The sequence below is a fragment of the Haemaphysalis longicornis genome, unplaced genomic scaffold, assembly GCF_048455015.1.
Source record: "Haemaphysalis longicornis isolate Haplotype H1 unplaced genomic scaffold, Haemaphysalis longicornis Haplotype H1 scaffold_3, whole genome shotgun sequence".
Classification (NCBI taxonomy): Eukaryota; Metazoa; Arthropoda; class Arachnida; order Ixodida; family Ixodidae; genus Haemaphysalis; species Haemaphysalis longicornis.
This window is the reverse complement of record NW_027526335.1, coordinates 185,289,516-185,433,694: the sequence shown is the minus strand read 5'-3', so window position 1 is coordinate 185,433,694 and position 144,179 is coordinate 185,289,516.

Sequence of the window (144,179 nt, the reverse complement as noted above, 5' to 3'; positions counted from 1 at the left end):
TAGGCCAAAGTGCGACAACTATGGCGCCACCGAAACCGTCGAGCATGTCCTGCTAGAGTGCTCCGTCTGCACTGACGCAAGCAGCCGATTACAGCAAAGGATGACATGTCTTCACCCTGGACCAAATACGCTGAGCCTGCTACTTGGACCATAGCATTCTCCGTCATCTCAGCGGAAAGCCCTGGATGCGTCATTTGACTACCGTGAAGATATTGGCGTCGCCGAGACTTTATAGCCCCCTTAAGCGGACCGTCTATGGTACGCCACATGTCCCTCTACATGACCCTATCTTTGTTTCCCTCTTTCACATACTACCCGTCTTTTTTCTACTCATCTCTCTTTTCAACATTCCCCTTCATGCAGAGTAACATGTTGACGTACGCATGCTGGCAAACCTCTCTGCATTTGCTTGTTAAAGAGTTTGCCCCCCTCTCTCTCTCAGTAAGATACTCCCATCCACAATAATGAAAATTAAGAAAATCATCAAATGTCTGGAAGAGAACATTGGGCCTAACAAGCGGCGCACGAAATCATACGCCCTGCTCCTTCTCCCCGGGACTACCGGGAAGTGACCCTCAAAAACGTTGATACGGCCCCTCATCCTGCTAATATGAACAAGAATTGGTAACTCTGCGTAGGATAAGCGAACACAAGTATCTACAAATTTACGTGAGTAAAGATGTTCTGCGAGGACATCGGACGTCAATTTAAAATGACTAAATTCCGGCAAACAACCAATCCACTCTCTTCCCCGCAACCTAGCCTTGCCCAGATGAATGCTGATGGGAAAAAACGTATGCATTACACGTGCCACTTGCATCGGGGCAAGAGAGGCAGCTTTGGCCAACTTGATTTAATTGAGTAGTTATAAGGTTGAACGTGCCGAATTTTTCACAGGCAATAAGTCCCGCCGTAGTGGAGGTATCAGGAGTAAATTTGGCTACCCGGGGATCTCAACCGGGCACCAAAATCACTAACACGCTGGCATTTTCGCTTTTCGCTTCCATACGAAAAGGGGGCGCCGCGGCCGAAAATTTCATCCCCGTCCTTGGGCTCAGCAGAACGCTCTAGCAACTGAGCCACCGCGGCGGGTAGATTTGACCAATTTGTTGCCACAAGGCCAGCATATGGTGATTAAGAAGGCAAGGGAAGACGCTGCTGAACCTGAGGCACTGGAATTAAGTTTTCACACTTAAGTATCGTACCATTAGTGAAGATTTCCGCTAAAATCGACGCTAGCGGAGAGTTGATCATTTGATGAAAGCTGTTGAAGACGGGTTGATGATCAGAGACACATAGCCGACGATGGACTACCACACGACTATTTACAGTTTATTTAAAGTTGCAGTTTACAAGGCATGACAAGTTAGCTAGTGGACTCCACGTTGTCCGTTCAGCCGCCTCAAACAACACCCAACACCTCGATATTGTTGAGAAAACCCGCCCACAAAAAGGGCGGAACTTAACAAAGAACGGAGGTCATATAATTGACAGTTCTGGCCGTTTACAGGCCGCACAGCCACCCTCAGTCGGAGCTCAAAATTAAGCGATTGGCCCACCTCTTGTACCAAACTCCTTTCCCATTACCACGCAAACTATACTCGATACACATAAAGCATTCGCACCGGAAGCCGTGACTCTAAAAACAAACAAACACTCCAAGTCTGACGGTTGTTTCACTGATTTAGGAGTAGCTTCACAGGTCCCGAAAGCAATAAATGCCGAACCGCCGTTCCAATGCGCATCTGTGTCATGCTGGCACAGTTTGTTTACAGGGGATCACCACCACCGCTTCATGCCCGCTTCCCAGAGGCCACCTGCAGATGCTTGCGGTCATTCCCAGAATTCCCCATTTCAAAACAGACCGGCACCATGTCGTAATTTGTTTAAAGAGAGTGGGCGCCACCACTTTGACATTTCGCGTCTTTGCGTGGAGTCTGCCCAGTGATTTACTACCGCCCGTTTCTGGTCCGCACCGGTGCCTGACACCTGACGCGCCCAGTGCGAGAAATGCACCGCATAGTCCGGCCCTATCGTGCTTCCGAGAATTAGCGGAAAACGGTTCCTTTCCGCTGCCGAAGCGTTGAGCGGGCCCGCGGCCCCCGACCACAAGAGAAGAGCAAAAAAGAAAAGGGCACTCGAAAGGAATCGCCAACCACCGGCACTTATAGTCAAAACCAACAAACAAAAAGAAACCTCGCCGGCATGCCTTCGCCACCGACAAGCCTTCGATGCAACCACTCGATGTTAACACCTCCCCACTAAGAATATTGTAAGTACACTAGTTGTACATAAAACACAAATAGCCACCTATGTTATACTAAGCATTGCCCACTCAGATTACGACAGAATTCAACACAAAGCACAAATCACACCACCGAGTACACGCGCTGCTCATTTCACTTCAACACACACCACAGCAACACACACAACGAACAGGAATTAAAAGTCCAAACCGTGTTGTGTCCTTGGAACCACGTCCACAGTGTGGGCCCAGTTTGTGCATTGTATGCTGCATGATAGCAACCAACATCTTCACGTACTGCCGACATGTATTGTCGGTCCCAGGATACCGTTTGAGATTCCCGCCTTTCAGTGGACAGAAATAAACAGGCCTTACCTTCTAGCGGCAGTTATTTGCAGCATTCCAACTATGACAGGGCATCAGCACATTTATTTAATGCACCGTTGATGAGTGAGAACTGTAAGTCCTATTTCTGCAGGGCCAGCGAGCAGCAGAATCGACTGGGCTACGAGAGGCCCGCAGTGGGTCTTCGAGTATCGAGATCCATGGCCTGGGCAACGACAACAGGTGTTGACCGAGAGCCAGCAGCAGAATCGCGGCGCTACGAGAAGCCACGTCGACGACGCCTCAACAACCGGACCCGGAGCGAACAGAGGTGGGCCCTGATTTGTTTCCTCCATTTCTATGATGGCACCCACGACACGATCGCAACACCAACAGCGAGAAGTGGTAGAGGGAAATGGGTCGAATTCATCCAACCAGACAGAGGCGAGCGATCCGCCAGTGGTGACAGGGCAACAGATAGTAGCGAGGGAAATCCATACGGACGCGCTTCAGCTTCAGCTCTAAGCTCTGAAAGTCCAGTTGGAGATTAAGAAGCTGGAATTTGAAGAACTGAAGCTGCATAGTTCGCCGAGCAGGGGCAGGGCGAGTGCAAATGAGTCGAAATTTAAAATGTACGCGGATACATTGCAGACTGTCCTTGCCCAGATGCCGGAATCGGAGAAGATGGCGCCTGCATGGTTCGCTAGTGCCGAAAACATGATCAAGACGTGCGAGATTCCTGACGAGGCAGCCGGATCCATCATCCTTTCGTTTCTAAACGAAAAGAGCCGCATGCTCAATGCGAACGAGTCGGTTGGTCGACAGCTTTTGTATGCAGAGGTCAGGGACGCCATATTAGAAGAGCTAAAGTTGACGCCAGAAGAGTAGAGACAGAGATTCTACGGGTGCAAAAAAGGGAATGGGCCATCGGGCCAATTTGTCACTAAAATTGAGGTGTTTCTGGACTACTATCTCCGAAGCCGCAACGTCTGGTCCCTAGATGAATTGAGATCACTGCTATTGCGGACGGTGTCAAGCAACTCGTGGATGATGACTTGCGCGCGTTATGTCCTTCAGCATGACACGAAGGGCTGGTTAAAGCGAAAGGAAGCCACGTCGCTTGCGCAGAAGTTCGAAGATAGCAGGCCCAGCCATCGCGCCGCTAACCAGCCGAACAGCGAAGTGAATGGGGCAACGCGCGCAGACAGGAATCGCGAGCCCGCGGACAAGAATACATAGGGCTAGCACAGGCCCCCGCAGAAAGGCTACAGCTGTTGCCCCATCGGTAACCTACAGTATAACTGTCCGCAGGGTAAGAATGGGCCGCCGGCTGCTAAGGGGCAAAATAAATCTGCCTTCGGTGTTAACTGCGAGAGCACTCTGCGAGGCGAGCGAGGTACCGGGGTACTGTGATAAGGGGACGCCGGTGTTCAAGGTGACGTGGATCTACCTCAGCTCGGGGTAGACCCCGATGAGAGCTCTATTATGTTCAGGAACAGAGATATCGGTGATAAGAAAGGAGCTAGTGCCAGATGCCCCAAACGAAAGGGTTCAAGCAAGCTCAGGATGCCCGGTGGGTTTGGGCACATTATCGACGCAGACCTCATGTAAGTTCCATTGAGCGTGGCTGCGGGAACGGTAGCGTGAGCCCGAATTTCCAGGCACTCTGTTCAGTAACTGATGAGTTGGCTCACGCCGTGGATACCTTGCTTACATCAGATCTGTACAATGAGCTGAAGTGGGCCCAAAACGAAGTCGATGACCCCGCCAGTAGGATTGTACAGACAGAAAAAGACATTGCACGACAAGAAGGCGTAGAGCACGTAGAATTTGAAGTAGAGTCAGAGGAGTGGTGAGATAACCTGGAAAGTGAAGAAATCGCGCAGGCGGCGGCAGTCGATGCGCGGCCACGGGAGAGCAATACCATGGGTAAGACGATGTTTGCAGCAGAGCAAAGCGATGATGTGTCGCTCGAAGGTGCGTGGGAGCAGGCGCGAGCGGGCTGACATGGAATGGTGATAGAGGATAGCCTTCTCTTTCACGCGGAAGTGATAACTGATAGACCGTGTAATCACGCAGAAAGAAGGTACTTGTGCTTGCATATGACAGACCCTTTGGCAGTCATTTCTATCAAAAGGGGAAGAACCAGCGCTTCCGGAGTGCGTTTTTCTCGCTGAACCTAGCGAGTGACGTTAAAAAGCATTGCCATTCTCGTCATTGGTGCCAAGCAATGCTAACCAGACTAACGGGCCTTGTCCCAGTAACCCCCTTGACGAGGCCGCAAGAACCGTTCGAGGTTGTGAATTTGGACTGTATTGGCCGAATAGAACTGGCGTCGGCACGCGGTCACAGGTATGTTCTTTGCCGCATACACCTGTGTACGAGGTGGCCCGAGGTAGTTCCGCTCAGCTCTTTGACGGCTCAAGCAACGTGCCAGGCTAGCTAGCCGAGCGTCTGCGAATCCAAATGGGGTTTTTGAATGCCTAAACATCCACAGAGTAACGGCATAGTGGAGAGGTGGAATGGAACTGTAGAAGTGCAGCTTGCATGGCCAGTTGGTATCTATCGGAACGGAAACCAGCTGGTTTCCGTTCCGTCGATATGTACCAACTGCCCAGCAAGCTAAACTGGTACACTACACCAGCGTTGTGCATACCCAGCTTTCTTGCTCAAAATTCCAACCCCTCAGAAACCTAGCAAAACCACTTTAGGAAAATGATATTTGGCATAAAGCCAGACGTCAACGTGAAGATGAAAACACTAAAAGAACTTTCCAGGTTTCTGAATATTTTTTGTTTAATTCGCTGTCAAATCTTACTCTCCATGCATTTCTATGGGATAGTTTCCATGGCTCAGGAACCTAGTCACAGCAACGTGCGCGACTTGAAACTATGCACAAAGCAAGCATTTACCCCAAATATTAGCTGTGCAAAAGAACTTTTCATTTCACTAAAAAATTGCAGACTAGTCACTGTTGAAAGGACTGCCATGAGCGGGAAAGCTGTACATGGGTGTCTCGTTTCTCCTCGTGTTTTGCGTCCTTTTTTCGCTGGTTTCCGTTCCGTGGAATGGCACATTTAGAGCAATGCAGAGGCATATAATAATCGACAGGGGTCGCGAAAGGGACCGTGTGGTTCCTTGCCTGCTACCTCATGAGATCACTCATGAGTACCTCATGAGATCACTGTTGCCTCGCGGTTTGAGATCATGTATGGCCGCGTTCCACAAGGCCCCCTGATGATACTAAGAAAAACGTGGTCTGGGGAATGGTCGCCCCTCACCAGGCTCAATAAAGCAGCTGCGGAATATCTAGTGAGACCCCGTCAGCAGATGTCGGAGGCAGCGCGTGCTGTGTACGAGCGAATGGATCGCACCCAACTAGCGTATGCTGAGAGGTACAACATGAGAGCACAGTCGAAGGAGTTTAGCGAAGAGGAAGAGGTGTTGGTATTGGAGAGAACCAGCAAAAACAAATGCACCTCAAATGAGTCGACCGGGCAGATGTAAGGAGCGAAAGTGCCCTGACAGTTATGTCGTACAGTTTGAGGATGGGACGGAGCACTGGGTGCACGGAAATCGCCTAAGAAAGTACTGCACGCTCGTGAACAACGTAGGCGTGATATGTGAACAGGACTTGGAGTTTAAAGACGTGGAAAGTACCCCGTGCATACAGAAAAATTGCGGTAGTATGGTCGACGTGTTGAGATTGAGCACTTGATGCCAGAACAAGTCGAGGAGCTTTGGAGAGTAATCGTGCGTTACGAGCAGACTTTCTCGGAAAAGCCGGGTATGCGGAAGCTTGGCGAACACAATATCAGGGTTGCAAGTTTCGGTTGCAAGAACACAAGGTTCGGCAGGGAGTTCCGTATAGAGTTCCGGTTGCACTTCAGCCAGAGATCGCGAGACAGATCGATGAGCTCTGTAAATGGGACCCGACCCACTGAATACAAAATGTGTTAGAGATGTATACAATGGTGTTGCAAGGTATTAGACATCTTGCCCCATAAAAGTTACCTATAAAGCATCTATTTTGGAATCTCTAAAAGATGTCTTATGAGAGATAGCTACAGGACACCTGTGCAAGATCTGCGACGTCTTGAGCTCCGTGAGATGTTGATACGTCATCTGTGCTAAGATGGCTAGAAAACATAGGAAGCTCAACGTGTGCAAGATGTTTGTCCTCTCTTGCGAATGTTGTAAGCTTCTTAAGACACCTAAAAAGCGTCTATCATGAGATGTCTGCAGTACGTTTTGTGTAGACAGCTGAAACATATCACTAATAGATGTGTCAGATGTTCAGCTATTGAACACGTCTACATGAGGTTGATTGCAAGACACGAAGAAATGGCGTTTTAAAATGTATTGAAGACGTTATCAATAACGCGATATGGTCTATCTGTACTGAAATCATTGTCGTGCATACGTCTTTTCTAGCTTAGAATCGAAGACACCTAATTTTAATGTTTTCTGGCTATCTACGAGAGACGTACTATAGTCACCTCGTGATATACGTTTTGTAGGTGTCGTAAGAAGCTTGCAAAGCTTTCATCAAGGAAAAAACCTCTTGTTTGCGTTTAGCACGTCGTTGAGCTGCGGTCGTTCAGCTATGGTTGTAAGCGGGATTTTTTTTCGTAAGGGGGAAAACCTGTTGCGTTGCCAGGGGAGGGCATAGAACGGATGAAAGTAGGCAACTCTTCTTGTGGGGCATTTGGGGGGGAATTGCCCCTTTTCCATCCCCACCCCCTGTTTATGCACATAAATACGTGTAGACGACGTTGGCAACAATAGAGCTAGAAGGCTCTGCTTACAGAACATGGTCGCCTACATTGAGTTTGGAATGATATAGTGCAAACTATTGGGAGAACTATTTCTTACGGTGTCTACTTTACAAGTCGCATGGAAGTTGTGGGAACATGATTAAATCCAAAGACCTAGCAATAGGGCTTTCTTCGCAGGCCCGAATAATATTTCCGAATTCATTCCAATCAACCTAGGGAAGTGGATTCGTCGTGGATTTGCTGACAGTTGGGAGGCGAGGTGACAGGAGGTGACAGGCGAGGTGACAGATGGCTAAGTAGACCTTTTTCATACAGTAAACGCGTTTTTTGTTTGTGGCAAAGAGCTTGTCAGTTGTGTGATTGAATGGAACAGTGTTCTTTCCTCTGGATACACAGGGTTTGATACATCCTCCCAAAAGAAAACCCGGACAGATTTCACCACCCCCTAGAAAGCGAAATTCTGTATGAGCCCCTGTGGCTACTTCTCACTGACTGACACACACACGTTGTAGTATATGTGGATAAATGAATAAACGCTCGTGTGTATGAGATTTCGGCACAGGTTATGGATCCCCAGGCGGGCCAAATTAATCCGGAGCCCTCCAGTATGGCACGCCTCATCGCCTGCGTTGAGTCTGCGCGTTGAACCCTACAATCAATCAATCAATGAATAAATAATTGAGAACTAGGCTACCGCACGAAAATGCAAGCCCGAAAAAAATTTCAAATTTGTTGAAACGTTTCTTGCTATGCAAAAATCGTATCCGTACGGCCTTTTTAAACCTGATTGTCTCTTATTCGCATTTAGGCTGTGCGCGTGCACGCTTCACTATGTATTTAGAGCTCCGGCTGAAAAATAATCAGAATGGCGTGTCTTGATCCCATATTGTAACGATACTTATTAGCAATGGGAATTGATGTGCGAGCTACAGTGCAATTTCAATAGTTAAACAAAATCAATTTGGACGTGAAGCCAGTCTACATTTCTATAGAAATTTCTTGGAGCACAAGGGTGACAAGACACAAGCACAGCACTCATTCAAGACGTGCTTGTAAAGGACTGGTTTTAGTTTCTTCGTTTTTCTAAATGCATATAATATTGAATTGAACTTTACTCGCAAGCACATTCTTTAGAGTTGAAGCGGTATTTTGTACCGTTCACTGGATTGACGCCATTTCCAGCTAACCCCGATTCATAATTACTTGGTGGTGCAGTATATGATGGTACCGGCGTTTTCCTTTACCAATTGCCGTAAAATATTTATGAAAATTTGAACGCGCTTTTTCTAAATTATGACACGAGAAATGAGCTTGCGGATAAATGCTTTTGAACGTGGAATAATGTTATGACTGCACCAAAAAATTGACAAAGCTTGCACTAAGTCGCGCAAGGTTTCAACTATAACGAAGCTGGAGGATTTCTTTCTATGAACACTCTGAAGCACACACCACCATGCATTGTATTAGGTTTAAGCTAGTTTATTTAAATGTTCACATTGGTTGTTGAGGTCATCGTCATATCCATCTATATCGTACCCCGTCTTCCTCATGCACGACTGGCGGGCCCGGATCGCAGGCTTTCACATTTCTCCTAAAGTGGAACACGTCAACAAGTGCTAGAACCGCCGTCGCGAACTGGACGTCTGTAGCGCGAGCTGTTTTGTGCTCCCCCTTGAGGCGCGAACGCACGCGAACTGTTTTCTTGGTATTTTTTGCGAGCCTCACGTGCCAGCCTGGGCATCGGAGGCTCCTCGTAAGGCGCGGGCTCACGCGCGCGGTGAACGGCGGCAGTAACTATGACCCAGTTTTCTGATGACGCCGCACACCGCACACGTTACTGCCAGCTTGGATGTTACAATGTCTTGGCCTAAAGTGACCATATTTATCGGGCCCTGTATCGTACTTGGCTGTCGCGGCGCGCAAGCCGATAACGAGCCCCACTGTCACACCCTCTCCCTTCTCTGGCTGCGCATGCGGCTTTATAAGCAAGCCCAATAAAGCTGCGGGCGGTCTGCTTTGGCTGAGTACCCACGTGCGAGTACCACCCACACCACCCACACATGATACAGACCCCAAAGCGGGACGGGGGCGGTGAAGGGGGCGGAAGGAAGAATGTGGCACATAGCTTGAAGGGACATTAAAGCTGAATGCTATTTTGTTTTACCCGAAAGATCATTCGTTTCACAGTTCTCTCCGCGTTTGTTGGACGAGGAACACTGCCTTATTTGCTGAATAAATAAATAAGTACTGAAGCACGTCCACCTGCCGTTCTTCAAACGTAAAAGGGGGTACTGAACGGTTTGTTGGTACACTAACTTCAAGAAAGCCGCTCAGACATCGGGACCAAGCCACAAGCACACAACAGTTTAGTCCCGTCGTGTGCGCAATTTGCTTGATGTTCCTCAAACGGTTTCTTTTGGCTCTTTCATTGATCCAGCTTTTCATTATTGATAGTGGGCTTGATAACCTTTTTTCATATCTTCGGCCGAAAGCGGGACAAAACGCCGTCCCACAAGGAGGCCGCGGGACAGCAGGACCACAGCCGCAAAACCGGGACCTGTCGCGCCTAAATCGGGACGTCTGGTCACTTTATTTTAGCCAAGCACAATTTTCCCTCCAACGGACGTGCACAGAATTGCAGCGTGGATTTTGTCGTGTCGTATTATGTATTCAGCCCCAGTGCTAAATGATACGAATATAGGTATTGATTTCCCCCTAGGGTACATCAGAACCACCGCACTCGAAGAAAAAATAACATCACGGTTTCTCAACCGAAGCTAATTGCCCACAGGTTAAGCGCTAAGCGCGGTAGATGTGGGTTGACCCGCGATCAACTACATCGCGAGGTGAGCTTACAGGAACAATATTCTCTTGCCCCACGACGGTCCTACACATTCTGATAAGCCACCATAGAGGAAACTTCTTACTTTCACAAGCTAGAGACCACTGACCACACGCCCGGGAAGTGGGTACTCGCACGATGGTGCTAGCGACCTGACCGCACACCAGCATAAATCTTTCGTCGAATGCCCGCGTCACGCTTACAGAGATGCTTATCAAGCAGGGAGCAATCCCGTCCCAACACTGTTCCCTCGTTAGAAGCGCTATCAAGCATTGCAGCTCGTTACTCTACATTCAAACAACCGCGCCGAAAAGGGCTAAGATACTGGCCCAACAGGTGGCTGCTTTGCACAATAAAACAAGTGCAAAGCTGCGGAAGATTTGCGAAGCTTACGCGCGGGAAGAAAATATCGTGAAGACGGTACTTTATAGGACCGCACACAAAAAGGAGAGTAGCTTTTGCTTATAAAGGCACAGAAAATTATCATAAATTCTGCAATTAGTTTGCAGATTTTTAGAATTTTAATGTATGAGCATTTGAGATGCACCTCACTGATTATGTTTCTCAAATTTTTAAATCTGGGTGGCAGTGAACTCCGTTAAGGCGTGTTGCCTCCCTCCCGCCATTTTGAAGAAAATTTTCGTGAGTGCGCGCCGTGTTAAAAAAGTTTCCTTTTTGTGGTGTTACGTTTAGCTGAAACCGTCCTTCCGTGTCGGCGTCTTAGCTGTTCCAGAGACTAGACTAGGTTTTCTGTCAGCAGCGATAACGTTGGCAGTGCGTGTGAAAGAAAACTGAAACGTTCGTTGCGCTCACAGTGGTGGCTTCTCGTTCACTGTAGCACTTTTAGTTTTGAATAGTGTATTGGTGAAGTGACGCTTTCAGAAGTTCGTCGAGGCGGCAGAAGTAGTGTCGTCTCAAGGAAGAGAAGTGCAACTTGGCTGTCAGCTCGGACTCACGCGGCTTCAAGAAAATGGTTCCTTTGAATTCTTCTGGGACACACTTCAGGTGAGTGTACGCGTAAAATACTTTCCCTGCCCGACCATGAACTTCCCGTTAGGTTTGCCGCAGAAGTGGTTTTTTGTGACGCATTACTTAAGTAGGATTCAGTTACGTGCACCCGAAGAGCAAGGGGGAGGAATAAATGTTTATTCCACGAGCGCTGGTGCTGCTGTTAGGGCACCTGCCCGGTGGGGGGGCGTCCATAGTCCGGGATGCCCTGGCCTTGGCTGGCAGTCCAGGCCCTCTTCACCAGTATACGCTGGGTCCCAGGGTCTGGACTTTTCAGGCAGGCCACCCACTGCTCGTAAAAGGGGGAAGGGTTGGGGGGGTAGGCCTGGGGTTTGTCCGCACTCCCATACTTGGTGGTATAGGGTGCTGGGCAAGGGGCAGAAATTGCAGCTGGCCGGGTATATAGTGGGGTAGATCGCGTGAAGAGTGCGATGGGGATAGGAGTTTGCTTGTATCCTTCTCAGGCTTGTGGCTTCTTGTCTAGTTAACTGGGGATGTGGAGCCGGGAATAAATAAGATTAATCAGCATTGTGCCGTGTTCGCATTTCTTGGTTGGTGGCGATTTAACTGCCTACTTTCCACTAGTATTCTGATGTGTGGGCCTTTTGGGTAAATATTATTATAATAACACCGTTAGGCGGGCTAGTTGGTACTCAGAATTCATGCTGACTTTTTGCGCAGCGTAAGTCAAGGACAGATACAACAAGGGACACGAAGACCAGCGCACACTAACAACTGAAATTTATTTCTTAAACAACACATATATATACACTATCTAACAACCCTTGATCACCGCGCATGAGCAGGTCAGTACACTCTCCATCAAAATGCAAAGCATGATAACTGTACAATCAAACTGATTTGATAAGGCGAACTGCCGCATCGCAACAATATTATACTATCTTGTATTGGTCAGCAACTGTATTTCTTTTTCTGACAAAGCGACTGATGGGTGGCTCACGCATGCTCCCTTGATCGCAGCCATGTGCCACGCTTCTACAATTATTAGGGTGACAGAACACAATAGTAGTTTGGTTCAACAAAGGTTCGCACTTGTCTACAGTACATTGCTCACCGTGCTTTGCCAAATGCACGGTGAATCACAAACCCAGGTTTTTAGAATGCAAAAAGAACGTAGTTTACACGATTCCTTTCACTTGCGCGCAGCATGATGTCGGTCAGCCAGGCAGATGTGTAAATATTAGGCTTAGGGAACATTTGTCTAGCTTGAAAGGAAGGCCATATACGCATTTGGCAAAGCACGGTGAGCAATGTACTGTAGACAAGTGCGAACCTTTGTTGAACCAAACTACTATTGTGTTCTGTCACCCTAATCAGACTACCAGGGAAATTGTAGAAGCGTGGCACATGGCTGCGATCAAGGGAGCATGCGTGAGCCACCCATCAGTCGCTTTGTCAGAAAAAGAAATACAGTTGCTGACCAATACAAGATAGTATAATATTGTTGCGAGGCGGCAGTTCGCCTAATCAAATCAGTTTGATTGTACAGTTAACATGCTTTGCATTTTGATGGAGAGTGTACTAACCTGCTCATGCGCGGTGATCAAGGGTTGTTAAATAGTGTATATATATGTGTTGTTTAAGAAATAAATTTCAGTTGTTATAGTCTGCGCTGGTCTTCGTGTCCCTTGTTGTATCTGTCCTTGTCTTACGCTGCGCAAAAATTCAGCATGAAATATTATTAGTAAGTGAAACGGAAATGAGTACATCGGCGCTTTTACACGTCGGCTTCCCCCTCACCTTACACAAGGGTACAGTGGTCGCAACAGTCAATACTTGTTGAGAGGACCAGAAAAATCGAACCAGTGTTCGGTGTCCACTGTTGAAGTTTCATCATTCGGGGCTTCAGCTGTCTGTGGGCATTGTGTGGGCATTGTGGGCTCCCAAATAAGCCCATATGCGCTTACAAATAGAATTGCCGGCTTACCTGGAGGCCCAAGAATCATCATTTTTAATGCCCCCACCAAAAAAACGTGTTAAAATGTCTCATGTTTGTTTGTCGGCAGTGCTTTATAGTAGTCCTGGCCGTTAAATATTCCTGCATACAGTAATAGGGGGAGGAGGGTGTAGTACATAGTTGCTTATTCCAATTCAGTGCACTCACGTATAAATGCATGGGTTGAGGGTGAACTGCGCGAACCTGCACCTGCCGCAGAAAGGTGCAGAACTTGGTTTGATGGAAAAGATTGTTTTGATGGCCTCTACCTAAATGCCCTAGTTTTTGTTCAGTTTATGTATCGAGAGAAGGATTGAGTGAACAGATCAATTTATTCATGTTGTCCACGTTAGGTTCATGTATGCGGTGCTTTAGTTGAGTGCAGGGTGTTGATATTGCTGTGGTTACATCAACTTCTCTGTTTTGAGAAATGAAGTGACAATGCAACACATGTAGTGCACTCTTGTTTACAGAGATACTTTCTGTACAGAGTCATGGCTTGTTTTTGCATACATGATGCTTAGGAGGCAATATTTCTCTGCATACGTATTCTTTTTATTTTTTTACAGGAAAATGCTCGTGCCCACTTCACTGGAGCTTATTATTTGTACGGCAGGCGGTGCTGTAGCGTGTATAGCAAGAGAACCTGGCATGCATTCAAGGCTGGCTGAGGAATTGCCCCATGAGGCTTTGGAATGGCACCAAAAGGTTCAGTAATCTTGTATTTTTCCGGCCCGCTCTGCATGCCTCCTTAAAATGCACTTCCTAAATTAATATAAGCTGTATGAATGTTAAGCCAAAAGGGAATAACCTATATAAAAAGTACACATTGCACGAATAAATGATACCCGAACAGGAGGACAACAGGATGAGCATAAAACTTGTTCTTTGAAGAAGCAACAACCTTGTGTTCATCCAGTCATTACTTTCAACTGCCAGAAAACTCTGTCTTTGAGTACTCCTCCTCATGTAATCACGGAGCAAGTGTATTTTTCAAATTATCAAGAATCAGCTAGCCAGCACCGTGTGCAACCTAAAGGGGTCCTGAAAAAGCTTCCGCCGATGTGTGGATGTACCTGTAACCACATAAAGCAATATATTAGCAATATCCTCCCGCAAGAATTTTGTTAAAGCGATGAGTATTAGCTGAGAAATCGTAAATCAAAAACCGCGCATTATCGCCGCGCCGCGTTTCCTCCTCCTTTCAACTTACTCTCCGCTGTTGACGGCGAGCGAGCTTTCCCTCCCATGATGCTGCGCTCGTCGGCGGTGACGTACTTCCGCTATTGCGCTGCTCACACGGCCGTCTGCTACGGGCAAGCTTTGTTGACACCATGAATCCCGCACTACGCTCAACACTGGAAAAGTGAACGAAAAATCTGGCCGCATGTGTGGGGCGGCCTGGCCTTGCCCTTTCGCGGTGTACGTTGCTGCAGAACTTTGCTTTCGGCGGCACGTGACTTTTTATCAGCGGCGAACTCGCAGCCGCACGGGGAGGATTGTGCGCTCGGTTCCTTGGATGCACAGCGCACGGTTTATCCAAAAAGCGCCGTATCAGATGTGGCCCCGCTGGTGCCGGGTCTTATTTTGTGGCGGTTGTAATTCCTGCCGGCGGCATGTGAAAAAGACATTTTAAAGCAATACGGAACCCGTGCACAAAACGCCAGTTCAGCTTGGGGAGACGCGTGGTGGAGAGCGGCAACGTTGGCAAAACATGCTCCGCCGCGGCTCTGAGCTTTCTAGCGCTGGAGCGAGCACCATTTCTTTGACAATATCAAACATCGGTTGCCCTGGCAACGAGGCACAAACCGCTCTAGAAGTCAGTTACGGTTGCGTGATCCAGGTTCAGCTTGGGGCCCCACCTCGTGGCATATGGGCACTGCAGGCATACTACTCATTCCCATTTAGAAGTGCGAGATGCGTTTGGCATTATAGGAGGCGATGGTGTGTGTGTTGTGGACGCCTTTGTTTCGCGATGAAATGCGACGTTGTGCTTCTGTGGGTGGGTGATGCTCCCCATGGTCTGGATTACCTTTCTCGAGCGGCGTACGACTCAACCTCGCATGAGGTATGTGCAGTGTGCGTGGCTAAAAGCCATCTCAGCTTGTGGGCCAGAATTAAGGGACTTGCTGTTCGTCCCCGCAAACCGCGCGCGAGGTGACTGCCGAATTTACGAGGTGCAGGAGGAGGCAACCCATCATCTGTGAATCGCGGTTTGGACTTGCAACGCATGTTGTTACGTTGTGTTCGTTCGAAACGCATCTATGGATTGTTTGGAAGTTGAATAAACTGTATGCGTCAAACCCGGGCATTCGGCTCAGCGTTCTCTGCGATTGCACGAAAGAAGTTCCACGGGGCTTGAACGCTGTCTTCATGGAACGTACTCAGGTAAGAGAATATCCATGTCGTGTTATGGCCGTGTTGCATTCAATACAAACGGTTAAGAGTTTGTTTACACTTGTTTCGTTTGTCGTAAAATGTCCAAGCACTCCGCCACTCCGCTGGCAGATCAGCCGGCGAGCCGACGCTGAGCAGACGACTCATCTCTTTGCCGGAAGTGCGTGAAAAAGCCGCCCAATAGCAGGATGTCTAGATCATGACGAACATCTGGGAATCGATGACGTAGACATGTGAAGATGGCGGCGTCCAAAAACACGAAGGGGAGGGTGAGAAAAAAGCGACAAACTTTGCAACAAAAGTGTGAGCTCTCCGCTGCGCGTAGAAAAGTAATATTTGGCACGGATGATGTTGACGACACAATCTAACAATTGCGCTAGTCAATTTAGTGTGCTCAAAATGCCTTTCAGGGCCCCTTTAACGTTGTGAGATCTGCAGTGTGCAGTGTGCCCCTGCAGTGTGCCTTTGTACGCTGTACGTCTTTAACGTTGGAGTTGTGTCTAGCAGTGCTTAATTTTCACGAACTTTTTGCTAGTAAATACACTTAAAACTTCTTTGAATAAAGCTTATGCTTGGGAGAGTCGGTGTTCCATAATTTTGAATTCAAAGCGCAAACAAAAAACGAGAAAGCGCCCGTGTGTCGTGCCCTCCCTTTCGTCCTCGTTTCTTGTTTGCGCTGTGAATTCAAGATTCTTTGATTAGCAATATAAAATTATGTCCCAACTTTCATGATTTAAGTGCATCTTAAAAATCCCAAACTAGTTTAAATTATTTAGCAGCTTTCCACTACGGCATGCTTAAAAGCCGAGATATTTTACAGTGTAGAGCCATTAGCAGGATGTGATGCAATTTGTTTCACACTTCTTTCTTTTTCTTATAGTGCCAATAACAGCACGTATGCCCCGTTTTATTTGTGTCTTGTGCAGAAATAAGTGGAAATATAGATTTTAATTCAACAGTTACTACAGAGTAAAATGGAGTACGTTTCTTGAATCTTTTGGTTGTTGAGATGAACGATTCCCACAATAAATTGAACAAAGCTTCATTAGAACATCTCAGATATAAGAAAATGCAGCCAAAATATTTATATATTTGTCGGAGCCGAAATCGTCCAGCTTCTTGCTCCTTCTCATAGGGTTACTCTGCACTGGTATCTCGACTGCTTGCCAGCACGAGAGCAGCAGCGCCGACTACATTTGCGTGGTTTGACAGGCGCGCCGATAGCGGTGTGGATATTGCGGTTCGTTTTGTTCTAGCACAGCCGTCCCTTTTGCCGGATTTTATTGTTTTTTGTGTTGCTTCAAACGACCATGGCTGGAGTTACAAAAATTTTGGCACTCAAGCCTGCGGTGACATTTTAGGTGATAATGGTGTGTGAGATGAGGTACTGGTGTTACCATGCCATTATTGCCTTCTGCACGCTTGTGGAGTGTGAGGCAAGTTGAGGTGCTTGATTGACACTCGTAATGACTTGAATACATCATCATTCTCAGTCTGAGCTAGTGAAGCTGAGGGATTGGGCGAAATCAAACCTTCTGATGGAAATCATCGCAAGGTATGCATGTTCTGAATATTAGGTGCTGCGGTGACGATCCACTCATTTGGGCAGACGAACAGAAAATTGTGAACAAAAACTGTGGTGAGGTACCCGGTCGATTGCTTTGGAAAAGCCTAGAAATATTGAGTCTATTTGAAGCTCAGCGTCAACGGATGAGTGAATGGCGTCAAAGAAACCAGCGAGCTGAGTGTCACACGAGTACCCTTTCCTAAACCCGTGTTTGTATTTAAAGATGATAGTATGTTCTTCTAAGAAGCTAATCACCTGTGAGTGAATGATGTGTTCGAGAAGTTTACAAAAATAGTGCTTGTATTGATATTGGTCTGTAGTTGAGTTGTGATAAGGAATCGCCGGATTTAAAAATGGGTGTTACTTTTTCTATTCTCCAATCTTCATTAATTGCACCAGATGAAATAGACTATGAAAAAAGAGCAGACAAGATGAGATAGATACGTTCCTGTTGCGACTGCACCCCGCCATCTCATGCCGCATCCCTCGCCTCCATCCCCTCCTGAGACCTCTGGCTGTCTCTCCCGCCCACAGTAAACATCTAGGCTACCCAGGAAGCTCGTTACAAACACGTGCACCGCATCGACACAAACATCCTGCAGTTCTACGTGGATCCGGTGAATTGAACTTTCAAATTAGGACCTGGACTTAGGTCCTGCGGAAAATAAATGTTTGTTCTCTCTCTCTCTCTCCACACCCGCTGCACATGGGTCTTGGCGATCCAGTGAGCATGTGCGAGTTTGTTGCGTGGGTGTGGCCTATCAGTAACCTTGCTAAAGTCACTTCGACATGTCTGTTGTGTGAGTCAGTTGTGTATCGTCCAAAGGGCGGCTTTATTACATTTAGTTTGTTTGTCTTTCTCTACCTTCCAGTGTGTTTGCCACGTTTTGCGCAGGTGTTGTCTGATGAGTGGCGTGAGGTCCGTGTAGGGTACTGTTGCTATGTCTAGAGTGTTTCTGAGTGCAGCAGCACCGGACCTTTCATCAGCCAACTCCTTACCATCGATCCCAGCATGGCCTGGAACCCACAAGACGGTCACATTCAAGTTTGAGGCGTATGCTGACATCAAAGATTTAAAAACGACATTGGCAACATAATTTTGGCAAGAGCTTTGGGATGATAATATGCGCACGACGCTAAGGAAGTCTGTGGAAATGGTGGTCTTAGCAATATTACGTTCCAAAATGTGATTTAAGACAAGAAATGTACCATACGCTTCCTCCTAAAAATGCTGGTATTCACATTCATGGTTTTGGAAGCATTGAAGCTGGGTTCGTGTGCAGCACAACACACCGCAGTGGATGTTTTTGATGCATCACTAAAAAATTCTGCCGCCCCATATTTCGCCTGGAGATACATCAAATGCTGCAAAATTGCCGTTGTGGGGACCGTGTTTTTCTTAAATTGCGTAAACGACAAATCACAAATACAGCCCGAAGATGCCTTGGGGCGACAGAATCAATTAGAGATGTTTTCAATGTGTCTAAGAACGAGACACAAAGTTACGAAGCCTCCTCCCTCTCCCTGAGCGAGAAAGGCGGAGCAATAGATAGACAATTTAAAACGGTTTGGATGTCGATTTTTTGTTCATTATACATTTAATGGAATGGTGAGGTATTGATGAAACTTTAAAAGGACATAGTAAATCGACATACTCGCGCTGGTACCCTAAGCACCATTTGTCACACTCGACGTACATACTTCGCACAGGGCGCTAGTCCGGAAAGCACCAGATGAAAGTCGAAGGACCAAGTGCTGCACTTGGTCGAGCATTTTTAAAGCAGTTTTCCTTCCTGAATCATACACAACACTCCCATAGTTCAACCCCGAGCCTACCAGGGTGGTAAACACTCGCAGCAGTTGTTTATCAGCACCATACGAGTGATGCGACAGGAGCTAGAGAGTATTCATTATTATAAGACATTTTAGTTTTAGTTGTTTGATATGAGGGATAAAGTAGTTTTTCATCAAGGACTATACCTAGGAACTTGTGTTCATTTTTGACCGGAATCAAGACACCATTCAGTTTGATGTCTATATCTGGCCTGATCCCACTCGTGTTGGAGAACACAACACAAGTGCTCTTAACTGGGTTCAGCTTAAAACTGTCCTGTCGAGCCCAGCCAGCTAATTTACTGACGCCAAGCTAGACCTGACGTTCGCAAATTGAGAAATTGCAGAATTTAAAAGATATTTGGAAATCATCTACATACATTGTACAGGAAATGGTTTGTGGTAATGCCATTCTAAGCGAGTTCATCTTGACTATGAACAATGTGCAGCTCAAAACACCACCTTCAGGCACACCATTTTCCTGCACAAAAGCATTTGAAAGGGGAGTGCCAACTCTTACACGAAAGTTTCACTACGCCAGGTAGCTATAAAGAGTGTAAAACACATTGCCCGAAACACCGAATGATTTTAGGTCACGTAGTATCCCGTATCGCGAAGCGGCGTCATAGGCTTTGTCAAGATCAAAAAAGACCGTAGCACAAAACTGTTTGCGAACCAATGCATCCTTGATATACGACTCAAGGGTAATGAGTTGGTGGTTTGTGGATCGCCCCACCCTGAAGCCGGCCTGTCAGCTCTCGAGAAGACATTGTTTTTAAGTACACAAGTCTCCTCTTAATCATCTTCTCGAGAAGCCTGCACTTGTAGCTTGTGACGGCGATGGGTCGATAAGTGGCGCGAGAAGAAGGGTCCTTCCCCTCCTTCAGAAACGCCACTACAATAGCCTCCCTCCCTAGATTTTTGAATGTACTCCGAAAGCCATATGTTGTTGTATATGTGTAGGACTGTTTCAAGAGTATCTGGGTGTAGGTGTTGTATCATGGTGTATGTAATGTTATCTGCACCTGGAGCTGAAGGTTTACATGTGCTCAAGGCAGCCCTCAACCCATAGAGTGTAAATTGAGAATGATAACCAGATTTTGACCTGTTATTGTAATGTAGGGACATCTTTACACAAACATTTTTTTATGTTTCAGGAAAGTGTTTGTGTAGTGTGCAGAGCTAGAAACATGTTCGTAGTGTTGTGCAAGAGTGTTAGCCGGCTCTTCGAGAATGTCCCCTCTTGTACTGACCAGGGGAAGGCTATGTGTATGTTGTCCTTTAAGTTTATATATTCTTGCCATACCTTGTGAGTGTATGAGTTGATGGAAGTGAGGAAAGCGCGCTAACTTTCCCTTATCGCCTCACGACGCACACGCTTTCCGAAAGCCTTTGCCCGTTTAAAAGAAGGGAGATTATCCGACGTGGGGTACCGGCGAAGGACACCCCACGCCTTGTTCTAGGCCTCTCGCGCCCGCCTGCAGTTCTCGTTCCACCATGGCCTCCTTGGGTTGCAGGACGCACTGCAGGCCAGGGGAATGGACTTTTGGCAAGCGTCTAGGATGTGCGCCGTGATGAGTTGGGTGGCTTCCTCCACATGTAGGTGTTTTATGGATGTGTAGTTTAGATGCTTCTATGAATGCGCTCCAGTTTGCCTTAGATTCATTAAACTTCTTATGGGGAAGATGGACTGCTTGGTCCTCTACCTATATACGTTAATGAAGTGGGGAAATCGTCACTACCATACGGGTCCGTGCCCACACCCCACTCAAGACATGGAAAGAGAACTGCGGAGCCAATAGCGAAGTCAAGATGCGAGTATGTATTGTGTCCCAAGTTATGGTATGTAGGCTGTTTTTTGTTAAAAAGGCATGCTCCAGAGGATGTTAGAAACTTCTCTATCAGGCGACCTCAGGAACCTGTTCGGGGGGAGCCCCAAAGAGAGTTGTACGCATTAAGGTCGCCTGTGAGGATATATGGCTCGGGAAGCTAGTCAACTAGTCCCTCGAAATCGGAGCTCAGAAGTGCAAAATCAGAAGATATGTAAATGGAACATACTGTAATCAACCAATTAAATATTATCGTGCGAATTGCTACAGCGACAAGTCCAGTGTTGAAGGTGACATGGTGGCATGCTAACGATTTTCCCGCGGCAATGGCCACACCGCCCGAAGGGTGGGTGCAGCCAACCCTGTCATTTCTGAATACCATATACCTATTTAAGAAATTTATCTGCTTGGAATTAAACTGTGTTTCTTGGGCACACATGACGCTTGGCTGATTGGCATGCAGCATCTCATACATATCAAGATTTTTAAGGAGGCCTCTGCAGTTTCCTTGGATGATGTTTTCTGTTCCTATCATTTACATTTAGGAATGACTGGAGTGTATGTGTGTTCATGTGTCGTCTTTCGGGGCTGTTACTCTGGGATTGGGCTTTTTGGGCTTCTCTGTAAGCATGGACGTCGGAGGCCGCTCCTTGCGCTGCGTTGCAGGGAGGAATAGTTCGACATCCTTGTCCTCGACAGATATCAGAAGGTTGCCCGACGGGCAGGGCCCCCTGGGCTAGGACCCCCTTCGGGGACCCTTCGTTTGGGCCGCCACCGCCGAGGGCGTGGGGGCACCAGGGGTGGCACGGGTGGTGCAGTGGACGTGGGAGCCGATGCGGGTCCCGTGGTGTAGATTCCCTCGGCACCCTCCAATCTACTAGAGGGTAGGGAGGGAGCGGTGGGAGTAGCATCGGTCCCAACAGAGACTGTTGGCACCACAAACGCTGCTGCCTTAGCAAGCGGCGTGTTGACGGGTTGGGTTGCCTGAAGCAACCCAGCGGGGGGCGCGTTCACCAGACACCGGACAAGCCCGGGCCTTCAGGTGCTCCGCCCCTAAAACACCTGCATCACACCTATCCGGTATCATGAGTTGGGGTGTCATGTCATGTGGGGTGTCATGTGGGGTGTCATGGTTGGTATGTTACACAGATGGTAAGCTGCGTACAACGCGATAGTGAAAGAGACAGCTCCATCTGTGTCCTAAAGTATAAAGGTCCGGTGCGTCGAAGTATCATTCATCTAATTTGCAAGGAAGCGTGCTCAATTACTTTTTCGAAACAAACATGCTTTATTTCATGCTCTCCATGGACGGCGTCTAGCTTGGTAGGTCATCCTTTAAATGGATTCGAAAGGCACTGATTTTTTGTTTGGGCTATCGTTTTATTTTAGCCTCGGGTCGAAGCGCACTTCGATCGATGAGGGGGCATTGCTGTAAACCATGCATTGAGTTCGTTGACTCATGCGTTTTGGTTATACCGCCCGACCATGCCTGGCTTTGCAATATGTGCGCCAAGCAAAGCGGCAGTTCCATTCTTATAACGCATGGGCATTCTTAGTATACTGGGCGAGTGTTTGGCACTGACGCCAGCACAGATTAAATATTCTTCCCTGATCTGCAGTGTTCGCGATGTGATTCTACGGTTCCAGAAACAATTACGACGGAACAAATTCTCGCAGCGCAGACGCCGGGGAATTCCATTACCGACACCCCTCGGCGCTCGTCACTTTGTTGACTGCTGCTTCGCCGCCTGTGTAATTTTTGAGTTGTTACGGGAGCACAAATTCGCTCCATGAAACTTGTTTTTCCTTGAAGACTGTCAGCTATGTTTGGCTACGTGAAAATATGATAGTTCAAATAAAGTCTAAAAATGGACTTGGTCTGGCCATGCAGTGGGATGAACCTACAACCGGTGGAAAGTTGGGGTGGCAGAGTGGATAACAAGGCATGGGTTTAGAAGACAGCCAAGACCATTACCCTATGGCGGAATTATATAACGAAATTTGGGAATGATTTGTGGACTCGAGGAGTGCAGGATGGGAGTTGTTGAAGGTCAATGGGCGAGCCGTTCATCCAGCAGTGCACCTGAGTAGGCTGCTGCTGATGATGATGATGGCCCCGGTCTGCCTTTCGTCGTTCTTCAGCTACATCGGGATGAGCGCCGGTGTTAACAATTGAATACCATTCCTTGTGTGCGTTTGCAACTTATGACTTCGCATTGCACTTTCACTAGTATGCTTGGCTGATGAGGAATAAATTTTGTCTAAAAAACAATATACGGGCGGTAAGACGTTCAACACACAAGACAAGCTTTATCGTCGGAAGCGTTATGATTATACCCGTGTTCTGTAAAAAGTTTATAATTTGGTAGACTACAGCTTAGAAGCCGAAAAAGACGTGTGCTTATTTATTGCAGTTTGCGAGCCCAAATAGCTCACTCGAAATTTTGTCACTTCTGTACCGCTTTAGTGCGACTGTGAAACAGTGAATATTTTTCAAAATGAAAGAGTGAACGGGATAAAATTTTCAGCTCTCCCTCTTAGGCATGGCTTGAGAAAAACAAAAAAAGACATTCAAAATACTGTGTCGCATGTAGAACACAGAGGCCACAAGTGAAACGTTAAGACACTGTAGAATTCACCACGATTTGGTAACGTGATAGGTACCACGAAGATAACCATGTTTTTTCAACCCTTTAATCACAGCTGCTGGCTAGTGAAAACAAAGATCTTTTATCTGTGGATGATTCAGGATGACCTGGAGCTTGTCGGTACTGCAAGTATATAGCCAAGAAATAATAAACGAAGCAGTTAGATGTTTGGGTCTCTGGTACCCCTATGCTGTAATAGAAAAGGTAACAAAAGAAAGTGTAAGTGCTTAGCAGAGACAGGTACATATATATATATATACTATATATATTTTCTATTATTATATATTATAATATATTATATTATATATATTTGCTATTTTCTACGTCTTTCTCGTTTGTCTCTGTCTCTACTAACATTATTTTTTTCGCGCTCTGTGTGAGTTTTTATCGTTTAAGACTATATATATATATATATATATATAAAACGAATGAGAACGCGAAATGAGGCGCTCGTTGAAAATAACACAGAAATAGGAGTTGACAGTCAAGAAACCCACGGAAAGCAAAGGGGAGGATGTGGTAGGTCATTGAAACAGACAAAGAATTTGGAAAGAAAGAAAGAGGTGAAAAAATGCCCGCAAGGTGGCATCCGAACCCACGACCTCCAGAATACCGGTCTGGTGCGATAACCACTACGCTACTGGCGGGGCGATTTTCCCTTCAACTTTGTAGGGCATTTATGTTAAGGTATTTTTATTTCCTGTGCTTGGGGGTGGTAGCCAGCGCCACTCGGACTACTCGGGGTGAAGGGGACCTTCTTTTTAACTCCCGGGCCGTGACTCGAGTGTATACGACATGTCAAGAGTGGTCGACCAGCGTTGAACCTTCTTAAGCTTCCTAAGGCCCCAAGACGGCCAGAACAGAGGCCCTCACTATGAATGTAACGAATCATAATAGGAAATGAGGGGCTCGTTGAAAATAACACAGAAAGAAGAGTTGGCAGTCAAGAAAATCTCGGAAAGCAAACGGGAGGGTGTGGTAGGTCATTGAAATATCAAAAGAATTCGGAAAGAAAGAAAGAAAGTGGAGGAAAAATGCCCACCAGGTGGGATGCGAACACACGACCTCCAGTATACTGGTCTGGTGTGACGCTCCTACGCTACCAGCGGTGCAATTTTTCCCCCCACCTCCTGGAGTATTTATGTTAAGGTATATTTTTTGCGGTGATTGGGGGTGGTTGCCTGCACCACTCGGACTACACGAGGTAAAGGGGGCCTTCTTTTTAACCCCCTGGCCGTTACTCGAGTGCCTACGATCTGTCGAGAATGGTCGACCAGAGGTTAACCCTCTTAAGCTATTCATGGCACCAAGACTGCCAGAACAGAGGCCATGGCTATGCATGTAGCAAATCAGAAGAGGAAATGAGAGGCTTCTTGAAATAAGACAGGAATAAGGGTTGGCAGTCAAGAAGACCTCGAAAAGTAAAGGGGAGGATGTGCTAGGTCATTGAAACAGATAAATAACTTGGAAAGAAACAATGAAAGGGAAAAAAATGCCGGCCGGGTGGAATCCCAACCCACGACCTCCAAAATACCTTTCTGGTGTGATGACCGCTACCGCTACCGGCGGGGCTATTTTCCCCTCCACCTTCTGGGGTATTTATGTTAAGGTATTTTTCTTTAATCCACTGGGGGTGGTAGCCTGCGCCACTCTTACTACTGGGGGTGAAGGGGACCTTCTTTTTAACCCCCAGGCCGTGACTCGAGTGACTACAACCTGTCGACAATGCTCGACCAGGGTTTAACCTTATTAAGCTATCTATTGCACCAAGACTTCGAGAACAGAGGCCCTCGCTATATATATAGCGAACCAGAATGGGAAATGAGGAGTTCGTTGAATTAATACAGAAATAAGGGTTGGCAGTCAAGATAACTTTGGAAAGGAAAGGGGAGGATGTTGTAGGTAATCGAAACAGATAAGGAATGGGCGGTAGCTTTAGCCAGATTGTTACCTCACGATCAGCGTGAGGTGAGTGAGAGAGTAGAGGAAGGAGATGCTGCATCTGGTGCCACGGAATCAGGTTATAACTTTGAGCTCTCTGGCATCTCTTTGCCCTCTACCGCCCTCCACACGCATACTCACAGGTTTTTGTGAGGCCCTCACTGCTTTGCGATTGTATTATTCTACCCACCCATGAAATTCTGTATCTAATTAAACTCCTTCACCGAAAAAATTCCAGCATCCGCCTCGAACGGGTACCTGGCCACAACTCATTTTCTTCAGGCAACCAGGCGGCCCATGTGGGTGCTCAGAAAATTTCCCCCTCCCAACCACCCCTGGTAGCTGGGGTAAGGCCGTCGCGGTACCCTTCGTCCTCCCGAGCAATGCACATCCACCAGCGCAAGAAGGACCAACGCGCCCGTATAAAAGCACAAGCTCTAGCTGGATACCTCAGCCGCCTATCTCGTCTTCCCCGCTCACGCGAAATCTTTTTAACAAACATATTGCAAATTCAGCCTACACACCCGAAACACTTCGAAAGTGCTACACCGCCCACTTGCGCCCTCGTTACTGCCATACCAGCCATCCATAAGTTTGGTGGAGCCCAGCATCCGGCAGCCACCGTACATTGAAACCACTCCAACCAAATCCCGATCCACAACAAACGGACGCCCAAACATTATCTGAAATGGCCATTTTTATTCAATAAAAAGCGGTGTAGCGCAGGTTGTTTGAGTGGGTCCTCCCCCGAACGACCTGCAAACCTGTGCGACCTACTGACTCTATTATGATCACCACGAACTGGCCCATTAACTGCAGATTCCAGACTGACCCAGTTGTTAACTCTACTCAGAACAAGCAGCATTTCTTTATTTTCTCTTACCCTGCATCCCCATTCCTTTCATCAATTTTGAATAGTGGTATCCTTTTCTAATGAAGATTCTCTCTCGCTATCTCTCTCTCTCTCTTTACCCGAGTTTCTTTCTACATCTTTTTCTTCCTGAACAAAGATCTCACTCTTTCTCTCTATCTCTTTCTCTTTACCCAAGTTTTCTTCTACAACTATCTCCTCCTGAACAAAGACCTTCTCTCTCTTTCTCTCTCTCTCTTTACCCAAGTTTCCTTCTACAACTATTTCTTTCTAAACAAAGATCTTCAGACTATTTCTCTCTCTCTCTTAACCGAAGTTTACTCCTACAACTATGTCTTCCTGAACAAAGATCTTCCCTCTCTTTTACTATATCTCTCTTTTCCGAAGTTTACTTCTGCAACTATTTCTTCCTGAACAAAGATCTTCCCTATCTATCTCTCTCTCTCTCTATCTCTCTCTCTCTCTCTCTCTCTCTCTACCCCAGTTTACTTCTAAAACTTTTTTTTCCTGAACAAAGAGCTTCCCTATCTCTCTCTTTACCCAGGTTTCGTTCTACAACTATTTCTTCCTGAACAAAGATCTCCCCTCTCTTTCTCTCTCTCTCTCTCTCTATCTCTTTACCCAAGTTTCCTTCTACAACTATTTCTTCCTGAACAAAGATCTTCCTTCTCTCTCTCTCTCTTAACCCAAGTTTCCTTCTTCAACTATTTCTTCCTGAACAAAGATCTTCCCTCTCTCTTTCTCTCTCTCTCTCTTTCTCTCTCTTAACCCAAGTTTCCTTCTACAACGCTTTCTTCCTAAACAAAGATCTTCCCTCTCTCTCTCTCTCTCTTTCTCTCTCTTCACCCAAGTTTACTTCTACAACTATTTCTTCCAGAACAAAGATCTTTCTCTCGCTCTCTCTTTACCCAAGTTTCCTTTTACAGCTATTTCTTCCTGAACAAATATCATCTCTCTCTTTTTCTCTCTCTCCATCTCTTTACCCAAGTTTCCTTCTGCAACAATTTCTTCCTGAACAAAGATCTTCTCTCTCTTTCTCTCTCTCTCTCTTCGAAAAAATTTCCCCGCATTTCCCCGAGGGGAAGAATGTGAAAGTGCGAATGCAGGAGTTGAATTTGCGCGGTTCGGTAATGTTCGCAAAAGAGAGATCACACACACACACACAACTACAAAGAAAGAAAGATGCATTTACTCACAGACACCTATTTGTGTTGTCGTTGTACTTGATTGCTAGAGCGGATCTCAGATTTGAAATTTCGTGTCAGTACTCCTTTAAGCGGGTGCATTAGCCCTTCTCACGCCCGATTCCTGGCCAATCCCCCACGCGGGTATGTGCCATGCACAGGCACCTATTTGTGTTGTCGTTGTTCTTGATTGCTAGAGCGGATCTCAGCTTTGAAATTTCGTGTCAGTACTCCTTTAAGCGGGTGCATTAGCCCTTCTCACGCCCGATTCTTGGCCAATTGCCCTAAGTGGGTATGTGCTAAAGAAATTAGGAACTCTTCTTGGCCAATCGCCCTAAGTGGGTATGTGGTGCGGATGGACGGACGGCGGTGGACGCGTGATTCAGATTACTTGGCCAATCGCCCTAAGTGGGTATGTGCTAAAGAAATTAGGAACTCTTCTTGGCCAATCGCCCTAAGTGGGTATGTGGTGCGGACGGACGGACGGTGGTGGACGCGTGATTCAGGGTCGCTTAAGAAGTGCATTCGCACTTAAAAAGCAAAATTACTCATCCCGGCGTAGACATCACAGAATAAACGTTTTGATACACTTGCACTGACGACTCCTAACTCAGCCTTACCAACACTTCGCATCCACAATATTTCACGCTCCAATTTTGAGCCACAGAAGCGCAGAGAGCCTTTCGCCCTCTTGGGCCACGACGAGTCTTTATCTTTTCGATAACCTTTAGTGTTGGTGAAGCATAGATCGAAAACACAGCAACTGCGTACGAAAACGCTCCATAGGAGTCGTGTCGCTATCGCGCCTTACATCTTGGGATTCAAATGTAGAAGTCTCTGCAAATTTTTATTTGTTTGTTTGTTTACCTATTTAGTTTTTTAGTTAATATTATTACATATTATTATTTGTTTTATAAATATCTCATACTGCCGCCCAATGGGCTATCACTGGATTGGGTATCTACATAAATCGCAGTAACGCATTGCTGCACAGCTCAATTCACACATAATTCTGAACTCATTAAAACTAGCTTATGTTTCGACAAAGTTACGACAGCAGGTAACAATAAATATAAAAAGACTGAATGAAACTATACTAAAATGTGCGCAGCAGAATCATTTTGTTTCCGCAAAACTTTTTCATCAGGCAGTAACCTTAATTCACATTGAAGTAAATTCCATTTCAAATTCTTAGGGGGAAGAAAGTGCACCTAATTAGATTAGTATGGGATTAAAAGCGCAAGATTACGTTTCTGGCTATTTTAAGTCCATTTCAGTGGACCAGGAGACAAATAGTTTCTTAATAAATAGCGTGGAGTATTCCTCAGAGAATGCAAAAGTTTAAGGCATTCCCGATAACGGCGTTCGCACAGGCGTTCTATTTCAAGAGTAGAAAAGTGTGATGACGGTGAAAAGCTCGAAACGAAACGGCGGCAAATAAAACGTATGGATTTTACGTTGGTATTTCTATTCAGACGCCCGCTGTAAAGAACAGTCTTTGAACAAACAATTAAACAAAGTAACGCAACTGCACGTACTGAACGATAAAGTTACGGCTTTTATAAAATTTATACTCATTTGTCATTGGTCTTCCCACCTGCAAATTGTGTAAAAGAAGGGACGTATGGTCATCATTGTTGTTTATTAATTTGTATACAACACAGTCGTCAGCGTGGATCTGGTATTTTAGGATACAAAATTTGGCTGATTATTTTTGCACAAAAAGAACAGAAGTGACCCCAGGACCGAACCCTGAGAAAAACCAGATAATATATTTACTACAGACAAATTAAAGAAATAAATGAAACATGCTGAAAGCGGTGAAGTGAAAAGCCAGCAATGCTATCAATTAAGGCAGAGTTATTAAGTATAACGCGAAGTTTCTGAAGCCCTTTTGGTTTTGTGACGGTGTTAACGCCTTGAATAAGTCTATGAAAATTGCATCTATTTGGCGGCTCTTGTAAAGAGCGTGGTCAATGCCATGAGAAAATTCGACAAGTGGAGTGATTGTGAGAAATCCGCGTTGGAAAACATGCTGGACATACCACAAAATCTTACTTTCAGAAACCCTATAATGTGGAAAAAGGCTTAATGTTCAAGAACTTTGCATTATTGAGACTTTAAGGGAATCAGACGATAGATCAAAGGTGACTGCATGTTGCCGGATTAAAGCAGAGGAATTTTTTTGGCCCATTTCCATATTAAAGGAACTTGCAACGTAAAAATTTTTCAGAAACTGTGGTCGAGAACTGGCCGGTCCCCACACAATATCACACCTGAAGACCATTGTAATTCCATCAAGACCACATACTTTTTATTGTCCAATTGCAAAATCAGATTCAGTGCCCTCTCATGAGATACGATAATGTCACAAATTGAGCAATGCCGCTCGTGTGGGAAATCAGGTATGTGTTAGTTTGCCGTTATAAATACTGACTGAAAGTAATCATTGAAGGCAGTGGCGGTAGCTAATTAGTCGCTTAAAGATACATTGATTATTGTAACAGTATTAGTAAATGCCAAAAATGGCAAGCTTATACTCGGAAGTTTGCTAGAGTTACATTTCAGTAAACCTTGAAAAGTAAACGTAAACTAGAAGGGTTTAAGCGAGTTCATGTTTAAGCGGAGATCTTCCTTGGCATTTTTACATTAAGATTAGTTGTTTCAATGGATCACCGTTTATTTATGCACGTCCTAAAGCAGCCATGAATACAAAATTCAAGTTTGTGTTATTCGAAAGATTTCGTATTATATAGTGCCAAGAGCGTTTGTCCGAATGCACACGATGCTCTATTCGCTTAGAATTAATTATATTAAAGGCCATAAAGAAAAATTACAAGTTTGTGTTATTTGAACGATTTTTTGTTTTATATTGCCCCCAGCGCTTGTCCGAATGCAACGATGCTTTATTCACGGCGGAATTATTCAATTTAAGTTAAAATTTTTATTTTCCCGCTAAATTGCGTGTTTTGTGGTCGGCAATGACATCACAGGAACCGACCGCTCTCTGCAGCCTAGGCTCCCTTGATTCGCGCGTCCGTCGTACAGGGTGGAGACACGTATACGCTGGCACCGCATGTTGGGTCACTCGCTCGCCGCCGAAGCAAGTCATTCTATAAAACCCGCAAAACATTATCGCCGCAACGCGGTTAACTGGCAAAGTTTGAATAATCTTATCTGTTCCTCATTGCTGGGTCTTGTGGGAAACGAAAATTCGGCCGCTGCAATTTGTTCAACGTGCTCAACGACGTTGACCGAATTGCAGCGGCACGGGCCCGTTCAGAGGGTGCCTCCACCCTGTATGGTGGCGCTGGCATCGAGGTACTCGCGCGTTTGTTTACGTTACTGAACCTAGATGGCGCTATCATACCGTGGCAAGCCGTTTTCTGCCTGCGGTTTGTTTTTGACCGTGTTTAAACTTGGCTTGTTTTTGTTATGGGAGAAAATCATTTCGTGGAACATAGTGCTCTCTCGACAAATATGGTCCCGTAAGACAAATTTGCGTCAATCAATCGGCCAGTGTAGTCCGAGACAACCCCAAAGCCCCGCAGTTCTGTGCAGCTAAACCAAGCATAGTGCGCGCAGTACCAACAGCAGTGCGCATCAATACTTCAGTGTTTACGTGTGCTTTCGTAACTTCCACAGTTTGTCCCACCATTCTTAGGGCTTTAAAAACAATGTGCCCTAAATTGAAACGCAAATAGCTCAAATTTGCAAAATTGCAAAACTCAAATTTGCGTTTGCTTTTGCCGCACTCCGCCACTCGCAAACCTGGCTGGTATGGCATCATAGGTTCGGTTGCGGGAAATGAGCTAGTGTGGTCACATGGCGATTCCCTTTTTTCCTAATTATAGAGCAATGTGAGCAACGTTTACGTTAAAAGTGGTGTTAGCATGATTCTAACAGGGCCAATTTTTGAATGCACCAAACTTGTGTTTTCTCTTCATGGCTTCTTTAAGTTAAAATGTTGATTTTCCCGCTAAATCGTGCGTTTTTGTGGTGTGCAATTTATCACACGAACCGACCACTCTGCAGCTGATTGGGAAGCCTTGTTTCCTGTTAGTGAACATAGATGGGGCCACCATACCGGGGCAAGTTGTTTTGAGCCTTTGGTTTCATTTGACCGTATTTAAATCTGGCTTGTTTTTGTTCAGGGAGAAAATAATCGTTTAGTGAAACATCGTGCTCGCTCGAGAAATATGGTCATGTAAGACACCGCTGCTTGCGTCAAACGGCCAGTGTCGTGTGACACAACCCAAAAGCCCCGCAGTGCTGTGAAGCTAAATAAAGCACAGCGCGCGCAGTAATAACAGCAGTACGTATCAATACTTCTGTGTTCACTTGTGCTTTCGTAACTTCCACTTTTTGTACTACCATTCTTACGGCTTCAAAAAGAATGTGCCCTAAATTTGAGCGCAAAGAGCTCGTTCGGCAAGCTTATAAGCTCTGTCTGACTTGCGTTTGCTTTTTCCGCCCTCTGCCAATCGCAGAGCTGTCTGGTATGATATCATAGCTCCTGTGGCGGGAAATGAGCTAGTGGGTCGCATGGCCATTCTCTTTTTTCCTAATTATAGAGCTTGTTTGAGCGAAGTTTACGTTAAAAGTGGTGTCAGCATTATTCTAACGCGGCAATCTTTTGAATGAACCAAACTTGTGTTTTATCTTCATGGCTTCTTTACCTGGCAGCATGGCGCTACTGGGCACGCCAGATCCAAGGAAGGCGAAGGCTTTTCTTTTTTGTTTTCATCGTGATGAAGCCCTGGAGACACCTTGCAACAATATTTCCAAAACAAGCCACTGAATATTTCACGTCAATAGATACACTGAGCTGTTCGGCATCGTCCCCAGCATAGCTTAAATAATCGATACTGGAAGAGCCGTCGGCGCGTAAAAACAAAATCTGGAAACGTAGAGTAAATCAAAACGATGGTTGCGAACCAGAACAGGCACGGAAACGAGAACGGCCCTGCAATCTGAACTACCATAAATAACCTCGGATTCATAGCCATTTTCTAATAAATGGGGACTACCAAATCCTAAATTCAAAACTGCAGCACCTCTTGTGTTTGCTTCGACGATTTGTTTTGAAACACCAATAATAAATATCTAGAAGTACTTTGCTTGCGTCCACATTATAACCGGTAAGGGATAAAGAAGGCCACATGATACCGGGAGCGTCGAAATCGCCGAGGAAGATAAAATTTTAAGAAAGCAAGATATGCTCGGGTAGGAATGTTGTTAGAGCTATTACCTGTAATACTTTTGACGACGGGGCACGATAGATGACGCCATTAATAATAAAAAGGCTTCCTGAAAAGACTTCGCACCGAACAGATTCGGTATCAGATGGGCCAGGGAGAACTAAAATTTGCGTATAAGTCCGAAAAAAAAACGCAGCACCATGTCGTTCATCTTGCCCATCACTTCTATAACAGTAAAGCTTGGTGATGTTACTTCGCTGTTGTAAACGTTATCGTGTGTAGCCAAGAATGAAGAACGACAACAATCTGCGGTGAGTAGGTAGAAAGGGTTTTAGAAAATTCGTTAAGCTTCTGCCCTTAACATTCAGGACCCGCAAAGGCGCACGTATTCAAAAGCGCATGTAGCCCTTGCCGTAAAGGGGCTGCCGTAACGCCGTTGGGTGCGCATTTTGAAGGACACAAGGAACCCCTAGCAGATGGTCATTATTATCGTACCATTTGAACGGAACTTTATTAATAAATGCATGGCCGAAGATCACGCGAACGATCGAGCCATTTTCGGGGCAGCGCTTAGCCGCTTCTCAATTTTGTTCCTGAATGAACGTATCCTTCTGAAAAAGTCTTCTGAAATAGGAAAGCCAGACTTTTTAGGTTTCTACGGATTGTTAAGAACGATAGTTTTCCTGCGCGAGTCAGGAAGTTTTCTTATAACCGGACACGGGTGATCAGGATACTTCTAGGCATTTTTGTGGCTTCTTGCAATACCGGGAATTTAAGTTCAAGCTCTTCACTGTACCACGCGGAAATGCTGGACTGCAGGAAGTCTTGATTTTAGCGCCTCAGAAAAGTCGTGCAGAGCAATATTAAGGCGGCAACGATTTTTAAACTCATCGTTGGTGAAGGAAAGTTGATATCTTTTCATTTTTAGCGGCTCAAGTTCGCTTTCAACTTTGGAATTTAGCACAGCGGAGGGGAGTGTGTCGGGAACAGGTTCCAATTCGGAGACGCGTGCTTCTATAGACTAAAACCTTGTGTTAATAATTTGATGAAAGTTTTTGATTTCGGTTATTTCCCGCAATATGCGAATAATTCGACAAGCATTTCAGGTACCGTCGACAAGTGAACATCAATGGCATTTGTGGACACCATTTTCTCGGCAGAGGAAGATCTTCGCAAACGAGTATCATCGCAGAAGCATCCTTTCCCTTGTTTTGATCAAAAGGCGCTGGGTTAAGTTACACATCGCCAAAAAAAGGAAGGTTCCTGACGCAGTACATTAGGCGACAGCACAAAGTCACACAATCATTAAGACATATAGTATCGTGTGAGTAAGAAAACAGCAGCAGAAAACGAGCATTGGCAGTGGGTTGGATAATTGCAGGAGGTTGGGGGATGCGCGGGTCCAATTCAGTGAGGGCACGTCCTTGGGTTGTTTTTACTCAGCCTTCGCCTTGGCTCCGTTCATGATGTCCTCGTTGGGAGGAAGGCGAACTGCCTGTTCCAGTTTCTGTGTTAATGTATTCTTCGACAAACCACTGATGGTTCGACGTGTTGCCTTCAGGAACACTTGAGGGGTTATTGTGTAGGTTCCATTGAGCTCGTCGACCAGAGTATCATAACTGGGAGGCCTCACTGTGAGAGGTCGTCATAGTCACGGTAGCCTTTTCGGCTGCTCCTCCATATTTGTTCGAAAGTGTGCGGATTTTTCTGGTGCTAACTATTTTACTTTTGTTTCAATCAGTGAAGCCATATTCCGACGCTCTTTTTTCCGATTGGTAATCAGAGGAGGGTAATGGGTTCTGTTGTGTGTTGTATTACAAGGTCGTTACTGATAACCTGTATGACATTGGAAGGAGCGGGTGATTTGTAGCCGCATATGCCAAGGGCTTGGTCTTTTCAGCAGCCTGATGTACTAGAACTGAACTAGAAAAAAAGGTTTATTTGTGTTTTTTCTGTAGTTGGGTGGCACTACACCCAGGTCTTGTGCCACGTTCCGCAGTTCCCGATGCGGTCAGCAGGGCGGGTGCCCTTGGTACTGGGTGGCAGCTTCCTGTCCTGCTTTGCATACCCGCTAAATCATGCCTATCTAGTCTTCACAGCAGTTGCTGACGAGCAGTGCCTGGAACTGCAGCAAATTAGTCCCAGGTCGCCAAGGGACAGCTCGAGATTATGCGCTGTGGGTTGAAGACTTACGGTCTGATTGTGAGGACAGCCAAAGTCAGCATCAAAGTCTAAACTCCGAAGTCGTCTTCATAAATGGTAAAGCGGACAGCCGTGACGACTTTCCATTGTCATGCCACTGTGGTCATGGCTAGATTAAACAGCACCACTCCCAAAATAAACTTTAAAGGTCCCCTAGGCCAACATAATTGGTAGTGGGTTCCCGGCCAGTATGCGAGCCATGGAGTCTGATATGTCGGCATTGTAGGAAGCAAAGTATCAACTTCCGAGCCTTTTCTCTAGGACACGTATTATGAAGCTCCTCTAAAATATTTTTTGGCTAACGTTGCCAAACACCTTGCGTAGGTCAATGGCCATGACCATCTCTGGTTTCGCTTTGCGAAAAAGGATTGGTTGATGAATCTGCGGAGAAGACATAGTCTGTCGTATGTGCCCACGTTGGGACGAAGGTCTGCTTGAGTGGGGTGGAAGTATAGGTGAACACCCTCCAAGCAGTGCTAGAGACGATTAATATAAGTGTCTCAAATAATTTGCATACGACAGGGGTTAACGGAAAAATGGTAGGTCTTTTAAGTCCCCTTGACTTGCACTTGGCTTATTCGGGGTTGGATAGGGAAGATCAAAGTGACCTTGGAATGTTCAGGGATGAATTCATGTTTCCAGAAATTATTCAGTTGAGCAAGCAGATGCGAGAAGTGCCACATACGCCAGTAGCGAATTAAGTTAAACAGCAAAGTGTTGATAGGCCCAGTGTGTGAACACACATTCTAAAACACATCACAGACATTACTTCTTTAAACACAGGGGTTGCAAAATACTTGCATCTATTTTGGGAACACTGGCCCACACATACAAAAATACCAAAAAGAGAATATTTCCAAATACATTCAATTCAGCGTTCGGACATCCCGTATTATGTTGAAAATAATATTGTAAAAGTTCTTGATAAAGTGTTTTTTGTTACCATCCCAGATTGCGGAAAGCAAAATATCGCGGTTTGGGCTTTCATATGTATCTCGCATCAAGCCACAGTGACCGTAAGATATGCTGCACATAATACCGATAATCGTGATGAATACCCTTGTACACTGCAGATTGTATTCTGTGCCGATAACTTCGGGAAACCAGCGAGAAGATATGCTAGCGAAGGGAAAAATCAAGCCGATTTTGGTGGGGGTGTGTTCTATTCAGAATTCTCTCACAATATTCCGTTTCAATTCCCAGTTTTCTTGTCAGGTGATTTTGTTGCGCAAGGTAATTTTGAGTTATGTTATGTCTATGCAAATTTTAACCTTCTTCTTGATTTTTCATGACAGTACGCAGACGCAGCATGCATGTGTACTCACAATTTCCATATTCAAAATGTTTATGTTGTCCACAATAAGCCAAATTTCGTCGTCGTAGTTAACTGTTATATCTACCTTCTTTTCCTCGCGCTCATTGCTTATAGCGACGTCATGGAAGCCAACCGAAATTGCGAAGGTCGCAAGTTCATTGGGGTGCTTCTCAGAGGCAAAGTCCTCTGGGAAAGAACTTCCCTTTGTTGCAACTCCAATCATGATTCTGGCAAGAAAACAAATACAAATCATGGGAAATTAAACAAGTATAAAGTAAGGGATGTTTCCGAGAATATACGTCGCTAACGAAAATGGCATCACTTGTGCTTAGACATAAACTGTAGATCTGATCAAAGTTTTACAGAAGAATCGTCCCCCGCACATTGCTGTAACACAAGGTGTTTTCGAATCTACTTGTGTGCTAAACACACTAATAATATAAAACAGTCATCGTGCTGCCTAAAAAATCACGAGTAGAATAAATAATACACGCGAACATTCTTCGAAACCCTAGTTTAAACTATAAATCATCGGCTACTTTGAAATGAGCCGCTTTCCGCTGATGGTCGTTAAAGCCCTTCTTTACAACTGGAGTACTCTCAGACCTTAGTTGAAGTATGCTGGACTGACCGGTAAACTCGTGTCTGATATCGTGGGTTGGCCCTTCAGTTTTCCCGCTTGCTAAGGTTCAGCTTCGTACGTGCATCTGCAATTCCTTATCGTCTATTACAATCAACACGAAAGCTGCAAACCGGTCTATGGCCGTCAATCTAGTTCTTTTTTTTTCTTGTATTCTCTAGCAATCTTGCCGTGTGCCGTTATAATAAACGTGCAATCAGCACGTCGGTTATGAATAAACACTTGGAATTTACCCTAAGAAACGAAGCCCTCGCGGGACATGAGGTGTATGCTACGTTGTGCTTGTCTGAAGCTGGGCAACTACTAAGCGAGAAAGGGCTCGGGCTGGAGCTAGTGTGTATTTCACAACTCGCAGCGTCAGCGCACGAACAAGAACCCGGATAAAAAAGGAAAAGGCAAGCTCTGGCCCTTGTATAGATTGTACAGGTTATTTTTTCGCCCACTAAAGCTGCACAATATGCGAGGTTCGTGTCCCCATTGGCAATCTCTTGGAGTTCGACCACACTATGTCGCCCATTTTAGTGTCGAAATTACCCCCACTAGATTAAACAGTGTATCTCGACTTTGCATAACGTGCGTGCAAGCGATTCCTTATTCGTTGTATGTAGTCATCAGCACCGCAGTTACCAGAATAAAAAAGCCCCGTTTCGGCGCCGGAGCTTCTGACGAAAACGCTCCTAACGTGCACCAGGCGCAGTCGTGCATCTTTGTGTGTTTGCATAACTTTTGGCTTCGGCATTTCCAATTTCTTGCACCCGTGTTTGTGGTAGTGTGCTTGTATTCGCTGGGTAGCTTTGTGTGAAGTTGTGCCTATTTTGTCATTTAGAGATGCTATATTTTCCCGGAAGACCGCAGAGATAAGAGCTGCAATGGCCAGAAAGAATCACCTTGACCGGCACAACCAAGCACGTCGAAAACACCTGCTTGGTGGTGGCAAGTTTTAGCGGCGAAGCTAATTAAATGCTTGGGCTGTGGGCGTCACATTTAGTCTCATGTCATAGCCGATGCAGTCACGGTACTAATATCACAGGAGGCTCGTTCACACCTGGCGCTAGAGCGCCCTCGTCGTCCTATGTAATCGTCGATGTAGTCATTGTACTAAAATACCTGGACACTCGTTTACGCCTCGGGCAAGAATGTCGTCGCATGTCATTGTCGATGTAGGATGAGTACTAAAACACCTGGCCACTCGATTCCGCCATGCGCTAGACCGTCGTCGTCTTATGTCATCGTCGATGTATTCACGGTACTAAATTACCTAAACACTGGTTTACGCCTCGCGCTAAGACTTCGTGATCGTCTCATGTCATCGTCGATGTAGGGCCGTACTAAAACACTAGGGAAATCGTTACGCCTCGCGCTGTAATGTAACGCGCAATAAAGGAACACACCGGGACACACGTTTCCCAAGGTCTCACGCTCGGATGCTTCGCGCTTCAAAGACACGAGGCTTTTAGAGCATAGTTGAATGCCTCTACCCCCAACGGTTTCGGGTCCACCGGAAAAAGCACCAAGGCGCCAAGAATACACTTATAAACTGCATGCTTTCCCCTTCCCCAGGTTTACGTTATTCTAGATGGCCCGAGATTTTTCGGCAAAGTCATGCTAGTAGAGATGTTCCGGAATTTTTTTTTTTTTTTTGAAAATGCCATTTCAAAATACAATGAGGCAAGATTTTACACCACGAACATTTTGTTGTGAGAAAGCACATGCTCGTTAAGGACAACTAAAGAAACTTTGGTATGAAAACATTACGTTGGCTACTATACAATTGAAGGCATGAAAGAAAGAAGCTTACAACAGTTGAATATACATTCTATGCTCCGCTATTTCAAATACATAAAGCTCTAAGAGTTTGCAGATACTGGGATTTTTAAATACAGCAATGACGTTTTAGAATGTCAGGGAAAATTGAAAAAATCAAGCCTTTATACACCACACTTTCTGTGGTAATAAAGCGTACATTTGTCGCAGAGATCTCAAGATAATTTAGGAATAAAAAAAGGCATGTCATTCGTTTCAGTGCATGGACAAAAAAGGCCACAGAAGTTCTAGCTAACAGACTACGCTATACTTGTGAATGTACAAAAAAAACTAGGAACAGCCTACACATGCTGCGGGGGCCGGTAACAAAGCTGTGTTTCCTCATAAAAACGCTACTCACAACGGCAAGCAGCGTTGACAAAGTGAATGAACTGATTCAGGTCAGAAAGACATTTGTAAGGTATACTGTGTGCAAGGCAGGGGCATACGGACGCACACTTTTCGGACAGGCGCAAGGCTTTGAGGTTTGTTGTCTAAAATAGGGTTTTGAAGCCCCCTGGCCACACGCTCTGAAACCACGGCTTCGCAAGGCGACACAATGAAGCCAAACTAAGCCAATGGAGCCAATGCGACACAATGAAGTGAAATCACATTTAACTACGTCCTCCGTTGCATGCAGCATTGGGACCCTAGAAAAATGGCTTTGCATAAATAAGCTTTTAAATACGAGCGATTATTGTTTCGACGAGTGTAGACAGCCTTCATATATGGTGCTTCAGGACAGCGCTAACAGGATGGCTGAAGCGGCACCTGACACCATTAAAATTGTTATGGCTGCACTGGCGAGGATTCAAAACGCCTGGCACATACGTCTCGCTTTGCCTAATGGGTATTTTGAACGCGGTGCCTGCGAGTTCTTTCTTTTCGGCTAAAACACTTAAATATTACCTTCAGCAAAGGGTCTTAACATTCTGAAGCCACACCTAGGCTATGAGGCGCGCCCTTGTGGAGGACTCCGGAATAATGCAGACCATCCGGTGATCTCTAACGTGTGCAGAAATCTCGACATATGGGCGTTTTCGCTATTTAACGCAATCTTGAAAGCAGCCATAAGGAACAGGATGGAACGCGCGTCGTGGGGCTGAGCAGCGCATGACGTTTGAAATAAGAAATAAATAGCTCTGCACCCATTCCGGCTCGTGAAACTAAGAGCACGAGCGTATTAGGCCGACATATAGTACCTCTGAAATGATACGTATGTACGGAAATATACAATAGGAAATGCTTACGTTTAGTGGGAGAGCACTGGCATACAAACAACGAGATGCAGAAAGATGGCAAGTTGAGTTACTTGGTTCATAGCGACCATATCGAACAAGCAGTGCAAATAGCGCTGTTGTCGTCGTTCATTCTTTTTATGTCACGTCTATCTTGCGCTGCTTCCTAGATATGCAACACAAGAATATGTTTATGCAACTTATCAATGCAGTGTTGCGCTGTATGCCAGAAAAGTTAGAGGCCATTTGTATCTCTGTAATGCTACCAGAAACTCCAAATAAACTCCAGACACTTTCTCCACCAAAAGGCCGAGAAAGTTTCTGCAACTTTCCTGTGCAGAAATTTGATTGATTGATCGATTGATTGTAGGGTTTAACGCGCCGACGCAACGCAGGCGATGAGGCGCGCCGTAGTGGAGGGCTCCGGGTTAATTTTGACCACCTGGGGATCTTTAACGTGCGCCGAAATCTCGTACACACGGGCGTTTTTGCTTTTCGCCTCCATCAGAAAAGCGGCCGCCGCGGCCGGGAATCGAACCCGCGACCTCGTGCTCAGCAGCGCAACGCCTTAGCCACTGAGCCACCGCGGCGGGCCTGTGCAGAAATTTACTCCCCCTTGGGAATTTCCCCTGAAACTGCTAGAGTAACACCTGTCCTTCACTTTGAGTTGTTTATCAATTCACTCTCGCACTACAAACAACTAGCCACTTGGTTATCTCAGTTGGTAGAGCGACTGCTTCGGTTAAGTGGTGGTCCCGGGTTCGAATCCTGGACCAGGACGAATTCTTCTTGAACTGCGAAGTTCCTGAGGAAGCTGTATAGCTTTCCTTTGTAGCCGTACGGCTTCATTCAGGTGGATGTCAAACGTTCCTTTGCAGACACTTACTCCACCTTGGGTATTTCCCCTAAATGTGTTGAAGTACGAAACCTGTGTTGTAGACAAGTCTGTTGCCCTCTGCAGATTGGCGTTTCCGTGTACTTTCAAAAATATTTAACAGCAGTATGCTGCAAGGAGAGCAACCAAAATGCGGATTCCATTGGATTGGACAAGCTTTATCGGTGCCTGTAGTACGCGTGCGCGCTCGTAAAGGCCGACCTCCATGCAGCGAAATGTAGGCGAAAAGACGGCGAACGTCGCCCGGCGGCGGCCGTTCCGGCGCCGCCATCGAAAATACGGCTGTTCTCCGGTGATCTACGCGAGCTAGATGTCGAACGTGCGGCGGCGAACGCGACCGGAAGCGGGAAGCTGCATTTTGAAGCCGAAGCCAATCACAGCCTTGTACTTCCTGTCTGCGCAGAGCGCCTGCACACACGGCAGCCAAAGAGCAGACGCTCCTTTCGTGCCTTTTCTGAGTACAGCTGTATCTCTTAAACAGTAAACATGAAGAGGAGACAAATGCGACTTCAATACAGCGTCAAGTTAATTTCAGCTGTACATTGTCGTCTGAAAGTGTAAGCGAAGCAGAACAAGAGCAAAGCAAAACCCCCGTGCAGCTTCCCCATTGTTGCCATTTGGAAATGTTTGTGCACTAACTATAAAGCCAGTCTCCAAAAAGCCTTCTTCAATAAAGAAGCTAAATAAGCATTATTTAAGATGTTTAAATCAAGTTTTATTACGTTCTACTTAGGTTTTGTTGAAGACAAATTATGGGCAAGGTTATATTTACGCACATGTTGCTTTTGATTGCACACCTGGCAACCTTGATGAAAGATGCTCGCTCGACGGCGGCCTTCGTTGCATCACCTGGCATCACGTTGCACGGAGGTTGGGGTGGACGAAAACTGAGCGGCGCGTCAAACCCCGGCATCCGCCGCGCGAAGTTCGCCGAGAAATTTCGCTGCATGGAGGTCGGCCTTAAGACCGCGGCTACATAGTCGTCGTGGCGGGCACCTGGCGTGGATCGCCGTTTGCCATTGCCGATTCGTGAGGCCCTGCCTGGCCATTGCCTCGAGGGCCTGCTGGACGGCCCAAAGTTATTGTTCTTGAATTTCACTCTCTGTCGCGGCTTCCAGTCACGGCGGTATGCCTAGTGACCTTGCTTTTTTGGTACATTCCCCACCATGTGCGTGATGGTTGCAGTTTCCCCGCGGCACGCCGCACACTCATCGCCGAAATTCGGAGAATCATTTTTGCTCAGAAATTCAAGCAGTGGTCCGAAACTTGTTAAACACTTCCCAGGAGCACAATGGAGTACGTTCACATAACAATGCGCGTGGTTTCCCTCAAGATCAAGACGAATGAGGGAAGCTGCAAGTTTCGCTGACGACCCCATACCCCCCCCCCCCCCCCACCCACACCCCTTGTGACAACAATCCAATTGGCATAGCAAGCCAGCGCAATGGCTGGTCTAACATCGCCGTTTTCAGTACATATATTTATTTACAAATATCTACTTTCGCAGAAGAATTAATACTTTGCGAAACGGCGTGTTTAATTGCGCACGCGACTTCTCAGAGCAATTTCTTGAATTACAATAGTCGTGATTCCCAGTATAATCGCTCAGCGAGCATTCGCATTTCCCTCTCTACGGAACGTCGTTCGCGTTTCCCGCTACCATATTGTAAATGACGCGCAAAATGCTTCAGCAAAACAAGAGAGTTAGATTAACGCCTCGGCGTTCAACGGCGCGTCAAGTAGGCGTTTGGTATTACCTGTTCTGTCTAGTTACAATGTTTATTAAAGCAAAACGGTAGCTGTTACCTAATATATAAGGGCAAAAGATCCCAATGATGGGTGTACGTTTTCTATTTTATTAATGGGTAGGAAACGGTGGTCACGTTTCTCCAATGAGGACATGGCCTAATTTTGTTAACTACTTTTGAGATCGAGGTTTTTGTATGGTTTTGATGTGAAATTGTGGTGATCAAAATCATACACAGAAAGTTACAAATTCTTCTGGCGGTTGCATTCGAATGTGTGTCGGAAAGGGTTAAGAGTACGGCAAAAGGGGCTGAAATGTTTTGTTGAGGTTGTGATGAGGGGTCGCTGGACAGGTCAATTCACCGAATTCCACGGATGTAGCCGACAAAGAAAAGCAAGAAAGAAGTAGAAGAAGAAGGAAGGGGAGGCTGTTCGTTCTCGGAGGCAGTCGGACGGCTACCCTCGCGATGTAGGCCCGAGGACCGTCGCCGGGTCTCCCGTCCGAGCCACCACCCGGGCTGCCGACGAGACGACCAGAAGTGGTTGCACCCGTTGGAGTGATCGTGGTTCCAGTGGCGTGGAGCGCGGGAAGCGAGGCCGCGCCGTGGCGCCGGCCCAAGCCATTCGTCCCGCCGCTAGCCATCGGCCATCATCACGTCCTTGTCCAGCGAGGCACCTCCTCATCGACTGCAGCAACCTGCCCCGTGGCCAGCGAGCGAAATGCGTCTTCGCGTCGTCGCATCCAGACCGTCTGGTCCCTGAGAACGCCGGCTGTGACCGCATGACTCCCTTTATGACTGTGTCCGCAATCATCCGCAAGCATCCGCAGTCCATACGTGTGCAGTGTCTATTCCGGCTTTGTACATCTCACTTTAATAAATTTGTGTGTGTGCGTTTGCGAGAACATAGTCCAGCCTCGTGACCTTCTACGCGGTCGGGCCCAACATTCATGACAAAAGTACAGAGTGCAGAGTGGGCCGTGCAGAGTGGGGGCCAATCCACCGGTACCGGTGGCGTAACGTGCGCGCTAGAGAAAGCAGCATCGAGGAAGCGGAGGAACGACAGATAGCCGCCCTCAAGAAGCAAATCGCCGATCTCGAATCGCGCATACGCCTCGCTCATCCGGCGCACATATCGCCTACCCCCGTACAAGTGCCAGGCTCCGCGCCTAGCCACATTGCTAATTGTTCAGTGCCTACTCAACGAGAGCTTGGTTTGCAAGCACCGGAGACTCATGACAACAAGGCGGAGTATCCTGAGGAAGACAAGGCACCGGGTTCGATTATTCTCGAAGCGTATTCAAATAACGGCCCGGAAGTCAATATTCCCAAAGGACTCGCAGCCGCCAGTGAGACGTTTTCGCGCTCCCAAAAGATACCGCGGAAACGAAAGCTCCACCGAAAGACTGCGAATCATCCGGCCATAAAAACATCGTTCTGTACGTCGCGCTGTCGCAGATCCCGGAAGCGACAGTGCCTTATGAGTTTCAATCACTTCGAGACTCGACGTTTGCCGATGTTGAGTCGCAAAAACAGTCATGTTATGCGTCAAGGTAAGAGTTTTAAGAGGCTTGCTACTCCGTCAGAACGGATTGTTGTGCAGTTGTTACGCAGGACGACTTACCGCCTTCCGGCTCACCCAGCGAAGTGGTACGCCTCGTAAAACAACTTCACTCAAGCATCCCCGTAAACGGATTAGGATCAGACGCAAGCGGAGGAAAAAGCCACGATTCCGCAAGAAACGTGACATGCTCACCACATGGCAGTACAGCCCTGTTCCTACCTGATTAACTATACATACTCTACTAAGAGGCGCAGGAATGGGAATCACTGTGTGTTCCATAGCAGGGGGTCGTGCTGCCCGACGCGGAAGAGGCGCCGAGTGGTGTAGGAAACCGTAGGCTCTTCTGGTGTAGACGCATGCATTGATCTGGAAATGACTCTCAATGACAGTTTCCGGCTGTACATAGCTTTGTGCCCTTCTTCTTTTTCTTGTGGGGCACTTAAGGAGACGACGGCGTAGACTTTTCTGTTTCTGGTGACGTGCTTGAATTTTGGTGTGAACTGTATCTTTTCTACGAACTCGGACACGGTGACTGTGCTATATCTTTGCAAGATGGATTAGTTTTTTTGACCGCCTCTTCGATAAGGACTGGCCTCCACCCTCATCAGCGTCTCCAGAATAGTTATCCTAAGAACTTTCTGAAGAGGGGGGTAGTATAGTGAAGGGGCCGTGCAGAGTGGGGGCCAATCCGCCTGTACCGGCGGCGCAACGTGCGCGCTAGAGAAAGCAGCATCGAAGAAGCAGGGAAGAGGAAGAAGGACGTCGGAAGCTGTTCGTTTCGGAGGCAGCAAGACGGCCACCCTCGCGGTGTAGGACGGAGGACCGTCGCCGGCTCTCCTGTCTGAGACACCACCCGCGCTGTCAACGAGACGACGGCCGACGAGACCACAACAAGGTGTCGCGCCAGTCAGGGTGAGCGGTGTTCCGGTGGCATGGAGCGCGGGCAGCGAGGCCTCGCCATGGCGCAGGCCTAAGCACTTCCGTCCCACCGCTAGCCATCGGCCACCGTCACTTCCCTGCCAAGGAGAGGGCAACTCCTCATCGACTTCACTAGTCTGCCCCGTCGCCATCCAGAGAAGTACGTCTCCGCGTCGTCGCATCCGCGATCGTCTCGTCGCGCGATCGGCGTCTGTGAGCGCGTGACTTTCTTCATGACTTTGTTTACTGTCTTCCGCACTTGAATGTTCCCGCATCTAGTTCGCTCGTGTGCTACAGTGTCTGTTCCGGCTTTCTCCATTATCCAGCTAATATAATGTTGTGTGTGCGTGTGCGAGAACACAGTATTCAAGTCTCGTGACTTTCTATGCGGCCCGGCCCAACATTCATTACAGAGGTATCAGTGAAAACTTGAAAGGGAATGAGGCACGTGGTGGATGATGTTCTACGCAAGGTACAACGCATGGGAGGCTTCTTTAGTTGACAGTTTTGCCTTTTTGTATCTTAATAGTCTTGAGCGAAGACAAATGTCATGCTCCGTTGCTGGGTTCTTTTCCACTAGAATTCGTCATGCATGCTGCGATACACGTTGTAAAGACTGTTTTCTCCTCCACAAAAAGAACAGGTGAAATCATAATAGGCACGAAATGCTGTGGCAACGCTGATGGCGAATACGACATGAAGGTTTATCTTTCAGAAAATGCAAATCTTCCGGAAGAGAATGACGAAAGACGGTGGGGCCGTGTAATATGCGATACTCCTTTATATACTCTTCTCTTTGCCACACCAATATATGGCTAAATAGAGTGTGATGTGTTGCGCTATAGCTGTGCCGCTCACCCCTATTCGTCTCCTGAGAACTAATAACAGCATTGTTTTAAAATACTGTCCCGTGTTTTAGCCATCGAAAGCTCTACAGTAACACCATCCAAGCGCACAGGGAGGGGGTCGACATGGCTGCGTAATGTGAATTTACGCTCACTAACGTAGCATTACAGGACGGGAAACAGCTCCTGCCTTCTTTTCCTATCGTATCTGCAATGTCGTGACTCAGCCTCCAAAGCGCTTGCAAACCTTCTGGGAGCATTATCACTTGGCCTGAGCACTTCACCCAGAACTGCATTTTATATGTGCAAAATTATCGCAGCGAAATAATTTCTATTAGGTGCAGTGTTAAGTGTGATACTGTCGTGTGCCTACTTAGCCTACGGCTCCGCTAAGTATTTTTACCAGATTGCAATAAAAATTGTGTTTGATTTCTCTGTCATAGGAATCAGTAAAACCCGAAAGCAAAATGTGCTGAGAAATCTACAGCAGAGAATCATTTGCGGGTTGGTGGCTGTCTTGTGGGTGTGCTTGCCGAGCGACATCCTGCTCACGGGTCGCTTCGGCAAGGGTGTACTGGTGTCATTTCTAGGAAGAATATGACGTCACTGAAATCTTGGTGTATCCGGGGATAAAACACTTTTGTGTTAAAATATAAAGCCCGGACGCTCCCCGTAGTGTGGCATTCAAAAAGCGGCGGCGTTTCTGCGCGCACGGCGCTGCGCGTGCGGAGCACCGCAAGTGAGGACGTACCTTATGTCTGCCATAGAGTTTCTTACTATATCACTTCGTGGGAATCTGGTGCAATCGTTTATGCTGCTCGCATCAAGGCCGCTGTGTCGTCATTAGCCACATTTAGCCCCAAGCTCACCTTTGTTCCCTCATTGGCTTAGATTGGAACGCTTTATCGGCCGTAAGTTTAAGTACGATTCACAAAAACGCAAAGACGAGTGTATAAATACATAAGTACAAAATACAACACGGCGTTTTTAAGCTGAGAATATAGAAAATAAAGCGTGTTCTGTTTACTGAGACTGCCTAAACGGTTATGCCTACAATTCGGCAGACCACTTTGGTAGTGAGCAGCGACGTAAACGTTTGAGGGTAACTCAGGAAAAACTAGCTTGCAAACATTTCAAATTATGAATAGTTTAAAAATCTTAGAAATGCGCGTGCATAAGAAAACATCGCCTTCGGGGTGTTTTCGTTGGTGTTTTCGTAACAGACCATCTGCTACAACTTCCCCTGCGGGAAATTACTCAATATGTCCGGGCGCTGTACTGCTACTGCAAAAAAAAAAAAACCGGGAAGCGCATTCTCCTTACCACCGAAAATGACTTGTCTACGTTGTAGGTTTCTACAGAAGGTGTTGACGTCCGAAGTGGCTGCTTTACGAACTCAGCAGGATGGCATGCAGAAATTACTTACGGACTTGTCTGTGCGAATCAATCAACTAGAAAAAAGGGTAGACAAGGTAGATAGTGTTGAACGCAAGGTTGACTTTCTTCGAGAAAAAATTACTGACTTGGAAGACAGAAGTAGGCGTTCAAACCTTATTGTTTTTGGCATCAATGAAAATCCCTCGGAAACCACCGAAACTTTAAAGAAGGACGTTTTAACTGATCTTTTTGCCCATAAACTTCAAGTACCATGTCATTCCGTCGGTCGAATTCATAGAATTGGCAAGCCGGGCAGCCAACGTCCAGTTATCGTGTTCTTTCAGGACTACAATGAGAAAGAAAAAATCTTAAAAAACGCGCACAAACTCAAAGGATCTGACGTATCAATACAAAACGACTATTCGAAAGAGACTCTTAGGAAAAGGAAGCTTTTGTGGGAGAGCGCGAAGTCTGAAAAAGGTCAGGGCAAGAAAGTAACCCTCAATTACGACAAACTTCACGTAGACCGAGATACGTACAAATGGGACGATGCAAAGAACGCTAGGGTTAAAATCGCCAACCAAAAAAGCCGCCCGCCCAGTCCTTGACTCGTGACTCCTGTTGATAAAGAACTGCGAATTTTGAATTTGAATGCTCGTAGTATCGTCAACAAAACACAGAAATTAGAATCGTTAATCTTAGGCTACAATCCACATGTGGTTGTTCTAACAGAGACTTGGTTGCGGCCTGAAATTTGCGATGAGGACGTATTTCCGCCGTCATATCGGGCATATCGCCGAGATAGGGCTTCTCGAGGAGGCGGTGTTGCTATCCTTGTCAGACACGACATAAAATCTTTTCTATTACATCAGATTCAAGACCACGAAAGTGTCATTATAAAAATTTCTTTTTGGGGACGATCATTCGCAGTTCTTGCAGTTTATCGTGCACCCGATTCACCGCCCGATTTCTTTCGGTCACTTTACGATTACATGAACACATGCAGGCACGATAAGGCAATACTAGCAGGCGATTTCAACTTGCCAGGCATAGATTGGAGCTCTCCCTTTCCGAACACAAAAAAACTATGAGCATGCGTCGTACCTATTTGATATTATGATAAGCCAAAACATGCATCAAATTGTTACCCAACCGACACGGGTGCAAGGCGCAAGTGCATCTTTGCTTGACCTGGTTTTTATAACGAGAACAATTGAACTTTTTTCTGTAACGGTCGAACCTGGCATTTCGGACCATGAGATGGTTTATTTTTCTTGTCCCGTGCAGGCTGTTTGCACTACGCACCATGCCAAATCAATCACTGTGAAAGACTTTTCGCGTGCAAATGACGAGAGTGTTCTGGACCACCTCGATCTCTCCCTCAGCAGATTTCAGGGAAGTGACCCTGAAGTATTATGGAACAAATTTAAAGACATATGCCTGCATTGTCTAGATAATTTTATCCCTAGCAAAGTTAAAAAAACGCGCAAATCAAATCCTTGGATCACGCGAAACGTCTTGCACATGAAAAGAAAACTTAAGCGGCTTAAACGCAAGGGTGCCCCACGCAACGTTATTCTTTCTGCCCAGGACACACTGAACGAGGCTGTGAGGATAGCTAAATGTAGATACTTTGAAGATACTCTACCCAACTTTATTACGTCTGCCCCACAAAAATTTTGGAACTTTTTGAGCAAAAAGACCAATTGTGTTGAGCAAATAACGCACGAAGGAGCAACTATTGTCGACAAGAAAACGATTGCCAATCATTTCAATTTGTACTTCCATAACGTTTTTTCCGCCTCTAACGAGCCACTGCACCGAGTGTGTCGAAGTAATGACGACGTTCCAGATATTGTATCTCTACCCGGTATTGTTTCGTTGCTCCTGAATTTGAAAACTAAAACTTCGACCGGTCCTGATCAAATTCCCAACACTTTTTTACGACGATATGCCGAGATGTTATCGGAATTTCTTATAATCATTTTCCGCGCTTCCATCCGTTCCGGCCGCTTGCCTCGCGATTGGAAAGTGGGACGCATTGCTCCAGTGCACAAAAAGGGTGACAAAGATTTGGTGCCAAACTATCGTCCAATTTCTATAACGTCTTCATCTTGCAAAGTGCTTGAACACATTATAGCTAAATTTATTATAACGTTCCTTAATGAAAATAACATACTTTCGGATGTTCAGCATGGATTCAGGAAAGGGTTTTCCACAGAAACGCAATTGATCTCTGTTGTGCACAGTTTTTCACAAATTTTAGATAAGGCAGGTCAAGTTGATGTCATCTTTTTGGATTTCACAAAGGCATTTGATCTTGTTCCTCATGATAAGCTTATTCAAAAACTGGAATCGATTGGCCTTCCTGAATTTATAATTTCCTGGATTTCTTCCTACTTGTCTGACCGTGTTCAGTTTGTAAGCATTGCCGGCAATTGCTCTGACCCTCTCCCCGTAACTTCTGGGGTTCCCCAAGGGAGTGTTCTTGGGCCGTTGTTATTTTTAATTTATATTAATGACATTGTTCATAGTGTTTCCGCGCCGGTTCAGATCAGACTGTTTGCTGATGATTGTGTGCTATTTAATGAAATCACTTCCCATGACGACCAGCTCTTGCTAAACACTAACCTCCATAATATCTTTGCATGGTGCGAGCAATGGAAGATGAGGTTAAACACAGACAAAACCGTATTTATGCGAGTAAGCAACAAAAAAACTATTTTACCATTTACATATCAATGTGGTACCCAGACACTAGCTGAGGTTGTTGAGTATAAGTACCTTGGTGTCACTCTAACCAACAACCTCAGCTGGAATAAGCACATCTCTAATGTTTGTGCGTCCTCTTTCCGTAAACTTGGTTTTTTGAGGCACAAACTTAAGCATGCTCCTTCTACTGTTAAAAAACTAACATACATGACTGTTATACGACCCTCGTTGGAATATGCATCAATCGTCTGGGACCCATACACAAAAAGAAATATCGAGGGTCTTGAACAAATCCAACGCAAAGCGGTCCGTTTTATTTACTCCAAGTACCGAAGAACTGATTCCCCCACAAACCTTATGAAAGAAAACAGTATACCCACACTAGAAAAACGTCGGAAAATTCACAGGCTCAAATTTCTTTTTCTTTTGAATAACAACAAGCTGTCAGTAAACCGTGATTTGTACCTAAAACCGCTTACGACAAGACAAACCCGGCATCGGCAGACTCATTCATTAACACCGTATTTCGCCAGAACAAACATTTTCAAATACTCGTACTTTCCTCGAACCATAAACGACTGGAACTGCCTACCTCAGTCATTAACCGGCTCTGTAGAAGCACTTGATCGTATCGAACCATGACCCATGATGTATCTTTTTGTATCTTTTTATTGTTCTTGCTGATTTACAGTTGTGTGCAGTGTTATATTCTTGCCCCTCCTGCTGGGGCCCTTAAATGGGCCTGCACTATTCTGTAAATAAATAAATAAATAAATAATAAAATACACATAAATACGTTCTGATGGTCGGTCGCCTGAACTAGTCCTCCGATTTCCTTATAATGAAGCACAGCTGGCTGAGCATCAACTAATGAATCAAATTTTGAGTTTCCAAGCGAAGCGAGAGAAGCGAAGCGAGCTGCGGCCATTTCGGCCAATTCCGCCGGAGCGAATAGCGAGTTTTAGCTGACCGTTTTAGACATTCCGCTCCGGTATCGGCGCCCCGATCGGCGCAAACGGAGCCAATGCCGTTCGCGGCCAAGTGCGCCCCGCATGCGGAGTGGCGCTCCCGCATGCTATCCAAGCGGAGCGGACCGTGCAGAACGGTCAGCTCAAACTAGCTAGGAACTCCTACAGATATCAATGCATAGTGAAGAAAGAAATCCCGAGATTACGCTTGAGAATCCGCTAGACATGTCGAGCCAGCAACTGTGATCTTCCGATAAGGACATAAACCTTCCCATCCCACCCACGCCGACATGGATTCCCATGCGCAGTTTTCTTTCTTGTATACTCAATAACAAACTCGATGACGGGTTCCTTATTGCTTCGCACTTCAATTGCTCCGCACTTAAAAAGGCACGTGTTTGCACGTCGTGTATTTACGTCATCCTTAAAAAAACACATCGCCGGAAAACGAGCACTGATTAAATTTTCTTTCACTTTTCAGTCTAAAAGTGTTTTGACTAAGGAACAGTCGGTTTTCCACCATTTCGTAATGTTCTTGCTCCAGCTTTTGTCGATTTTTTAATAATAGAAAACAATAAACGGGCTGTGGAGCAGAATGTAAATGCTGAACTCGCAGGTAGTTTTTTTATGGTAACTGACCCGCTGTACTTGGAGTTGGTGTTTACATACTTTCCCTGTATTACGGCCCTTCCGCCTAGACTCAGATAACAAAGTTTGCGTTTTTCAAAGGAAATCTGCAAAGAGAAACGTTTTAGGATTTAGCAGAACAATTCAACAACAAGTTCATATAACATAACCGGTTTAGAGGATTTAATACCGGATTTAATACCGATTTAATACCGGTGGATATGATTTAATAACAGAACCGGTTGATAGGATTTAATTTTTTTCAACCCACCAGTGAATCCGATATAGTTCGCGTCTTTTAAGATCTAAAAAACAGCAGTGCCTGTGACGTAGATCGCTTGTAGATAAGACCAGTAAAGCATGTATTAGATATCATAGCACCAGTTCTCGTTCACATATATAATCTGTCACTGTCGTCTGGAATATTCCTTGACCAAATGCAAGTTGCAAAAGTTTCAGCACTATATACAAAAGGTGACAGAACCGCGTCGTCTAACTACAGACCAATCTCAATACTACCAGTCTTTTCCAAGGGTCTTGAGAAAATTATTTTTAACCGCATATCGACATTTCTTGAAACAAAAAAATCTTTTAACGAGTTTCTAGTATGCCTTCCGAAAAAACAGATCAACTCAGCTTTCGCTAATAGACCAAAAACAATTTATTTTAAGTAACTTTGAAAAGCGATTACTTACACTAGGAGTGTTCATTGTTTTCACCAAAGGCTTCGACTGCATCAATCACAAACTTTTACTTAAGAAGCTATTACATTACGGTGTTCGGGGCGTAGCATTCGATCGAATCAAATTGTACCTAAACTCCTGACAGCAATACGTAGAAATGAACAACATCCGCTCGCAGATACAATCAATTCACACAGGTGTACCACGAGGAAGCATCCTAGGCCCTCTATTTTTCAATATTTACATAAATGATCCAGTAAACATAGACAGCAGCACAAAATATATAATTTACGCCGACGACACCACGTTACTATTCACATCGAATGATGCTCATGATCTTGCCTCGACCGCGAATGCGGTTTTAGAGAAACTGCGCATGCGGTGTATCGATAACGGTCTTAAAGTTAACATCGAAAAAACGAAAGGAATTTTGTTCCAACTGAAAAACAAAGACTTATCTGTGGACAGCGATATTATGTTTTCTTCCTCTAATATTGATTTGATTGATTGTAGGGTTTAACGCGCCGACGCAACGCAGGCGATGAGGCGCGCCGTAGTGGAGGGCTCCGGATTAATTTCGACCACCTGGGTATCTTTAACGCGCGCCAAAATCTCGTACACACGGGCGTTTTTGCTTTTCGCCTCCATCAGAAAAGCGGCCGCCGCGGCCGGGAATCGAACCCGCGACCTCGTGCTCAGCAGCGCAACGCCTTAGCCACTGAGCCACCGAGGCGGGTCTTCCTCTAATATTGAGCTTGTACAATGTGCTAAAACATTGGGGGTTCTCTTCGACCATCGCATGTCATGGAATGAACATATCAATGTTCTAATAAGCAAACTTTCCAAAGCAGTCGGACCTTTGTATTCAGTTAAAAATCTCCGTCGTAGAGTACAAGGTCTGACTGATAACGCTCTCTTTTTAAGTCCCATAAATTATTGTTCTTGTGTTTGGGGAACCACTTCCGCTACAAACCTGCACCACTTGTTTCTTCTGCAGAAAAAATGCGCGCGCATAATTTCTATTATGCCTTACCGCTCACCGTCTGAGCCCTTATTCCAAGAGCTGTCTCTGATGAAAGTACATAATCTGTTAAACCATCGAGTAGTGTCTGCGTATCGCAAAGAAGTAACAAGTGGCACCAATTTTATCGCTTCCCTGGCAAATCTAAAAGCAGACGTCCTAACCTACAACACACGGTCACAAGAACTTTGGCACGTACCCTGCCCAAGAACAAACTACGGTACTCAAATGATAAGCTTTACTCTTCCCACCTTACTGAATAAATTTCACTTAAGTAGTATAGACGTCACATCCACATCCTTAACAGCTCTTCGTACGTACTTTCTGTAGTGACACGCTTTCCATTTTCATGCCTGGCTGAAATTTGGAATGCGTTTCTCTAGCGCAAGAACCCATTTTCTTCTCTGACGCTCATTTTATTTGATATCTTGGTCGGCCCCCACGCCGAAACCGCATTTGTCTTTGAATTCTGTAGTAATGCGCCTTGTGTATCATTGATGTTTGATGCCTGTAAGCTGCACTCTTCTTGTTCCTCTAGTATTGGTTGTCGCCTTCATTCTGCATTGCCCGAAGAGTTAGCGTTCTACTTGTCACTACCTTGAACACTGTCTCGCTCGAGCCGTTATACTTGTGACATCGAATTGAATTACCCTATGCCTTGACTTGTATATCTTTAGCACCGGTTTCTTCTTCTTTTCTTCTTTTTGTGTATTTTTTGTTATTGTAGTAGTGCTACTAGTTGTTGATGTTTCTTCTTTTTTGAGGGGAGGAGTCCCTCTTCTGTTTCTCTGTTTTTTTTTTCATTTTACTTTCTTTCCGAAAAGGTTCCTTTCTTTGTTTTTCTTTTTTTTCTCACTCCACCCCTTCTGCTGCGTCTGTCAATGAATTTTAGGGCTTGTCCAGCTGCCTTTTTTTCATCTTTTGACCACTGTGGTGCAAGTCAATGATTGGTCGATGAATTGATTGAATCGATCGATGAATTGATTGATTGATTGATTGATCGAGTGATTGATTGATTCATTCATTCCCTCACTCAAATTATCATTCATTCTTTCATTCATTCATTGTCGGGTTTAGCGCAGTGACACTAAACCTTGGCTCTGAGGCTGTCCTAAGTGGAGGGCCCCGGATATTTTTCGGCGACCTGAGGGTAGTGAAAGTGCGCCGACATCTGGACACACGGCACTTTTCGCTTTTTGCCTCCATCAGAAAAGTACCCAATGCGCCCAGAAATGATCCCCCGTCCTGACCGTTGCAGTTTTTAAATTTAAAATATCTCAACAACATTAAAACAACATTAAAACAAGAACATTCTATTTCGCCATTGCACGTTCGTCGCTCTGTTGCACTGTTATGTTTGCTGCATAAATATATTCACAGCACAAGACGTTCTACGCTACCCCTAACAGCACCATTGCGCATGTCCAGACGCCTGCACAATCACTTTAGCTTCACTCGCATCTACGGCAAAACGAAGGTATTCAACTTATCAGCGCTTCCTAAGGCCATATCATTGTGGAACTATCTTCCCGACTGCATCGCCTCTATCACCGATCCAGATTCATTTCGGGAACATGTGTGTAACCATTTTTCATCGCACTAATATCGCTTCAACTTCACTGATGTTTGCAGCTGCAGCTGTGCCACTTGCCTAATTTCACACTTCTATTTTGGTCTCGTTAGTCTTTGCTGTACTCATCGTTGTCTTGCGATTTATGTTGGTAAAGGCCTTCGTACGGCTGGCAGTATGTGGGTTTGGAAAATGCGTGTGTATGTTGTACACCTGGGCCTTACGTTTTGTTTTTTGTTTTTTGTTATTGTTCTTCCAGTTTTTGTCGCTCAGTCGCACTGCCGTTGCTGCTCACTTGAATTCTATACCTTGGCCTTCCGAATGTTTTTACTGTGTTTCTTTCTTGTACCCTGAATTTCTTGTTATCCAAGCTTTCTGCAAATCGGCAAATCTGCGCGTTATTACATTTGTTTGAGTGTCAGTGACTAGACATGCTTTGTCACGATGTTGTGTTATTTTCTGTGTATTCCATGTTATTGATGACCGCCCTATATTACTCTTTGAAGTTTGTACCCCGCTTACTCAATGCTCTCATTGAGCTTGTAAGGTATCATAAATAAATAAATAAATAAATAAATAAATTAACATTAGTCAGCGGTGATACCAATACCGGAGTTCATTTCCTGCTGCGCAGATTATAAATACGCTGGGATCGTTGAAGTGGAATTTGCACAGCGAAATCAAGTGCCCAACGAAGATAAATGGTGCCTAATTCAGGTGCAATTCAAATCTGTGTCATCACTCCCTGACGGCTATATTCCTCTGTGTAAGCACATTACCCATCCTTACCACGCGCTACCTACGATTGGGCCTTTACACTGTCACCCATAAAGGAGACATCATACCTTGTGAGGCGCCAGCTATCTGGGTGACGACATATTTAAAAGTGGAATCACCTTGAGAGAGGGGAACTATGGGCCATAGCCTAGTTCCGTATGCTGACTCTTGTAGACTACGTAAGAAGTTTCATCAACGACCAGATCCCATCTACAACGGAGTGTTTATGGTTTAACCATTATCACATTCCAACTTCAACATACATCGTACCAACTAATTGGCGTAGGATAGCAGAGGAAAAACCTCTTACTACAGGGAGCTGTTTTTTCGCTCACCATATTTACTGACCCCACTTGCGCGAATGTCCCCAGAATGGAACCTATACAGCACAGATGCAAGATGCAGATTACGTGTTAGGCTGACCTCGTTGCCCAAATATGCGCAATGGCCTATGATGGCCATTCGAATGGCTTACGGTTCTTGAAGGCTTGAGATAAATTGTTGTTGACCGGCATTTTTCTTCTATACCTGACAGTTCCACCACCAGACATGCCGGATAGCTTTTTTTCCCTTGCGAGAACTAGCCATTTTGCGGAGTTTGTAGGTTGGTGTTTACGTCAGAGGCAGATGCTTCTCTTGTGCGACCTTTTAATTTCTTCCGCGCAGCCTCTGTTTCCAGGATAGTATGAATGCCCTCACGTAAATTCGATACGGCGAGCATGTTATCCTGCGTTGCCGTATAAAAGTCCTGTATAGCTCACTGCGTATCCCGAATGATGTTCATAATCACGTCTAGCTTCGACTGTCCCTGCCCTGAGTGGCTCTGCATTTATATTGATTTGTTACTAGATGGGTGTTGTTCAGGTGTTAGTGGCGGCTGTGCAACGTTCACTGGTTCTCGGGGCCGTGATGGCGTTAGCAGCGGTGATGTTGGGTCAGCTGCTACTATTGCTGCTCGTAGTTGTCGGATTTCTTCCTCTCGGTGTCTGTCGGATTCTTGAAGTGGCGAATTTGTGCCATAGGTTGGGGATTTAGCACGTTAGCTCTCCGCGATTCGGCGATGAATTTCTCTGCGCGCGGATGACTGCACGATTTTGTGGGGCAGGGGGAGAAGTGGGGAAAGCTTGACCAGTGGTATTCTGAAAAAGCTTTGCTTCCAGCTCACCAAATCAGACTGATGCTCGCTGCTGGCTCTGGCGCTCTATTTGGATTCGCCCCTCTTGGACAGGTGAACAGACTGGGAGGGGACTTCGTCTCCCAGCGTTGGTGACCGGTGGCCGGGGTCTCAGTCCGGAGGGGTGGGAAGCCTCTGCGGCTTATCCGGCCAGATGCAGGTCGTAGTCCGGTGGTAGCCCGCGGTAGGTAGGGCGCTTCAGTCTCTGCGGGCACTCGCGCGCTTCCGTCGGGTGTGCTCCATGGCCTAGCACGCACTTTGGCACACATGGGTGATCAGGATCGGGGTTGGTTGTTCTACATGTCTGATACCTGCAGTGTCGGGGGAAGGCACACTTCAGCTGGGTGTCCTTCTTGGAGGCAAATTCGGCAGACATGTCACGTTGGGTGGTGAGGAATGCACCGCATTTCTCCGTTCATGTAATACACGAAAAAAGGGAGTGATTTTCGGGCGAAAGTGATTACAGCCGTGTACGTCCGTCCAAACATTCTGACACAGAAAATTTCCTTCCTGGAGCTTCCTGTATGTCCAGGATGCCTCCTGGTGTTGTTTCTTGGGAAATTCCAGCCACTATGCCTTACACTGATTTGTCCAGGGCCGCCGTGTATGTGGTCACGGTGCAGTCCGTTGTTCGTAGATGCAACATTTGGAGTTTGATAAGCTTATTCGCCATGTTCAAATGTGGAGTGGTCTAACTTATGATGGTTTCATATCGGTCGGTGCGCAGTTTATTGTGTCGTAGGGTGGTTTTCTTAAAAGAATTTCATGTCTTCTTCCAGTCTCCTGCAAAGGCTTGTTCCCAGTAGTACAGTTGTCCAGTGATTGACGTTTAAAGAGTTTCGAGGTAGGATAATCACCTTGAAGCCGTCTCTCGGAAGAGGCGGCAGCTTCATTATATTTCTCTGGTTCTTTGAAGTACTTGTTGTCTGAGGCGAGGTCGCTGAAGTGCTAGCTAGTTGGCGTTCCTTGGCTAGTTTTTGTCGCCTGCTACGGCTGTATATCTCCATACATGAGCCTTCTTCTTCCGCTTCTGCATGTTCCTCCGGTGGCGCGTGGTGCTGAAGTCTTCGGCTTCTAATTACATGGCGTATGAAGCTTCGGATGCAACAGGAGTCGCATGGGGAATTTGGGGAAGCGGGTTAGTGCTTGAACTTGTGCCTTCCACGCCTGTCGGCTATTCTGGTGGCATGAGCGGATCTTGGGCGATATGCACTCAACATCAGTGGTAGAGCGAGGCCTAGGGGCCTGTGCCCGAGGCGAAGGCGGAGCACAAACCAGGTGAGACTAGCGGTCGTAGCACGTGGCGCTCGTCGCGCGTGGCAGCTGTTCTTTTCCATGTTACGTTTAGCAAGCCCGTTTGGCGTGGTACGGGTTTATTTAGGTGACAGCAGCTAAAAATATCACTCACCGGCGAGAAGTTGGATATTTCCAGAGTCTACTCGTCCTAAGGATTGCAGCGGTACGCTCTCGTGGAGATTTGTGCTTTCTAGCCGCAGTTGCTGACAAAAAACGTGGGAGCACATGCATCAAGCGACTGATACAGTCGGCCTCCTGATGGGCTTTTCTCTCCCCCTGGTGGGCTTTTTAAAGATTCCTTGAAACAGATGCTGTCATGGTGAAGTGCAATTGGGATCCGAAATAACCTTCCCCGTGCCCAATTTGACACCAGCACCTGTGAGCTTGGAGACAACATCACTATTGGCCGTGGTTACTGGCGACTTTATTCTGAATTACTCAGCAGGTTGAGCAGTTCACCGCACCATTTCTGCGATAGTCGGCAAAAGCGATGGCGAAGCTATGAACCTTGAAAAAATTGCAAGACGAGCAACTTAACAGCCTGATGGCCCTGCATAAGTTGATTCTAATACGTCAAAAAAAATGTCTTCAACTCTTACCACAGCTTGAAGGCCGTAAGCAAGAGTGCGTGCTTGAGAAGCCGAGACTTCATAGCCTGAAGACCTGGCATGAATTTATTCAAACGTATCACACAAGTCCAATTTTTACCGAAGCTTTCTAATCAGACGGAACAGCAAACCGCTGTGAAGAATGACATAGCGATTCAAAGAAGGGATATAAATAATTCCAACCTGGTGAGCAAACGTCTGTTACACTTACTGCCGCTGTACATCCAGAAGCAACAGAGTACACCTGAAAAGCGGTGGCATGAAGCACTGAAGGCCGGAAGCGAAACTATTCTCCTATGCCACAATGTTTTCTCTTGTCGCTGCAGCTTTGTGTATGGACTCGACAGTGCCTGCTTGAAAATCCGCGAGATGGCACTGTGAAGAAATGACATAACCAATTTCAATCTGCTAAACAAATGTTAGCCATTATTGCTGCAGCTACTCAGCCTAATCAAACTTCAGCCACTGTTTGAAGCCCTAAACGTTTATCACAGTTGATAGAACAGTACAAATTTCAAGTGTGTGGAAGAGTTGTTGAATGGCAATCAACTAAACATACATGAGAAGTCTCAAGCAATCATCGTGCTTTGTGGAAATACCCTGTCTATCAAAGAATGGGATGCTACACACCGAAATGTCTGCCAATGCACTTTGTAAAATTGTTTGTGCAAGCTTAAACTCTGTTGTTAAACTCTGTAAACTCTTTCCTGCACAAGCACCAAAGTGTAATTACTAACTGCAGCCATCACTATAACAAAAACTGCAAAAAACGAATAATATTTTCACTAAGGCCAACACATAAACCCAGAAAAAAATAAACGCAAAATACACTGCTGGTTCATTCCTCCCATGTGTGCAGATACCTAATTGAAAACAACTTAAATAGTCCAGCACACTTCTAACCTAACAACGTTCAGAACTGTTGATGAAATACAAGGTGATTTGAGCTCAGTCGGATATAGTCAGCTTCTTTGATGTCGCTTTTATTGGCCATGGGAGGATATCAAACAGCGTAGCAGACATAATAAAACGCATAGTTCGCGTGAATGTTTCGCAATTAATCGAACATACAAAGTAAAGCCACGGGGCCACATATTTCCAGCTTTCTTCAATGACGGTGTCCAATATATAGCAATACTGCTATGGTCTTTATGTTTAGTTATCCGTCTCATACCTTTTAATGAACGGTACTTATAACTACTGACAACCACTGTCCGCACGAGGTCGCGGGTTCGATTCCCGGCCGCGGCCGCCGCTTTTCTGATGGCGGCGAAAAGCAAAAACGCCCGTGTGTACGAGATTTCGGCGCACGATAAAGATCTCCAGGTGGTCAAAATTAATCCGGAGCCCTCCACTACGGCGCGCCTCATCGCCTGCGTTGCGTTGGCGCGTTAAACCCCACAATCAATCAATCAACAACCACCGTCCGAAGCAGTCATAAAATAACACCACTTCAATTTTACTGTGAAGAAAATTTGCGCTCGTTCATACTGCTGTATTCGCACGTTCATTCTGCATGACTGCTAGTCTTAGACGACTCTGTGCGAACATTTTGTTGTTCGCACATCTTTAAAATAATGCCGTAGTAATGGCTGCCTGCGTCAGCATGAAACAATTGGTCGGCATCACGCCCTTCGAAACTGGATGCTCAGCAAACCTGTTGTAAACCGCTACAAATGATGAATAATATTTCACCTCGTCTCTGCGGGCTCGTCGGTTGCGTACGGCTAGTGTCACTACATAACGGTACAGAGTACCAGAACTGTTTTCTCCTATCGTTTGGTGCTTCCGTCATGTTCATTTGTCAGTTTGGTCACAATACCTGAAATTTATTTACACAAAAGCGTTTCAAGGGCGCCGCCATTTATTGGTAATGCACTTTAGCGGGTCAACTCTGGTAGTCTTAGCTTGTCGTCCTGCTCTGCAGCTGCCCGAGAGTGATATCGTTCCGAATGCGTATCAATGATAACGCGTGTAATATTATTTAAGCAGCAGAAGTGTGTCCAAAGATGCCGTTTTGCTGCATCTTCGGTGGGGTTGCTAAAGAACGATACGGTCAATTTTAACTGCAAAGCCATGGATGCGGCAATCTCGCAAAATATCAGGAGCGACCAAATGGCTGCATTTGCTGACTTGCGTGGCTCAGTGGCGGAACACTTATGCCTTATCTACTGGGACTACGCTCGACATCCCTGGTGGAAAACACTCGGTCCTGCCTAGCCTAACACATGTGTTCTGGGCAAGAACTGGTCTGTTTGGTAACAGTAGCCCTGCCTAGCCTTCAAAGGTAATCTGCAAACATCTTCTTTACCAGGACCACATTGTGGGTGGGTTCCATTGTTGATAGGCGCCTTAACATCAGCAATGCAGCTTCGATGCTTGTTTTGTGGCTTCCTTAAACAAATTCTGAGCTCTATGCTGCGTGCCCGATTAGCCTAACACTTGCCCTCGGCGTTTTAGGCCTTAGAGCCTTAGCGCTCTTGCCAACGGAGATCATTTTTGATTGATTGTTGGGTGCAACACACCTGCGCAACGCAGGCGATGAGGCGCGCCGTAGTGGAGCGCTCCGGATTAATTTTGGCCACCTGGGGATCTTTAACGTGCGCCGAAATCTTGTACACACAGGCGTTCTTGATTTTCGCCTACGTCAGAAAAGCGGCCGCCGCGGCCGGGAATCGAACCCGCGACCTCGTGCTCAGCAGCGCAACGCCTTAGCCACTGAGCCACCGCGGCGAGTAGGAGACCATTTTTGCCTACGACGATGGAACCGTTGGGCGGTAGAGGTTGTTTATATCGGCGTATCGGTATTGCGGCGACCATAGGCAATATTATCGGGTTCAATCATCCAATCGTCTCGTCGTCCGGTTGTCTTAGGTTTCCCCTTCCTCTAATCGATGGGGAGCGACCGGGCATTGTGCCGAAAAAAGCGGTGGCGACTGACACTGCTGTTGGACACAAACCGCTTTCCGCAGCTGCACGGAAACCCAAGTGCCCGCCGGAGAAGCAAGTCACAATGCGCGAAAATGTTGCACGGAGGGGTGGACAAAAGCGTGCAGCACTGCTTTTCCAGCGTCAATCTTCAGCTGCGTGCCCCGCATCGTGGGGCCCTTTTGTTGTGGGTCCAAAGCGCCGCTATTCAACGAGCGCTCCACGCCTGATAACCGACCGGGCCCAGGTGTCCTCAGTCGCTTCATCCTCAAATGGTCTCAAGGGCTTCGACTTTAGGAAGGTTGCACCACTGGGGTCAACCGGACCCTGACCTTTGTGAGAGGAAAAGTGCCTTCTCTTTGTGAGTGTGTAGACGTCAATTTAATTTCCACGGATTTTCGTGATTGATGCGTTCCTGACAGCAGCGGGAAAAAGGGTGAAAGGGGGCAGACCCAAGCTAATTATTTCATCTCGCGCACGCAGTAGCGCCGGAGCCTTGTTCTGTCAGTAAAACGCTGTGTAAATAAAGTTTGTTTCTTCCCCTTACTCGCATCCAGTTTTTGCCCCAACTCCACACCAATGGACGCCATCTCACCAGTAACGCTACCAGATCAGCAACAAGGTATACAGATTTACTGTAAAACGCCGCACCGTTGCTCAGCCCGTACCTCTTAGGGCGAGAGCAACATCGGCAGCCGCTCCGAATGAGTAACGAAGAATAACTTTCGTTGTCAGAACGATTTGACGACACCGAGTGGCCGTGCGCACACCAACTACGTAGCCTCGTGTTGAACATCGTTCAATCCGACGCTCACAGCAAAAAAAAAAAAAACATTGTTGAAACTCGTTACCAGTGCTGCCGTAGAATAATGCCACTCTTAATATTTATTCAGCGAGGTTGCGTTACAACGACATAATTTCGAGATATCCCACCAGCAATAGACGGAACCTCCACGTTCCTGGCACGAGATCGGTGACGAATGTACCCCTAAACACAGCCCACCATGAACTTCTCACACAAACATCACGACTCGACAAGACACACACGGGCCGAACGACGATAAAGCCGATAAAGCGCCTTCTTTGTGCACTACATTCGTAAGACAAATAGCATACAGCGCGAGCCGCAATTGTTTTATTGTTTTCTGCATCGAGTGTGTAAGATTGATTGGTTGATTGATGGTAGGGTTTAACGCGCCGACGCAACGCAGGCAATGACGAGCGCCGTAGTGGAGTACTCAGGATTAAGTTCGCCCACCTCTGGATCTTTATTGTCCGCCGTAATCGCAAGCGTAAAAGTGTAATCATCGCATAAAAGTGTAATCGCGTAAAAGCGTAGTCGAAGAAGTAAAAGGTAAAAAATTAGCTCATTTTGCAACACCTCATTACAAAGTAAAAACGTTTTTGAGTGGCTTTTTTAAGTGCGAATGCACTTCTTAAGCGACCCTGAACCTGCGTCCACCGGCGATGTCCGCATAACATACCCACGTGGGGGATTGGCCAGGAATCTCCTCGTCTTCCTTGGCAACGGGGGGAGATGGGCGTGCGCTGCCTGGCCGCTGACATGGCACATACCCACGTGGGGGATTGGCCAGGAATCGGGCGTGAGAAGGGCTAATGCACCCGCTTAAAGGAGTACTTACACAAAATTTCAAAGCTGAGATCCGCTCTCGCAATCAATTACAACGACAACACAAATAGGTGTCTGTGAATGAATGCATCTTTCTTTCTTTGTAGTTGTGTGTGTGTGTGTGATCTCTCTTTCGCGAACATTAGCGAACCGCGAAAATTCAACTCGTGCATTCGCACTTTCACATTCTTCCCCTCGGGGAAATGCGGGGAATTTTTTACTTAAGGCGCTTAATATTTTGCAGAAAATTCGAAACTGAAAAACTGAAATGTTTGTTGTGGCCTATTTTTTATGACGTCACCAGAACTTCTGCTCTTGGAGCGTGTGAGATACGGAAATGCCCCGACTAATCTGTAGGGATAGGACCCGACGAATGAGTGAAGCGCTGCGGGCGTCGGCTGGTGTAGGGTAAGTATTTGTTGATCTCCTCCGGGCATCATCCGGGAAATATGCTCGGTGCGTGGCTGGGGAGGACTCTCCGATATATTCTCTTGAAAGGGCACCGATAGTAGATATGTCTGGCTTGCCCGTAGTGATATGCATCAGCGGAGAGCGTTCGGGGGTTCGCCAAAGTTTGCTCTTCTAGGAAGGGGGGGCCGGGGGAGGCTTGCACCACGGGTTGACTAGTTGGTGACACTGGAAGGTCGTCGGACGGTTCTAAGGATGAGTCGTAACCGGTGGGAAGGTGCGGCGTAGAGCAGCGGGGTACGTCATAGCGTGGGGCTCGCACGAAACACTCGGGACCTCTATGGTTCTTCCAGCGACAAAGAGGTCCTGTCTGCTTGTTGCACTTCGTGAATCACGTCACCTAGTAAAGCAACTTGGGGTTGCAGCATTGTTCGGCAATGTTTCCGCGCCTCTTGCCTGAATATTTCGCGGATGGTCTCGCGTAGCGAAACAGAGCTATTATCCGCGGCACCAATTGTCCCCGAATCTACCGTATTGATTGAGAACCCGTTCTGCTTCGTTCGAATTTCAAGCATCTTCTGCTTGGCGGCTGACGCCGATGCAGATTTGGGGACAGTCTTAAGGGTGTTACAGACAATGCAATCAAATAGCTCTTGCTTTACCCCTTGCATTAGGAAGCACACTTTCTTATCTTCCGCCATATCCGGGTCAGCCTGGCAGAAAAGTCACCTTCCTCAACGAATATGAGCAAGCTTTCATTGGGATGCTGCCGGTGTGTTTGCAGAAAATGTTCGGCTTGTTCTTGCCGTACCAGAGTCGTGAACGTTTTCAACAACAGCTTTAATTCATGCCCAGGTAGTCAGGGTGCTTCCTTGTTCTCCAACATAGTTCTAATATCCCGAAAGTTCAAATACACGAAGGCAGGCAGCCTTGGTTCTTCTGTGTGCGTTGTTTATGGCACCTGTCGCTACTGTTTTAACCTCCTTTGTCGCTACACCTCCCTTCCTGACTTTCTCCGGTTGTAGTCCAAACTGTGGTTTGTGGACTTGCTGTCGGCGTCTGGCTCGAGTTTGGCTTGGTTGGAGAATTGAAGCTTAGGATGCATGTATCGCGCACCTTCACAGAATACACCGACTACGGCTTGGCGTAGCCTTTACCCAAGCACCTCATTGGCTTTACGAGTGAACCCGACTGTGAGACATGCCATGTACCAGAGACTATCTCACATGTTCTCTGCCACTGTCCACGCTATGTGCATCCTCGAGAACAATTAGCGAGAACATTGGCCCGTTTGGACTGTCGTGTGGTGTCGGAGGAAGTGCTGCTTGGACCTTGGCCAGACGTGAAGCGTTCCCATAAGGCATTTAAAGCTGTGCTGACATTTCTGCGTAGCAGCGGCCTCTCAGAGATATTGTAGTTGAGGCCCGTCCGGCTTACCTTTAACACATGCACAGTATCGGTATAGGCATCTTCTATACATAACCATTAATTTATTTCTCCGCCATCTTCATCTCTCTCGTCCTCTATCCACACTCTTTCCTCCCCTTTCCCTTCCCACACACAGGATAGCTGGCCAGATATACTACCATCCGGCCGACCTTTCTGTGTTTTTTTCCATTTCAATAAAAATCCCCTCTCTCTCTCTCGTCACAGAATACGACACAGCCAAGGAGGACGCGCAGTGCTTAGCTGACAGAAGTTCAGGGTAGTGTACGTGTGTTCTCCAAAAACTAAAAGGAAATACATGCAGTGTACAGGTAGTCAACGAGGTGACCTGCGCAGGCTGATTACGGCGAATCGAATACAGCGGCATTTGCCCGGTGAGTAACCATTTCTTGAACAGCCGGAATAAATCGAGAATATTTACAATTATATCAGTCTAGTCATGACTGGGAAAAGCTCTAGCTCTATCAAATATTCTGGCCTCTGTGGCTTACAAAAGAAGGAGCAGCGAACACCTGCTTCTGTTACAAAGCAGATGACACGCCGTCGCGCGTCTAGATGCTGCTTACAAAAAGAAAAGTAAACAAAACCGACGTGTTGTTTGGGCAACATCCTCCCCACATCGAAATTATTTCCCAACAAAACTACCTCTTAGAACTACCTCGAAGTTCCGCCCCCTCACGACCATCTCAGGCAGACTCGCATGGCAGACGGCAGACTTCGAGGCACACCCACCCCGAGCCTAATTAAAATGACACTAACCGTACTCTTTCCTACTTAAGCAATACTTTCTCTTTCGTACCGATGTGGTTTGCATTTCTTTGTGGCATTGTAGTTCTCTCATGTGCATGGGTAGCACACATTCCCCTCACATCATAAGCCTCCAACCGGCTCGAAATCGGGCAGCACGTTTTATATTGTGGACCTATGACCGTATACCCAGTCTGAGTCGTACGAAGTCGTCAGGATATTTGCCCTGCTTATCACGTGGCGGAAAAATTTCGTTCCAGGGCATCTTCCTCAAGGTTTACTGTTCCACATCTGACGGAGCAGTGACATTCCATCCCACAGCAATCGTCTGTTTGTAGTTTGAATCCAAGAAGCTGCTCACTTGTTTTTAACGCGTTCGTGATCACGCCCAGTTCGAATTTAAGCCAGCTTCACGCTCGGCATTAATCGCCTTCTGGGAAAACTTTAAGGTGACCATACACGTGAAGCACTTTTATCATGGCGGCATCTGATTGTACATATTTTAAACTGTGACACCCTTTTACAGCGTGTTGCATTGGGAGTAAAAAAAATAAGGCAACAATCTGCTCGTATTTGCACACACAATGTTGAGAATGCTGCGCAAGAGAACTGTGCAGATTATGGAAGTTCACAGAGTACCTACAGGGTCTCCTGGAGAGCCACGAGGTGGTAGACCTTGTGTGATCCCACTGTACAACAGGTGCTGTTCTACAATCGCGGTCTCGACAAAGACACCCTGATCTAAAACAAAAGCGTTTGCAAATTTTGAGAAATCTGTCACGTTTTCGAATAAGGTTGTCTCTTTTAGTTCTTCTCCATTCAAGGCGAACTGAAACATTTAAAAAGGCAGGTTGCAAGAAATAGGCTAGAATGTTTTTTTGACAGGTGAGTCAACGGCATTTGAGAACACTGGCGCGGTTGGCATGTGCATTTTCTGCCAAACGTCCTTCTTTATTTATTTATTTATTTATTTATTTATTTATTTATTTATTTATTTATTTATTTATTTATTTATTTATTTATTTATTTATTTATTTATTTATTTATTTATTTATTTATTTATTTGCTTGTTTGTTCGCTTACTCACGCACCTACATTTCGTCTACAGCACAAACCGTAGGGCCGTACAAACAGATTCCCACGCACAAAATGCGCCAACAAAAATGAAAGGACTAAAGAATACAAAAAAGCAGGGAAACAAAGAGCAGCCAAAAATGTGCAAACGTCTGCAGAAAATGTAAAACTGCGCAGCATTCAAATTACACACGTGTGCACGAACATATAGAGAAACTCGCGTAAGAAAGAAAACAGGTATGCATTAAACAGGCATGCGCGCTAGGAAGAATATGGCAGAGTTTTTAGCCTCGAAGACGGTTACGCAAAGTCACGAGGAATTCGTTGTCGCTTGTAACTTCGATATGGTCATAGGGAAGCTGATTCCAGGACTTTCCAGTACGGGGAAAATATAAATTGGTAAAAGCACTCGTACGAAAGGGCATTTCTGTTATCTTGAGCGTGTGGTCAAGCAAATATATATGTGGGCTACACCACACCAGACATGAACTAGAAAGAGGTATATGTCGGCAACAACCATAGATTTTCGTACACAAACCACAAATAAGAATCTGTCGCTGCGATTGCCCGCCACAATTGGCGTCAATGGTAGTTCTGGATTCTGATGGGCACTTAATGCCTAGCAAAACTTGCCCTGAATAAATCGTGCAGCCAGTTTTGTTCTTGTTTTGGAATTGCATTAACAGATTTGTCTGTGTTGGAAGAAGCATTCAAAAATGCGTTTCTCGTTAAACTGAACGCCACACCCGCACTGACGCCACTCTGAGTGGAAAATATTTCTAACAATCGTGGCAAATCGCGTGGGTTGTAGCGTGACGGCTGGTTATTGCGTGACTGTGGCTTGCCGGCGCAGCGAGCACGAAAACACAAATGACGGTGCTGTATGCAACGAAGTTGCCGGCGAACTAGGAGTTGCGGCGCTGCTCATTCGGCAGAGCAAGGCAATTTCGAAGCCGACGACGGTTGCGAACTGCTTGAAACAGCCACACTTTCCGTGCAAACGTCGGCTCCTACGGCGTAGACCAGCAGTAACGTCGGCTGATAGGAACGTGCATTCATGAATGTCACTTATTTATGCTAGAATAACTTCTGCAAATATAATCGGTCTTTTTATAAGCACAAAACGTTTCTTAGCGGTAAAAACTATGAGTGGGGAAATTTCTAGAAATAGTTTTAAAGTCCGCGTTCTGCTGCCTGCTGGTAGCAAATTGCAAACCTACTCCACAAAGTTTGGTTTTTAATAAACGCGCCGTTTTACTTCGTATAAAACCAGTTTTTGTCCCTAACGTTCTTTATTACCATGTAATTTGTAAACGGCAAGCGGCGCAATAAGAATTTGTCTGTCAATAAACACAATTTGCGCAGCCAGAAGGCCCTGTTTAGATCGTACGCAATCTTGTTTCAGAGCTACCCATCATTCCCAACGAAGCGTACGCGCGGCATCGCTGTTCGTATTGACACTAGCGCCAGTTTACCCTCTAGGTAATATTGTATGCCACTCTATGGGCTACACCAACGACGTAATAAAGGTACCAGAACGATTCTAAACCAGCCAGCTACGTTGGACCAGGGGAAGCTAGTGAAAGTACAAGCTCAACTTGGGATGTCCATCTAGTAACTCAAGAGGAAGTTGGAAAGGCTCTCAAAGGCATGAATATTGGAAAAGCTCCAGGGTGCGATAGCATAACCATGAATATTTTGAAAGCGGCAGGCGATATTGTACTCTAAACGTTGGCTGTAATATTTTAACAATACTTGAATACTGAAAGAGTGCCCAGATCCCGTAAGAACGCCATTGTTATTCTGATTCCTAAGGGATACCTTAAGGACCTCAATAATTACAGACCCGTCAGTCTACTGTCAGTTGTTTGCAAGTTGTTTACTAAAGTTATAGTTATGCGCATAGGCGACAGCATGGATTCCCAACAACCCACAGACCACGCTGGGATTAGGAAAGGGTACTCAACCAAAGATCACATTCATGTCGTCCATCAAGTAAAAAAAAACTTTGAATACTCCAAAGCCCTTCACATGGCATATATACATTATCAGAAAGATCTTGATCCCGTACTCACGCCGCCGCGCTAGATGCAATAAAACACCAGGAAATAGAGGAAACTTATGTAAGGTTTCTAGCAGACATATATAAGTTATGCACGGGCAAGATAACCTTCCACAAGCAAATCGATATGTAGCGGCAAGCCAAAGTGGCAGCGGCAGCAGCGTTACGTAGGCCAGCGAGCGCGCTAACTCTCCGGAGGGCTCGCGCGTTCGCGAGACCCTGGGATCAGCGGTATACACCCCAATGTGTTCGGAATAAAACCGGTTTTTTCTACATAGTCTGGTTTTCCCCTTAAACGCCTACGTGGGATGCGCATTACAGTCGGTGACCCAGATGGGAACTCTTTCCCCACGAAGTTGCTGAGCCATGTCGAGCAACGACCAGGACCAGCGAGAACCGTAAGCAGCCGGCTAGGCCGCTGCCTAGGCTATCTACGCCACCGTATTGGGAGCCAAACCACGCCATCTGGTGCCTCTAGGCCGAGTCACAGTTCGCGCTTTCTAGCATAACCTCCCAAAACGCACCGCGACTGCTGTGGAAGAGGTTGCAGACATTCTCGCCTCCTTCATTTGCAACCAACGTGTGCGGGCTAGGATCAGCTGAAAGCAGAGTGTATTGAACGTACAGCAGCATCTGAACGCACGTACATACAACAGCTACTTTACAGCGAAGGACTTGGCGACCGTGGGGCCAGCCAACTCTTCATGGCAGCGACGAGGCAAAACAGTTCAACGCATGCCCGTCACTCGGACGCGACCGCTCGTCTTCCCGACGCCGTGACGCCATTCGTGGACGCGGCCACCGTCATCCCCTTGTGTATGCTTCTACCACCACCGTTTCGGTGCAGACGCTCGCCACTACCCCTTGCTATGCTCATGGACAGGAAACGACCCGGCTGACCACTAGCGGCGACAGCGGTTGTCGCCACATTCAGGAATGTCGTCTGCCTTACATCGTTGATCACCACACCAGATAAAGGTTTCTTGTCGACTCGGGAGCGCAAGTCAATGCCTTGCCAGCCTCACGCTGCCACAGCACCTGCATGGCAGTCTTCCACCTCTGGGCCGTTAAAGGCACACGCATTTCCCTGTTGGCGCAGCGATCTCTGACTGTGAGCCTGGGTTTTCGCAGAACTCGGTGAATTTTTGCAGTCGCGGGCGTTCGCTCTGCCATCATTAATGCTGACTTTCGTACCAAACTTGGCCTCCTAGTCGACGTCAAGCGACGACGACTTCTTGATGTGACAACCATCCTCTCAGTTCAAGTAGTCGTAGCAACACCAGCTGCTGACGTAGCACCTTCCTTCGCTATTTGCTGAAGGACCAATTGCCGCCCTGCTTAAGGAGTTCGCCACCGTAACGTCACCACCCGACTGGACTCAGACCGTGACGCACTACGTCCGTCATCGTATTACAACTACCGGACCACCCCTTTTCTTCTGTCCGCCACGTCTCGCTCCCGGCAGACTCCAGATCGCCCTCCAGAGTACGCGCATGTATCGTCCGACATTCTTCCTGCCGCTACGTATCACCCTTGCACATGGTTACCTAGGAAAACGATGACTGGCGACCGTTTGGCGACTACCGATTCTTGAACCTTTCCACTATTCCGGATCGGTACCCCCTTCCCAACATTCCAGGTTTCACCTCCAGCCTGCAGGTGCCACCATACTTTTGAAAATTGACCTTGTCCGGGTCTAACACTAGATCCCCGTAGCTGTGGAGGGCATATACAATACGGCCATCACTACATCTTTTGGCGTGTTGAAGTGCCTCCGAATGCTGTTCGGTCAGGAACCCCGATCGACTGGTTGCGACAGGCATTCGGACCCTCTCTAACAAGGTCCAGGCCATCCTCGACTTCCCAACAGCAACGTCGATCACCAAGATTTGTCAGTTTCAGGGCCTGGTAAACTTCTAGCGACTTTCACCGGCAACTTAATGAACCGCTCACAGCACACGATTGCCCAACAGTGGGTCCAGCGCTTGCCCCTCAAACTTTTGGGCATACGCTCCATCTTTACGACAAACCTCACGTGTCCTTCCACTGAGCTCGTTTATGGCACTCAGCGTCGACTACCAGCCGACCTGTTCCAGATACTGTCTCAGGTACCTTCCCCCGAGTACTACGAGAACTCTCTTGGATTGATCCTCGCTGACTTTTGATCCTGGGTGACCCTACACATGTGAACGAAAAACCCGAGCAGCAGATGTGCTTCTGGATCTTGAACAGGCAACACATGCGTTTGTGCGGTACGAAAAATAAATATGCTTAAATCTAAAGTAATGAGGAAAAATTACGCCCACCTCCCCTCGCGGGAACCCTGGTGTGATGCGACGCCCTTTAATCTATTCCAATCCAAATGCAATCCAATTCACTCCAAGTCCAGCTAAGTCAAGCTAAGCCAAGCCAATCGAATACAATCCAATGCCCCTCGCGAGAGAGTGTTCGCTATAGGAGAGGAGAGGGGGAGAGTGGAAAGGCTGCGGACAACAACGGACACACGCAGGAATGACAGGGCCACCGACAAGAGATGCTCTGAGCGTCGCATCTAATAACATGCCAAAAGCGTTCTCTTAAGCTTAGGGAACAAAACGCTCTGAGGGAACAAAACGCTCTTAGGGGACAAAACGCTCATACAACTACCTCTTGGTGATGGTTAGGGGCGACCGTAACCACGAGAGATAAATCCGGCGCAGAATAGGTATGGGTTAGCTAGCATACGGCAAGCACGGCCAAATAATGAAAACTAAGCTACCTCTGCCACTCAAAGATCTAGATCGAGTGCATTCTGGCGGTGATAACATACGGAGCTGAAATTTGTCACGTTACTGAACATATAAAAAGCAAAAGTAGGTGTGCTGAATGGGCCATGGAATGAGCAATGTTAGGAATGGCACTCAACAACAGGAAAGGTGTTACGTGGATCTGAAAGGTGACTAATAACGAAGATATTATAGCACAAAAGAAAAAAATATAATGAACTTGGGCTGGCCATGTAGTGAGACGAAGTGAAAACCGGTGGAGAATAAGGGCAACAGCATGAATACCAACAGATTAGCCTACAAGAAGGGTAAGGTCATTGACCCTATGGAGGATGAAATGAAGAAATTTTTGGGAACTGTTGACTCAAGTAGCGAACAAACGGAGCGGTTGGAGGTCAATGGGAGAGACCTTCATCCTACAGTGCTGAGTAGGCTTACGGTGATGATGATTATGATCATCATGATGATGATGACACCAGACAAGAATCTTTGTTGAGTGGTGTTCGTGCGACGTATATGTTTCGTAAAAAAGCCATACGAACACAAGCGTGACGCCATGCAAGTGTAGGCTTGCCAAGAGCGGAGTAATGGGGGTTGGAAATACGTAAGTGCGTAAAAAAACGAGCACTGCGGCTCTACATGGTATCTATGCTACCTATCAGACTCCCAGTAAATAGGCTCCCTTACTGCGCAACCGTGTTCGAGGGTAGGACGGACATTTGTGCCAAATAACCGATCTCTTACAGCTTGCAGGGCTTGCGTGAAATTTCTCCTGGTGGAGTTTGGCGTGCCGTCTGCCTTCATGGTTATTTATTCTATATCTCAGTTCCATGTTAGCTCGCATGAGACTACGCAATGTCTAGCGCCGTTTACCCGACGAATAGCTTCCTTATTGATATTATATTGCGTTTGGAACGGTTTGCGTTTCCAGGAAATTTGAAAGTGTTTGTTTAGGGACATGGGCCACTGGCTGCACCAGAGAACGATGTTATCTAGGTCAGTTTGTAATGCCAGCCTCGAATTATCTCGAATTATCCTGTGCAGTAAATTATCGCGAGTAGAACGCAGTTGCCTGCGTATAGCCGTAACCTCGAAAGTATGCGCGCACCAATATCACTGATATCAATCAGAAAAAAAAGTTATAGAAGAAACAGCCCTTGGAGTACCACCAGATGGCACAGAAACGTTTGTTAACTGAACACCACAACCTTTTGGGACTGGCCATTTAGATAAGTTTGAAGCCGCAAACACTATTATATGGTAAACCAAAGAAAAGATTGAAAAATAAGAAACCTCGTAATATTCAAACTATCTTTTCTTGTCGAAACTGTCGAAAGCTTTCTGAAATCCTTTTGTACTGTGGTACTCTAAACGATTATGTTGTACAACAGATAGAGAGATTGTGAGAGAGAGAGAGAGTAATCATATTCAATGGAAGGAAAAACTGAGACGTTGTACTGATCGTATGGGCTCTTGCCTGATACTCTGTGTGAGGGAGGGCGAAGGGAGAATACAGTAGTGTGAAATATTTTGGCATGACAGAAGCGCACGATTTAGGGGCCGCATTCAGAATTTTATGAAACCCTGGTTCAAAACTTGGTTTTATGTTTTGAAGCTTGAGCACTCCGTAACCAGCAACGATAATGTCAGGAATAGGCTGAAATAGCGGGTACGCGCAAGCCGGAAATGAGCCTAGTTGAGATTTCCAAAAGATTGCTTCAAAATATGGGCTAAAGCATTTTGCCTTATCAACATCATTAAGGGTTCAGTTAGTGAAAGCCAGTGGCCGTATGCATGCATTATCTTTGCTTTTGGTGGTCAGAAATTTCCTGAATTCGTTAGAATTACTTTCAATTTCTGACGCCGGTGAATGAACGAACGTATTTTGCGCACATTTTAGCATGTTTCGCCGGGAGGGGGGTGGTTTAGTAAAGACCAATAATGATTATATTACCGGATTCACATAGTACATGAGTTATTATCGATGTTTCGAAACATTTAATTGGACACGCCATTTATACCAAGCGCACACGCGGGACCAAGACGATTCAGAGCTGCTCTCGTTTAAGTTGCACTTATACCGAGATCCAATGCGGTATTGTCGGGCCCTTCATAAGAAGGTGAGGACACAGATGAGCCCTTTATTCCTTTATTAATTCCGTGTTCCCCATAATAAAAAAAAACAAAAAAAAATCGGGGAACGAGACCCGCTCCGCCAAGCTATGGCAGGTTAACAGCCAATAAAAAATAAATAAAAAAGAGCGATAACCCAAAAATATTTTTTTTTGTACAAACCAATTTGTAGATGAGAAAAAAAAATGATACTTAGCACCAAGCCAAACTATCCACGCTTACCAAAATCTTAGGGAGCAAGCTAATAGCGAACTGGTGAAGCACCAATGACAAAAAAAAACAGATGAGCCCTGGAATATGTAGAATTTTTGGAGTTCTTCTATTAATTCTTGATTGGTGCCTAGGAAACTGACTTATTTCTGTAATTGATGGAGAGGCCCGTTTTTGACTACTTAGGATCGAGCATCTGTGCTAAGATGCCAAGATCCCCTCACATTTGATCTCAAAATTCGCCCAACTGCGCCTTCGCCCAGTTAGGATTCTGCGCGTCGTTACAACCTTCACGGTTGCTGCAAGTTTTGAGGAGTCCCCAGTGTGAACAAAAGCCGCCGGACAAGCCGCAGCGTACCCGGGAACGGCCGGATTCCAGAGGCTTCGCTCTCGGCGTGATTCAACTTTCTGCGGATGCAAACGCTGTGTGTTGAGACCTGCCGCGGCGAGGTTAATGCCGCTGCCGAGACCTCCTCGCCCCGCCTCTCAGACTCAGCTTCAGCCGCGGCTGCCGCCCCCTCACGGACTCCAGAAAGATCGTTGTGTGTGTCTGTACAATGTCGGTGCCGTGTGCAAACGCAGTGGGAGAACTGTTTGACAATAAGAGCTTGGGGCACACATTCGCGCGGCCGTGAGCCCAGAATTCCATTCGTTTTGGAGGAGCGAATATATGCCGTCGCTCTGCTCGAATGTTGTACTGTAACCTGTTTCTCTATTTTTTCTTCTCATCTCTCGCCATGCAGTAAAGCAGATAAGTTTATCTTCTGCTTTTTGTGGTCGTCACCAAGGCAGCAAGAATTGATGGTCGCTCTTCACCACACTACCTCCCATGACGGAGGTGACGGAGCCAGGTTCGGGGTCGCCTTCCCGAATATAACAACTAGTTGCCAGCGGTGAGATGTCAGCATCGTAACAACTGGTTGGCAGCAGTCGGATGGCAGCTGCGTAACAACTAGTGCCAGCGATGCGAAATTCAACACCACGGAGGTGAACGCGGCTTCGGACCTCGCACAATTCCCGGTGGTGAATGGTACGTCCGGGCCTTTCTTCACTTAGTTTTAACAGGCTTCTGAGAATACCTGGTAAGACGTGCGCTTTGTCGCGTGGGTTATTCGCGCAACACAATTTTGGTGCCGTGGGAAAGCAGTACCTTAGACCGGAGATGAATTTGAAAGCGTTGCAGAAGACGCAGGTATTTGGGCTGGCAAAATTGTTGCGCTTGAATGTTTCTAACACCCTAAAAAAGCCAGAGCTGATACAGGCTATACTCGCTGATGTGGTTGACCATCATGAGCTGTCGTAACACATTGAGCGGATCAATAACAGAGACCGCTGAGGGTCAGACTGCAGGGGCTGAGCGCCAGCGAGAAAGGCGTGAGGTTGAAAAAAAAAACAAGATCCAGAACTACAATGTGGGGAAATAAACCAGCAACAGGAGTTCGAGAGGCAGAAAAAGGAACGTCAACTCCAGCGACATCGGGAGCTGGAGATGAAACATATAGAGATCGAGGCGTCTTTAACTAGGCATGAGCGTGACAGCAGCGCACAGTCAGCGGCTACTGAGCGACCTAATGCGACCATACAAGGTGGGAGAAGCTATCGCTATTTTGGAAATTCAAAATTATTTAAACAAACCTTTGGCGTCTTTACCTTGGGATTAGCGCGATGCACGAGGAACAAAATTAGAGGTGAGCGGGAAAGCGAAGGGAGGCATTCACTTGGCAAAAGTCAATCAAGACTGTCGTCTTTTGACGACATTTTCAATAAAAGAAGCAGATACGCGGCCATTTTTTTGTTTAATATGGAGCGTACGCTCGAAAAGTCCCAGTTTAGCCGAGACACATGACGAATAAGCAAGCTTACACTTAAAATATGTGAGGTAGCCGACGCGATAGCCCGCTTGTGAAAGGAGGAGACGGAGGACTAGGAGAAAGTGAAGTCAAGACTCGTGCATAAGTGCGACTGTCTGCACAGACATTTGCCAGAAGTGCCGTGAGCCGATAAAAGGGCGAGTCACACGCGGATTTCGCCTATAAGCTGAGACCTAACGTGGAAGATTGGCTGAAAGAGGCAAAGGCTTTCTGAGAGCACAAGGTAGTTGAATGCTTTGGTCTGGAACAGTTTTACCGCACCATCTACCAGAAAATGTGAAAGACTGGGTACAGGACTCCCCTGACGAAAATACTGTAGAATGTGCAGCTAAGCTAGCCGATCAGTTTGTCGCACGTTGAGGAGCGCAGGAGCCGAAAGACGGCCAAAACATGTTCAGGGACAGGCCTGACACGTCAGCGCCGAAAGGGAAAGCTTCCAAGGAAGACGGTGGCGCTCGGAAAGTCATTTTCTCGGGTAGTGAAACGGGCCGGGAAAACGGGAAGAACGCAGACGCAGAGGAGCGACGCCGCAAGAATGCTTTTCAAGCGCCAAACAGGCTGCGTGTTACAACTGTGGGGAGAGAGGGCATTTCACTGCAAGTTGCAAGAAAGGCAAGCTTGTCTTTCGCGTAATAGACCAGAGTGTGGACAGCAGGTAGGTTGTAGAGCAGTACGGACGTGACCTCGTTGTCAACAGGAAACCGTGTCGAGTTCTTCGCGGCTCCGCTGTGACGGAATACATAATCCCCCTTCGTACGTAAAACCGGATCAGCTCACTGGACAGAGTGTTTGGGTGAAACAGGCCGAAGCAGCACGGAATGTGCGCCTGTCGATTGCTAAAGTCAGCATCAGAGGTCCGTTTGGTGAACTTGTCACCCAGGCAGCGGTATCCCTACAACGTCTTACGGAATACAGAAATGTATTCTGGAACAGGTTGGTCAGCTGTTACGTTGCAATGGCTACATTTTCGAACGCTGCCCAGGAAGCAAACAACTGAGCTCGCTGGGAAAGACTACGCAAATATTTCCAGGGACCATAGAAAGACGCAAGTAAGGATAGCGTCGCCATTTTTGTGAGGAACACGGAGGCTGAGAGAGATAGCGCAGATAGCGCACTCCTGGAGGCTCCCGACAGACGGCACCGTAAGTCCACTCAGAGTAAGCCCCTACGGAGAGCGATGTGTCAGTGTCACTTTCAGGGTGCTCAGCTTTACTGAGCCATTAAAAATGCCTGCCAAAAGGAACACGCTCAGTTTGGGAGCTAATGACGTGTTCTAAGAAAGAGTAAACGTCAGGGTAGCGGCAGACGGCAGCACAAATCTAGCTTGGCCTTTGCTACCAGATAAGAGAAGTAATACTCCCTTTGGTGTTCGCTTACAGACAGTGTCACCAAAAGGGCAAAAGATCACCTGGTCATACGTGCGACATTTTCTGGCATACGTGCGGCAAGTATTCTAATGCGCGAGTACCGAGGGGCAGCGGCGTACGCACGCTTTGCGCCGTGTCTGAGTGGACATCGGAGTCCGTGAACGAAAACACACGCCTTGCTTGAGCGGTGGAAATAAGGGCAGTTGTCTGCGCACTCGCGATGTGTCTCGGGAAAAGACCGATGGGCTCCCAAACGGTCGCAGTGGCCTTCAGAAAACTGGCGCACCTAAGGTGCGTTTCGAAAAGGAAGCTCAGGGCCATAACGGGAGCTCAAACCACCACTATCAGAGCGAGAAGCGGCCTGTAGACGCCTGACTTTCTGAATTGCTTTGGTTTTCCTGAAGCAGGTTTCGCCCTTCGCGATTGCGTTTCTTTTTGTGTGGGACATTTCGCATCACGCGAAATGTCGCCTTTCGGGTTCTTGTGCTTGGCTAAAGGACTGCTGGGTTAAAAAATTGTAACTAGAGTAGTTAGTTAATTGTGCAATTTTGTTGCAACTGAAAGCACATTAAAGCTTCAGTGCGGATTTCTTTTCGCACTTTAATGCGATGTGGTTGTGTCTTGCTTGTTTCTTCTATTGCTTAGCTGACCAAGCCAGAGACGTTCCTGGGGGGCCACTATTCGTCCAGTGATCGGCCCGCTGAAGCTCCAGCAGGGTGTCGTACAGCCCAGGCCTGTAATCAAGTGTCTGTCAAGTACTTCTCTTCGAAAGCATCCCATCGGACAACGGTTGATGGCCCTCATCCATCAAAACGTCGGACCACCGGCTGAGAAGCTGTTACCATTCTGCGCGCCGTTACCAAGCTCGCGCTTGGTACAAGAATTGCAAAGTCTTCCGGTGAGTATGCAAGCTGCCTCGGAGAAGCCGCAACGTGCCCGGGAAATGCCGGATCGCGGGCGTGTCGCTGTCGGTTTGATTTTAACTTCGGCGGCTGCAAACGCTACGTGTGGAGACCTTATCCAGCCAGGCGGGTGCCGCAGCAGAGACCTCTCCATCCTGCCTGCCACTTAGCGTGTAGAGATAGTGCCGGCGACTCACGAACTCCGGAAAAAGCGTTGTGTATGTCTGTGGCAAGTTCCCGGAGTGTGCAAGAGTAGTAGGTGAACTGGGTGATCGTTAGAGTTTGTGCCGTAAATACGCGGGGCCCGGACCGCAGAATACCATTCGTTGTGGAGCAACCAATCCATTCTGGCGCTGTGCTCAAGCCCGGTACTGTAACCTACAAACGGAAAGTGAAGAAGTAGAACGTGAAGACTACTCTGGCCCGCAAAACAAATTGCTGGACAAACTTTTCACCGAAACAGAACTGCTCGCAGCCATAAACGAAAGCAACTAGAAAAGCGCCTCAGGGCCCGATGCGGTGACGCACAGGCTGCTACATAACATTAGTGACAGAAGCCAGACGGAACTCCTCAATCACATGAACACGACATGAACGACGGTAACCCTAACAGTGGAATAAAAAGAAGCGGAAGAAAGCTTTATGCTCGAACCAGGAAAAACACCGCACATCGGAAACGTGAGACCGATCTCTCTCACCTCGTGCTGCGGAACAGTGATGGAGCCAATGGTACTCAAGCGACGCCATAGACATCTGGACGAACACGACATCATGCCCCAAACAATGTACGTATTCCACAAGCACCTCGGAACGCAAGACGTGCTCGTACAACTGAACGAAATGGTAGTCAAACCAGCAACACAGGATGCACCGAGAGCGATACTCACACTAAATCTAAAGAGAGAATTCGTCAACGTGACGCACAGAAGCATCCTCAACAACCTAAAAACAACACGATGTGCAGTGCGCACGTACAACTATGTAAATCACTTCCTCAGCCACAGAACAGCCAAAATCAAGATAGGAGAGATGTCCGAACCTATTTCACTGGGGGACAGCGGAACCCCGCAAGGATCGGTCCTGTGCCCCCTACTTTTCAACTTGCCACTACTCACACTGCCGAAACTCCTAGGGAAAATAGAACACCTCGGACATGCGTTGTGCGCAGACGATATGAGAACATGGCTCAAAAAAGCAGGATCCCAAGGATGGATGGAAGCGACGCCCCAAAGAGCAGCCGACACAGTCAGTGAATATGCGCAAACATGCAGACTTAGCTGCGCCCCTCAAAAGTCTGAGCTAGTCAACTTAGGACCAAGAAACCCTGAGGGAGCATGCAAAGTCAAAATTGAAATAGACGGGAAAAGGATTACCCCTAGCACGCATACCAAAATCATTGGCCGGATAATACAAGCAGACGGCAACGCATCGCAAACGTTGAAAAAGCTCAAGAAAACAACAGACCAGATCCTCAACATGATACGTAGAGTCCCCAACAGAAGAAGAGGTATGAAAGAGGACGACACATTACGTCTGGTGCAGGCCCTCTTCATATCAAGGATAACATACCCAGCACCGTAGCTGCATCTCAGAAAGGCAGCCACCGTATACCTAGACACTTTAATCCGAAAAGCGACCAAAACTGTCAAAAGCGAGACTTCTGCGCATGGCAGTCCACAGAACGCTTGACGAGCTACTAGAAGCCCACTTTTAAAATTAACGAGTTCGCCTCAGCAAAACGGGCGCCGGAAGGGCTGTACTTAAGCAGATAGGATGGCAAGAAGCGACGTCACGGAGCGACAAGTACCAGACCAATGGGCTTCACAAATGGACACCAAACCAAATACAAACAACATGGACCTGAACAGGAACAAAGGAAAAAAGGAGCGCGAGTAAAAGCAATTAACAAACTTTTGGAGAATACTATAGACTGAAGCTGCTTTACCCAAGTTCTCTAACAAATAAATTATAGTAGTGGCCACACGGAACGAAATAGCGAACTGTGCATCATTGTACACCACGAAGCCAGAGTAAGCGGAAGAGGCCGCCATAGCAGTGGCGCTAACACAACATGGTACAGCGACAATTCTCACGGACTCGAAGAAAGCCTACAACATCTACAGAACAGGATAGATAACAGAAAGTTTCACCAAAATCCTAACAGGCGGGAAACCCCGGAGAGAAGTATTGAACTCATTTGGGTCTCTGCGCATCCCTCGATCGAGGGCAACGAATTCTCCCATACACAGTCCCGAGACGTAACCCTCCGGGCCAAAGAGGAAACGGAAGAAGGGGTGCACCCAATAACGAAATATGTAGAAATCCGGAAACATTACAGGGAGAACAAAAGAAGCCTTCCGCGCCCTCATCCTATACTATCCAGGCAAGAACAATCAATATATCGACAGATACAGGCAGCCTCTTTCCCAAACCCTTTACTCCTCAACCGCATGTTCCCAAATAGAACGGCAAAAGAATGTTCCCTATGCTCAAAACCAGACACCATAAAACACACCATCGGAGAATGCACAAAACTCAAGTCCCTCCCAATTCTTGTTGACTCCGTCAGCATAGAGGATGAGCGATGGGAAATCTTGCTGAGCAGCCCCGCCCTGGAAGTACAACTTAGGCTGATACGAAGGGGCCAGGAGGCTCGGGAAGCATATGGGAATCTGTGAATAAGGAACCACAGCGACTGAGCTAAAATAGCTCCATCTCAACCTTTTTGCTAAAAATAAAGTTTATTCTCTCTCTCTCTCTCTCTCTCTCTCTCTCTCTCTCTCTCTCTCTCTCTCTCTCTCTCTCTCTCTCTCTCTCTCTCTCTCTCTCTCTCTCTCTCTCTCTCTCTCTCTCTCTCTCTCTCTCTCTCTCTCTCTCTCTCTCTCTCTCTCTCTCTCTCTCTCTCTCTCTCCTGTATTGCTTCGGCTCATCTCTCGCCAAGATGTAAACAAGTAAATTTGCCTTCGGTTTCTTGTCGTCGTCAACAAGGTCACAACCTTTGCTGGCCGCTCTTCGTCTTAACCACACTACCTCACACCATGGAGGTGGCGAAGCCTGATTCGGGGTCAGCTTCCCGAATGTAACAGCCAGCTCCTCCCAGGCCTATGAGGAACCACCAAGTCTCATTCCCCTGCTCACATTTCAAAACATCACCCAACATTACCGCACATCAAGAAAACATTTTCCCCTCCTCACCCGTATCTTACTAAAACAGAAGAAGTAATACTCATGGAGGTTTCAAACAAACACCTTTCCTCACCCTGCCCTTACCCATGTAGCCTCATACACATGATCTTGGGGTGCGCACACAACCCCACCCTCCCTCCTTTACCCTTTTACTTTCCCCTTCCTGAGCTGAGGGAGAACCTGACGACCAGCGCCGGCTTGGATGCACAGCAACTCCTAGTGTCCAGGGCTGAGACAGCAAGGTCGTCCCATGGTCTCCTGGACTGAGGAGTCACTCCCACATCACAGGCTCACAATAAAGTTTTTCCTCCTCTATCTCCTCCTCCGCAGTTTGAGGCTCAACCTTTTTATGGAGCTCTGCTACTTTGAACAGACACCAATCGTGTTACTGACATCGCCATCTGCGTTTCAGGCTTCTGTATTCCTCCCACTAATCGTGTAGGTGCGTGTTTACAGCTTGCGCTGGGATTTCTGGGTCTTGGTTGGTCGTGGTGCCGTTTGGTTTCGACCAGATAGTTTACCCAGCTGTTCAGTGTTGCGGTATCAATTTTAGCGAGAGTATTTTGCTTGCACGGATGTGTAAACGCATCACACTTGGTGATGTATTGTTGTATTAAACGTTGTTTCAGGTTGGAAGAGACGGAGCTGTTTAGTTGGACTATGTGATTGTCGCTGCCCAAAGTGCGGTATGTGGAACTCTGTCTGGCGATTTTGATTCTCTGTGAATGATAAGCCCGGAGAAATGTCTTTTTGCGCGCTATGGCAAATTCTGGTGGGGATAGACGAATCGGACTCGATTATAAGCGGTTGGGTCCACGCCAGGTCTCACAGGAGCGACCTTTTCTTGTAATTCTGCTTTTACTCCAAGCCTTGTTAACAGCGTTGAAGTCTCCCAGAATGGCTACAGCATGGGGCCTCACTGTCTGCATTGCCAGATTAAAGAGCTCAGAGAAATTGTGTGTATGGGTACGAGGCCTGCTGTATCGCTTAGTACGTACATTCGGGAAGCAGTGCGTTTAGGCCGATAAAGCACACGATCGTGCGGTATTTTTATGCTGTCGAAGCGCATACCTTCTTCAAGCATGTTCCCATGGGCAAGGACGGCTTTGAAGTAGTTGTCGGGACGTTTAAATGTTTGATATCCTAAGAGTTTGACATTAAGGCCTGGTTCTTGAAGAGCAATTACTAAAGAAGTCTCCAATATGTTTGATAGGAGCATTTGAGGAGTTTTTTAAATGAGCCGGATCTATATTGTAGTAAGAATAAACTGCAGTGACAAGAAAAACTCGGTACCTTGCTCCTATAAAATAGGTCGCGGACATAGTTAATATACCGCCCTTCAAATGGGCACACAAATTGTCCTTTGTACCCAAAGGGAATCACATCTTGCTGTTTGACGGATGAAAATGAGCTAAACCCATTTCATTGCCCAATGGAAGTTTACTTTGGGTTTGACTGATGGGACTGTTTTGCTTTTCGGAGATGGCTTATCATAAATTCAGACGGGAAAAGAGACCAGTGAAGGATCTGTCGCTGACATCGACGGCAAAGTGAATGGAAGAAGTAACCAAAACGTAGCTGAGAGGTGGGAAATAATCATTGCATCTCGTCTGCCCGGTACCTACGGATTACCTGGGGTTATATTTATTTTTAACTTCCATATTTACCATTTTAGTGCTTAACTAAAAAGCTGCCGCGTACAGGCCCTCGCTAACCCCTTCCTCCCACCAGGGGTTTGAACCACTCGGCTCCCAAAGCTCCGGGCCTGTTCCTCACTCCCAAGTGAGATAACGCCAAACTCCCTTCAAAGCTGGGCTGCACTAACCCTGTGTTCAACAGCAGCGGTCGCCAACGAGCTTTGGCGGTCGCTGAACCAGTTTATGGACGATGCACAAGCTCCTGCCACCGGTTCCCGGCTCGGACACACTGCCAGAACCAAAGCCCGTCACGACCGAAGCCAGTGATCAAACGACAAAACAGTTGCCTTTTTTTCTTTTATACCAGCTTTAGATTGGCTTCAAAATGTGAAATACACGTGTTGAACAACAACAACCACTCAAATAAAGTGAAGAAGAAGATATGATAGCGTTCTTGTGAAGCGTTTTGTAAATTACTTGAAAGACAATGACGAGCTTGCTTTCTTCGCGAGGGCCTCCAGGCTTGGTCATGAAAATTATCCTACGAAGAATTCGAAAATAATTGCTAATGTTGCGAAGAAGACACTTTTTTTTCAGTAATAGTTCTTGAAGCGCTGTTGCATATGATAATGCATCCTCGGCCAAACTGTATTTCACAGTTTTTGGAAGTCCATTTAAATTTTCTCTCTTTTATATAATTGCAAACTTGCCCTTTATCCAAACAATTTTCTTTCTCCATTAAACACAAGACCGACAAGACATCACCAACGAAATGCACTAACTCCGTACGTCACGAGAACGGACACGTTCGAATTTTCGTTTTTTTCACGCACCATTTCAGACTGGAACCAGATAACCAAATGAAGTACTTGCGGTACTGGGTAACTGTGCATTGTTTTTTGTGAATGTTTTATTGTATTGCTGTTTGCATTGTACCATGCCCTCCTGCTTGGACCTAAGTGTGATCCGCAGTATGTATTCAATTAAAAAACAAATAATAAATTAAATGAAGTTTTTATAAGAATGCCGCATCAACTGGCGTCTTTCAACTCCATATGAGCCAAATCGAAACTTATCAGACTAATATTTCTACAAATTCACCGCTTAATTTTTATTTACTCGTGGTCATAAACGTCCTCTCGCTTACACGTAAAACATATCATATAGTAGCTTTGACAGCGTTGCGTTTAGGTTCGCCAGCAAACGTTCACTTTTCTCTCAAATCGCCGTAAGTGGATTATAGTCATTAAAAAAACGCCTAATTTCTAGGTATCTGGTGTATCTCCGGCAAGTTCCACTAATAGATTGCAAACACTTCATTGGGCTTAACCATCCGGTAGACGAACGATGAGGGTGTGGTATTTCAGGGGCACCAACGTTGGCAAGGACTTTGTGTATGCAGTTCTGCATTTTGCCTTTCAGGGTCTCAATGGTAGCCGGAATTGTGTTCGGATAATTTAAGGGAATTTGGTGGAGTTGAATGTAGCCCTGCTTTTGTTCAAGAGCCTATTTGCAGGCGTCTTCTACGGCGGCTATCCGACCCGCCACATGTACGGGGATAGAGGAACAGTCTCGTTAAAGGCTACTTGTTGTTTCATTGTAAGAGGTTGGGGAATGGGGCTGTCTTGAGCAACTTCTCCTGTCCGTTCACCTGGAGGGATAGGTTGTGGTACGTTACCAAAAATCTGTTTTTTCAAGGCTGCACTTATGCGTTTTAGCGTTGCGTTCTTCTGTCGTAACACAGTGATTTACGCGTATTTGCTCAAGTTTCAAGTTTATTCAAAAATCATAAATACAGTATTGTTGAATACAATAAACACGCTACAGAAGGAGGTGCCAAAGTTTAAAGCAAACTGTCGGGGAGACCTCCTGTGACAAAACAGATATAGGGAATATCACATGTGATATTTTAATGCCCTCGTATGTAATGAAATGTAATGCCCTTATGTATTTATTATATTTCATGTATGTAATGCATGTATGTATGTAATCTTATCTAACGCCCTCGGGCCTTTAAGGATGCAATAAATGAAATGTCATTAAATGAAATGAGAATAGCTCGCTCCTTTAGAAGGCCCGGATGAGGGGCGGAATGCAGTGTGGGTTGAATGAGAATTTTAAACGGTGGTGAGGTTTGAGAGGCGTGCGCATGTATATGGCCTGTTTTCGTTCGGTGTCTGTTTGTTGGGGAGTCCTTGTTGTGGAGCACTCATAGTTGCATTCCACTTTTCAGGCCGTGGAGGAGCATGAGGAGAGAAAATTTTATTAGATTGGGCTCGTAAGTGGGCGGGGTCCTTAGTTCAGGACCTCATTTGTACAGGCTGCCGTCTTCGCCCTTTTAGCGAGCCAAAGTATCTAGCCAAAGTTGCACTTAGGTCAGAGCTTGCAAGTTCACTCTCCGCCAACGCGGCTGCTTTGTGTATAGACTCGGCGGGGAGCGTCCCGGGATTCTGGTGCCGACCGAACCCCATTTCTTAGAGGTAGGCTTCACTGTGCAGCACACAATGTAGGAAAGCCATCTTACTATAACCAAGCTTTTCTTAACCCGTCCCACCGTCTCACCCACCTGTACCCAAGCCTCCACCAAACCGCGGCTTTCCACCTGCGTGGCGAACACGTCACCCTATCTCACATAATATGGACATGCCCCTAGGATCAGTACCCACTAATCGCCTATCAGGAGCACTGGGCGGCCGTGCTCCGCACCTCCCACCGGGACATTCAGGTCGGATTAATCGATAAGCCTGTGGAGGTCGTCGGTGAGTAGATGCCACAGGCTACGAACACGACCTTAATGGCATTAACAAAAATAAAACTTCCCTCCCCCCTCTCTCGCTACGTTTGTACGCCGAATTCGTAGTCATTGTAATACCCGAACAAATTTTTTGGCCCGAGTTAGGGATACTACAGCGCACCTGTACCGCCAACTCCTCGCTTCATCAAAAAGAAATGCGTGAGAGTATAGCTCCGGGATTCGGAGGGAAATCGAGTTCGACTCGGTATTTAAGAACATCTGTTTTCGTCCTGTTACGCTCTTGTATCTGCGGTCGTTTAATCCCGCAGTAGGGATTGTTTTTCAACTAAGCTTTCCTAATTTCGTCCAGGTGTTTTGTGCGGGATGCGCAAGATAACCATTTGACGGGCGACACCACCAGCGACACATATGCCCAAGCGCATCGCGTGAATCGGCAGGCCCGCTGTCGGCGCTGCGCACAATGCCTCGTTTTCAGTCCTTCTGCTCACGCAGCGGCGGTGACAGAGACGAGAGCGTCTGCTGAGCTGACTGGTACCCGACCATTCCTGGAGCCCCCCAGGCAAGAGCCGCTGGGTCGTCTCGGGCTATGTGACTCATCTTGCGCCGTGTTCGCGGTGAAAAAAGCGGGGCCGCGCCTCCTTCTTTGAGCGTTGCATGGGACCGAGCGGTTTGGAGCCGTGGTCGGCAATACAGCTACATCAAAGGTTAACCAAACGAAACCAATAGTCAACCAGACTAAGCAAAGCTTTTGCTTTGCATATCCGAGGTTAGCTCAACAAAGCCCCGACCATGTTTTCGAAACTGCTGGCAGCGATAGGTTGCCGCCTGTTAGCGGATCCAGTGAGGAACTTGGTGCCATCGAATAGTATTTCAGCCACATGGTTGGTACTAAGGCGTCTTAGCATCTAGTATCCCGAGGTCCGGTTTGAACGGTGAAGTACTCGCTCCGGCGTGTCGTCCTCCGGGATATGGAAGATTCCCCGTTACTCTGTTGGCTGGGGCCGGTACGTGTATAGAAACTTAATAATGCTGCCCTTTTAGCTAGAGGGAAGCGATCTACTCGTACTTTCTAGCTTGTTCTTCAGAGGGCGTCCTTACGATGATAACATCGGCTCTTGATTGCATTTCGACCCTGGAATTCGATAGATGTAACAAGGCCCGCTTGCCTTTAAATGGCATCTGCCAACATTGCTTGAGGACATGTCGTGAGCGCAACAAGGCCATGAGGGCGAAAGGTTATTCTGATATAATTTTCAGGCAAGGTTTGGGGCGGTGGTTAGCGCCCAACTTGATGACCCCGTTGATTCTGTGTGGAAGAACTTGTGGGAACACTGCTGGAACTTTCCTGCATTGCTGCCTGTTGTGCTTCAAGGGCTTCTTGCTTTCGGCGGACTGCGCGCAGTCAGCGTGGGCAAGCTCAGCGGGGCCGATATTTTCTCCGACGACGCTTTCCTCTGGGGGCTTAAGCGGCATCCGCAGAAAGCTGCAGTCGGCGAGCCGGCGCGCCGGGAAGGTCGAAGGCGCCTTATGCTTAGCTTGCAGAAAAATATTCCACAGTCTTTTCAAAGCAATAATTTTGCATCCAATGGTTGGAAGGACCACCGTTTGCTCCAGAGAGTCTGTGCACTTTGCTGTATGCTTTCGTACCACTCACGTTGCTATGGGTACCGACTTTCCGCAGTTGAAAGCGTGACACAGCCGACGTGAAACGCATGTGAGCGCCGCGGCCCACTAGCGCAGAATCTGGAAGCGACGAAAAGCTCGCACTGCTGACGCCATGTTATGTTCGCGAAGATGGTTGCCGCGGTTCTAGCGCGTGCTGGCGTGGTGCAAATTAAGACGGATGTGAAATCCCGAGGACAGAACAAGCGGGACAGCCAGACATGCATGATGACTTTCATCGGCAAAACCATGTGAGGTGCAGCAGCTTGGCCTTCGAAGAAGGCAGAGATGGCATGAAGGACGTGGAATGTCACTCCACATGAAATAGCGTGTGCGCGAAAGCTGCTACACCGCCGCTATTGGAGAACTGATGGGATGACTTCGGTCAAATCCGAAATATCTCGCCGGTAAAGCGGGTGCGATATGTCAGAGAGTCGCAGAAGATCCTGAGTTACAAGCTCGCGTAGATTGCGCACACTTAATGACGGAGTCTTCATTGCTCTACCGTAGGATAATGAGGACATCAAGCAGAAACGTTAACCGAGTCTCAGAGCATAGCCTCGCAGAAACGTTGGGCGTGTCTCCAAGCATACCCATGCATTAAACGTACCCGAACCAAGATTTAGCTAGGTGGGGCCACCAGCTCTGCGTTTCTCCACCCTTCCACCTCTATTGCAGGCTTCCACCGTAGACGCTTGTGCGGGTGACAACCGGGGGTGCGTTCCTTGAATGCCAGCAGGGTGCATTCCTTTGCCATCCGAGCCAGTTAACGACTTGGCGTTAAAAATTAGCAGTGGCTTATCTCGGCTATGGCAGAATATACGTAACGTGAGCTAAGGTTCAGCAATCCAATTCAATCCGATCCAAACCAGTCCAGTCCAGTCCAGTCCAGTCCAGTCCAATCCAATCCAATCCAATCCAATCCAATCCAATCCAATCCAATCCAATCCAGTCCAGTCCAGTCCAGTCCAGTCCGGTCAGGTCCAGTCACTGCTCCTCGCGCATGCGCAGCACGGCTCTCCAGGAGCCACGCGAAACGGCTCTCAAGCTGCTCTGGCGCAGCGTCAGACTTGGCCACTGCGCAACGGAGTCGCATAGCTTGACACGTGTCGGCGCCAGTGCGTCTGCCGCGGCTTTTGACGTTACTCCTCTGGAATGCGCTGGCCGGCGAATGAGCAGACCCAATTCTCTACACATCAGTACTCCAATTGAATTGGGTTGCCAATCCAATACAACCTAGGTTATTCCAAACAAATCCAATTCAATCCAATCCAATGCACCTCGCGCTTGCGCAGCAAGGCCCTTCACGGTCCAGGCAAAACTGCTCAACCTCGGCCAGTGGAGCTTACGCTAGAAAAAACGAATTCAAGCCCACTGTCGAGTCAACAGAGGGTATGCACTTAGCTTAGGATTAGTCGATACAGACTGGGTAGAGAAGGAGTGGAGAAAAGGAAATAACGACGGCACGGCGAGCAAACGCAGATGCAGCAGTGAAAGGCAATAAACGCCTCGGAAGACGGTGACTTGGCACCGGAAACAATCAAATAAGCAAACAAGCAATAACTTACACGGCAAGCGAGGGCATCGAGAACGGGCCGGTCGCTATCCATAGAGCCGGTTGTGATTTAATACGTTTCAGCAATAAGGCTCTAAAGAATACTGTGCTGGCAATGACATGTAAGCATTGTTTCTGACATGTCCATAATTTTCTTGATAGCACTTGGTTATGATACCATTAGTCTTCCTATATTCACAGCAAAAATCAATTCAAAGTGCATTTTCTAAGGTGTTCCACAATATTACTCTCGTATATAATTATTCACGGTATTTTACGTAAAGCCTCTCAACATTATTGCCAAAAGTATTCATTGCGATTTCTAGATTGTAGACATGAATGTATGAAGCGTAAATCGGTCATATTTAAAACCCTGCAGCGTTAAGAAACAAACTGGCGTAACTTTTTCCAACACCGTTTCTTTAGTTTTCAGCGCAGTATAAATAGCCTTCACCCCGTTTTATTTCCTGTAAAACAAGAGAAATAATGTAAAATGAGCTGGTTTATTGATATTGAGCGGTTTTTTGCCGATTGCGGGACAAAATGTTTTCTCAGATCAGCAATGGAGCGCCGGCCGCCGTTGAGATATTGTGATCCTTCTAGCAATGTTATCCCTATATGTATCGTGTGCAACCGTTAAAGTGTGGTTGCTTACCCTCACTGGTTGAACTGTCGTGCCTTTGGGGTACTCGAAGTGAGTTGTTAAGACCACGTACTGGTCTTTTTTCCATGTGATCGAATCAATGTCTTTGGTCTTACTTTTCCAGGATCCGTGATCTTGTATGGAGTAGGTGATTTCGCTTAGAATTCCCATTGCGAAGCTGTTTTTGCCAGTACTGTCTGAAAGGTGAACTACGAACCTGAAGGAACGAAAAGAGTGTTAATGGCACCAAATGAATCAATACCATTTCCATGAAAATGAACGTCATTATTCTTGCGGGGCAGATCATGAGAATTAGTTGTTTGGCAAGAGGTTCCTTAATACCCGCATTAAGGACATAAGTAGCAAACAAAGGTCATGGCAGCGTGCCACTACAATCAGTATAATAACACCACCCTTTCCATTTCGGACACTTTCACGAAATGGCATGGTCGGGGGTATAAACGGTGCAAGAAGAGAACGTCTTCATTCCTCACTTTTTCTGGAAATGTCGTTTCTATATTATAATTGACTATTTTTCGATTGATGTGTTGTACTACTTTTCCTTTTTTTTGTTTACCTTTTCTTTTTTACCGAAATGTCGAACACCGGTACGTATTGTTTTGGTCGGCCGGCGCTTCTTTTTATGTCATTCCAAAAAGGGTATCTGGGTGAGGGCACGAGCACCCCCGGTACATTTCTCTCTCATGATGTCACCGCTATGCTAAATCCGGGAGTTCTCGCGCTCCGTTTCTTTTTTCGCTCAAGACAAATATGATCCGTATATGAAGTTTTCTGTTCTCGCTCGTACCCTCCCGTGGTTTATCAATATTATGCCCTCTCTGCAGGTGATGTAGAAGCACACGCGTGAAAGTTGGTACAGATCCTGCTATGCTAAACACATGTGCGCTTTGCCTTTCTTGCTGCATCGTGCCTCGGAAAGCCATGCACTTCAATGTAGAGTGTAGGTAGGCGTGGGTCAAGGTTCAGTGCACTGGCGAATGTCTGGGATGAACATTAAATTTAGTGATCACAATCTCCCCCAATCAGCCGGCCAGCACGGTACATGTTTCAACTCTAGTGCCTAGAACGCTCCAAATATTCCTCAAGAGCGAAGTAGTCGTCACGCTATTGCATTGAGGTCACAATTGCAAATTGAGGTCACAATTGTTGGGAGATAGTTACGTTCCTCGTTGGAATATGTTTATCTATGGCTGACAAAAAACCTCGTCTGCGCCTTTGTTCAGGTACTCCCTTGGTGGTTATGTGTGCTGATTGATTATTGCGCCTAGCGAGTTGCTTGACTAGGAAAAGTTTGACTTGGCAAAAAAAAAAACAGTTTGTTGGAGACAACTATGAACAAAGAGTCCTCAAATTCGAAAGAAATTTTGGAAGTTACTTTTGCACCCGACCACACAAAACTGCATGAGCAAGAATAAACCTTCGACTTTTTCGAGGGCGAGGCCATCAAGTATTTGCTACAGCGGTGCCGTATCGCTGAAAGAACGTGCAAATTTCACTGAAGCGCGAAACACATGCACGACTGCAGTGAGAGATTGCAAGTCGACGCATCGTTACAGCTGGCCATTAGGACCGCTTTTGGCGTCGTTCGCTGGTGGGAGACAGCTCATGACGTGCGACTGGCGAGCGAGATGCAATCGCATGGCCGTGCGGCCGCAGCCAATGACAGGCTCAAGGTGTCGTCGTAATGACGTCACATTGATTGTTTCCTTCAAAGCCTCGAGGAGGCGCTAATAGAAGTTCCGAGTATGTTGAAGGGAGCAGCACGGGACGGGCTCGGACGCTCTCCGCCGACAATACTGGCACGTGCTAGGCACGTGTTGCCAGCGGTACCAACAGCATGGACGAACGGAATCGTCGGTGCTTTAACGTGCCCACAACGCTTTACTGTACATATAAAATCCAATGTTGCATGTAGTAGCACTTTTTAAGTATTACTTCAGTTTGCTACCGTGGAACCTCGTTCATACGTTTTTCACCGCACGGGGAAAGAAAAGCGTAACAGCCGGGAGAACGTAAGCGTGAGGAAAGCTGGCATCGGTAAATCACCCACTATCTACAGCTCCTTTTATGCCATCACGTCTGTATTAACGTATTAACTCCGTGCTGTCATCGTGAGTACATATTTTAGTGGATCTGAAGTGTCGGCGCGGTGCGTTGACGTGTTGCGCGCCGGGCTGTCGTTCGGGGTTGCTTTGGCAGCGGCAAATCCTGTGCTGCGGGATTTCTTCAAGGCACCGTAGGTTGATGACGCACTGAATGCGTGGGAAAGTGCAATTCCCTGGAACAACTTCAAGGGTACGTCGCAAATATACGGCTGTGACATTCATTGCTAACCTTCAGACATCATAAACTCTTACGAACACATCGTGAACGATCAAACTAAGGACACTGCGAGACAGGTGGACCCTCAGGGAGAGCGCGGAACCCCGTATGTTCCCTGACATACCTAAGTACCTGTCGAAAAAAAGACGACCCAGGCACACAGAAAACCACCCAAGGGAGTGTTGCGTCCTGCCAAAATGATAGCCCTTTGTGCGACAAAACTTGCGCAAGTTACGGTATAAGTGGCGTAGAAAACGCTGAGAGTAGCAAGGAAGGAGCAGCAGACAACGCACCGACACCGATCTCAGCGCTACCGCAGCGCCACCGCCGGATCGGCGGAAGCACCGGCCCGCGCCATGCACGGCCGGGCTGGAGGAGCGGCGGGCGCGCACTCGCCGCTCCTCCAGTCCGGCCGTGCGCTGTGGTACTTGGGAGGCCGCGCTCTTTGCGAACTCACCTAATCTAAAAACGCTGCACGGCACCATAACAGCAGTGCGGCGGCGCTAACATCACGCAGTTCCGTCATTCCGAAGTGAAACGTCTTTTGTAAGCAAATGATGATAAGGCAATCTCAATGGATGGCCTCTCCAACTCGCTTGCGGCCTATTGTAGCCAGTTCAGTAACAAAGCCTGGCCAAGGCTCATCAAAAGCCAAAATGGCGGTGCCCAAGCTGCTTCGGAGTGTCAGTTTGCGGCGCATCATAGTGCTCCTGCGCGGGAGTTTTGGCGACATGCAGCGCCCCTAGTGGCCGACGCCTGCGGGTAGTGCAAAAGGAGACGACCGTCACCGCCCTCCATGTATTTTTAATTACAACCCAGAGCGAAAGTTGCTTGTACTTCATTTATTCACATTGTGGTGCGTTTAAGTGACTGCCTACTGAATAAAATGTCCTTAAAGTAGTTTCAGGGGCTAAGCAAAGCATTATCTGCTACAACAAGCAGATTTATCGGATTTCTTTTGAGCGAGCTGTCGTGATCTTAGTAACGTGGGGCAGTATACCCAAGTCGGGTGGTCATACTTCCTGACGATCCTGATCGTTCTTTCTTATTGCGTACCGTTGACAAAGAAACAGTTCGCAAGTATACCATAAACACAGAATGCTGCTCATCTGATAGCCTGAGGTGACTGTAAATGGTTGATGCAGCGGCAACATATCCAAGATGACGCGAGAAGCGCAGCAGACTCCGCTGACACTGCTGGCATGATACCGCCTTGAAAACTAGTGGAAATTTTACTTTGTACTTTTTGCACACTATATTGCGTTTATTTGTTTTGCGTATTGTGTTTATTTGTGTTTTGCTTTTACCGCCTGGCTCCGCCGGTCTATGTTATCTCTGTGCTAAGGAAAGCGCCTGTTCCACTCTTTCTTTCTGTGCCGCATGTGTTATCTGTTCAGGTAGGGAGAGCATTCCGATCTAACGTGAACAGCCCAGAATAATCTTCTTGGATCTACAATGTTCTAGATGTTAATCGACGGTTCGAGAACCACGCTCGCCGAAAGATAAAAATCCTGCAGAGCAGAAGCCGGAATATTCGACTCGCCGTAGCTCGCATGCGTACGTCACTTTGTTGACTGCTGCTTCGCCGCCTCTGTATTCTTTGAGCTGTTAGGGAGCACAAGTTCGCTCCAATAAACGTGTTTTCCTCGAAGAGAACTGCATCGTCTGTGGATTCGTGACAATGATTCTTGCTTAACCTTTTACGCCATACAATTTACGAATGGCAGGGCACGTATAGCAAGTAGGCGATAGCGTGTAAAAAATAAATTAAGCGCAAATAAAGGTCGCAAAACAAGTGCCAAATTGCACGTCCGCTATTGCAAATTGCCCGTCCGCTATTGCACGTCCGCTATTGCATGGACATAACATAACACGGCCACGTAAATGGTGCACGGTCAAAATATTTACATGTGATCGTCACTGACTGTGTTGGTTATATGTACTGCAGTGGCCGGCAACCTACAGCCTGCTCGCCGAATGTGGCCCGTGGGCTGTAATGTGCGGCCCCCAGCACGGGGTCAGATCTCCCACCCCCACCTTTTGTCACTAACAATCTGAACGCCGACATGCGAGTTTTGACCTTAAATAGTGTTTGACGGCCAGACAAGGATAGAAATATGATTTCTTCTAGCTGCATTTTCTCCCATCTTCACATTTTGTCAGATTGTTCTCAAACAGATTTCGAAATCCGCTGAATTTTTTTCTCATTGCATTAATAGTCCCCCCTTCCCTCCCACCTGATTTGCAATCCAGCCCTCCGCCATGTCGACTTCATGCAACTCCGCACTACACCTGAATACGTTGCCTACGCTTACTCTAGTCTGTTAAGTGTGAACTGGGGATATATGATGCAAGAGCGTAATTGAATGAAGTGAGAGCAAACAAGGAAGCAGGACGGCCCCTCAGTTCACCGGACCACTTCGTTTTACGACAACTGATTTCGTAATCACAAAACAGATTTCACGCTTCTGACACTAGCTGCATTTTGTCACTGAGCCAACCGATGAAATGGCAAGCTAGTGCTGCACCTTGCAGTCGTAACAGCGATGCAAACCTGCAGTGGTCAATGAATGTATACGCATAATGTGCATGCACGTACGCAAAAGCGCGGGGCACCGCTGCAGACGAGCGTGCAGTTCGCCGGACTCGCAAACTTTTACGCACTATTATCGCTGATTCAGTTACTTCCTTTTTTGGTCGCCTGCTTTTGAAACGTATATATCACCAAGTGTATTAGTTTTAACAAGAAGCGTTATTTTCAAATTTCACTTCATGCGACCATCGATCGGTGAGCCTGCAAGTGGCATAGCGCCATCACCGCCCCAGCACTTTTGTCGACGCTGTACACGTATTTAACTCTGCAAAGCATTTTTCTAAAGCCAATTTGAACACCAGAAGAGATCGGACACGTCGGGAACGGGTTGTAGACCATGCCGCAAAACAATCGGGAGTATCGAGCTCGTTTTGCTTCTGTCAACAAGGGATCCTAGGGGAACCCCGCAGCTTTGTACTTCCCGGATGTGCTGCCCGGAAGTCGGTTTCGCAGCGCCCCCTTGTCAACGCAGGAGCCGTATACATGAACGGGCCCACAGGTGCGACGTTAAAGCGTGGCTCGCAATTTATTTTTTCCTATGGGAGCTTTGCCAGGGCCAATGGCAAACAACGTAACAGCCAAGAAAGCGCAACAGTGAGGAACGTAACAGCGGGATTCTACTGTAAATATATTCTTTTCCAGCTCGGAGTACTCTATACGTATCTAAATCGTCTGCTGTGCATATAAACTGGGAGTCAAGCATGGAGCCAAAATTGTGAGCGGAACGACGCCGATGGCGCATCGCATGCACGCATCGGACCATGTGTCTGAAGTTCACGCGTGCGACTATTCGTGGCGGCAGTCGTAACGATCAGTTGAATGCCAATCGCATGCTGTACTCGTGCATGTGTCTCGCGCTTAAGGCAAGTGAAATCCTGGAAAACGTGCGCCATACTTCGCTACGACTGAACTTTGCAAGAGTCTTAAACAGTAGAAAAATTATCTGGGGCCTACTTTAAAGCAGCAGCATCACTGCAAATCCTAATCACCTAGAGGGCAATTAAGAAATAATATACTTTCGTTAAGCTTGAAGCAACTAGGCCCGTATTCACGCCTGTGAGAAACGCCTGACTAGCGCCCGACTGTCTTAGGCCGCTTAGTATGACCCGTGACCACCTTTAGTAGCCCCTACTAGCGTTGCGCGCATTCAGAGGTCGTGTTAAGGATATAGTAGCGGAAGTTCCGATATAGTTTGAGTGGGTGAAGAAGATGCTAGGTGCATAATTCTAACATATCGTGTATGAGGTCTCAAAGAGACAGCAGCGCAGGAGCTCAAATTGTCATTTGGGGTATACCAGAGGAGGTTCGTCCAGGGCGAGAAAATGAGCACTTGAGGGGCCGACACATTTTGCAAGGCGCCTTATCTCCATGGCCAAACCTCGAAGCGGCCACAGAGAAAATAAACACGGTTGAATTTGTTTAGGCATTACAGTTGATTACGTGGATTTGAAGCCGCATCCGCAGCATGGCTCTCTTCCTAATCGTGGGAAGTGGCCAGTACGAGATTGGCCCTATTCAGAGAAGCGTGGCAAATGAATGTGCAACACGTGAGCGGGGCAAGTGCGTGCAACCAACACGGAGCTCTGATTCTGAAGGAGCTGTTGCTTGGAGTTTGGTCCGTTGGCCTGACAAAGTAATTTAAAAAGAGGAAAAAAAACTCCGCCAAGCTTTCAATTCATCGCGAAAAGCTTGAGCCATAGCGACGTTGGAGGATTTTTTTCGATAAAAACACTGAAGGAGACAGCACGCGCGTTGCATTAGGTTCAAAATTATTTATTTACATGTTCCGCTGTCGCTTTTCACTGTGGTAGTAGCAGTTAGGGTCATATCTATCTATATTGTCGCCTTCCTCATGCATGCTGGCGGGACCGGTTCGTTTTTTCCGCAGGCTTTAACATTTCCCCCAAAGTGGAACGCGTCAGTACGCACCAGAAACGGCGGCAACTGGATTCGAGAACTGGGCGTGTGTAGCGCGAGCTGTCTTGTGCTACCCCCTTGAGACGCGGACGCTGGTGAACTGATTTCTCTGCCTTATTTTGCGAGCGTCACGGGCAGGCTGGCATCGAGCGGTCGTGCCTGGTCTATACCGGACACTCCTAATAGAGTGTGCTTACGTGCTCGGTAAGCGACGGTAGTAACTGTAACGAAGTTTTTTTACGACGCCGCAGAGCGAACACAATCAGGCCAGCAACAACAGCTGTGCTGTTAACAAACTAGAAACAATCAGATACTCAGACCAGATGCAGTCGTGAAGAAGTGTCTGATTAGTAACGCTTGACTTTGGCCTTGGAAATCGTACTTCTATCTACATCCTATAGGTTGAAAACTCCCAGCGCCCTTTTCAAGGAGGAAAAGCAAACCACAAAGGAATTAACAGGCACCGATATGCTGGATGTGTCGCTCGGCAAAGAATATCTTCACGTGGCCCTGGGCGACGCATGCATAGAGAAAGAAAACAAGAGTTGTTGACGCAAAAACGTGTATTGGGGTGAACGTGTACCCCGCTAACAACTTCAAGAACACACAAGCGGCGAAGAACCAGTCAATAAAGTGACGTCAACACTGCACAGACGATGTCGGGGAATTTAAAGGCAGGGCATTCATCCTGCGAATATTTATCTTTTTTCGAACCGTCGAAATAAATCCTGAACAGTGGCAATCAGAAAACCTTTCATTCTAGTGACGAAAGACGAAGCACTCCCTGCATAGACTCTGTCTATGCGACATAAAAAAGATGAGGTTCAATGCACTTCGTTTCGAAAACAGATAAAATTCCCGGGAGCGGCAAGACGCTTACAACAAAAAAGAAGCCATATTCACAATAATACAGAAAGCGCGGTTCTCGGCATTGCGTCGATTAAGAATACATCGACCAGATGCTAAAATAAACTGAAGTCGGAATGAAAAGGTTGCTCATCAGGCGTAGTGAGGCTTCAGGTAAAACACGTTTAGTATTTCGACTGCGTGTCTTCGTGGTGTGCATGAGTCACAGTCGGGAAAACTTCGCACATAACTTTGTCGACACGTCATTGAATACTGCAGGCAATGAAATACCGTCGCAGGAGCTCCTCTCTGAGTCCGAGTCGTCGAAGTAGTGTCCAAACCCACGCAAGGACACCTGGGCGATACTCCGCGCCTCGGCGGCGGGGATTCTAGCATCCTGCATCGACCACTTGCTGGTCCATTGTTCGAACTCGAGTAAGCTGGCAGGCCTCCTCCGAACGCGGCTGATATGCTCAGACGTGGGCGGTGAGGTTGTAGCCTTGTACGTGCGGCAGCATGGCATCGAGCATCATCGTCGGCCGTTGACCGGATACAAGGCCGAATGGAGTCATCTGGGAAGTTTCCTGGTTAGCTGAATTGTACGCGAACGTGATGAAAGAGAATATTGTCCAATTTCCTATCTTTAATACCGATGTGCATAGACAGCATATCCACGATTTTGTTCGTGCGTTTGGTTTGTGGGCTTGTCTAGGTGTGAACACAGGCGTATTCCGGTGATCCGTTTTGCTCCGGCCTAGGACGGTTTAAACGAGCTCTGCAGTGAATGCCATTCCATGGTCCGTCATTAAGGCTCGAGGGCCTGCATGTCGCAGCGTATATTGGTGGCGGAGAATTTTTCGACTTCATCAGTAGTCCACCTGGGAAGAGAGGCGGCCTCTGCGTAGCGCGTCAAGTAGCCTATGCTTACAGGAAAGCACCTGTTCGTGGGTTGTGACGTAGGGAACGGGCCGAGTTGGTCCATTTCGGTCCCCTTGAAAGGCCACGATTGCATGGCGATGGGCTGAAGAAATCCGGCGGATGTGGTCGGCGGCGTTTTTTGCCGCTGTCAGCAGCGGCAGCTCCTGACGCAGCGGGGAACGTTTGAGGTAAGGCTGCTCCAGTTTTATTTCGTCTTCGTCTTCCACGAGTGTGCTGCCATGTCGGAGTGCCCTGCTGATGATTTATCGTGGCACATTTCCACGATTTCGTCTTGAATGATGATGATGATGATGTCCTTAAATATGTGGGCACGTACCCACAAGGGGGGATTGGCCAGGGCTAAACCGGCTAAATACGTGGGGACTTCAAAATACATATTTCCGGAAAGAGGCTGTAAAAGGAAACTTAGTTGTGAATGAGGAAGATGGGGAGGACGAAAAGGTACTTCGTTCTCTTTTCAGGGTTGCAATTTTTAACTAGCACAATATTTTTAGCGGATTGCAGTGGAGGTGCAGTTAAAGCCACTAGCACAGTCACGTTGCGTCATTCCACGTAATCGATCATCAAACGCAACTCGGGGTTGGCACGCTGCTGTGAAGCAAGGTCGCTTCCGTTCTTATGCCGACAAACACGGCATCTTCGTCGGAGTCGGATGGCGGCGGTTGGATAGCGGCGCGGGAGAGGCTGTCGGCGTGGAATGTATGCTGCCCGAAGGAGTAACATTTATTTTTCCACAGGTAAGAGTGAAGTAAGGGATGTCCTGAAGAGAGCCGTCGTCCCCTCTCAGAAGGCACCTAGGAGTCCTTGCCAGTCAGCGGCATAGCTTATCTGGGCCCGATGGACTTGCTCTTCCAGGTCCGACTCAGTGGCATAGTTTCCCACTGTTAAGTGCTGCCAATGTTTAACGATAAAGTCTGATCCTTATTCCAGTGGTTTTTTTTTCTTGTTGGGGGAAATCTGAGAGCATATGTCACAGGTCCGCCCTGTTTCTGCACCTTTTACATGCACTGGAGTATATCGGCGGGTAACAGCAGTTGTACAAGACTGCGTTGGGAAAGTGAACTGAGATTTAATTAGGCTCCAACCAATACAATGCAAAAAGCCAAAAAACCCGACGTTTCGAAGCCGGCTCGGCTTCGTCTTCAGGGGTGACAGTGGCCACGCTGCAGCTCCATCTTATAGTCTTACATTTGCTGGCCTCGCACAAAGCACCTCGCTGCGGCACGTAATCCGTATATGTACACCGAGGGGAGAGTGCCAAGCGAGCGATTAACATTCCCAGGTGTGCGTTGAATATGCCACGAGTCGAGGAAAAGCCGCTGTCTCCAGTTCGTTTCCCTTTCGAGGATGGCCGTTCCGGAGAAGTCAATTTTGTGGTCGGCCATTTCACAGTGTTCGGCGACTGCACTGCGAACTCTATTCTGCTTCCGGACGTCGTTCTTGTGTTGCCTAATACTCTCCGGCAGGTTTTTGGTTTCACCGATGTACGAGGCGTTGCACCCCGCGCACGGAATGCGGTAGACGACCCCGGGTGCCTTCTCTATTGTCGTCCGGTCTTTGGGGCGGGGGATTAAGCGGCCTATAGTTGTCGAAGGCTTGTGGGCTATGTGTACTCCTACCCCTTTGAAAATGCGGGCCAAGGCCTCGCTTGTTCCTGGGATATACGGCACCGGCACGCGTTTCAGGGGTCCGGCGGTTGAAGTTCTTGGAGAGTTTGTCACCCTCTTCTGCTCTTTGCGGCGGGTAACGGAGTGAATGAACTTTTTCGGGTAGCCTTTTTTCGTGAGGTCCGCAAATACACGGCTTACTTCTTTCTTACGTTCTGATTCGGACGAGCAAATTGCATCAGCTCTGTTAATTAAGGACGACACAACCGAGGCCTTGTGGTTAGCGGGGTGGGCCGAATTAAAATGAAGGTAGCGGCCGGTGTGCGTCGGCTTTCTGTGAACGGAGAACACCAGGCCCTGCCTCCTCTTGTCACTTGGGCGTCAAGAAAGGGAATGGAGCCGTCTCGTTCACATTCAACCGTGAACTGGATGGCGGGGTGAACGGAATATAGGCGTTTTTTCTGGCTGTCAACTGCGGAGGTCTTCACTATGCAGAAGCAGTCGTCTACATACCGAAGAAAAAGTTTAGGTTGCGGCCGGACGGAGCTCAAAGCCTTCCCTTCCACGTGTGCCATCGTCAAGTTAGCCATTGTTACAGAGATGGCGGCCCCCACTGCGGTTCCAGTTTGTTGTTTGAAAATTTGCCCATTATGCGAAAAATATGTGCTGGCCAAGCAGAACTCCCGTAGGCGGCATATCTCATCAGCAGTGAGCGGCGTCCTTTCTTTTAGGGTTGCGTCATTTTCGAGGGCAGTTCGGGCCGCGGATACAGCCAGCGGTACAGGAACACTAGTGAACAATGACACGACGTCGATCGAGACCAGGCTCTCGTCTTCGTCAATGCACACCTGTGACGCAAGTTGCACGAAGTGGCTGGAGTTGCGTACATGAGTCGCCATCTTCCCGGCGAGGGGGGCGAGGATGCGGTGCAGGAAATTTGAAAGGGCTCGGCAGAGGGATTATGTGAAGTCTACGATCGGGCGAAGGGGGATGCCAGGTTTGTGGATCTTCCGTAATCCGTAGAAACTAGGTGCGGAGCCGTTTCGACAGATCAAGCGAAGGTATAGAATTTTTTGTTCCGGGTGGTTCTTGAAAATAGCCGCGAGTAACTTGTTCAGCTGCGTCTGCGTTTGGTTTGTAGGATCCCTCTTTAACTTCGTATACGTGTTTCCATCCAAGAGAGCCGAAGCCTTCCGGTCGTAGTCCTGGCGGTCTAACACTACCGTCGAGTTGCCCTTGTCGGCAGGTAGTATGACAATGCTTCCGTCTTTTCGAAGTTCCTGGAGTGCTCGGTTTTCCTCTGCGGTCAAAGTTTTTCCCATTTTAAGCGGCAATTTCGATATGAGGCCAATAGATTTAAGTCTTATTTCATCTCGGGCGTGCGGCTGTACTTGTTGAACGGCTTCCTCCACCGCGGCAACGACCTTTGCAAGGGGGGGGGGGGGGGGGGCTCGTAGCCACATTGTAGAGAACCGAAGTTTGCTCTTGAGTGAGAGTGCGGGATGACAGGTTGGTCACAAAACCTTGATCTTGGGCAATTTGGGGTGAGGGCATTGGTTGGAGCCTAATTAAATCTCAGTTCAGTAACTTGCCAACCAGACAGAAGTCTGTCGAAATGTTCACTTTCATGCGTGGGGAAAGGTATTTGCAGGAGGCGCCACGCCACTGCCTGCCATCTGGACAGGCTCCTTTCTGGGGCGGGCGGTTCAGCCCTTCCCCGACTGTGGTGGTTTACTGTTTGAGTAGGTCACAAGTCAGTCCTTCCCTGACCGGAGAAGCGTGGAGTGTGTCGAGGATGTTGTCGACATGGGCTCGGTCAGCGAAGCGTGAAGCCGCGTCATGCGCCTTGTAATTCTCGGTGGCCAGGGTGAGCTGGTACCCGTGTGATTTGGATTCACCGGACTTAATCGCCGTATAAACGGGCCAGTGGGATGTCGGGACGTTGAGGCGATCCAAGTCTCGCAGTTTAATGTAGATCCGCCAGCTTGCAGTCGCAAATGATCACTTTGGTTTGGGAGGGTGATGTCATTGCGAGTGCAGTGGGCGCATGTTACCCGACGTCCGGTGATGCGGGAACCTGACCAGAGGTGATGGAATGGTCCTGTGGGTCAACTACCCGTATGGCCTTGAGGTCGTTACAGCTGTAGTCTGCGGCGTCCACGTAAACAACGTCCTCGGTGTGTGCGAACTTTTTCTGCATTCCTTTTTCCAAGGACTGTCCTGCTACCATGTAGTGTGTTTGGTTCATGCTTCTTTGGCAACGGTGGGATGTATATATGTGCGCTGACACTGGGCAGAGTGCCGTGTTTCTCCGAGAATATTTCTTCGTAGTCTATGTGTAGTGTATGAGGATGCGTCCGCCAGTACAGATCCTGGTGACCCTTTCACGCTGCGCTTTCCTATTCTCTATGCTTCTGACAGCTTGCCGAACGTGTTGTGCAGTTGTAGTGTTTCAAAACCCTCACTGGACATCGCAATTGGTATACCAGCTCCCTGAGTGAAAACGTTTTTTATTAACAAGTTCATATCCTTACAAGTGCTCCCCTACGTCCAGGTAGAACAAACCTAGTGACGCAGGCTACTCTACCCAGGTTGAATGCCTGCACAAGTCTGACAAGGCTGTCCTGCTTCATGTCTTAATGCCGGTTAGCTGTACACGAAATAAGAGGTCTTGTTTGCTACAAGTATTTCGAGTGTCTGAATTTCTTTGATGTTGTAACCGTTGTACTGGATTTTAAGGGCCAAGAACGTAATACCTTTTAGTTAAGGGATGGGTTGCGTCTCCTGGCGTATTGCTGAATTTGTGGTTTTTGGTGGGTGCTTCATTTTTGCTCTTTTTGGGTAGTCCGAGAGAAGCGCCTCCAATTTTTGTAGAGAGAAGTCTAAGCTTTTTGGTTTTATGTACTCATCTGCGATTCTTGCCTCCACTAGTATCGTCTGCAAGTAGCCGTCACTGCCTCCAGCCATCCAGAAGGTAACGTCGCGAGAGTACAGACTATGATTCAGGAGGTGTATTTCTTGTGAGATTCTCGGAAAACCAATCATGGGAACGTTTAAAAGGAAAAGCGAGATGACTGAGTTTTGCGGTGGGCCTCTGCAATCCAGATACAACTCGGAGGCCGTCCTGGGAGGGCAAAACATCTCTGATGTAGTCGTGTGTCTTTTGACCGACTTCAAACTTGTTTAACAGCGTAGAATGCCCTTGTAAGGTAGAGCCTCACAATCACCCTGGTCTGAAGTTGGGAGGATCTCTCTCCATCTATAATTTGATGTTTAAGCCTCGGCAGCACATAGAAGTCGAAAGCATGTTCATGTCGACTTTCTGCAGACTCTTCCTCTCGCTGTAAGAGGCCCGAGAGGGGTGCTTCAAATTTGTGAGCCAGGAGTACGCATGGTATGCTGTTACCACATTACATGGCCTGCCGTGGACGTACGGGTGACGAAATGGCCCATATTATCACGAGGCGTCGTTTTTAAGTGGCAGAATAGTTTTTTTCTTCTTTTGATACACTGACACTGGCGTAATTGGTAGCTTTTCGCACCCGTTCCGCTCTTAGATGAGAACAGCACCACAGCCTATGTCACCCGCGTCTGTGTGGATTTCTTTCCGGCGATCTCGTCGAAATGCGCAAGCACAGGCGGATGGTGTAGCGATTTCCAAACTGGAAGAACGCGTACTGCTGCGCTTCGTTCTGGCAGAGCTAAGTCATTTCTTTAGTCAAGAGCGCCAAGGGTTCAACGATTTTTGCGAAGTTTTCTCCGAAGCGCCGGTAGTACGTGGACAGCCTGAGTAATGGCCCCCATCCTTTCTTGTTCTTTGGCCTCGGAAAGCGGGCCGTGGCTGAAATTTTTGCGGATCAGGTAGCAATTCCTTGGCGCTAAAATCCCGGCTTGAAAAAACTAGAGTTCTTCGTACACATGATGGCAGTTTTCAATCTGCAACACTAGTAGTAATGTTTGAAGCGTAGCGATGGCGAGTGGTGGCGGCGTAAGTCAAGGCTTGGTGTTCTCGACGTGCTTCTTGGGGTGAAGATGTTTCTAGTGCTTCTTGCACTTCTTCCTGAATAACCATAGGCAGGGAAAAGACAAGATATTGCGGCGACGATAGATAAAGTTTTCGCAGTATTTGTATTGGCGATAATATGTCCGTTGGCATAAAAATAACATTTATGGATACAGATAGGAAGCCGCATCTCGGAGGGAAGCAAACATGAAGCGCTGGTGGGGTCCCAGAGCCACCGCTGGAGGTCGGGGTGTTTTCCAGGATGAAGGCTTAAGATTCTAAGGTATCGAGTTCTCACTGAGGCTACTGAAGGACGCGCCCGTAATAGACGCTTCGTATTAGCTCGTTAGGCAAGCGCTGTTGAGAAGGGGCAGGTATCATTGAACAGGTTCCTGCTATCCTGGTGGCCATGCCCAGGTCACCGCAGGTGAAAGGGTTACTCCAACGCGAAGTCTGCGGAGCAAAACCTCTTCCCAGCGAGCAAGTCTGCTGAAGTAGTCCGTCCAACACGGTGTGATGAGGGCACGTGCGGCAAACGTAGCACACGAAGTGCGTATGGTTGGCTGGACAGTTTCACTATAGTGGAAGAGATACCCACTTTGCGACGGTACAAACCACTGTCCAGAGGTAGAACTGCTGTTTTTTTTATTTAAAGTTTAAGTTCAGCGTATGGACATTATTATTCGTGGCTGTCAAGGCTTGTTGATGCAGGTATTGGTGGACGGTTCATACCGCTATGTCACTCGCGTTGACGACATAACGGCATTCAGGCAAGTGCAACATCGTAATATAAAACACAGGGGCGAAATAACCGTTCCATGAATCACTCCACGAACTCGCATAAAGTGGTCGTAGTTTGACTCGCCAATTCATAGGAAACCGGGTATTTTAGTAATAGAGGTACTGATGACAGGGCCCAGTTTGCCTGGGTGAAAAGCGCTTCAGAGAAGGGTCCATCATAGCCCCGTGGCTGACTTTACCATAGGCCTTGTGGATGTCCGTAAGAACCACTATCCGCACTTTCTATGCACGATCCTCTTGTAACACCACAGCGGCTTATTTCCAAGCCCATCCTCTGGACCCAGACGAGGTCTGAACCCAGTATGGGTCGGTTGGTGCTATAGCAAGGTGTACAACTAGCAGTGGAAGCCGGCTGCATGCATTCACTTCAATAGCTTGCAAAGCGTGGAGGTCAACCGATTAGGCACAAATTGGCAAGATTGTCGCGTGGCAACCCAGGCTTCGGTATGGGCAAAATATCAGCGTCACGCAAGACTGGTCCTTGGTCAGAAAGCGAAACCTGATTAATGTAAGCGAGGAGATGATTAAGCGTTGGTGCATCGAGGTTCTCATAAATCTCATATGTAAGGCCGTCCGGTCAAGAAGCCGCCCGAAGTTTTGCTTATTGAATTGCAGCTAAGAACATAGCCAGGGTGCAAGCTAATTGTATTGAACGAGCGGCGTCATCAGAGGGCACAGAACCGACCTGTAGTGACGGAGGTCAACAAAGTGACACGCACAGACGAGTGTCGGCAAACATTATTGCGACGGGCAACATAACTCACTTGTCAGCGCTAATAGCTCCGTCGATGACCTTTTTTCGTCACCCAGCCAGTTAACTGGGCGGTCGTACCACCTCGTGCACATTTCAAGCGATTCTCTATCTTGGGTACCTCATAAGCTGAATCTTCATCTTCTAGTAGATATTATAGGCGAGGTAACTGAAAAGTTGTCGGTTTATTCTGCACACGAGGGACAGTAATTTCTGTCCCTTCCATTTCTGTGTCGCCCTGCGAAACAATCTCTCCGTGTCAATGAGCACAATAGCAGGCTTATGGGGATGTTGCACGAAAGTGTGTAGTAAGAGCTCAACATACCGCTTCTGCACGATAGTGGTGAATATCCTCCATTTTCGTGAGCAGTGTCTTCATCGTAAATGAGGGCTCGTGGTTCTCCAACAACATGCGAGCGGGTCCTTTAGGGCAAACAGACTTTTTCCTTAGTGCTTTCTAGTCTTCCAGTCTTTACAAGTGCTATTCATCTGGAGTTGCTCCAACGATTCTCCAGCATCACCGTAAAGGAACGCATTGAATGGTGGTGGCTCTTCGTGTTGCCTTTTTTATCGTGGCTGCGCTCTTGACAGCCTCGGTCATTAGGGTGCAGACCTTGCGGTAGGCGGCTGGCAAGACTTCAGTTTGCATGGCCATTTGCTTACGTTTAGTGTGAAGGTATTTAAACCTAACTCAGATGCCACACATTGGAAAACAATGTTGAAACACAAACCAAAAACCATTAGAAATTACGTGTATTGTAGCTGGCTTGTGGTCAGCGTAAATAAGAACAAAAGAGGCGATGGAGTGGTCAATCAAGAGAACACTTGAGGGCAGTTAGGGTTAGGCAGCGTTTGGTCTGCATGAAATTATCCAGGCACCCTCTGCCTCTACAGCCACCAAAGTAGATAAAGAACATGATCGATATGCAAACATACACTCCAGGGTAACCACCACAACGGCAATGAAACAGGTTTGCTGGACGGAGAGCAAGATAGAAGGGGATGCCTGCTCAGCTCGAACCACAGTATAAAATAGCCGTGCGCTCCGATGCGCTAATAACGAAACAAACAAAATGAGTTCTGAAGTGTAATTCTAGGCAATATTGCCACGAATACGAAGAAAAGAGCAGTTGACTGTGGCATTGTTGGCACAAGCTTGGACGAAGAAGAGGTCTGGGGTGCACAACTCGCGTGGATTCTCTGAAGACCTCTTTGCAAACATTGAGAATAGATCATTCTCTACTACCATGGTTCGTGTCGCCTTCTGTCTGCTGCCATTAACATCTTTGATGAAGTTGTGGAGTCATCCAGATCCGGTACCAGCTTCGCCTCTGTCTCGGCTTGTGAAGTAATTTCCTCAATGCTCATGGACCCCGTCATTCCGGGACTGGAGTGAGCCTTAAACCTGTCGCTACGTTACATCAACAGAAGATGTGATGTGGTATCAACAGAAGATGTGGTATCCACAGAAGATGTGATGTGTTCAGTAAACGAAACTACTGTATACTAGTTTTAGGCTTCCCAAAAAGCCTAAGGTGGCATTCCTTTTTAAGGCAATCTCATTTAAAAGATTAGCTCAACACCTGCAAACTCAATGTGCCATCTTAGTGAATTGTTACAAAAACGGAGAGTTGGTCGATAGATTTACAAAACATTTCGTCTTATTCTTATGCACTATATGGATCTCAGTGGTTGTTGCAGTCGATGAGGGAGTGTCCCATGTAAAAATACATTACAGGGCTTATACATACACACAACATATGGGCCCGGTTACAGAATTGGTGCGCGACGACAAAAACGTCAACTTTTAGGTCCCTCGTTTTATATACTTCTTCAGGTAGCTAAGTGTACATGTCGGAATATTGTTTAAAAATTGGCAAAGGCGTCACTTGGCCTAAAAAAGTCCGAGACCTTGTAAGCAAAGCACGGCAGTTCACCAGTGGTGATCCTGGAAGCACACGAATGCTCCGTTACCAGAAGGCCAATAAAAGGGCTTTAAATACCCACGATAATTTTACAGATACGTTGGTCGTATTAGGCACATGTTACGGAAATGTATCACTGCTAATGCCTCCTGCCATCTACGCCTGTCTTCAAAAAGACAGACCAGAAAGTATGAGCAAATAAACATTTATGTGCCCGCCAAACGGCCAGGGTATACTAATTTGGGAAGGGCAAACAATATCTGTTTGTTTTTTATCAATTCAGCTGAATTAATTTATTTGGAATATGTCAGGCCAAGGAAGTTAAAACTTTCGGCATATAAACCATTTATCCGACCTAATATAGAATGCGATTCGATGGTCTGGGATCCATGCACTGGAAGCAACATTACTGAAATTGAGAAAGGTCCGGGAAAATAAGCTAGATTTTTTCAAAATTGATACATTGTGCCAATGTCCCTGTCAAGACTTCTAAGCTGCAGAACCTGAAAATCTTTCAACACGGCATTAGCGAGAAAGAATTAATTTTTCTACCTACTCAATAACGGTAATTTAGAAATAGATAAGACTACAAATTTTAGCGGGTGACCAACAATGCAGGCGCTCCTACCACGACGGAAACGTCAAAGATTTTTCGGGAAGAACCATCGCGTTTAAAACCACATTCTTCCCTCGAAGAGTTTCTGAATGCAACGCAGTGCCCGCCAACATGGTGCACTGCCAGACGGTTTGGTCAGTTTCTTTTGAACTTGCATATACATCACGTCTCTAATTTCCCTTGGTTTTGTGAAACATTATCGTACAGAATTTTTTGGGGGGTTATTATTGTGCATTTGCTTGTGCATTGTATCGAATATTGTTTATTCTTTCTTGGAGTTTATGTGCTGATTATTGTTCATTTATTGTTCAGTGTCTCATACCTTGTTTGAACTTTCTACCGTGCCATGTATCAAGGGCACCCCGAATAGGGGCATGTATCAAAACCCAAGAAAAACGGAAAAAAAGAACAAAGAAACCCCAATTTGAATGGCGCGCCACGAGCGCACCAATGAGGGAATGCCAGCACCTAAACCCCGAGGCATCATGGTCAAATACAGCAGCACGCTCGTCAGCCAATTAGAGAGCTGTGAGCAGGAGACCAGTGGCGTGATGACCATATATGGACATGGAGATGCAAGGAGCCAATGAGAGGGCCCCACAAGAGAGCCCAGAGGGTTCAAAGCGGGGTTCACAAAGAGAAGGGAGAGGCCCGAAACCGGGAGGCAAGAAACCGGGAGGCAAGAAACCGGGGTGCCAAGAAACCAGTACGCGGCAAGAGCACGTAAGCTTCAAGGAACGAGCCAGGGGGCCACGGCCAGGCCACCGACTATGCCTACCAAGCCTGGGCGGGAGAGGGCCGACTTCGCATCGGCTGCGGTATCCTAGGCGCACAACGAACCTGTGTCTTCAAAGCCCCAGCGGCGGCGGTCGGGTGCCTGCTGCCTACGTCTACGCTCCGTCGACCTTCGTTTTCCGTGGCCCCGAAAGGTTATGTTCGTTCCGAGACCTACGTGGGACCTGAAGCGGCCGTGGCTACCAGGGAATAGCCACCGAGGAAGCACGCCATCCAAGGAATGTCCGCGGGCGTTGAACTCTGGCATCAAGAACCTCCAGCAGCAGCGGCTACCAGGGAGTAGTCACAGAGGAAACGTCAGGACGCACGGAGCCCACGCCGTCCAAGGAGTGACCGCGCGCATCGAACGCCAGCACCGAAGGAGACGAGCACGGCTACCACCGAGTCGCCGCCACGCAGCAGGTGCGACCCGTCAGCGCAGGCGACAGCGGGGTAGGCCAGTCCATAAGGGACACAGTTGTAGGACACTAGTAGGGAGTTCTGATTTAGACAGATCACCTAGAGGGTGATAGAATGAGTCGAGCTAATTCTGTTGAACTTCATTGTAGAGACGTTTGGGTTCAGAGTTGAAATGTACTTTGGGATTGTTAGAGGTGTGAGTGTTTATCGTTTCTGTGTAGTTTATTTTTTGAGGGCTTTGTTTGAGCGTTTTTCGAGCTTTAATTAAATGACTGTAATGTTAAACCTGTCCACGGCTTTCCTGCGTCCATCTCTCTGAGCTGGTAAAGAACTCCTCACCATTCCTTCACGTTACAATAAAAACAAAATGGCGAGCTGGCCACAATAAATTTATCCTCACCAAGGATATTTCCAACGTGCTCACTCATGGGTCTGAGCAGCTGCGAGAATAGATTTGGGAAGGTTGTCGAGGCTGGGTCAAACGCGAGTTTAGGATAAAAAGCAGTTTTTGGAATTCTTTAATGAAGAGAGCCGCAAAATACATGATAGATTGGATGCTAAGATGGAAGAATATTGCAAAGTAAGGGAAAGGCTTGATGCCGAGAAAAGAAGGTTGGAGGCTGAGGAAAGAGAGCGGAAAATAAAATGGTAGATGTTGGAACAAGAACATGCAGAATTAACTCGGCGCTTCGCTTAAAAGAAATTGGAAAAGAACAGAGAACGCGCCGCACGTGAGACGGAAGGCACGCGGGTCGCTGACCTCTACGAGGCACGTGAGGAAGAAAGCATGCTGATCGGCGACGGCGAAGGAGCACGTGCGCTTGATACAAAGCAGTTGCAGATCACGATGAGGCCGCGATTAAAAATGAACACAAATGAAACGATTGTTTCTACAGACAACGTCCTGAGGAGAGAGAGAGCGAAATCATTTATGGAGCGTTCTGTGGTCTAAGGGTCTGTAGTGGCCCCCAGCTTGAGCGGAGTGGCGATTTCGGTAGCTCTGTTCAGCACAGCGGTTTGCACCACTCGGTCTGAGATCCCCAGCACATTGTCCCACTGCTCTTCGCAAATATTTGAAGGTAACGGGTCTTTAGGACATCCCCACAGGATGTGAGGAAGGGTGGCGAGGGCATCGCATGCAGGGCATTCTGGGGACGGGTATAAAAAAAGGTGGATGAGGTTCCGTTTTGCGGGATTAGGAAAGGTGTTCTTCGGCAGAAGACGCCACACGTGTTCTTGGTCACGTTCGAAGCGCGAGACACTGAACTGGCCAGGCGTGGCTTAATTGTAGACCAGGCGCTTGGCGATTAGTGCTCCGAGAACACACCAGGTGAGGACAGCTTGCTGCCGCCCAGTAGTTCTGTTGATTAACTTGGTTTTACGGTCCTCGAAAGAGAATTAGGGGAGAGTGAAGCACCTGCCGCTCCGTACACTGGTAGGAATAGCATCAGGCCTGAAGGCTTTAGTAGTGGCCCGTTAGAAATTCGCATGAGTAGTGAGAGGAGCCTCATTCTCGAAAAGGTCAGTGTGGAGTGGTTAGACAGTGAAGCGGGCAGCGCAGCCTCTGAGGTTGGCAACGCGATCACTAGGGTGCAGCCGAGTACCGGGATTTAAGAATAACTTGTACAGTGCCCCCTGTCCGACCTCTGGGCAGTTGATCAAGAGCTACAACTAGAGCAGTGGGACTGTAAGGCAGTGCAGGGGCGAGTGACCTGAGGCAAAAATATGTTCAAGGTGTCAAATACGGTAGCCGAGGCACAGTGCTGTGCGAGAAAGCCTACGAAGAATCAAAACGGAAGCCGGCGCAGGAAAGTAGAGTCGTCCAGCTGTAGCCCAGGCTCAAAGTACGAGGGGAATACCCGATCGAAGGCCGTCTGTCTCAACACATTGCTCAGATAAGGCACGGAGAGGGGCGAATGTCCAGATGACAGGTAAAGACGAGCCATCGGGATAAAAACGCCCACAGGGAGCACGGCAAGCCAGGTAGTGCAAGCCAGAGAAGAGGTGATGCGCTACGAGGCTTGCGAGCCAGGAGTCAATGAAACGCGCTGGATGGCATAGGGGGTGAACTTGCAAGGCTTAGGTACCTAAATGAAACATATATCCAGGCTACGTGGCACAGGCAATCCAGTGGTGTGGCAGAAGTCGATTGCCTGAACAAAATTGACCCAGTAGCAAAGGGGGCTGAATGGCTGAGACGGAAGAAGGTGAAGATCAAGGCAAAGCGCAAATAACGTGACCAAAATCACGGATAGGTGATTATGAATAAGCGGGGTATTGTGACGCAGCATAAACATTCTATGACAGTGAAAAAGCAATGATGGAATACATTAATGTAATCGAGAGATGAGTTAGTGAGTGCCGAAGTTAGGATTGAAACATAGTGGTGTCGAATATTAGATCATTGAAGTGTCTTATTTTGGTGATGTTAGAGCAGACTGTATGAGTATGTTGGTAAGTGAAGGAAGTGTAGGAATGCGGTAGCCGAGTAGAAAGGCAAGGTTATTGTAATGGTATGGACTGTGGATATAAAAGATGCTGGGGCAAAGTACGGATTGAGGAACTCGAGGAGGAAATACGTTTTCCGATCAGAGACCATTGAATTGTTTGATTGCGGGGATGTGTGTGAAAATTGTGTGCACACGACGTGTGGGTTCTGTGAGCAGGGGTAAACTACCAAGAAGTGATAATAAGTGAAAGTAAAATGAAAGTGGAGTGAAGGGTCACCTTGGAAGAGAACGGGGTTGTTGAACAAGACATCAGCGGACAAGATAAAGCAGTTTTTTAGAAAAAAAACAAATCGGGGAGTAATTGTTATGTGTCAAGGGCACCCCTGAGAGAGGATGAACCAAACCTAAGAAAAAAGGGGAAAAAAAGCAAGAAACGCTAATCTGAACCGGCTCCACGAGCTCACCAATGTGACAATGCCAGCACTTAAACCCCGAAGCATCATGGTCAAATATTACCCCGCGGTGGTCAGCCAATTAGAGAACGCCGCGCAGAAGACCAGTGGCGTGATGACCATATATGGATATATATATAGAGAGAGAGAGGGGATGGTTTAATGATACTGACGAGGTTTGTCCAGCAAAGAGCCTGACATGCTACGTCAGGTGAAAAATGAAACGATTGAGAAAAGAAAAAAAAACAAGAAAAGAAAAATAAAAGCAAGAAGGGAAGACAGAAAGAAGGAGAAATCAGAAAAAGAAAAAGTATGGTGACAATTGGAGTCGCAAGCAAGTTCAGTAGTTTGGTAATAAAAGGAAATGTTGAAATATACTGGAGGAAATGTTCGCTTCAAGTTGAACAGAGTTCTGAGATCACGGAGTAGTCTCACGGGAACGCGGTACATTCAACGTTACCATAGCAGCCATGATGAAGACATACACACGCGAAATGTTCACTTTGACATTCCACAGAGGTTAAGAGTTTAAAGATGAGGAACGTGGTTCTATATCACACGTATCACCGATGTTCACTACTATTAAACAGTGTTGACGACACCTGAACTACGGAGGAAGCTGAGAAAGGCTTTCGTCACACGTGAGGCCATTTTAGCAGATGACCAGGGGCCAAGCACATCATGCAGCGTAAGACGTGATGTGGGTAGTTTGCCCAAAGTCACTGTCAAGGAGAGTCTGGGTGTGTCGTATCGTCTACACACCCAGATGACATGGTGGACGTATTCTGGACAATTGCAGTCTTCGTACAAGGGTGAGCTGGTCTGCGAAGCTTAAAACGGAAAAGGCGTGTGTAGGCAATGTTCAAACGTATGCGGTGTATTACAACTGCGTCGTGCTTGTTCAGACCAGGCGGTAACTTGAAAGTACATTCTGGGTCAAGGGAGTAGAGTGGTGCATAGCGGCGTAATGGAGCAGCCCATATGGAAAGCTGTACCTGCCGCCCAACATAAGACGCCAGTGCGGCCGCATCTTTCCTGGAGAATGGTACGGCCGCAATGGGAACCTCGTGATTGTGAGCCTGGGAAGCTGTAGCGTCTGATGTTGAATTGCCTGATACACCGCAATGAGCTGGAATCCACTGGAGTTCCATGACGTGGTGAGCACTGGCGGCTTGGTAGTGTAAAACGCGAATGTCCCAGTGTAGCTGTTGATTAGGAAAAAACTGAAGGAATTCAAGGGCCGTGCGGGAATCTGTAAAAATTGCCCATTGACTGGCTGGTTGGGTGGTGATGTATTGAAGAGCCGCACGTATCGCGGCGAGCTCAGAGATGATGTCCTGTGGCTGCGTTTTTTGGAGATCGTGGTTTGCGACGCCGGAATATAAACAGCAATCTTTGAGGAACCTTCGGTCACTGAGCCATCAGTATATATGTGGGAATGGCAGGCGTATTTGCTGTGGAGCAGTTGCAGAGTAAAAAACTTAAGAGCTGGGTAGGGAAAATCTGCTCTTCGCCTGATTCCTGGCACGGTTGTGTGAATACTCATGGGTGGGAGCAACCATAGTGGGTACGAAGGCAGAGATGGGGCCTGGTATTGTTGCGGCAAGAGCTCTTCCAGATCTGGAGCATAGGTGTCAGCCAATGGGTGGTTTGGTTGTCTTGTCACAAACCGTAAACCCGCACGAAGCAGTTCCTGTTTACGCAGTGCCATCGGCAACAAACGTCGACATTCAATGATAGTCCCCACAGTGGATGTCGTTTTTGGGACGCCCATACACACCCGCAGTATGCGCGCCTTCATGCTTTCTAAAGCCTTCAGATTTCCTGCTGAAAGGGGAAAGAAGGCAGGCAGGCTGTAGCGTAGTAGACCTTCGCAGAATGCGTCGTATAGATGAAGAAGCGAGTATACTGTGCAGCCGCCAGATTTCCTAGAAAGCATTCGGAAGATATTAAAAAACGATGCGAACTTTTCCTTCACACTTCGAATGTGTGGTGTCCATGCCAATAATCTGTCAAATGTGAGCTCATTTGACAGATTATTACAATGAGCTCATACCGTGTAACGTCTCGCTTAGTGAAAGCAATTGCCGTTGATTTTGTAGCAGAAATTTAAAGACCGCGCGCCGCAAGGAACGCTGAGATGGAATCTATTCCCCGCTGAAGCCTCGCACGGAGCACAGGCTGATTGCGCCCGGAGCACCATATGCAAATGTCATCTGCGTATAGGTAAATCGCGACAGGTCGTGGCAAACACTTTTCGATTCCGATGAGGGAGATATTAAAAAGTGCTGGACTCAATACTCCACCTTACGGAACGCCACGAGTTACGCTGTGCTTCTGTGTGTCGCTGTCAGGGGTTGTCATAAAGAGGGTTCTGTCGCTCAGATAATTCGACAGCAAGTGATACATACGGCCTCCAATACCTAACAAATTCATTTTAAAGCAAATTACGTCATGCGTGACCGAGTCGTACGTAGCCTTGACGTCCAAAAACACCACTATGACGCTGTTACGCTGTGCTTTTTCACGCTTGACACAATTTGCAAGGGCGATAACATTATCAATACTGCTCCTGCCCTCTCGGAACCCAGACATCTGTGGCGGGTAAACATTTCTGTTGGTGAGGTCCCAATCCAATCGAAGCAGCACCATTGTTTCCATGAGCTTGCCTACACAGCTCAAAAGTGCAATAGGTCGGTACGACTGAAGATCTGTTGGATGTTTGCCTGGTTTTAATATTGGCACAATGCGAGCAGTCTTCCAGGTGGGCTGAAGGCGACCAGTCATCCAGGATTGGTTGAAAATCTCCAGGAGAAATCTCTTCCCGGCATCCCCTAGATGAGCAAGTGCAGTGTAGGTTATGCCATCTGAGTCAGGGGAAGAAGACTTGTTAACCGACGATAAAGCCATGACGAGTTCCGACAGGGTGAATGGGTCATCAACAAGGGGCTTTTTATCGGATGGGCGTCCAATATCCGGGAGCGTAAGTATCGTAGCGACGTTGATGCAGCCGCAACTTTTCTACAGAACATCTCTGCCAAGTCTAAGCTTGTGAGCTTATTGTGAAGTGAAATCGAATTGAATGGGTGGAGACACGTCGGTGGTGAGCGAAGACTTTTGACCCGGCTCCATATCCTGGTAAGCGGCTTCCTGTGGTCCAACTTTTAGCAGAAGGATGTCCACTCACGCTTACCTAATTTGCACATGTTGCGCTGAGTGCGCTTCTGCAGGCGTCTGGATGCTCGAATGTCCTCAGGTGCCAAAATTTTTATCGCTCTTCTTTCTGCTCGCCGGCGTATGGCACGAAGCCTTCCAAACTCTCCGTCGGCGACATTGTACGACTTGGGTAATATGAAAGTCTTCGTGCTCGTTTTGTGCGCCCTAGCCATCGTGCTTACGAAGTCATCGTAGCACAACACTGAACCCAGGCCCTCTTAAATTGCTGTGGCGAAGACATCCCACTTGGAGAATCGGACCTGATGTTTTAGATGACGCCTGGATCACCATGGATATGAATATACAGATGGAAGGAGCCAAGGAGAGTGCGCCACGAGAGAGCCCAGAGGAGCTAAAAGCGGGGCGCACAAAAAGAAGGGAGAGGTCAGAAACCGGAAGGCAAGAAGCCGGGGAGCCAAGAAACCAGGAGGCGGCAGGAGCACGTGAGTTTCAAGGAAGAAGCCAGGGGACGCGGCCAGGCCACCGACTATGCCTACCAAGCTTGGGCGGGAGCGGGCCGACTTCGGATCGGCTGCGGCATCCTAGGCGCACCACAAACCTGTTGCTTAGAGGCCCCAGCGGCGGCGGTCGGGCGCTTGCTGCCTGCGTCCACGTTCCGTCAGCGCGCGTCCAGCGCTGGCATCAACGACCACAGGCAGCAGCGGCTACCAGGGGGTAGGCACAGAGGAAACATCAGGACGCGCGGAGACCACGCCGTCCAAGGAGTGACCACGCGCATCGAACGCCGGCACCGAAGGAGTCGAGGACGGCTACCACCGAGTCACGGCCACGCAGCGTTTGCAACACGTCAGCTCCGACGACAGCGGGGTAGGCCAGTCTATAAGGGACGCAGTTGTAGGACACAACTAGGAAGTTGGGGTTTAGAGAGATCATCTAGAGGGTGATGGAATGAGTTGATTCGAGCTAATTGTATACAACTTTATTGTTGAGACTTTTGGGTTTAGAGTTGAATTGTATGTTGGAATTGTTAGTTAGAGGTGTGGGTGTTTATCGTTTCTGTGTTGTTTATTTATTGAGGGCTTTGTTTTACGGTTTTACGAGTGTTCATTAAATGGGTGTTATGTTAAACCTGTCAACGGCTTTCCTGCGTCCATCTCTCTGAGCTGATGAAGACAACCTCACCATCCGCTCACGTGACATACCCAATGCCCACTCCTGCCTAAGGCCTGCTTACAAGGCTGGAGGCATTGTAACATAATTAAAGTTAGTACAGCCGGAGGTGGTAGTCAAAAACTCTATATTTATATCCCACTTGGTGCCATACTGCCTGAGGTAATGAATCCAAGAAGTAGATAACTCATTGTTATTACAAGAAAATGCGCTCGTTTCATAGCCTTGAACAGATATAGTAATTAAATAACATGTGCACACTTTTGCTGTTGCTATATATCAGAGAAATGTTTTGATGAAAATCGAGCTTCACGTGCAAATTGGGGAACACATATGACAAATGGTGTGAGAAAAATTTTGCCTTAAAACAATGGACATCCGTGCCGGGCTTCCGATTACCATGCAGGTTGACAGCTCGTTAACGGGTCATTTAAAATTGAAACAGAGTGCTCTGTATTCTGATGCAGCTTTGTTTTCATCGAAAGAGAATAACTATCTGGATAATTTGTGCTATGGGGTTGCCACGTCAAGTTCTACGGGCTTGTTGCATTCTTTCTAGTTGTGTGCAAGCTTATGGGCTCCCTTCACGACCACCAGGAAACACACCGTTCATGAATAGCGGCGCGATGGGGCTGTTCCTCGTTCTGCTGCTGGTTCCGAAAGTGTGTCGCTAGAAAATCCTTAACGTTTTTATAGAGGAAATGTCTTTTCTTGATTAGAACTTCTAATGCATTTTGTCAAAATCTTTTTGCTAAGCATATTTGGTTCACCATTGGCTCACAAGTTCAACAGGTTATGTCTTTGCAAACCTACGGCCGAATTTCAAGTTTAATGAAATATTTCGCCACTTCTCTTTATTGTATGGCTCACTAATATGTTTATACTTACTGAGAGCTGTCCCCTGTTGCCCGAGCAAGGACAGTCCATGTTAAATAGGTTGACCGTGTGGCCCCGAGATTATAGATAGGGGTGCGAAAGATTGTGTCAGCCTTCGTATGCGGTTTCTGCAAAAGAAAGTGCGCCCAGTCAGAAAACTGACCCATGTCTCTCACTTTGTTATTGTGCGACGCAAGCTTCAGGCTGTAAGGTTCCGAAGTGTCACACACATTCATTTATTTACTAGACTACCCCTCGTCCAAAACGGTTGGCGCAAGTTTGCAGTGGTGAATTTGTACTCGACGCTTACTTTTAGTTGTCGTGTTGCCAGCTTTGACAGGAAACACTGGCTCGCCGGGTATGACTTCCATCAAGTGAACTTCTGCCCAGCACATATTCAGTGTGAAGAGCGGATGCGGCGGAGAAAGCGGCAATTGCCATAAAATACACCGCTCTGTGATAAGTCGGCAGAAAACAGCAACTCAGGTTTTTGGAATGGGCATGACCTGCACTTGCATAATAAATAAAAACCTGCAGAGACAACCCCTTAAATTGGTTTTCGAACAATGCTGAATGTCTTCGCTTTTTAACTTCACGCGCTCCCGATTCAGCACATTTTTCACCAATGGGACGCACAGAACAAATAGTAATAATGTCTTCTTTGTCATTTATTTGATGAAGGAGGATAAGAAAAAAGATTCAAAAACAGCTTGACAGGCTCCCGCCGCCCCGGCAAATCCACGAGTTCAGGAAATAAGGCAGATAGAATAGCTTAAAACAATCGTGTTTTGCGCAAAACAAAGTGAAATGCAAATGTGTTGTGGTGATACATTTACACATACGCAAGCATACATAACTAAATACATAGCCAATCATAATGAATAGTTCGAAAAACCCATCAACATTGAGACAGTACAGCTAAAACAGCGCCAAATATTTAAGTCCACCAACTGACCAATAGAAAAAGTCTTCCAACCATATAACCAGTTTTCAAAAGAACCATGCTTCTTTTGACTCAACAAAAAACACCAATTTCCCCAAGGCTTATCGCAATATGTTGCCGCATCCTGCCGCAACTAGGAAGAAAAGACATTTACTCGGTAAAAGAAACAAATACCAGCTATAAGAGCGATAGTATTGCAGTGGTTATAAGCATCGTAGAGTCTGGCGAGGTTTAATGATTGTTAGCATATTTTATAGCACTGGCTCGCATGCTCTGCCACTGTAATGAATTGGCTGAAGATCCCGCAAAGGGCAGTCAGGTGTATACTGGTGGAGAGAACGCGGATGACGTTTTTAATACGGAAGGGACAGAGCACACGCGGCACGTGGAAGAACAACGGGACGTTATCAAGCACTATCAATACGGTGTTCATCATCATCAGCGACAGTCTATTTAGGTCAAGTGCAGCACAAAGGCGTCTCCCAATCCCCATCACCTGCTTTAGCCCTGCGCTTCCCGAGTCCAATCTGCCACCGAATTTTAGAGGAAATGCCTCTTAGGGGCTGGTGCTGTGCGCTGAGGGGAAGTTTTCTCGCAGGTTCTTTCAGGTAATCTGGGGCGACTGGAACCTGCCACAGTGGCAATTATTAGGCGAGGGCGTCTTACAACGGCACAAAAACATATTTTTGAACCGAGACGCACACGGCAAGCAATTACAACTGAAAGTTAGATGAGACATATATACCTTGGAAATACAAACTCTAGAGAAAATTTAAAGTACAGTCCCCACCAAGCGTTCAGGTCGAGGAAGCGTTGCCCGCAGGGCGTCGTGGGTGCTTGTCATGATGCGGGGCGAGGTGTCGAGGGTCTACGACGAAGTGGCCGGGAATACAGGAACGTCGATGAGGAAGACGCGTCGTTGTTCTCGTATGCAACGGTCTGCTCAGCAGCCGTTCACAATATGGCGCCCTGTAGCAGGGGGCAAGATGCAACTGCCGGTCGTCGATGAGCAGCAGGTGGAGGGTCGTCCAAGGGCGGAGCACGGCAACGTTTATTTCTTTATTTATTATAGTACCCAGAGCGCCTTTTCAAGACGTTACAGTGGGGGGAGAAAGTAGAAATGCATACAAAATACAGGCAGAAGAGAAATATCACTTAAAGCACAATGACAAGCCAAAACCCGGCATGTTCAACAAATATACACTGCAAAGAACATGAAAATGCATCATTAAACATAGTTCTCACAACATTTCTGGGTAACTTATTCCATTCACTATTATTTTGGGGGAAACCAGAATGCTTAAAAAATTCGGTTCTACAACTTATATCTTTTATGTTACCGGAGTAATCTGTCCTTAGTGAAACGTAGTCTGCGCTCATTAAATAAAGATAAAGATAAAGTTAAAGTTTATTTGCCGATTTATACAGTGATAGCATAAAAAAAGCTAAGGAAAAAAGCTGCCAAAGCAGCTTGACGAGCCCACCAGCCCCTTGGGTACATGGCAGCAACGGGCAATTATATAGAAACGTAGTTGCAGGCAACTGTGGTAGCCTTCACACACACACACACACATAAAAAATGATAGAGTTTGCGTCACATCGCCCAAGTACATTGCAGGCCGAAAAAATGAAAAAAAACAAAAGAAAAAAAGGGAAGGGGTACAAAAATATGTGCAAGAGCTGGCTTGACAGGCTGTGTTGATGATAGAGGTAACTTATACGAAAAAAATAAAGAAACGCCGTAGACACACTTGTCTTTCCACTGAGCGGCCTGTGTCAGGCCCATTCTGGCACAGCATGATTTAAAGTGTGACACTTACAATTTGCAGAGCCAGAGAACAAACAAAAACAAAAATCCGTACATGTATAAACGGTGAATACGCGAAGAAAAAGACACCAAATGATAAGTACTAACATGGGCATGTATTCTAAACTCTCCTAGGAAATTTATTTCTGACCAATATTTTGTGCATGAAATTTATTTAAAAGACGCGACAACATGTTCGATACACTTTGCAAACCGTAACCCGTACGAAAAGTAGGCACTTCAAAGTGTTCCGGGTTTCGGCTGGCATAAGCAGGTTCATTCACACATAGGCCGCGAAGTGTTCGTACATTACCAAACCCCTTTATTATCTCTTTTGTGCACGCGTCGATAAGCCTCTCATGGTACATGTCAAATATCTTTTAATGTTATGCATTTCAAATAAGTGTGCCGTGTGCGCCGTATAACCAAGATTGTGAATTGAGCGCAGCACTCGTTTCTGCAAAACAAAAATTCGGTGCCTATTTACCATAGTTGTTGTTCCCCACACTAAGTGAGCATAGTTCAGGTGAGACATGAATAAGGAATTCTACAAAAGCATTTTAACCTTTTTCGGTAATAAGTAGCGGTGCCGGCTGATGATTCCTGAAACTTTTGAAAGCTTGCAAACAACTTCATTAACATGTTCTTCCCAGGTTAAGCGGCTATTGAAGAATAAACCCAACACTTCAATTTTTTCCACAACTTCTATGGTGTCACGACCTAACCGTACAGGAGTACGAATCAGACCTGGTTCATTTCGCGGTCGCAAAAACATTGCTGTTGATTTTTTTCAATTTATGTTTAGCTTGTTAATTTGAGACTAATGTAACACTTTTTTTACTGTGATGTCGGCATATTTAGTGGCATCCTCAATAGAATTAGAGGAAAACAATAACGTGACGTCATCTGCGTACAATATACATTTCGTATTGGTACCAAGATATACAATGTCATTAATATACAACTTACACATAAGCGACCCTAAAATACTCCCTTGCGGCACACCTGTAAGAATTTGTTTAACTGATGAATGGTAATTTTTAATGCAGAGCTATTGTGTGCCATGACAGAAATATGATTCAAGAAGGCTTCGAACTGAACCCCTGAAACCGTAATTTTGTAGTTTAAATAGAAGTCGACTATGGTTAATGGTATCAAACGCCTGCAAAAATCAATTAAGACACCCAATACAACTTTCTTTTCTTTGAAACATCGCAAGATGTATTCTTTTAGGTTTAGAAGAGCTACCCTTGTAGATTTGGGTTTAGCGAAACCGAATTGGGCATCTGCAATTAAGTTATGTTTTTCACAGAAAGAATTCTTTCGAATTTGTATTACCTTTTCAAGACCCGTTGAAAATACCGGGAGGATCGGGAGAAGAATAACAACTTTTGTCTATCCCTGTTTTGTTATGAAATATAAGGTGAAAAAATTTTAGTCTGAGTACTCTCCTACGATGCTGAAGCGAATCCCAACCTAGTCTGCGCTTAGCTGTAGATACACTGAAATTCCTTGATTAATCTTTAAGAACAAAGTGAGTAGCCAAGTTTTGGACTCTTTCTAGTTTCTCGATATGCGATTTGAGACGTGGATCACATACCTTACAAGTAAACTAGAGTATAAGGCGAACATTGGTCTTGTACAGCAACTCTTTAGTCTTCACTGCAAAACGTTTCGCGTTGCGACGTAGGAAGCCCAAAACACGACAAGCTTTCGCACGCAAGTAATTTACATGATGGCGCCAAGACAAGTCCGAGGTAAGATACACGCCAAGAGATTTATGTTGGAACGTTTGGTTAAGACATGTACCATAAATGGTATAGGAATAAACATGAGGCATTTTTTTCTCGTGAAGCACATGTACACAGATTTCTGTGCGGCCACTCATGCGCGCATTCATGAATCAGGAGTCGCTCCCCGGCCCAAGGGCGCCAAGGCGCCAGGTGGACCCCTCTCGAGGTCGGGTCCCGAAAACCGGACGAGCTTCGAGTCTTCCACCGGGATGTCACGCTCCTCGATCCTGCTGCTTCCACTCCTTCCGGCGTTCTCCACTGTTACAGCATGAACTCTCCAGGTCTTCGCTTGTGGCTACTTTCCATTTGCCCACATCAGCCCCTCGCGTGGCTTGCCATTTCTTTCTTGTCAGAGCAGCCACACTAATGGCAATCCCCGCACGAGTACTGCGTGGGTATATGCCCGCGAGTTGTCGTTTTCGTTGTCGCAACAGCAACCTCACCTCACAGGCTTTTGGGGTCTCCTGTCGTCGTTAGTCGTCGTAATCGTCGTTTCTTGTAGTCACGGCTGGCCGTAAGGTGGTTGAGTCCACAAAGTTGGCAAATCGGGGTGCATGGATGTCCGATGGGGGGATCACGTAAGTGGCAGGTTGGGCAGATGATGACCTCGGGGTTTGGGTAGATGTCCAGCCGATGGACCCCAACTCCGCCAACCCTCCCTGACCAACGCATCTACCAACTAGAACAGAAAAATGCCAGCTTAAAACAGCAACTCGAGGCCACCAGCAAACGTACCGTTGCCCTTGAATCATGTATCGAGAAATTACGTGCTCAAGTCAACAAACTGATCCACAACTCATCTCACGCTTCTGCAACGCCCATGGACACAGCCTGACGAAGAAACCACTCCCCGCGCGCACACCCCAGCCCCCATGGACCTTTCCCGCTCCCCCAGCCGACGACTGCCCGGTTGGAATACCGCCTCATATCCGGAATCGAATCACGGTGGCTCCTGTCCGGAGAAATATCCATCCGGAATACAACGTAGCCTGCCGAGCGACTCGTGCGGCAGCGTTGCACCGGCTACATTCCACTAGCTCCATCACTCGGTACACGGACGCTGCCCGCTACTCCACCCAGCGAGCTTACGCCCTTGCCGTTGTCGACCACTGCTTTCAACAGTTTTCGGCAGCCACTATCCGCACCACCACTGCCACAACGGCCGAAGAAGCAGCCATTGCGCTAGCAACCACTACAGCCAAAGACTACGTCACCGTACTTAGTGACTCGCAAGAGATATGCCGCCGATATCTTCGCGGCCGTATTACTCCCACAGCTCTCCGCATCCTTCAGGCTAATACAAACTACCCGACATCCAACTCATCTGGGCACCCGGCCACGCTGACCTCCTCGGAAACGATGGGGCCCACGCCGCTGCCTGTGCGTATGCACGCCAGGCCGACTCTGACCGGCCGTCTCCTTGCCCAGATACCCCTCTCACCCCCCTGATCTCCTCAGCCACTACCACCTCAGCCCCCGCAGATATCCTCTCCCTCACCCTCGCCTTAGTCGTCTCGAAGCCACTACCCTCCGAAGGCTACAAAATAACTCTTACCCCCACCGTACACTCCTCCACAAAATGTACCCTACCCAATACTAGGTGACCTGTGCCTACTGGCCCTCCCCTGGCACTCTATACCACCTGGTATGGGAATGCCAGCAATCCCATCTTTATCTCCAAACCCCAACCCTACTTACGAGCAGTGGGTGGACCGACCGGCTGACCAGCTGGGAGCTTGCGGCGCAACTAGTCGCTGGAGCCCGGGCCGCCAGCCAGGACCAGGGCATCCCGGTCTAAGGATGCCCCCCACAGGGCTGGTGCCCCTGCCATCTAGAACCGAATTTGCTCGTTTTTATTAAACGTTCATTTCTCTCTGTCTTCTTGTAGTCACGTGTACTACAACACCGAGAAACTCGTTTAAGCCTTGCACTAGAACGTAACGCGTATGAAAAACACCGGGACACTAGCTTCGCCTCACGCTGAAGGTCTTCGTAACACGTACTAAAAATACTGGGACACTCTTTTACGCATCGCGCTGGAGATTCATGATTCAAATACAACAGAATTTTTGCAGCTTTGTACGGGGCGGGGGGATATCGTCCAGTGCTGGTAGCGGCGGGGCTGGGGCTGCCTACGTGGGTGACGCCCTCTCGATGATTGCCCCGAGGCGGATGAGTAGCAAAGCTGGGGCCAGGACGGGGAGGGACCCGCACACTCCACCAAAATGTAACATGGCGGCAGCACAGACGACAGGAACCATTGTAAAGAATGGTGAATGAACTGTTTACATCTGATTTACAAAGCGGTCAAGCCAGAGCCCGCGCAAGCAGCACGCTCCCACGGATCCTCTTCGTCCTTGTTGGCTGGGATGACAGAGCCGCGCTGCGGTGCCCTGTTCTCTTCTTCTCGTGACAAGTGTACTCTGAGCGCCTTGGTGTTTATGCCAGCGGAGTTGAAATCGTTGGGTGGTAGAGGTAAACAGCTTTGCTTGTAGGCCCAGTGGTTTACCGTGGTCCACCGTTTCTGGGCTATAGCCTCGTGTAGAATTCTTCCGCTATTTTTTATTACCTGGTCTGTGTTGTTCGGAATGTTGCATTTTTCTTCCCTGATAACGTGCATTCTATATCTACCAATATACAGCTTCCTCTTTTCTGCCTTCGAGCTTCCTATTTTTGAAAATGTTTCCTCGATGACCGCCATGTTGTAAGCAGGAACGCCATTTCTTTCACTTCTGTTAATCAATATCCACAGCCCCGCTAATTCAATTTGATCCACTGTACTTGACAAGTTTATGTTCTCCCGCTCCCTCATAAGCCCCTTTGAGTTTGAATTACCTTTCCCATTTTTTACCACATGCTGCTTCTTCAATAGCTGCTGCTAACTCTGGGATTCGTGGTATTAGGTTGTCATTTACGGTGCCAACTGTATGCTCGTTCCCACTGTTTAAAGGTCGAAATTACGCTTGCTTCCGGGGTCTTTGTCATTCTCTTGCTTGTACGCAGCTACCAGTGCGCCGTCACGTCCAGAATACAATTGTTTCGTTCGCTGGCTCCACGTCCAGAAAGCAACTGTTTCGCCTCGCAGTCGCTGATTTCAAGCCCCTTAAACTTAGCAGAGTGGCACAATATTGTGGGGGATATTATTTAGCCAGCATGGCGGCGTTCTGTGCTCATTCGCGCTCGCCTTGCCAGTGAGTCTATTGTGATTGTTTCTGGGGCCTTTATACTCTAGCGTGTGAGCGGCTACTAGTGTGCCATCGCTTCCAAACTACAATTGTGACCTTCGCTGGCTCCTCAGCGCTGATGTGCAACACCAGAAGATTACTAAAGTGAGGGTGTATTGTGAGCGATAATATGTAGCCAGGGCCACTGCGTTCTGTGCTGGTACGCGCGTGCGTTGTCGGTAAGTAGATTATGCTTGCTTCGGCGTCCTTCATTTTTCTTGTTTCGCGTGTGAAAGAAACTACTACTACTACTATAGTGTGTGTAGTAGCGTAGAGAGTGCAAGTGTTTCGATCGCTGGCGTATTGGAAGCTGCACCGAAGTAAACTGGTGAATTATTGTGAGGGATCATATTCAGTTGGAATGGTTGCGTTCTTTGCTCATTTGCGGGCGCCTAGCCTGTGAGTAAACTGTGATTGCTTCTGGGGCCTTCTTTATTTTTGCATGTGCAATGCTGCTAGTGTGTCGTCGCGTTCAGAGTAGAAATGTTGCGTTCGCTGTCTTCTGACTAGCTGAGTCATAGTACCTGACACGAAGGAACTTAAAGCATACTTCGTAAGTGGTAGTGACCGTGGCTGTCACCCATTGTGGCTTCCTAGTCGTTTCGTGAAACAAATTCAAGAACGGCTGAGATGTCATCTTTTGGAAGACCACCTGGATTGTGAAACACTATCACTAATTCACCTGCTTTTTGTTCCGAAAGCTACACTACGTACCTCGTTAGGTCTGCGCGGGGTTACCGAATTGGACCTTCAGAACTGGAGGCCAAACCACACCACCTTCCGCAAGCGCGTAGAACCGAGCAAGGGCCCGATGGGGGGGGGGGGGGGCAGACAGGCGGTAGGGGAAAAATAGGAGACGCGGGAACGGAGAAATGCCCGGTACCCGTGTCGCCGCCTGGCGGAGGAACGCGAGGATGCAGCGGCCGCAGCGTTACGCCCGCACGACGAACGAAGACAAGAAAGCCACGTGCGCCGCAGAGCCGTGAGCGATGGAGAAAGCTTTCGCTATCATCTGGGGATGACCAAAGCTGAACAACAGCAATTTTAGGTGCGGAGTACCTTAGTACCGCACAATATTCCTTCGCGTCCATGCGCATACCATTTACAATCGCAAAAATCGTACAGGCACCGGCAGGATTCCAGCCTGTGTCTGGTGGACTACACAGAGTTAGTTTCAGTCGTGCTACCCATTGGGCTACGACCGAGAGTCAAACGGCCTACTCCCTCGCTTGTAACGGTGCGGAGTACCTTAGGACCTCCCAATGTCCTTGCGCGCCCATCCGTGCGCAGAACACCATAAAGTGACAATCAAGCGAAATTCAATTTGAGCCGTGAGTTGGAGTTTCATTTAGGGAATATTCAAGTGCAACTCACGGCTCAAACCGAATGACGGTCAGGGCACAGATCAGATGCCACAGAGGGCGCAACATGGATGTCATTTCGAGTCCCCGTACTCCACACTCTCGCGGTTATCCACGGAGTAGAAATGCTGCCATTTTGTAGTACTTCGACGCCTCCCAAACATAATAAACAAAAAGCGTCTTCCACTGATCATCTTATCAAAATGCTACAGGCTTCTCATTTCTTTTGGGGGACAACAGCCCTGACCACTGTTTATTTGCTCCCTTGCTCAGCGTTTCCTCGTCTCGAAACCATGTAGGATCGCGAAACGACACGTACGAAATAATTGCCATTTCTTTCTGAGATAAGACGATTGTTTTTCGCATGTGAAAAAAGCGCCAAGCTCCGTCTGAGGTTTTAACTGTCCGAATAATAGCACATTCTTATGAAAAGACGAGCGTGACGGTTTTCTTTTCTTTTCTCGCTTGTTTTTTCTCCTTTTCCTATTTCTTGCTTTTTTTTGCTTTTTCGGTGTCAAAAGTTCCCAGATAGAGAGTGCTGCCTGGTTCGTACGTAAACACTATCCCCCGGGCACCATAGAGGCTAAACTAGATAGGTCCTACTATGGTAGGAAGGCTTTAGGGACAAAAACAGGGCTCGCTCAGAAGAGAAGGATCTGACCACCATGGTGTGGTAGTTCGCCGAACCTTTTATTATTGACCAATCCAGCTCCTACCCCTAAGTCCCCACCAGCTCTTGACCACCTGACCACGGCGCCGGTCAGGACAGCCACATCGCTGAGGGTGCTAATAATCAAGGGGCCTTGACAGGCCGCCCCTTGGATTTCAACGTGCAATGTTCAATGCAGGAACTCAGTTTACCAAGGGAAGATTAGCTGTACAATTAGAGGAACTCTGCGAAATTTAGCAGGATATTTTTCGGCTAAGTGAGGTCAGCTGAGCATGAGAGGCTTCTTAGAACTGAGTAGCGGGAATATTCTGTGCTATCGGGGACCTCACGAAAAGAAAGAGAACAGGGTGGGATTTTTAATCCACAGTGAGATAGCAGCAAACTTGGAAGGGTTTGTCAGTATTGACGAAAGCGTCGGGGTCATTGTGATCAAACTAAACATGCCATTAAAGGTGAAGATAATGGAAGCCTATGAACCAATAGATAGCTTCCAGGATGGGGTAATAGATAGTTTCTAGAAAGACGTAGATTCAGCAATAAATAAGGAAGGTGCGCAGTTCAAGATTGTAATTAGATACTGTATGCAAAATTAAGTGCAAATAGAATAGCAGAAAAATCACTAGGAATTTTTGGAATAGCCAATCGCAACAGTCAAGGAGATGCACTGCTTGGAAAAGCGGAGAAAAAAACCTTCGGGTTATCAACACCTTCTTCCGCAAAGGAAGAACAGCCAATGTGCATGAAAAATTCCTGACGGGATGAAAAAAACGAAAACATATGAGGTTGAATACTAGAAAATCACACAACCATATAGCGTTTTAAGCAAATGCATGAAACATTAGTCTTCGAGGAGAAAGGCAAACGAACGGTTATGCTGTGGGCATTCACATTCCGTTATCAACCCCTGTAGGGGGAGCGGAGGGAGTAGCTTTGGTGCAGCCCAGTTGATAGCGAAAGCTTCACTGCCCTGGCTAGGCCCATTGTTGCGGTGTGGTCGATGTGTGGTTTCGCTATGATATGCAGACGTATATGCAACGAAAACACTGCTTATTCATCATATTTGTTCGCCTTTTGCGTTTTGTAAGCCTCGCCGTAGTACGAGCGACCACAGCTGGATGTTCGTCTTCCTCCATCGCACACGGCTCTTCGCCGCACGTTCCCTTCTGGCCTTCCTTTGTGGCGCACGCATGTCGCTGCGGCGGAGGCTTCCTCGCCTTCCTCCGCCAGCTGCCGACACGGGTTCCGTACACCTCTCCATTCCCTCCTCGCCTATCTCTCTCCTGCCACCTATCCCTCCACACCATGGGGCTGCTGCTTCCTGCCGGCTGCTCCGCCCGGTGGCAACCCGGGTCCCTCGCAGGTCTCCACTCCGTCCTCGCCAATCTCTCGACAGAAAATTTCCAATCCCTGCTAGTTGAAAAAATATACATAGTGCTGCATGAAACCACGGCGAATATAAACAAACACAAAGGAAGTAGAATACAAGTTGAATAAACGTGCGTTTGAGAGAGCATGAATGGTCATCATCCCATCTTCACATTGTACTAAGTGCCGCGATTGCAAGCCTACTTTTTCGGCCTGTAACATTGTATGTAGGCACCGCGATATTATGGAAGCGTTTCAAACTGCAGAAAGAGCAGACAAGTGTGTCAGCCAAGCAAGCGTGTGTATTCATCCCAGAGAGATTGTCTATATGCCTGGGCATTGACTGTAGCCAAAAGAAAGAGAGAGAGAGAGAGAAATTTTATTTAGAATCAAAGGTGGTTCAGACAACCCGAAAACAGGTAGTCCTCAGCGAATGGCGAACTCACCTTCAGTGCGTTTTTGATGCACCACACAGATCCAACTGTTCCTCAAAAATGGAGGCGAGAGTCAGCCAGGTTGGGTCAATGGGACATGGCAGCTGCGTCGGTTTGTGTAAGTCAGGAATGCTGGGAATAGTGTAGGCATATTCCCATAGGAGATGTTGCTGATTGGGATATCCAGCACAGGGTTTCCAGGCTGGTGGTTCACGTGCCTTTCCATAAGAGAAAAGATATTCTGTAAACTGATGTTTGGTTCATGTAATGTTATTGTAGGATGTGTTTATCTAAGCCCCAATTCCGGAACAGATAGCTTGCAAGCCCTGCATGGCTACATGCAACGACATGTTGCTGGTGCAAGGGTTATCTTGTTGGGGGATTTCAATCTCCCGACTATTAACTGGGAAACATTACGATTCCTGTGCGCACGCTCGGAAATACTTTTTGATTTAATGTTGTCCTTTAACCTCAGCCAGATCGTGAAAGAGCCAACTCGTGTTCAAGGAACGAAATCAAACATACTTGACCTGATTTTTACAAGCAACCATTTCCCAACACATGACTCTAAAATTGAAATAATGACCGGTATATCAGACCACAAACTAGTTCTATGTACCTCCCACATTCAAAGAAGTAAAACTGATTCAGTATCACGGACCACATTTGCGGACTTCGAAAACGCTGACGATACAACTATAATTGATTATCTTTCCTTTCAGTTAGAGTCATTCGTGAATGCTTCAGATCATCCCTCCGCAGATATAGTTACAGTGTGGCAATTATTTAAAAACATTGTACTATACTGCCTTCACAATTACGTACCAGTAAAAACAAAAAGAACTAATAAGCATAACCCATGGATAACGCGAGACGTTATTCATGCCAAACGCAGGGTTAAAAGACTTAGAAAATCGCTGAATCATAAACCTAATCCTTCTAGGAATTCACTTTGCACTGCCATAGTTGAAATGAAATCTAAAATTAAGATGGCGAAATGTCACTATTTTAAAAACGTTCTACCGAGCTTTATTCAAAATGCGCCAAAGAAATTCTGGGATTATCTTAACCCTAAAAAACGTACTGACAAACCGACCACGGGAACAAACCGCACAACAGCAGAGTCCTTAAACACGTACTTTACATCTGTTTTCACTATCGGTGATGGTAAACTACCGCTTATTGACTCATGTGACGAAAATCACCTCGAACCAGTCTCTGTAACTGAAGAAGGCGTACTCAACCTCTTGCTAAGTTTTGACATAAAAAAAGCCCTGGCCCTGACAAGATTCCAAACCAATTCCTAAGAAGGTATGCCGAATGGATAGCAAAGTATTTATATGTCATCTTCAACAAATCCCTCCTGACAGGTACTGTTCCAAAAGAATGGAAGAAGGCAAGAATAATCCCTATACCTAAATGCGATAACACAAATGATGAATCAAACTACAGACCTATTTCTTTAACATGCACAGTATGCAAAATTTTGGAACACATAATTCTTAAACATTTGACCACTTACCTCGAGCAAAAACGCTTTTTGTCACCTTCCCAACATGGGTTTCGTAGAGGGCTATCGACAGTAACTCAGCTAGCTGAACTGATACACGACTTGTCTTCGAGCATTGATAACCAAAAACAAGTAGACCTCATCCTACTAGACTTTTCAAAAGCTTTCGATCGTGTCTCACACAAAAAATTAATTAAGAAACTTCAGTCAGCTATAGGGAATTGCTCGGTTGTTCGCTGGATTAAAAATTACCTATCTGATAGGACACAGTACGTCTAGATAAATAATGAAACTTCCTCTATAGCAACAGTAACTTCCGGAGTACCTCAAGGCAGCGTCCTAGCACCTTTGCTGTTTCTTATATTTAATTATGGCTTACCCCTGAATATTCCTGTTACCGTAAAGCTTTTCGCCGACGATTGCATACTGTACAATGAAATTAACTCCCACGAAGATCATATAGCGCTAAACAATGCCCTAGAAACCGTGTCAAAATGGTGCACTGACTGGCAAATGACAATTAACGCCAAAAAATCCGCTCTTCTGACAATAACTAGAAAAAAAAACAGGTCTAAGTTCCCCTACACCATTAATAACATTCCCCTGCCACGAGTTTACGAACATAAATACCTCGGCCTAACAATAACCCAGGATCTCAGGTGGGACTCCCACATATCCATAGTGTGGCGGCGCCCCAGCAGCTTGCGTCGTCTGCTGCCGCAAACGGGCACGCTCCAGGAACGATGACGCTGGGGCTGAGCCACGAGTGGCGAGTGCTGACCACGCGCTTGCGGTGCGCGCTGGGCACGAGCGTGGAATAAAGCGGGGACCCCAGTTTGGGTCCACGGCGCTGTAGCGTGCAGACGTGTGTCTTCGCATCTCTCTGTCGCCGTCGCGACATTGGTGACCCGGACGTTGCAGCGGAGCCACGTACCCAGAATGGACCCTCCCCGCGACGCCAGCGGTCCTTCTGTGTCCTCCGCTGCCTCTTCACCTGGCATCTCCGCCGTCGCTTGCCGTTTGCCCCCCTTCAGCGCTAAGCACCCCGACGTGTGGTTCCTTCAAGCCGAGGCAAGCTTCCGAGTGAGTCACATCACGTCGCAAGAGACCCGCTTCAACCATCTACAACAGTCACTGCCTATTGAGATCGCTGTTGAGGTTCGTGACATCCTTGCCAACCCGCCTACCACGAACCCTTACGACACGTTAAAGGCTGCCATCTTGAGCCGCACGAGCCCTTCGGAACGGCAGCGTTTCCAGGGGCTGCTTTCTGCAGGGGAGTTGGGTGACCGTCGACCTTCGCAGCTCCTTCACGAACTGCAAACCCTGCTCGGCGACGCACCTTCTGCCACGGACTCCCATTTGTTGAAGGAACTTTTCCTGCGACGGCTCCCCTCTTCTTTGCAGATGATCCTCGCGACTGCTTCTGACCTTCCCTTATCCGCGTTGGCCGCGCATGCTGACAAGATAATGGAAGTCGCCACGTTGCATCCGCCTTTGTCCACGGTGGCATCCGCTCAATCTTCCGACCATACCACCGTGGCGGCGCCTGCTACTCCTTTGCCCTCACCGCTATCCGACGACCTCGCCACTCTCCGAGAGCGCATGCAAAACTTGGAGGAGCTTGTCGCCTCGGCTGCTTACATCTCGCCGCCGCCTCGCAACCCTCGAGCTCGCCGGTTTGGCCCTTCTCGCCGTACCCCGTCTCCGCAAGTATTTCGCCAGGAAGGCACAACGCGCCAGCCACCTCAACACCCTGATTCATTGTGCTGGTACCATCGCCGCTTCGGTGCAGCGGTGCAACGTTGCACCCGTCCTTGCGGCTGGCCAGGAAACGGGACGAGGGATCGTTAGCGGCGGCGACCGATTCCCAAGCCAGCGACAGTCGCCTCTTCTACATCACAGATGCAACCAGTGGTCAACGTTTCCTATTTGACACTGGTGCTGAAGTGAGTGTGCTCCCCGCTAATTCCTGTGACCGCACACAAGCACCACTGTGCCATCTCCAAGCTATTAACAAGTCCAGCATTCCCGTGTACCGAAAAAAATCCCTGATGGTCAACATCGGCCTACGCCGTGCGTTTCGCTGGATTTTCCTCGTGGCCAACGTGAGTCACGCCATTCTAGGAGCCGATTTCCTTTCGCACTTCGGCCTCCTGGTTGACAAGGCCCGAAAAAGAATCCTGGACGCCAAAACCGGCCTTTCTGTCATTGGCAAATCGTCTCCACTCCATCCGTTCGCATTTACGCTTCTTTGTGACCTACCTTCTCCATACCGGGAATGGCTGAACGAGTTTCCTTCCCTAACTGCCCCTCCAGACTGGACAAAGCCAGTGAAGCATGACGTCGTTCATCAGATCATCACCACCGCTCCACCTACGCACGCCGTGGCGCGTCGACTGGCTCCAGAGAAACATAAAATCCCGGAACAGGAATTTCACCACATGGTTGAAATCGGCATTGCTCGCCCGTCATCGAGCAACTGGTCCTCGTCGTTACACATGGTCCCGAAGAAATCAGGAGACTGGCGACCCTGTGGTGATTACCCCTCCTTGAACGTGGCCACGGTACCCGACAGGTACCCCCTACCTAATATACAGGACTTCACCAATAACCTCAGTGGATGTACCATCTTTTCAAAGCTTGACCTCCAAAAAGCCTACCACCAAATCCCCGTAGCCCCGGATGACGTCAAGAAAACTGCCATCATTACACCGTTTGGCCTCTTCGAATTCACTCCGATGCCTTTCGGGTTACGCAACGCAGCTCAGACTTTTCAGCGCTTCATAGACGTTGTCCTCCGTGGTCTACCTTTTGTTTTCGCCTACATAGATGACATTCTTGTCGCCAGTTCATCGCTATCTGAGCACGTTCACCATCTGCGGATAGTTTTCGAACGCCTAGCAGAGCATGGCCTCATCCTTAATAGCGAAAAGTGTGCGTTTGGGTTGCCGTCGTTGGAGTTTCTCGGTCATTTCGTTGACTGCAATGGAATTCGCCCTCTGCCAGACAAAGTGAAGGCCATAATCGACTTTCCCCGACCTGAGTCCTTGCGCCAACTGCGCCGTTTCCTAGAGCTGGTGAATTATTACCGACAGTTCATCCCGGAATGTGCGGCCATTGTTCAACCTCTCGAAACTTTCCTTCAAACTTCCAAGTCTCCCGAGTGCAGTCTTGAATGGTCTGACGCTGCTGATCGCGCATTCACTACCACCAAGGAACGCCTGGCCTCTTCTACCCTCCTCGTGCACCCGCGCCACAACGCTCCCACAAGCCTGATGGTAGATGCTTCCCACTGTGCGATTGGAGGTGTACTTCAGCAGCACATCCGCGGCAGCTGGCACCCGCTCGGTTTCTTTTCGAAGAAGCTTTCTCCCACTGAGCAACGGTACAGCGCTTTCGGACGGGAACTCCTGGCGGCATACCTCGCTGTGAAGCATTTCCGCTTTTTCCTCGAAGGCCGCAGCTTCGTGATCTTCACCGATCACAAGCCTCTTACGAACGCCTTCAAGTCATCGAAGACTACATATTCTTCCCGAGAGACGCGACATTTGGCTTATCTTGCAGAGTTTACGACGGACATTCGGCATGTCAAGGGAGTTAACAACATTCCAGCCGACGCCCTTAGCCGTATTTCCGCCGTACAGCGCTCCGGTTTCAGTTCTCAGGAGTTGGCCCAAGCCCAAAGCGATGACGAGGAGCTCCGAACTCTACGTTCTTGAAACAGCTCCTCTCTGCAACTCGAGGACATTCTATGCCCTGATTCGGGAATCAACATCGTTTGCGACATTGACCCGGTCTCAGGCCGCAGACGGCCATACCTTCCTGCGTCTCTCAGGCGCATTGCCTTCAACTCTATTCACCGTCTCTCTCATCCTGGAGTTCGTGCCTCACGGCGTTTGATTGCCGAGAGATACGTCTGGCCGGGCATGAATACTGACGTACGCGCTTGGGCCCGTTCCTGCCTAGCCTGCCAACAATGCAAGGTCTCTCGGCATACCACATCGCCTCTGGCTGCTTTCCCACTACCGGACTCAAGGTTCTCCATAATTCACGTGGACCTTGTTGGCCCACTACCACCATCTAAGGGCTGCCGCTACATCTTGACAGTGATCGACCGTTTTACACGCTGGCCGGAGGCTTTTCCAATCGACGATATTACGGCTGAGACTGTTGCTTCCACGCTTATGTCGACGTGGATCGCCCGTTTTGGCGTGCCGTCGGATATTATCACAGACCGTGGCCGCCAATTTGAGTCCACACTCTTTCGCCGCTTGACATGCCTACTCGGTGTTACTCACCTAAAAACAACGGCCTATCATCCTCAAGCCAACGGCATGGTCGAGAGGTTTCATCGTCAGCTCAAGGCCTCGCTGATGGCTCACGAATCACCTGAGCAGTGGGCAGTTCACCTTCCTCTTGTGCTGCTAGGATTACGCACCATCATCAAAGATGATCTTGGTTGTGCCGCATCCCAAATGGTCTACGGCACGTCTTTGCGATTACCGGCAGACTTCCTGGTCCCTCCACAGCCTGAAGATAACCCTTCCTCTCCTGGCCCATCCTACGTAAAGGATTTAACCCGGTTTTTCAGCTATATCCGTCCGCAACCGCCACGGCCGTGCTCCACAAAACCCACTTTTATTCACCCAAGTCTTTCTGTCAGCCAATACGTTCTCATCCGTGTCGACAGTGCCCGCCGGCCACTTCAACCGCCCTACACCGGCCCTCATCTCGTCATTTCACGCGGCGAAAAGACGTTTACAGTTCGCGTAATGGCCGAGACACTGTCGTTTCCATTGATCGCCTCAAGCCCGCTTTCACCGAGGCCGAACCACCTGCCTTCGACACCACCATCCACCACTCCACCCTGAACACCACCACTCTCCCCTCCGTTCGCAGCCCCACCCGTGAACATCCCAGCGCAAAGACTGCCCGTTTTGCCGCCACTCCGTTTGAAGAGGGGGGCTATGTGGCGGCGCCCCAGCAGCTTGCGTCGTCTGCTGCCGCAAACGGGCACGCTCCAGGAACGATGACGCTGAGGCTGAGCCACGAGTGGCGAGTGCAGACCACGCGCTTGCGGTGCGCGCTGGACACGAGCGTGGAATAAAGCGGGGACCTCAGTTTGGGTCCACGGCGCTGTAGCGTGCAGACGTGTGTCTTCGCATCTCTCTGTCACCGTCGCGACATGAGTAACCTCAGCTGCGTTACGGCGCTTGATGTTCCTTAGACGACGCCTTCGGTTAGCTCCTGAAACAAAACTAATTGCGTACAAACCTTTCGTCAGACCTGTGTTAGAGTATGCCAATATTGTTTGGTTCACATTTTCTGTCACTAAAATTAACAAGTTAGAAGGAATTCAGAGGAAAGCAATTAGGTTTATATACAATAAGTATCGATTATCTGACTCACCCACTGAACTTATTAAAAAAGCTGGAATCCTAACTCTTCAAAACAGAGCCAAACTAGCACGACTACGGTTCATGTACCAACTGATACATGGAGAGATAAAGATTATTACATCCAAATACATTTCTATTGCACAAACAAGACTGACACGTCACACACATTCCGAAATGCTTGACGAGTGCTCATTTCACACAGATTCATTTAAATATTCTTTCTTCCCATTGGCAACAAGGGAATGGAACCGGCTGAGCCCTTCTATAATACACTGTACTTCACTGGATAATTTTACCGCGGCAGTAAAAGAGCATTTACAAGGCGACAACGAATAACTGGACTACATTACAGATTCTCTGAATTACTCGTGTTCTGTACGAATTTTGTGCTTTTGTTAAATCAATAAAAGAAGGTAGTTGTTGTCAGGTTGTCATGGGTGCAAGTACGAACATTGATTGTTGTTTTATTCTATATACTGCGGGACTTGTTTGTCATGCTACGTCATACTGGGTACGATGCAAATTATGTTACTCATTTACTGCTCATTCCTTTTTCAAACAATTACCCTGTGCTAAAAAGTAACCAGCTCTCAACATGTATTCCCCTCGTGTGTGTATGTGTTATAACTTGAAAGCCCAAATGATTTGTTTTTTTAATATTGTTCACCTTGTATGAAATGCCCTTCCTGCTAAAATCCCAAATGCGATTGCCAGTATCTGTAAATAAATAAAATATCGTCTGGCTGGCGTGCATGTCGTGTTAGTCTGTGCTTGTCTGAGTAATACTGATTGATGCCTGTCTAGGTTAGGGTGAGGTGCAGGTAATTCTCTTCTGTTAAATTTAAGGTCTCTTAGTGTATTGTTCATAATGCCACGACAATTTGACCTCTCCAGGGAGATGTTCCGTGCCCGGATTCTTAACTCACGAGCGGGCGAGTCTGCCCGAATGTTGCCATAGGGCAACTAGATTGACACTGTAACTTGTTTTGTTCATGTGCAGTTATTGTGTTGTGTTAAGTGTTTATACTCACCGTTCTTGATATAAACTTTATACCAGTGGCGGTCCTTGCGTCCCCTTCCTTTGTATTTGTTTAAGATAACTCTGGTTTCATCTAAGAATAAGCCTATCTCTCTCCCTCCGCCTATCTCTCCCCGCCAACGGGCCGCTGCTTCGTGCCGAGCGCTTGCTGAAAGGAGTGTGGCTTGAAATCTTCCACTCAAGGTCAAAACTACGCACCCCGCAAAGTGCGGCCGAGGCAGCGTAGTGCAGCTTTTCCTATAAAAATGGTCGCCATCCCGACTAGCGATAGTGGATGTCCAGCAAAATTGTTGCAAACCACTACAACTGGTGATAGACGAGGGTATAAATATTTCTCGTCGTCACAATCGGCTTGTTTCATGTGCTCGGCTAGTATCACTAGATAAGGATTCAGTGTATTGGCAGTGTTCTCTAAGAAACCATCCTCAAACAGAAAATAAAACAAATTCAACCACTCTATATTCTTCTCCAAGAAACGCGCTGTACCCCTCACGTAGCTGGGTATGTTACGTTTTCTCACCCCTTATACCTCATCACATCCGCCGTGGTTCTCTTACCACTTCTGTTCTGCCCGGTTACGCTCCAGCTCTGGTGCGTTTTTCTAGCGAATTCAACTGCAACAACCATGAAGTCGTCACGGGTCACACCCGCGTACCTAGCGGTAAGGCTATTATCGTGGCCACTGCCTATTACAAACCTGTCAACTCAACAAAACCTAACCTCCCTTTTGCCTGGCTTCCTGCTCTCATGGCCCAATTTCCCCGTACCCCAATCCTCCTCGGTGGTGACTTCAATGCACAGAGCACCACATGAGGCTATGCCCACACTCATTCTCGTAGACAAGCGCTAGAAGACGCCGCCGAGGCCTCAAATCTCATTTTAATTAATGAACCAGGCATGACGACTCGAGTTGGCCTTCATTCTTCGCAGCAAGATACGACCCCTGACCTAACATGGGCTACTCCTGGCCTTACTCGCAAATGGTTACCGTTCTCTACAACTTGGGGCAGTGATCATCTCCCAATACTTATCCATCTCCGTGGGAAGAAGATCCGCCGACGGAAGACCATGAATCGAATTGATTGGGATGCCTTCCGGGGCGCTATAATGAGTGCTTCTCCCCCAGCCTCATTACGGGACTTCTGCTCCTTAACCACCACAACATTTATCCGGGCACAGGAGGACATCGAATGTGCTATGGAAACACCGCACATGGACAACCACATGGCTAACCTTTGGAAAAAACTACATAAGCTCACTCGCACCTACAGATCTAATGAAAAATGCCAGAAAGACCTCCAAAAGATTCGGAAACAGTACCAACTTATTACCGCTTATCAAAAAGAGCTAAACCAATATTACTGGACAACTCCATGTGACACCCTCAGTCACGCGAGAGGATTACCGGCGCTTTGGCGTCTGCACCGCAGCCTCACTCAAAAGACTGCCAAACGAACCCCTCTTTTCGCTACCCTAACCCTCAGCGCAGACCCGTCAACAGTGGAGCGGCGATTTATAAGTACCTTCTTTCCCCATGCTTCCACCTCTCCCCCCGCTCCACTTCCAATTATTGATATTCCTCAGCCTGACCCTGACTTGGAGCTACCTTTTACAGTGGCCGAGTTACGCATCGCAATCCGCCAGGGACGGCTTCATTCTGCGCCCGGTCATGACGGTGTTACGTGGCAGCACCTCCGAAACCTCCCGTCTGAGGCCTTGGAACACCTTTTATGTCAGATCAATGACCTCTGGGAGCAAGGACAAGTGCCAGAACACCTTAAACTAACACTTATTTTTTCTATCCCCAAACCCAACAAGCATTCCAGTGAAATCAAGAACCTTAGGCCGATATTCCTTACGCCCGTTATTTGCAAATTGAATGAACGCCTTATCAACAATCGGCTCACACATTATTTGGAATACGTCCAACCCTATTTTCACCCAGCCCAAACAGGTTTCCGGCCCAATGTTGGCACGCATGATAACCTCTGGCTTCTGCGTAGGGTAATTAACTGCCCCCGGTACCATCGCGGCACTCCTGACCTGATCATGGCGGTTGATCTGCGAAGGGCTTCGACAACGTTAGTCACCCGGTCATTCTAGAGGAACTGTCTCGTGCCTACCCCACTGCCCGCACGCAAAATTGGATTAGAGCATTTCTCCAAAGCAGGCCTGTACGCCTTCACGGTTCGCACCCTGGATGGGAACCTACGACTTACTAGCTCGACCGCGGTGTTCCCCAAGGGTCGATTTTAGGCCCTCAACTTTTTAACCTGGCCATGGCCGGAGTAGCTCGACAACTTGAAATTGACTCAGGCGCCCGCTTCACCATATACGCCGATGATATCATGGTCTGGACTGAAGCGGCCGACTTTGATTCTTTAGAGGGCCAAGTTGTTGAGCTACAGGCCGCGGCTAACAGCCTTGAGCTCACTCTGGCTCAGCTAGGTCTAGAACTCGCACCTGAAAAAAACCGAATTTTTGGCAGTACATGGCTGTAAGCCACCTGACCCGCCCCAAAAAATTGTAGTCAACATAGTCAACTGCGATGTATCTGCTTCACCTGAGCCCAATACAATCCTAGGCCTTCCAATTGGAACAAAAAACAGTCCTGGCATTTGGCTCAAAAGATTAAAACAGAAATGAAATGCCATACTGCACTCCATTCGTCGATTGTCGAATAAATATGGTGGAGCATCGCAGAAAGCCATCTTGAATATGGCCGGGGCTCACTGTGAGTCCCATCACGTACGGTGCAACAGCTTACGACCTCAACGAGACCGACACCAAAACCATTCAGGTGCTACATCGGGCGACCCTCAGGACAGTCACTGGCTTAACAAAGCATACACCCATTTGTAAACTAGAGCAAGCTGTACCTCTTCCTCCTATTGGAGCCATCATTCAGGAGTCCAAAGCCGAGGCTGACTTCAAAAGACCCCTTACACACCAAGGACACGCCTTAGTAGCGTGGGAAGCCAGAAGACCACTAGTACTTTCCGATTACCCAGTCCGCATAGCAGCCTGGCAACGACCAGCAATTGATACTTCTACGCATAGCAGACCTATAGAGCGTACTAATACTCTATTTCGACAGCGACGAATCCGACGCCTCCGAAGGGATCACCTTCAGAACGAACTGGAGATTTTCACGGACGCAAGCGTAAACAGGTACGGCACGGGCCTTGCTTGGACATGCCCTCAGGCACCGGTTCTCTCAGGTACACTACCAAACTTTGCAAAGAACTTTCCAGCCTGGATGCGGATCCGTACGCTATTAACAACGCAGTGTCCGCTATCGCCTTTGACTGTGACCCACCTCTACCGCCATCCATACGCATACTCACAGATTCGTACGAGGCCCTCACAGCTTTGCGATCGTATAATTCGACCCACGCTGTCGTCCACGAAATTCTGTTTCAAATTCAACTCCTCAAACGGAACAACATCAACATCCGCGTCGACTGGGTACGTGGCCACGAACCATTTTCTTCAGGCAACCAAGCGGCTTATTTGGCCGCTCAGGAGAGTTCCCCCTCTTATCCTCCAATGGTGCCTGGGGTAAGGCCGTCGCGGTCCCCCTCTCCCTCCCCAGCGATGCGTATTCATCAGCACAAGAAGGACCGACGCACACGTCTAAAAGCCCTAACTCCAGCTTGCTACCTCAGCCGCCTACCTCCTATTCCCCGCTAAGGCGAAATTTTTATCAACAAATATATTGCAAATTCAGCGTACACACCTGAAACACTTCGCAAGTGGTATACCCCTCACCTGCCCCCTTGGTCTCCTTACTGCCGTACCACCACTCCATCACACCTCAAACACCTAGTTTGGCGGTGTCCAGCTTTCGCCACGTACCGTATATTTAAATCTCCCCAACCCCATCCCGATCCACAACAAACTAATGCACAACTATTATATGAAGTAGGGGTTTATTCAATTAAAAGCGGTCTAGCACGGGTTGTTTGAGCGGATCTTCCCCCGAACGAACTGGTGTATGTGCACAAACCCTAGTGCGATCACCATGAACTGGCCCATGAATTTCAGGTTCCAAGAACTAGCCCAGTTATTGAGTCTCCTGAGAACGACCAACATTTATTTGTTTATTTTCTCTTACTTACCCTCCCTTCATCGAACGAACTGGTGTATGTGCACAAACCCTATTGTGATCACCATGAACTGGCCCATGAATTTCAGGTTCGAAGAACTGGCCCAGTTATTGAGTCTACTGAGAACGACCAGCATTTATTTGTTTATTTTCTCTTACCCTCCCTCCCCATTCCTTTCCCCCATCGTGACCAGTGGTCATCCTTTTCTATTAAAGGTTGTCTCTTCCTCTCTCCCGCCTATTCTTGCGTGCCGCCGCAATGACGATTGGCCAGTTTGCATTACGCGCAATTTTTTCACACTATGACGGTTCATGGGCGCCACCATTTTGTTGCTTATGCGTTCAGTCGGTCAAATCTGGTAGGCTTAGCCTGTCGTCCCTGCTGTGAGGCTGCGCTCGACATGGGTAGTTGCAAATGTGAATACAAAAATACGTCTAACAGCGTCTGAGCGGCAGAACTGTGTCCAAAGATGCTGTTTTTCTGCACCTCCCGCAGTGTTGCTAACAAACGACCCGGTCGAAGTTACTGGCAAGGCCATAGATGCGGCAATCTCGCAACAATGGTTAACGACAAAATGCCCGCCGTGGCTTACTTTCGTGCCTGTGTGGCGGAACTCTAATACCTTATCTACTAACGCTACGCTCGGCTTCTCTTGTGGCAAATGCGGATTCCTGCCTTTCCTGACACATGCGCTTGGCGTCTGGGACAAGAACTGCTCTATTTAGTCCCAATACTCCAGCCTGGACTTCAAAGATAATCTGCAAACAAAATGTGCCCGAGAAAAACGTGGTAGGTTGGGTCCATTGTTCACAGGCGCCTTCTCATCCATGATGCGATTTTGATGCTTGTTTTATGGTTTCTTTAATGAATTCTGAGCTGTATACCATATGCCTGAGTAGCCTCACGCATGCGTTCGACGTCTTAGGCCTTGGTTTGACATCATTTGCCTTTTTGCCCACGGATATGAAACACTTGGGGGTAGAGAGAGAAAGAAACTTTATTATAAAATGCCGTTAAGATGGGGGCTGGACGGACGCATGGTACTGATGGCGACTCCGGTGGCTCGGTTCATCAGGGAGAATGGAACCCCAGATCGAAGCTACCCAGCCCCGCTCCCACTGCTAGTCACACGCTATGGAGGGGAAGGAATCATTAGGACATGCCCAAAGGAAGTGGGACGCGGTAGCTAGAGCACCGCACGAAGGGCAGTTAGAGGAGGGAAGCAGTGTGGGGAGGATATGGTGCACTGCAGCGCGACACAAAACAACGTCGATCTGCAAGAGCCGCGTTTGTTCCTGAGAGTTAGTAACAGTGACATGGTAAAAATTTGGCTGTAAAACAACGCATACCATTTAAAATACCTGGCGATGCGGTGATAAAAAGTAGAGTTGCGCAAACCTTCAAAAGTTTTACCCTTAAGAATACATGTGTGCTGAAAAACCTGTTTAAAGCAAAAAATAAAATTCTGAAAAACAAAATGTGTACCTATAGGCTCGCGTCGGTGCAAATGTGCTCAAAAGGCAATACTCGTCTGGCGCTCCTGTCACGCAACAGCATCTACTGTCGGATCCGCCCACCTTCCACGCGGTTCCCTTCCTGCCTCAGTCCACCTGGTGGTGGTTTGCAGAGTTCAAACTTGCCACGTTCGCACTGCTAGGCCTTCTGTTGGGGCTATTGGGGCTGGCGTTAGCACTTTTTGTATTTCGCGGCAAGAATATTTACTAGGTTTTTTTTTAAGTTTTCTCTCCAAACAATAGAGCACACATATACTTATACTGAAAATAACACTGCATTCACCACTCATGTATCGGTTTTATTAAAATAACAGTGTAATGACCACTTATGTGTCGGCTTTCTTCGTCAAATAAGCCCAATAAAATCTTTTTGTTGAACAATGTTGACAATAACAGAACATGTGTCTAGATTTATTAGACTTGAAATTATTTTGCCCATAAAACATGTGACCCTGGAAATAACTGAAGTTTATGCTGACTGGCTGAATCGAGGAACAGACATACAAACATACAGACAGACAGCTTTCATGTTTTAGGAGCCCAAGAAAGGCTGTCGTGTTGAAGCAGCCTTTCAAAAATTGCAGCTTAGCGACAATTTCTAGTTGCAACAGATAGACACGCGCAGGTACTTTTTATTCTAACTAAATGTTTTGCGGACTTCACATCGTGCAAGACATATCTTAAGAGTGTTGCAAGGGCATGCTTGAACTTCGCTATAAACGCTGATTAAAAGCTGATTACACACACCTCTAGAACTATGCACACCCTCGCTTTTGCTTGTTGCAACACATTCAACAGAGTTATTCTCAGCTGCAGTCTACCGGGGTCATGAAGACAAAATACAACATTGTTTAATTTGTAAGAACTAGGTTTCAGCACCTGACTCAACTCCATTCCACCAACTCAAGGCGTTTTTAAAACCAAAGAACTGTAATAAACATTGAAAAGTCCTCAAATTTCCAACTACCGTGACGTGTTATGGGCAGAAGTTACGTCACTAGGGCCAACACTAAAAGCATAATTGTTCACGTGTTAGCAGTAGGTTAGCATTCGAGGTATGCGATGAAATGAAACTAGAGGCCCAATGACAATCGTTCAGACATCTGTCTTACCAATCGGTTAGTTCGGCGGTCACCAATCGCTCACAAAGGATTCTGTGATGTCATCGAAAAGTTGCCCGAAAATTGCTAGGGTGTGGCCAGTGCTTCAATGGTTTTTTTAATAGCTACGTCACTTGTTAGAACTTTGCGATTAAATTTGTGTCGTTGTGATCGGGACGATGCTGTCCTTCTATTGAACTAAACTTGTATTTCGTCAGCAGGGCCTCTTTAGGAGGCCTTTTGAAGAAAAAGCGCTAAAAAGAGTAACCTACAAGTCGTCGGAGTTGCGTAACTTGGTGTCCTCCTCTAACCATTTTTAGCCCGCATCGCAGCTGCCAGAATCGCTCCGCTCAGAAAAATACCGCAACTCAATTGCGTTCTCATTATTATGTTGAAACCATCACAGCACAGAGACAACTAAAAATTAGATGGCCAGCATATTAGTGACGTTTCAAAATAGCTTCGCAGTATGCGTGAATTTCAAGGTCACGAAATCATACGTACACCTGATCGACCACGTATGACAATGCGGCAATGACTTTGCCGTTACGCTGTAATGATTCAAGCAAGACTGGTTTCCTGCGTGCTCAGTATGTACAGGGCTTACACAAATGTTCAAATTTATACCGACTGATTGGCAACATCTCTATGCAGCTCCTCTGGA